The 144179-nt window shown below is 27.4% G+C and overlaps 3 protein-coding genes across 5 annotated transcripts; 2 read left to right on the forward strand and 1 right to left on the reverse strand.

Annotated features, from left to right (window-relative positions):
• The first annotated feature begins 6618 nt into the window (after nt 1-6618).
• LOC123264385 (lysosomal alpha-glucosidase-like) lies at nt 6619-15128 on the forward strand. The gene is made up of 15 exons (XM_044727664.1): nt 6619-6966; nt 8719-9363; nt 9980-10140; nt 10206-10471; nt 10540-10708; nt 10874-11048; nt 12270-12527; nt 12595-12800; nt 12864-12971; nt 13257-13434; nt 13498-13646; nt 13725-13809; nt 14229-14496; nt 14586-14782; nt 14854-15128. Exons 1-15 carry the CDS (start codon nt 6958-6960, stop codon nt 14920-14922), a joined length of 2943 nt encoding a protein of 980 aa, XP_044583599.1. The 5' UTR covers nt 6619-6957; the 3' UTR covers nt 14923-15128.
• LOC123264390 (zinc finger protein 883-like) lies at nt 14818-21163 on the reverse strand. Its single transcript, XM_044727678.1, has 2 exons — nt 21023-21163; nt 14818-19419 (listed from the first exon to the last, which is right to left on the reverse strand). Exon 2 carries the CDS (start codon nt 17902-17904, stop codon nt 16219-16221), a length of 1686 nt encoding a protein of 561 aa, XP_044583613.1. The 5' UTR covers nt 17905-19419; nt 21023-21163; the 3' UTR covers nt 14818-16218.
• Nucleotides 21164-21995: 832 nt separating this feature from the next.
• Nucleotides 21996-64786, forward strand: LOC123264392 (protein N-terminal asparagine amidohydrolase). Of its 3 annotated transcripts, XM_044727680.1 has the most exons (8): nt 21996-22431; nt 39652-39749; nt 54938-55125; nt 57874-57939; nt 59885-60067; nt 60148-60356; nt 61879-62040; nt 63809-64786. In XM_044727680.1, the coding sequence occupies exons 3-8, from the start codon at nt 54939-54941 to the stop codon at nt 63944-63946; spliced, it is 945 nt and encodes a 314-aa protein (XP_044583615.1). In that variant the 5' UTR covers nt 21996-22431; nt 39652-39749; nt 54938; the 3' UTR covers nt 63947-64786. The 3 variants fall into 3 exon arrangements, with proteins under 3 accessions (XP_044583615.1, XP_044583617.1, XP_044583616.1); XM_044727682.1 differs by lacking the exons at nt 21996-22431; nt 39652-39749 and adding an exon at nt 51663-51752; XM_044727681.1 differs by lacking the exons at nt 21996-22431; nt 39652-39749 and adding an exon at nt 51675-51880.
• The last annotated feature ends 79393 nt before the right edge of the window (nt 64787-144179 follow it).

Consider the following 144179-nt stretch of genomic DNA (forward strand, 5'->3'; position numbering starts at 1 on the left):
TTAGACCTAGGATGATCATAAATGCTCGTATATAATTTTTCGAAAAAAGTAGTGTTAAAAATTTCCGACAGATGGCGCATAGTCACCAAATCTTCTCGCTGTAAGAGAGTTAAGTTCTGAAATATAAGTAATTTCTTATTTTAGTAAAAAAATATTGTGATATGACTATATCCGAAAATTTAAATTTTCTACAGTGGCAAGTGTTTATATTAGACCTAGGATGATAGTAAATGCTCGTATATCATTAAACAAAAAAAAGTAGTATTGGGAATTTTCAACAGATGGCGCATGGTCGCCAAATCTTCTCGCTACAGAAGAATTAATTTCTAAAATATAAGTAATTTCTTATTTTAATAAAAAATTTTGTTCAACAGAATTCTTACTGGGTTTTTTCTCCCGCTTTTTCCCAAAACTAAAAATATGTAGTACCTCATATTCAAACCACTTAAATATAAATGGCTCAAAATTGTGTAAGCCTAAGGGCAGGGAACAAAATGTATAATAATGTATAGATATACTGTGATGCTTGTTATGTAAATATCAAATTTTATCAATAAAAAATATTTAAATTTAAGTTTACAAATTAAAAAAAATTTATGGTATGACTATATCCAAAAATTTGAGTGTTTTGCAGTGGCAAATGTTTATATTAGGCCTAGAATGATCATAAATGCTCGTATATAATTTTTTTAAAAAAGTAGTGTTAAAAATTTCCGACAGGTGGCACATGGTCGCCAAATCTTCTCGCTATAAGAGAGTTAAGTTTTAAAATATAAGTAATTTGTTTGAAATTTTTTTAGAAAGCTTATCACGTTAATCTTTAGATTTATTAATTTCTAAACCAATTTTTATTCAATAAAACATGCTAATTGATTTTTTTCAACCTTATTTATTTTGATATGGCTATATTGAACAATTTTTTACGGCAGGTCATTATCATTAAAAAATAACTTTTAATCTTGAATAAAAAGTAACGCTCGTTGATTTTAATGGTATAAATCGTTAATTTAACAAAAGAATAGGATGTAATATTTGCCTTTGATTTATCACGTAAAAATAAACATACCTCTGAGTGTAGTGGAGTTTATGTATATTCCTTTGGCCCAAGGGAGGCCGCGACCACTCAGTGCTCTTTGGAATTTTATCATCCCGTCGGTTATTGTATGGAAACAATTGTAATTGTAGTGGTCGAGTGGAGCAAGAGACGATCAATGCACGAGCACACACCGAGTCCGCTGGGTTGCTATCTGCATCCACGGGATTGAGCAGAAATATATAAAACTCGACAGATCTCTGTACCGAAGCTGAGCCCAATCTCGATCTCCAGATGAGAGGAGTATATAGAGAGCTAGCTATAGCTTTTTTCCGAGAGACAAACAAGGAAGAAGAAAGAGATTGTTATACCTAAACAAATCGTGATTGTTTGCAGTGGGATCGTTTTACGCATGAGCCCGTGGCGGGTTGGGTTCTCTATATTCTTTCCCGATTCCACTTTTAGTTGATGCCACTTGAGCCGGAGGTTGAGTGTAAGCAAATGCGAGAGGGTGGATCTGAATCTGGGAAGAAGTCGTCACCACCGTCGCCACCGGGTCACCCCTGGGGCTTTGATCTCCGCCGATCCTCATGCTGATCCATCCCGCCCGGAACAACTATATACCAATTCTCTTCAACACTATTATTGTATGCCATCACAAGTTTGTTTTTTATAATACTTTTTTTAATCCCACTTCGCGAGACCACTTCTCCGATGCTCCGCAATTCAACTCTCTTTACCTTTTTATTTTACTACACTAGTACTAGCTGGTACTAGTAATAACTTGGATCTTTTGTAAAAAATTACGCTGTACTCTAATTATTTTGTGGTTATTGTAGATCTTATAAAGAAAAAATTAATTCATTCAAAAAACATTTTTTTGAACTGATAAAACTTGAAGAAGAAGGCAGTCTTTTTGCTTCAAAAATTTTATTTCTTGGTTTTAAAATTGTTGTTTCAAAATTATACAGAAAAAAATAAAAATTGCACACCTCATAATGCTTATTTGATCTTAAAAAAAAAATAATTCGTATTATTGACTTTTTTGTATTATATAGACAGCTTAATAAATTATTTTTTAATTTTTTAACTTATAATTTATAATTAAGGGGCACGGCTGCCCAATTTCAAAACACAGTAACTGACAATTTTAAGATTTTTTTAAATTTTTCTTATTAAAAAAAAGTTTGCACGCCAAATTGATAAAAAATTTGATTTATGAATAGAAAATACTTGAGTATATATATTTTTAAGAAAAAGTACTTGAAATTAAGATCTAAAAGTTATAAAAAATGCAGCAATACTAAAAAAAATAAGGTATAAAAATTTTGGGTTATTGTGTTTTAAAATTGAGCAGCCAAGCATTTTAAGACCACAAAATTTTTTAACTTTGACGTGTTGATAATAAAGCACTATCTCAGCCTACGTTAAGAGGCGTGCAATAATTTTATTTTATTTTGAATAGTAAAATATTTTTTACAAAAAAAAATGTTATTTAAAGTCTGTTTTTAAGACATTAAAATTAGCAAACAAATTTTTTTTTAATTAAATAAATTTATTACTGTAAATATTTTTTAAAATTACAATTCAAAGTTTTAAACAAAAATTTTAAATTTAAGTTTTTAAAATTTTTTAGTAAAAATGTGGATATTTTGGTTACAAATTATGACTTTAAAGTCTAATTTTCACTCGTAAAAATTTTATAAATATAATCATTGAAAATTTTTATAAAGTATTGAATTTTCTATACAGAAGAAACTAAATAATAAAATTTTATTCAGATTCTGGTTATTTTTTAGTGTTTCAAATGGTACATTGACTCCGAAGTCGATTAAATATTACAAAACATAATGTAAAAAATTATAAAAGCCAATATTTATAATTTCAGATTAAACAAAGTTATTTGTAGCGGTAATTAAAATAAATAACGACCCTCACTCTATAAATTATCGTTTCAAACATTAAAAAGCGCCAAGTCAATAATAATAGTTTAGTTTTTATCGTTGCATTAAAAATGAACTATTTTACCTTGTAAATGTTGACATTGGCTACATTAAAATCTAAAATTTTTACTATAGAAATTTAGTAACCTTTCTTGATATTTTTTACACATACGAGAATCTTTAACGTGCAAAATGATAAACATTGAAGTTGGAATTATTAATTATTATACTTAAACTTTTTCGACATTTACATAGCTTTTATTACTCTTTTAAATCCTATTTTTTTCTGTATAATTATGCAATTGTACTATTTGAATAATAAATATCACAAATTAACTGTTTAAATCACGAATTAACTCTTTGAAATATTATTTATTATAAATTGATTACTATTTATCAAACTTATTACAGTTGATTATTTTCCGTGTACAATTACAATACTTTTCATCAAAATAAAGTGTAAAGTCTGTTTGTAGATGATTAGTAAAAAGGATAAGACATAATACCAAACAAGGATGTGTTAATAATCAGTAGTACTTAGCACGTAATGTGATTCATGTCCAGGCATGGAAAAAAACCGAGTAGTGACTGAATTGAACCCTCTAAGGAGTAGAGTATCATGTCAGGGCATACAAGAAATATTATTGATTACTATTTATTATAAATTACAGTATTCTGTTCTGCGTATTGACAAGGAGCTTCATTTATTAATTAATATTCATGATTCCGCGTTTAAGTAATAAAAACAAATCTAAAAGGAAAAGGGACATAGCTGATGTGATCAAAGGGCAGAGGATGAAGCCGAGTCCTCAGGACCCTTTATCACTACACTCCCTTCTATCTCCTTCAGTCACTGACAGTAAATCCAGTTCCAACTCGCACTCCGACACTCGAACTCGAACAAACTCCAGTGAACTGTACTTTTTAAATAATGATCCACCGTATTGTATATCTTTGCATTTGGATTTTTCAGTCATCCAGACTCGGCGTAGCTCCGTTGGTATTTGCAAAGCTTTTTCTAAAAATAAACATTTAAATTTTTTAAAATAAAAATGATGAATCTTGGGTTTGTCAGTAATTTTTAGTCAGTGGAAATAAAAGTTGGTCGGTAATCTATCGTAATGTCGGCGTCTGGCTGCTGGCTGTGATAAAATTTGCTCATCTCTTCTAATGTCAAGAGATTGCTTTAGTGTCTGTGCTTCACTGTCTATATATATATATATATACATATATATACTGTGGAAGTTCCAGCTCCATCAGTCAGATTGAAACCCACCAGCTAGCAAATTCTCCACCTTCCCTATTACAACCGAGGACGGAGATTCCTTATCTTCATCAATATGTAACCAAACTGACTTTACTTTCTGTTCATTCAAAGCTCTTTTTATTTATGCAATCCATTAAAATTTTTTTTGGTTTTAAATTTTTGGAGCTTTTTTTAAATTAAGCACTTAGAATTTTTTGAAAATAAATTTTAAAATTTAATATCCATAAGTTTAAAATAAAAATAACAATCTATAATTCAAAATTATAATATAAAATTTTCAATCAATTTTAACAATAATTTATTAATAATTAAAAAATGCAGCTATAAATTACTTAAGAGATTATATGAATAATAATTGCATTAAAAAATCAATTTTCAAGGAAAAAAAATTATTCAAGCTGAAAAAATTTTTAATAAAACAAAATTTTACTGCAAAAAACTTGGCCCCAATTTTTTATCCAATCAAAAATATCAAAAATTTAAATATTAAACACGTAATGTTTTATTTCCTTAATTATTTATTAAAAATTTAAAAGTAATAATTTTTTAGTTAGGCAAATTAGATAATTCGCTATCAATTGGTAAATTTTCTTTATATTATACATTACTAAAAAATTTAATCCAAATGTTGAATTTATTTCAAGATTCAGAGAATCAATATGATCCAACATCATCCCTTTAGGAATAGGTTGTACTCTATGATATATAAAACATGAACATTCACATAAATGTGGACATCAGGCTTAAGACGATTACGTTTTGCTTTGATGCGCACTACCTGTATTGGAAATAAAAAATTCGTGCCTACCTCTTTATTGTCCGCTAAATCTCTCTATATACTTATATTAGTGCTTTATTCCTTACATTTTGTATTTACTTCCCCAAAAGTCTGCATCTTTATCTTATAAAAACTTCTTTATCCGTCAGAAGGGAACTATTTCCTCTCTACCCTAAAAAATTAATCTGTTAATCGCTTTTTTGCTCATAACTTGTGCCTTTATCGCTCACAAAGGAAAGTGAGTAATGAACAGTAGGAATTTCAAATCGTCTAAGCTGACTAGTTCTGCCATCTAGACTCTAAAAAATCGGAAATGAAATAACCCTGATAGCCACAGTTTCAGACCAACCAAGTTGGTGTCAGATAGTTGCCACCAATTTAGCGACAACTTGCGGTCAACTTCCGAATTTGTAACTGTTGGCGTCAAGTTGGCTAAAAGTTTCTGAGAAAAACAAGACCAATCTACTGCCGCAGTATGTCGCCAAATTTCTTGAGAAACTTGTCGTCAACTTGGTGCGAAAGAGTTTCGAAAGCAATTTTTGCCGACAACTTGGTGTCAACTTGGTGAACAACCGAGTTCATTTCCAAGACTTGCCGTCAACTTGGTGACAAGTTGCGGCAGTAAATCGACGGAAAGTTGCGACCAACTTGGCTATCAGGGAATCTTTCGGTGAGTTTGTAGTCTTCAGTCGGTAAGACTCTTCATTTGATCTCTTACCGACTATTTATTACCTTCTACAAGCTTTTTTTACCAACATCTTCAAATTCATCACCCTGATAGCCACCTAGTTAGCATGAGTTGACAATCAACTAGTTGATGTTTAATGGTTTACGTCAACTTTACGTTAACTTCGCGTAAACTTTTGCATTTGCAACAGTTTCCCAGAACTTGAATTTAACTTACGCAACAAGTTAGCGTAAATTTACTGCCAGAATTGACCGAAAGGTTCGCTCAAAGTTAACACAAAGTTTGCGGAAAGTTGACGTTAACTTCACATAAACAGTTTTATAAGTACAATTGTTGCCTTACTGTTAGCATAAACTTTACGTCAAATTCTGACAGCAGGTTCACGTGAACTTCATTTCATTTGTGCTAACTGGGTAGTTAATTTACAGCAGTTACGATTAATTTAACATCAAATTGGCGGTAATTCTTCACTAAATAACAATTTTAAGCAAATTAACGAAAATCTACAGCCGCCACTTGAATACAAGTTAACAATTAAGCTTGTAGTTAAATTTCCTTTCAACTTTACTACAATTTGACTGAAGCAAGCCTTGACGTCTATTTGCAGAGTAACTTGTATGTAATCGCTTGCCTTGCCAACTCTTTCCGTCAAGTTTGCTTCAAATTGCGGTCGTAGATTGACAACAAGTTTCAGGTAAGGTGACTATCAGGGTATTTATTCAAAATTTTAATCACAAAAAAATTACCAAATTTATAATTTACTAAAGAATTTGAAATTGCGATAATAAAAATATTATAAAAATACCTACATTTATATTGTTAAGGGCGTCGATAACGTATCAAAGCGAGATAGCGTGCATATCTCAATCATATGTTACAAACCCAACATATATCTACGCAGTATATTATTGTTTTCCGAATAATTAGGTAAAGCCGGCAAATATTAGCGCTTTTGTAGAACTTTGAATCCTTATTTTTATTTAAACAAATCACGTATTCATTGGTGCGTTTTTTACTTTCTTCGTAAATTGTAGCAGTACAATGCATTCGTTTATCCTTGCGAAGTGTTGATTATTTTTATCACCACGATAATAATATGAGTAGACATTCATATATCTATAGATATACATAAAGATGCTTGCTCAGTTATAAATAGTGATTCATATGAAAAATTGTAAACTGAATATCGTTTTTCTCATGAGAATATTCAGTGTTCCTCTGGCATTTACTGAATAACAATCAATTGAAATGAAAAGAGTAAGTTAATTTTGATTTTAAAAATTTTTAATGATTGAAAAAAATTGAAGATTATGCGCAATTAGAAGACAAAAAAAAAAGAATTTATTATGAAGAGACTTTTTTATTGATTAATATGAAAGTTTATACACTGTAAAAAAAAAACCGGTGTGAGTCCATGCGGTGTACGGTGTTAAAAATTCCGGTGTTGAATTCAACACCGAAATCGGTGTAGCAGTAACACCGGTCGCGGTGTAAATATTTTTTTTCGGTTAAATCGGTGTTATAAATTTTCCGATGTTGATAATATTTTAAGTAACACAATTTTTATAATTAATTTTTTCATGTTTAATAATTAAAGATAAATTATCAAAAAAAGTTAATATTGAATTGAGAAATTTTAAAATAATAAAATATAAAGTAGATAAAAGTTTTTGATTAAAATAAATACACTGTAAAAAATTTCGATGTAAAAATGGACCCAGAGCACTTTACATGGCCGTGTAGTGTGAAATAATGGTGTGAAATTCTCTCGGTGTAAATTTTCGATCCGTGTTACTTTAACACCATTATTAAAGGACAATTTTAGGACATCATATTGATAATCGGAAACTCTAAAATAGTGGATTTTAATAATTATTTCATAACTTTTAAGTATTTTTTTTAAGATTTTCGGAATACTTCTAAGATAATTTTTCGAATCAATGCAATTTAGTTGAAATTTTGTCCTTAAATCTTATTTGGAACCTTTCTTGAATAATCTTAAAACATTTTTTTAACTATTTGAGAACAAATTTTGAATACTTTTGAGACATTTTTCGGATATTTTTGAGACAATTTTGGAACATTTTTTGGACAGTTTTAGAGTGTTTTTGCAACAAATTTAAAACATTTTTAGAACAATTTTACGACAATTTTGAACGTTTTTTAAATGATTTTTATATAGATAATTTATTTTTGCACAGCTGTAGATTTTTCATGTTTAAAACATCCATTATATTATGAGAATAATAGATATTACAAAGAATTTTTAATACCGCAAAAAAGCACCGCTACACCGTTGTTAATACACAGGTGTTACATAGCGGTGTTAAAATGAGTCCATTTTAACACCGCTTTTTTTACAGTGTAGAAATATAGTAGTCACTTTTAAGTTTATTAATAAGTTCTTTTTTTACAAATAATTATTTTTGTAGCTTCTATAAAAGATCTCCGGGAGATCCTTTAAAAAAGGTTACTTGCGGTGAGCACGATATCAGTTCTAATCATCGAAACTCAAAAATCCAAAAAAATTCCGCTAATATAAGATATTATCTAGTGATTAATCGAAGAAAGAATGAAAATATCTATTTTTAACAAAGTGAAAGCTTGACGAAAAAATTATCGATTTTAGATGAAAATTTTTAGCCTTTAATTGTTTATAAAAAAAAAAATATTTAACGGAATTATTAATCCTTGGATCAATTGCTGGAAAATATAGTTAAGAAAATTGGGTAAAAATTAGAGACTGATCGGTTCGGGGGTTTTTGATAGATCTTGCTGACCGACTTTGAAAATACAGTTTTGAGAAAACGAAGTTTAAAGTTTATAAATATAAGTATAACTTCAAAAATATTTGTCCGATTGACTTTAAATTTTCTGGGTATATACTTAAAAATTTGTACATTACAAAAATAAAGAAAAAATTTTCAAAAATTCAAAGTGCGTATAACTCCTTAAATTTTTAAAATTAATTTATTCATCCAAATTTTTCTTATTTAAATTTAATTACAGAAAATGACTCCACTATTGCCAGACAGTGTCAAAGAAAAAACCAACAAAGAAGCCAACGATTCAAATTACTTGCGTCAATTAATAAAAGTGAATTACAGCCTTGCAATTTACAATATTTTAGCACTATTGTTCGGCTTTTCTTTGCTCCTAGTACTAAGTTGGCTATTCATCGTCAATTATCCGAAAATTATAATAATCAGTGAAGCTCCTCGCGAAGAAATTATAAGTATAAGCAGCAGTGTGTCAATTTTTGAAACATTTAAGCTACCGGCAATTGACTCAAATGAAGGATTCGATTTTGAAAAACCTATCGCGACTAGCGAAGAGTGCAGCAACATACGAAAGGAAATGAGATTTGACTGTCATCCGGAGAACGGGGCTTCTGAATTGTCTTGCTACAACAGGGGATGTTGCTGGAACGCAATCTCAGAAGATATTGATGTCATTTCTGAAAAAATTCCGCTTAATATTCCGTACTGCTTTTACCCCTCGAACTGGCATTTGTATGAATATGGATCCACTGAGCAAGATAATGATAGTTTTGTTGGGGATTTGATAAAAGTTGCTGACTCGTTCTATAAAAATGATCTGCAGACGATTAGAATGGAGGCTCGCGGGATAGATCAAAATATTTTACAAGTTAAAGTAAGTAGTCAATCAATATTATGCGGTTTGAAATTGGAAATTTACTGCAATTTTATAAAAAAAATTGGAAAGAAAAATTCTGTAAAAATTTATTGAATTTACGATTTTATTTTTGTTAAGATATTTTTGAAAATGTAATTTTTATATTGTAAAAATTGTAAAATTTATATTGGACATGGAAAAAATGTAAATTTAGCTTCTTGAAAAAAATTTTTTATTTAAATGGCGAAAATTTTAATTAAATATGTGTAAAAAATGATAATTTTACAGAAAAAAAATGTAAGTTTACATGGAAAAAATGTAAACTTAGTATGTGAAAAAAAATGTAAATTTACTATATGAAAAATTTTCTATTTACATGAAAAAGTGTAAATTTAGTGTGTGGGAAAATGTAAATTTAGCATGTGGAAGAAATTTAAATTGATCCACTCCTGTAAATTTAACAATTATTCCTTTTAAATATGATGTTATTTAACGGTGTAAATTTTATATATTCATAACTGTAAAGTTCACAGTTATTTTTTGTAAATGCAACATAAAATGGCCATGTAATTTTTACATAAATTTTTTTCCAAATTTTGGACTTTAGTCTTAAGTTTCAAGTATCTGTTCACAGATTTTTGATAAAAATAAATCCCGACATGAACCTCACTGGCCAATAAGGGATATCAAGTACCAAAAGACAAACAACAAACTCTATAAATTTGAAATTGACGATTCCAAAGCAAAACCTGGTTTTAAAATCACAGCCATCCGAAATACCAACGATATTGTTGTGTAAGAACTTAATCTAATTTTTGCCTTTATCAAAAGTAACTAACGTCGAATCAATATCACTCTAGATTTGATTCTTTGAATGCTGGAGGGTTTATTTTCGCCGACCAAATGCTTCAAATAAGCACATTACTACCTTTCCACAATATCTACGGTCTCGGTGAACATAGAACGCGTTTGAAACTGAACACAACTTGGCAAAGATTCACAATTTTCAATCGAGACCAACCTCCAACAGAAAACGCTAATTTGTATGGCTCGCATCCTTTTTACATGGGGATGGAAGAAACTGGTGATTGCCATGGTGTTTTGTTCCTCAACAGCAATGCTATGGGTAAAATTGTCATTAAATTATAAATTATTTCACCAAAATTTTGGAAACAATATTAATATACATTGCAGATGTTATACTACAGCCAACACCAGCGCTAACATTCAGGACAATTGGTGGAATTTTTGAAATGTACTTTTTCATGGGACCAACTCCAAAAGATGTTCTTATGCAGTATTCGCAAATTGTTGGGAAGCCTTTCATGCCTCCTTATTGGTCATTGGGATTCCATTTATGCCGGTATTGTTTTTTTTATAGAAAAATCAAACTAAGCAAAAAGATTATATTAAGTTCCAAAATCTCCGAATTTGCATTTTGTAATTTTTAAACTAAAAACAACTGTTATTTCTAACAAAATATTATTTTTTGTAACATTATTATCATACCAAAAATTTCCGTTTGAAGATTTGGTTACGGATCATCAGAGAAAACCAGAGAAGTTTGGAACAGAACTAGAGCAGCGAGGATTCCCTTTGACACCCAATGGAATGATTTAGATTACATGGATAACAATAATGACTTCACTTATAACAAAGATCGTTTCAAAAGTCTTCCTGAATTCGTCAACGAAATTCATGAGGTAAAATATCAAACTTGATACGGCCATATCGACGTACTAATTAGCAAATTGTCTGACTCCATTTTAGAGAATCTTCCATTTGTACGAAAAAAACAATTAGTTCAAAATTTATTATCACTTTTAAAAACCATTTAATATCATTAATATCTAATAGAGATATAATATTTAGGTTTGAATCATTCAAATAATTTATAATTGGATTATTGCTACATCAAAATGTTAAAAAATCACCCTCTAAAAAATAAGGAGTTAGACAAATTGCTAATTAGACCACACGGAGAAAAATTAATTATACTACCTACTATACAAAAATAGTAACTCCTACTATCTAAAATGGTAATAAAATAAATTAGTAACAAAGTAATAGGTGCTATCATTGACAATTGTAATAGTTACTATTAATAATGGTAACGATTTCTATTGAAAATAATAATTGTAATTATTATAAATTATAACTGTTACAATCAAAGATAGTAACTGTAACCATCTCAGATTGTAAAAATTCTGAAAGAAAAAATAATATAAATTTACTTAATTAAATCCTTTATTTACATCCATATTTTAGCTAATGTACATTTTTTTCTTTGAAATATTAAAATATTTTAAATTCCCTTCAAAATTTTTTTTTGAAAATTTGATTTTTTTGATTTAAAATTTTTTTTTTGAAATTTTAATTTTTTTTTTTAATTTGAATTTTATTAAAAATTTTGATTCTTTTGGAAATTTCAAATTCTTTTTGAAAAACCTGGCGTTGAAACTTATTTTAGACAAATAAAAATTTATAAATATAATTTCAATCCGAATTTAATCCCGATTTTTTGTGTACTACACTGCACTACAGCTGCTTTTAGTTAATTCAGAAATGCATCCACAGTAACGCAGATTCTTAATTTTTTAAATATTTTCTACTAGCTTAAATAGTAGTTATTATTATTACTGATGGTAACTGCAACCATCAGGTTATATTAGGAATTACGATTTTGATAATAGTAGTAACTAATTAAAATAATAACAGTTATTATTACTGATTACCATCATAATAGTAGTAGTTACCATCAGGATAGTGAATACTACAATTCAGATGGTTTATTTAACTATTTAAATAATATTTACTACTATCGAATTCAGTTAATAAATTTTAACATAACTAGATAATAAACTCAACTATAAAATTTTCTCCGTGCACCGATGTATAATTTTGTAATTAACAAATTCTTCCAGGCTGGAATGCATTACATTCCACTGATAGATCCAGGAATATCAGCATCTGAAACAAACGGCTCATACCCGCCTTATGACGAGGGAATACACCATGACATTTTTATAAAAGATCCTGAAACAAACGAGCCATTCAAGGGAAAAGTGTGGAACCGCGTGTCAACAGTATGGCCGGATTTCACTCATCCCAATGCTGGAGACTATTGGTACTCTATGATGAACAGTATGCATCAGAAATTTGAGTACGATGGCGCCTGGATTGTAAGTTTTTCATTATTATTACTTTATGATCATTTATCGTTGTATGATACATAAAAAAATTTTGCAGGATATGAACGAACCATCAAACTTCTACAATGGTCGCATCAATGGCTGCCCAATAAACAATTCATTAAATTACCCTCCGTATTTACCAAATGTAGTAGGAAATTCCTTGGCTTCAAAAACAGTTTGCATGGACGCAAAACATCACTTAGGGCCGCATTATGATGTTCATAATTATTATGGAACGGCTGAAGCTGCTGTTACTTATGAGTAAGACACTAATAGTTAAGAATGAAAATTTGATTTTTATAAATTTGGTGAAATTTTTTACAGTTCTTTGGTGAAAATTCGCAATAAGAGGCCTTTTATCGTATCACGGGCATCTTGGGAAGGACATGGTGTCTATGCTGCTCATTGGACTGGAGATATTTATTCTAGTTGGTAATAATAAATAAATTATTTTTGTAGCAGAGATAATTTTTGTTGCTATAATACAGAACAATTTTGATAAGTTAAAGTTAAGAAGAAATGATAGAAAAAGAAAATTGTTGTGTTTTTTAATTTCTGACGTTTTGAAAAATCAAATTTTAACTTAATAAAGTTAATTTATTTGAGAAGTATATTTGTGTTGAAAAAGTATAGGGTTTTTTTTTTTTGAATTTTTTTGAAAGAACACAAAACTGGATAAATTATAAAAAAAAGAAACAGTTATGATTGAAATTATAGGTATGATCTGAAAATGAGCATCCCAGAAATTCTGCAGTACAGTTTATTCCAAATTCCTATGGTTGGAGCGGATATTTGTGGATTTGATGGTAATACTACGGAAGCGTTGTGTAACAGATGGATGCAATTAGGTGCATTCTACCCATTTTCACGAAATCATAACTCAGATGACACTATTGTAAGATAATAAATAATAAATTATTGTCAGATTCAAGTTTTACGGAAATTTGAATTGTTCAAGGAACAAGATCCAGTAGCGATGGGAGATTTAGTTACATCATCATCGCAAAAAGCTTTGAACATACGCTACCGATTTTTGCCATACCTCTACACGCTTTTTGCTCGTGCTCATATGTACGGCGAGACTGTTGCTCGTCCATTGTTTGTCGAGTAAGTAGATTATAATTGAAATTTTGATCATCTTCATTAAAACATGAAAGAAATCATTGTTGAAAAAAATATTTTTAGGTTCCCTAAAGATAATATGACTTGGAATATTGATGAACAATTTCTTTGGGGATCTTCTTTAATGATTGTACCTGTTCTCGAAGAGGTATAAATAGATTTTAATCAGTTGTTTGAAGTAATGTTAAATTTTTTCAATTTCAGTACACAGTAATTGATATTTTTTGATTATTTGCAATTTTGATTTTTAGGAAAGAATTTTACATTCTAAATTGACAAATTTAATTTTAATATAAGTTATTTTGATGAAAAACTAAGATTATTCACTTGAAGTACTAAAAAATGCAACAATGCCAAAAAAATTTTTCTGTTACTGTGTTTTAATAAGGCCTTGATTCAAAAAACGAATTAAAAAGTATCGGAAATAGTGAAATTTGAATTCTTTTTAATACTTATGAATATTTTCAATACGTTTAAATCTTTTCCGTTATGAAGAATTAACATTACGGGCGTTTCTGATGAAAAACAACTATTGACAATAAATTAATAAAATAAACATATTTCCAGGGAAAAACAGATGTAAACGCATATCTTCCTACAGGAGTTTGGTATAACTACTACGATAAAATAAGTGTTACAAACGGAGATATTTTAACATATGTTGCTCCGCTTGGATTGATACCTATTTTCATCCGTGGTGGGTCTATTTTACCAGCCCAAAAGCCGGGAAAAACGACCACCGAAAGCCGCAACAATCATTTTGAGCTATTAGTCGCTCTTGATAAAGATGGACGTGCTAAGGGCGAATTGTTTTGGGATGATGGCGACTCTATTGGTTTAAAAGAAATTTGACTTACCTTTGCTAAAATTATCCGTAGAAAAAAGCTAAATAATGAATTTAAATTTTTAAAATTTATGTTTTAGGCACTATTGAAAAAAAGGAATACGTTTTCTTGACTTTTGAGGCGAATAACATGACGATAGTCTCTTCTCCGGCTGAAAATAAAATAAAGGAAAATATGAGGTTAGGAAAAGTTGAAATTATGGGTGTAGTGGGCGTTGTCGACAAAGTTCTAGTTAATAACAGGATCGAGGAGTTTGATTACAACTTTGACTTACGAGTAAGTAAATATTGAATAATTAATTCAACAATAAATTTATGAGATTATAATAATATTTATTTATCTTTCAGTACTTGAAAATTAAGCCAACGACAATTGACTTACAAGAAGGTTGGTCAATCTCGTGGTCAATAGCGTGAATTAATTTTGTAAGGTTATATTTTTATATAAATATAGTAAATATTTTATACGTGTTTTTATCTAATACAGGTAATTATTATTATAATGATTGTGATGAATTTACATGATATAAGCATATATTTTAGAATTTTTATTCAAGCTAATGTTAACAATTTATAACGTTTTTTATTGAATAAAAAATAAAGATAATTATAAAATTAAAATAGTTTTTTAATTAAACAAAATATGGCACTAAATTAGTCGGTAGGGAACAATATCTAAAAATCATTATTTTTTGGTTTGATCCGCCGGTCAAAAATGGTAATTTTTTTACGGTACCGGATCCGATGAATGATATTAAAAGATACAAGGTTTCCCTTATCGTCAAGTCAAATTATGCCCTCAATGACCTCAATCTTTATTCAGTGACTCTGATCCATAACAATACAAACCGTTTTATTTATATTTTTTGCTTAATAATCATAACAAAAAAGTTTTTTTGCATTCATTAAACTTGACAATAGGTTTTACTTATCCGTAAAATTAAAAAAAATCATTTCATAAAAGATCTAAGTAAAAAAACTCTAAATTTTTTCAATATTCTACATCTTTTTTTCACTATGTGCATTCACAATTTTATCGTGATAAAACATTTTTAAAATAGAAACTAAAATTAATGATTAAAAATTACGATTTTTCAAAAATCCGTAACTCTCTATATCTTAAACAAACTAAAAAATTGGACAAACTTTGGTAAAAAAAGAACATCTTTGTAAAACTCTTTGGAAGTGAAAGAAATTAGTACCATTATCAGTCAGTGATTAATCGCCAAAGCTTCCTTATCCTCAAAACTCCTATACTCAATAAGATCCTACGATATCACTAAGAATATCATAAATAATCAATCATGTGTCTAATACATTAGTTAATATCATTATTGTCTGTTCACATGGACTTACACCTATCTATCGCAGTTCTATAACTCACCTATCCAATAATAGTAATAATAATAATCAACTAAACTTAAGTTTCCAAAAACTTAATAACACAAGTAAATATAAAGCCAAAGTGATCTAACTACTTAACAATATAAACTCCTCCATCAATAACACAACGTAAAGGCTATAAATTTGGCATTAAATAATTAATCATTAATGTAATAATAGTGCACTTAAACCTTATAAATTTTTCCAACAAATGGCAAGCATCCAAAGTACAAAGCAAACACTTATAACATAATCACAATAATATGGCAAGGATATCCAGCAGACGGTAGATGGCACTAAAAGTTTATTTCTCAGCAATGCATCAATCCGTTAGGTAGCCGTCAGAGTCTCAAGGATTTCTTCCGGGGTCTTGTTGAGTTTCTTGAAGTTTTCCCAATGCTCTCTAGGGACCGTCCACTCCAAAAACGTCTCAATATTTTTCCTCAGAGCTTCCAACTCCGTAAGGTCCCCTCCAACCGGATCTCTTCCAGCAGTAACCAAAGAATCCTGAAGAACTTCATCAATAAGTCTCTTCCCGAAGCCAAGCTCGTCAAGCTTCTCAGGTTTGGATATCCTCTTCAACAAAACAGCCAACAACAGCCTCATCTTCTCGATGCTCATCAACCGAAACCGTTGATTGTCATCAGCAGTAGGCTCCAAATCTTCTTCAGCCAAGCACATCTTCTCATGGCTCTCCAAGTCATTTTTAATCCGAAAGAAACTGTTGCAATTTTTGCAACTGTAGGGTTCAAGGCGCTTGTGAATGCACTTCATGTGCTTCTTCCAGTGCGGTAACTGGGTGAATCCAACATTGCACTCGGTGCACTTGAAAGGCCTCTCGCCGGTGTGCCTCCTAGTGTGTAACTTAAGAGCAGTCGAATGGGCAAAAGCTTGCCAACATACAAGACACCTAAAAGGTCTTTGTCCAGAATGGGTTCTTTGATGAACAGTAAGCTGGGACTTTTGTGCAAATCTCTGACCACAGGTCGCACACCCGTGAGGTCTCTCCTGGCAGTGGGTCCTCATGTGCTGAGGCAGGTGTCCTTTGAAGGTCTTGTTGCAGATCACGCATAAAAAGGACTTAACATCTTTGTGCAAACACTCAAGATGCTTCTTCAGCGCATCTCTTCTGATGAATCCTCGGCCACAGATATCGCACTTGTGGTCCTTTTGCCCGTTGTGTCGCTTCATATGTAAAGCCAGATTCGCAGCACAGGTGAAAGTTCCTGAACAAAGCGAGCAGTGGTAAGGTTTTGCGTGGCTGTGAGTCCTTCTGTGCTGCGCCAATTGCCCTCCTCTTGCAAAGCTTTTGTCACACTCGCTGCACTTGTAGGGCTTGAACCCCGTATGGGTGCGAACGTGCAGCTTCAATCGCTCTTTTAGCGGAAATTCTTTCCCACAATCGTCACACTTGTAAAACGGGCCGTCTGCATGCACAACCTTCCAATGGTTTCTCAATCCCCCGCTTCCTTTGAACTTTGCATCGCACATCAAACAGCAGTACTTCTTCTCAGATTTGTCTTCGGACTTGCTAGCTTCACTCTCATTATTGTTCTCCAAAACCTTTTCCTTCTTCTTAGGAACTTCTGCCTTCACCTTCTTTCTCTTCTCACCCTTTCCACTGAAGTTGTTCGCCATGTCCTTGATGACATTATTAGACACATTTTGGTTGCTACTGTCATCACTCTCCCCTTCAGAATCCTGCTGGTAATAATAAACTTCATCCTTGAGATAATCAAGCTTCCTCTTCTTCCTTAAATTGTAATTCTTCTTCCCTTCTTGATCTCCAATTTCTAATCCCTCGCTTTTATCACTACCCTTGCCCTTCCTAAAAACTTTGAACCCCTCAAATTCACTTCCCGCAAAACTTCTTAATGCCTTAAGCCCGTCCGTACCTTCCAAGTCCTTAAAATCTTTGGCAATTCTTGACTGCTCAACCGGCAAAAGCTCTGTAAGTTGAACTTCTTCCTGAACTTCACCAGACACTTGCATACCATTTTCCTGGGTGTTCGTCATCTTCAATATTCTCTCAGACTAATAAATTTCACAAGTATATTTTATTATTATATCTAATCGATCTATACTTGCGCAGCTCCAGAGACTTTAACGCTGGCGTTATCAAACAAAGAACAAACATAACGACCTCTTATCAATACATGTACATACACAGCAAGACATTTTATCAATCCAAGGCTACATTTGCAGAAATTGCTTTGTAATTTTAACTAATTATCTCACTGTGTTCTTTTAATTACAATTCACTTCACTGCAAGTAATATAATGTAACAATATCAATTGTAACGAAAAAAAAAAAAAAAAGGAAAAATAAAGAGACCTACTTAAAGTAAACTGATCGCACGAGCTTCGCTACTTCGACTGACCGCGGACACAAGTCACACCCGGAAAACCGTCCATATGTCTGTCCCTTATCATTCAGTGCGTATACACATCCACATATGACACACACATCTACTAGGCACACGCATTTACCGAAGAATGTAGCGTGTAGTGGACGTGCGAGGTTTTATCGAAGCTTATCGCCACAAATTATTTCAATAATAAGGTCTTGTCTTCTTTCCTTTGTATTACTTATACTCATATATTATATTTAACGTTACACAATAGTGGTTGCGTTATCGAACCGGGGAATCGATAACATTATTTATAGATTAGCTTCAAAGAATTATTACCGATTTCTTCACCAATTGACATTTTTACTCTTTTTATTGGGTCTAAGCGTCGAAATTACTTTAAGTCTAGCTTTTTGACGATTCCCGGTCGATCAAGGCGTTGGAATCTCCTGCCTCGGAAAATTCAATCCATGAATGAATAACTGAATGGAGCAAGACAAGCTCTTTCTATAAATCTTCCCGGGGTCACTTGTAGGAGCTTTTTGTAGATAGCTTTAAGACTAATTCTATTTATGAGAGGTACTTTATTATTGCGCGCTTTTTACCACGCAGGCGCAATTACAAGGTCGATATTGTCGGCGTACCTGAGCATGAGAGCTTTCACCCTCTTTTCAATTTAATTCAATGGTTCTTCTGTCGCAGCTAATTCTTCGTAATTTTAAATTTAACAAATTTGAAGAATTAATTTTTTTTTTTTTTTTTTTTTTAAGTGATTTTGATGATTTCAAACTGTAGCTTAGGTAGAATTTTTCACGGAGGCGATTTACAGTTTATGGGTTTATTTGTAGCCGTAAATAATGACTAGAGTGGATATTATAAATAGAGGACGTGTGTGTGATAGCCGTTGGTGTATGTTAAATGTTATGTATTAAGACTGTAAGAGCTGTGGGAGCGATTGTGCTAGTACGTGCCCCTGCACGCCGCTCCTAATTAAATTACTTCCGGTCCCCGGTATTACTCAGTGGGCTTAAAGACCAAGTTAGACGCGCTCTTTTGATGAATGACATAATAGACGATAGCTTTTTTTTTATTAGTAGTGGTAGTAGTAGTATAGTGATATGTAGTATGATTCTTCTACTCCCAGTGGCTCAAGATCTGATTACCCCCCTACCATCACCATCTGTAAAGAAAGGTCAAAATTCCAAAGCCGTTTTTTTTATCAGGCATGCAATTTTTGTTAAGCGAGAAATTTATTTAAGATTTGGAACGGTTTTTTTAGATAGCCTGGATGGAAATTTTGTTTGGTTTGCGATAAGGCTGGCCTTGATGCAGCTTATCGAACTCAATGATCGATGGACTTTTTATTTTGCTAATGTTGGATTTATACGTCTGCGTGTCACATTTTTTTGTCAATGCAGAAATGAGGTTTTATCGATTTGATGGTTTTATAGTAGCTTTGTATATAAATTTTAAGAGATATTTGCATTGAAAAAAAATTTATTTGTTGGAGAAATAATTTTATTGACTAAAAAAATATTTAGGAAAGCCAAAAATATTGAAAAAAATGTCTTTCTTGATCTAAAACAGCTTAAGTCTTCCGGAAAATTTTTTTGATTCTATATCTTCTTTTTGAGTATAATAAAATGAAAATTTCCCAATTTTGTCAACAAGTCATTGGTTTAATTATTATTTAAGTAAATTTTCTTTGTAATATAAAAAAATGGCTATTTTTACCGAAGAAAAAAATAAATCTTGAACCAAGAAATTTGTAAAAAAGATCGATGTTGTTTTGAAGCAAGAATTTTAAGCTTTAAATTTTTTTTAAGTAAAATTTTGTGAGCACTCAATTTTTGACTATTACTTCAACAAATTTTTATGTTGCAAAAAATGGATGATTTTTTTCAGATAAAAATTATTAATTTTTACAATCAATAGTGTTAGTTTTAATTTAATTATTAAAAAATACCATTTTTCCCGTAAATTTTCTTCATAATTTTCAACATTTTTATTTGTATTAAAAATTTTTTTTCTAATTTAGTAAAATACAAACACCCATAATTACACTTTAAAATTACTCTCCTAATTATCAATATCAAATTTTCTTTTAAAATCTTAATTTTGTAATAAAAAAATTTTAAAATTTCCAATTTTTGCTTTTCTAAAAAAACTAAAAAAAAAAAATTCACCTCATTTCTGTAAATAAATCCTCGATTCGATCGCGATAAGAAATAAAAAATCGAGCAAATATATAAACGGTTTGTAACTAAAGTAAAATATAACATCGCATGTACGTAATATAGATTATCTGACCAAAAATGTGAGCAACACACATGTAAAAACAGAGCGGAAAGGGAGGGAGTGTTATAAAGAGAGTATAGAGAAAAATAACATATAAGCGGTATATGTAAAAGTATAATAAAGTATTAACGAGAAATGAGAGCACACGCACGTGGATATAAACAAGAGAAAAACGCGCGCGCGCATATATACTCTCTCTCTTTCTTTCTCACAGAGTTCTTCAAAAGAGTGAAGAGTGACACACGTATGTGCGCATTGAACTTCCCGAGCACACTCTCAACCATAGTTACAGTATCAAGTCTCTCAATTCTATGCTCTGTCCTCTATCCTCTCAATATACACCACATTCGACACAACAAAGAAACGACAAGCTTATGTTACGATCATGCATTAAAAAAAATTTTATTCACTTGGTCCTTTGGATTTCTATTCAACTAAACTCCATGCGAGGTAAAAAAGAGGTTATAGTAATTTTGAGTACTCACCAGTCAGCTCTAAGTACCTCGCAGTTCCTCCAGGAACACTGATGTTCGAACGCTGTGACGAGCCCTACCCTCAGTTCGCCATCTTTGATTCCACTTGTGTATTCTACCTCTAACCTCTACCTACTACACACTCCGCTAGGGTAAAAAGAGCGAGAACTCTTTGTTTGATGAACAAAGAGAGGAAATTTTTGTTTGTGTGTATATATGTGGCTCCGACGTTCCAGCTTATGGGTGAGTGATTTCCTACTTTACTCACAGAGGGACACTAGTGCTCGATGTTAGACTCTGTACCATCTAAAGTTTATTATACGCTTCGCTTAATTTTAATATTTTGATACGCTTCATTGCAACGCTTTTATGCATCAATAATTTTAAATTAGATTTTTGTAAGCCGATTATTTTTTTTTCTTATTGCACTTTTTCAGTGGGCATAATCTCGTGTTATCTGTTAATTAATCTTCAATTAACTACAAAATAATTGAGAGCTAATTTTTTTTTATTAAATGTAGGAAGTAAAGAATTTTATATATTTTTTTACAGAAAATTTATTTATAGAGTTTTTTAAGAAAATTTCGAAATAAAATTTTAGCAATAATTTTATTTTTTTAAACTTGATTTTTATTTGATTACAAAATTATTTTGAGGTGTAATTAAAATAGTAAAATTTGTAAAAAAAAAATATTAAATTAAGTCTTAAAATTTCTTGAAAAAAAATTTTTAATAATTATTAAAAATTAAATTATTAATTATTAAATTTACAATTTTTTATTCAAAAATTTTCCAATATTATTTATTGAAAATTTTAAAAAATGAATAATTAAAAATTTTTAAAATAATGTTTTAAAGAAATAAAATATTTATAAAAAAATTTTTTGACTTAAAAAAAAAATTAAACTTCAAATATCGAATTTTTATATGAGCAGCACGTGCGCACGCATCCTACCGTCAAGCATTTGGTCGTAAGTAGAAAATGGTCTTGCCAGTATAGACAGTGTGGTGGCCGAGTGTGGCCACATCTGGCCATTTTATCCAACTTTTCGCCTTAGTACTCCCAAAAACGCGCTTATTTAAACTTCAAACCACGTGTTTTTATCTAAACATAGTAATTTCATATCTCTGTAATAAAGATGTCAAGTATTAGTGACAGGTGACACTATTTATTTAGTGGATCTTCCCGAACTCCATCTCGAGTCTCACGCGTGTGCCACCAGTTGCTCATTGCATAACAGTGAATCTTTTGAGAGCTCGTCATAAATAATAAGCTAGAGCGAGTACTTGTTGAATTTTTTATTTATTTTTTTCTACTAGTTACGGTAATTAGTTTTTCTATTTATCGACCGTGTCGTGCGAAAAAGGGGTTTTTTTACACAGATTTATTGGGCGGCGTGATACTCTGCTGTCCTCTGTCGGTGAGTTGTTATCATTTCATCTGTCATTAACATTTTATTTTATTTTATTTTTAAGGTAATTTGCATTTTTTCAAGTAATTTTATGTGAATCACTGATCCTTGTGCTTTAATGATAGAAAATTAATTTTCTTTTTCAATATAGTTATTAATTAATGAGAAATTAGTCATGAATAATAAAAAAAAACAATAGAGATCTATGCTTTGATAATCTGTTGAATATAATATTTAAAATAAAAATAAAAAATAAAAGTAATTGAAATTTAAACATCAAATTTTTTACATAAAAACTTCAAAATATTTAAGAGTAATAAAAATAATTTAAATAAAAAATTATAATTATTATTGAGGTTTATTTTTAAAAAATATGAGAAAGAACTTATATCAAATAAAAATAAGATTTTTATTTCCTAAATTAATTAATTGAATATTTTTATTGCAAAAATTTTTTTTAAATCTTCGGAATTTTAATTATGTTTTTATAAAAATGTACTGAGTATATTTATCAACTTAAACAATAATATGACTTCTTACGATACAAAATAGTATCTTATTTAACACAATTATTAGTTACATATATGCATAATTTACATTTTACATCTAAAATTATTTAAATTAATTCATTAAAACGTAATACTGAAATTATCAAAATTTTTATAATTTTCAAAATTTATTTTTCAATTACATTAGTACACAAAAAAAAATTAATTTAAATTAAGTAAATAATTTTGAAGAATTTCATTTTCTTAATTTGAGTAGAAAAATTTTTCTTAGTTCAAGTAAATTTTATTTAATTTTTTTTTTAGTCTACCAAAATAATATTTAAAAAAATTTTCATACCTAGTTTTTCAAAATGTAGAATAAAATTTTCTTGTAATTTATTAAAAAAAAATCTAAAAAATTATCGGATGTTTGTTAATTTAAGTATCATGTTTAACAAGATAATTAATAGAAAGGAAAAAAAATATAGACGTTAGTCTCAGCAAGGAATTAATTGAATTGAAATTGACAAAGTCTAGTCTAGTCTCAAGTTAGTAATAAAATTTCTAACCGGCAATTATTTATTACGGAGGATATTTTTCAGCGACAACTTAAATCTGTTGCGTGCATAGAAAACAGCTTACATGCTGGCGGTATTATATGTACGTACGTAATGAGATAGAATCATCTGGCATAGTAGTGGGTAAATACAGCTTTGGATGTTTAAATTGCCACCCGAGTTAAGTACAATAATTTATAGATCTATGAATATAAAACAGCTATTACGATTTTTGGAGAATAATTATTATCTGGTTTAAATTGCTGTATATTAAACATGATCATTTTTTTCAAAATTTTTTATAAAAATCTGATTTGTTTTTTCATTTTTTAACATTAAAAATTTTTAACATAAAAAAATAATTTCGGTATAAAACCGAAAGAACTAAACCGCGTGTCTGAGCCCGAGGATCTCAATCTCCACCCACGTGGCAGGTTCTGGGGATAGAGCACAGCTGTGACTGGGTTTTTATTTTATTTAGTCACTTTTTTCCTCATTCCACGGAGTTTCGCGAACACCAAAGCCGAATAAAAAAAACGAGTCAAGGTATGGTAGCTCACCAGTTGAAGTCACTCGTGTCGCGACATGTTTTTAATATTACTCTCGCCTGACAGACGTTTTTTATTTTTATTATACTTTACACTCTTACTTTCGTCCCTTCGGTAATAAAACCGCCGTAAAAAGTTACCGTTTTAAGAAATATAAATATAAATATTGTAGGCAAAAAATCTTTTTTATTTTTTAACATACTTTGATTCAGTTTTCTAAGCGCATTTTTTTATAAAAATTAAACTAACCAACCAAAAAAATTGGAAGTTAAATATTTTTTAAGGAAATTTAATTCTCTACAAAAAAGATCTGATTATAAGTTTTCGTTAAATTAAATTCTTAAAGTATTCATTTTTATTGATTCATTTTTTTCGATTTAGTTTTTTAACTTCGAATCTTTGAAAAGTACTTAAAAAATAAAAATTTTCTAAAAAATGATAAATATTTTCAAAGGAAATTTTATGCTCAACAAAAAAGGTTTGATTGTGAATTTTTTTGAGACGAAATTTTTTTTAGGTAATCATGTTTTGAATACTTCAATATAAATTTTCATAAATCGATTATAAAAATATTTAATTTAATTTTTTTTCTTCAAAATTATGTAATTTATAAACAAATTAAAATTAAAAAAAAAATAAAAAATATTTTCAAAGAAAATTTCATGCTCTAAAAAAAGGTATCTTAAGATTTTTCGTTAAAATTACATTTTTAAAAGTTATTCAAAATTAAAAAAGTCAAACAAGAATTCTATATTTATTTCTTTCATTAAAAAATTAAAAAGTTTGAAAAACCCAAAATTGCACGCCCCATAATCTCATTTTCCATAATAAAATTGATTAAAATAAAACACAAATAATACTTTAGAATCTTTTGCGCCATTGTCCACCCAGTTGGAACTTCGAAGCTTTCCAATTAAAAACTAGCGTGCTCTATATTCTAACCTGACGTGTTATTTTTATAAAAAATCCAAAATACTTTATCAAAAAATTTTTTTATTGAGATACAAAGTAACATTCAAGATATTATTAGATTGTTTTGTAAATTTTAACGATACTCTGATTTTTATCATTGAAAATAAATATTAAAAAGTTTGTAAAATTTAAAAGTGCACGCCTCATAATCTCATTTTCCATAATAATATTGATTAAAATAAAATACAAAAAATATTTTTAAATCTTTCGCGCCATTGTCCACCCAGAAAAGAAAAGGTACTGCGCATGTATTGTAAACGAACCTTATTTACATAGATATAGATATACAAACGATAAGCGGATTTTTAGTTTATTGCTAATTATAAATAAACTACATTGAATTAGACCGTGATCTTCGAAAGGACTTAGTTTTAAATCATACTGAAGCGTATAAAAAAATATGGACTTGATCAGTTAAGTTTTTCGGCAGTTATCGTGATCACGCCAGTTTCCATACATACATTTGACAGCCGGACGTCCACGGAATAATTTTTTTAAACATTTTTTTTATTTATTTAAAAAGCAAAGTGTCTTTTAAAAATGTCATAAGTATTGAAACTAGTATTTTTCCATTACATTTATGTATAAATATTGTTCTACAAGTGCGATAGAAAATAAATAGAGACAATTTTAGTTCAAGAAATCGCTTGATTTTTGCAAGGCGAGTGTAGAGCACAACCTCATCCGCTTCGCTTATGAGGCGTGCAATAAATTGTTTTTTATGGGTGTCCTTTTGGGTCTGAAATTTTTTAGTTTCACTGATAGAAGGATTTCTTAGTATTTAAGAAGATTTCTTTGTATTTAAGAAATCATTTCTTAAACATCATTTTTTAGTATTTAAAAAATATTTCTTAATATTTAAGAAATATTTCTTAAATATTAAGAAATATTTTTTAAATACTAAGAAATGATTTCTTAAATACAAAGAAATATTCTTAAATGTTAAGAAATCCTTCTATCAGTGTTCTAGCTCATTTTTTAGAAAAATTATTAAAAATATATTTATTTTAGGGACTAAAAAAAAATTTTAAAAAGCTTAATTTTTGGAAAATTATCATAATTATGGACGATTTATTCATCGGTTTTAATAATAATAATTTTTCGGTTACCGAAAAATTCCTATTGAGTAAGGTCCGCCTTTTCTCTTCATTCTTTATTTCCCCAGTTTCCAAATTTGTCTTTAATGACAAATTTAGCTATGAATTATGGCTAATTTTCCATAAAAGGCGAGTGTGGAGCACAACCTCATCCGCTTCGCTTATGAGGCGTGCAAAAAATATTTTAAAATGATTATTCAATCAATTTGATTTATTTTCCATAAGTTTTAAATAAGTATGGAAAATATTGCCCGTTTATTTATAATAAAAAAAAATTATTAAAAAAAAAATGTCCATTAATTTCATGAGCATCGGTCTAAAAAAAATAAAAAAAATTTTTATTCAGTGGTCCATTTTGCCTCAATGTAATAGTGTATAAATATGACTATAAATATCTTGTAAAAAAAGAGGATGAAATAATGAAAAGAAGAGATAATCCTGTATGGATTTGCGCTCACGTATAGGCACTTGGAGCGAAGAGCCCGAGGCTCGCGGGTAAGAGCTCGATTACGAGCATATGCGCTGGGTCTACTCTCCTGGGCATTATATACACCCGGTCAGATTAATTCCACCTTCGTTTGGTATTTTTTCATGCCCTTATCTCCAGACTGTACGTATCCACCTATATATATTGCATATTGTATATTGTATATTTATAAATGTGCGGCTATATCCTCCCGCGAGCCGCCAGTTTCGCCGGACACGCGAGGATCAAATCAATAGACGGTTATACGTTATAAATATTAAATATATCTACATCCATACACTTATTCTTGTTCTTGTTCTTATTCTTGTTGCTTGTTGCATACAATCTTTGTCTATGATAAATAAATCCACGGAGTTTTATTTATTTGCCACTCCCAATACCCAGCACCAGCCATCGGCTCCAGGCTACAATCGTTTATTTATTTAATACCCTGATTAATTTTGTAATTAATTATTTTTATTAATAACTCGCTGGTGATTAATTGGACAGCAGAAATTACTCAAAGTTATTCAATCTTTATTATTACTTTTTTTTTTTTTATTTGATCTTCATGAAATTAATCGAAAAAATGAGATTAATTTATAATTTTTTTTTACACTTAAAATACTTTGATATATTTTAAAATAAAAATTATCATTTATTTATATGACAATTAATATTTTATACATTGCCAAAAACTTGTGAAAATAATTTTTAATTAAATTTCTATGGAGTGAAATTCACTCCAAAGATTTTATTTACATTTTTAATAAAAAAAAATTCATTCTTTATTTTTTAGTGATTTAAAATAAGAAAAAAATAATTAAGGGTTGCTTAAAAATTCTAAAATGTGAATTTAGAAATTTAAAAAATTAATCTAAGCTGTTTATTTTAATTTGGTACATAAATTGACTTTTAAATTTAAAAACAAAAATTGCATTATGTTTTTTTTTACAAGTAGAATTTTTTTTATAAATTTTTTCGATTTTATATTTTTAAAATGCTCAAAAGTAATTTTAAAAATTCTTTCTAAAGTTTAGAAAAAATAAAAAAAACTTTGCTGAAAAAAATGTAAATCAAAAAAAATTTTTTCTCATTAAAAAATTTTAATTTTTATCAAAATTATAATTAAAGATTAAATATATTAAAAGTTACTTAATAATTATTTTATTTGAAATAAATATAAATTTTATTTTTATATAAAACCTACTGTAAATTATTTATAGACTAATTTTAAAGTAAAATTTTAAAACTTTACTTTATCCGTGCTTTTTATTTCCATAAAAAAAAAAAAAAAAAAAAAAAAAATTGTTATGTCAAAGTTGAGCAGCACTGTTCGCATGAGTTTCATTAATCTGGCCGCGCCTGGAGCTTCATCTCAACTCCTCTTATCCCATATGTACGTATGGATAGATATATGTATATATGAGTAGTTTGGTTAACTCGGCATGCACTTGCTCTCTCGGATGGCAAAGTAGTGAGAGCTTAGCTGGAGGATGTAGACAGTATGGAGATGAGCAAAAAGAGGTACCATGTTTATTACACATCTCGCACGATATTCCATGAAATTATACGAGTATAGATGAGTGGCGCCATTATTATACTATATCTACATACTTAACACGTTCATACCTTCGTCCTCCGTCCCAATCTGTATCTATGTATAACACGTCGGCATCAACTTCAATGTTATGTATGTAAATTATTCAGAGTTAGTTTATATTGCATTAAATATGAGATGTTCGGAGCTTCGAAGCTTTCCAATTAAAAACTAACGTGCTCTATATTCTAACCTAACGTGTTATTTTTATAAAAAATTCCAAAATATTTCATCAAAAAATTTTTTTATTGAGATACAAAGTAACATTTAAAATATTATTAAATTGTTTTGAGAATTTTAACAATCCTACGATTTTTATCATTAAAAATAAATCTTAAAAAGATTGAAAAATCCAAAAATGCACGCCTCATAATCTTATTTTCCATAATAAAATTGATTCAAATAAAATACAAAAAATACTTTTAAATCTTTCGCGCCATTGTCCACCCAGTTGGAACTTCGAAGCTTTCCAATTTAAAACTAGCGTGCTCTATATTCTAACCTAACGTGTTATTTTTATAAAATATTTCATCAAAAAATTTTTTTATTGAGATTTATTTATTTATTTATTTATTTTCTAGCATACAGGTCTATAGAGATGCATAGGCATCTGTACATAGAGCTAGACATTAGATAAATTATCCTAATTTTACAAAATATTTAAAAAATATATATAATAATTCAAAGTACATAAATTTTTAGAGAAATGTTAATATTACACAAAATCCTTTATACATTTACAATGACAGATTCTTAATCCAATCTTTTATCCTACAGTTTAGTGTTTTTTTACTACACTTTAATATCTTGAGACTATTAGGTAAAAGGTTAAAATATTTTATTGCAACATAGTAAGCGTTCTTTACGCTAATCCTTTTATTAATTTTAGGGAGAGATATCGACTTAAATCTAGTTCTAGTATCTTTAGCATTGTATTGCTCTTTACACTCTAGATAGTACCGCATTAGGGCTTTTACAATAAAAGTTTTCTTAATATCAAGCGGTATATTTAAAACACCCTGTCCTTCGAAATATTTTAACATATTGTTTTGAATGCTTATAATAGGCTTAATGGCGTTATTATAAGCACCACCCCAAGCAATTATCCCATAATTTATGACACTTTCAAAGAGTCCATAATACACACTTTTAAGTACATTAATGTTAACAAATTTGGAAAGTTTGTAAAAGAGAAAAACAAAGTATCTTACTTTTTTGGACAATTCATTCACATGTATATTCCATTTCATTTGAGCATCAAAAAACAATCCCAGATATTTACAGTATTCTACTCTAAGAAGCTCTCTATTGTTTATTTTTAGTGTATAATTGACGGGAACACTATCTTTATAACTACCAAATGTAATATAGGTCGACTTATCTATGTTTAGTGAGAGTTGATTATCTCGTAGCCAAACATCAAGTATTTCTAGCCAATTATTCAAGATTGAACTAATTTCAATCCAGCTATTTCCTGTACATAGAATTGCCGTGTCGTCTGCATAAGCAACGAGAGAATTCTCCGGCAATGTATAGAAAATGTCATCTATATACAAAATAAACAATAGAGGGCCTAGAATTGTTCCTTGCGGTACACCAACTTTTACATGCGTTGTTTCACTAATGCAGTTATTGACTTTGACACACTGCTCTCTTTTTCTTAAATAATTTTTAATTAATAGGTGCGGAATACCACAAAGTAACATTTAAAATATTATTAAATTGTTTTGAGAATTTTAACAATCCTACAATTTTTATCATTAAAAATAAATCTTAAAAAGATTGAAAAATCCAAAAATGCACGCCTCATAATCTTATTTTCCATAATAAAATTGATTCAAATAAAATACAAAAAATACTTTTAAATCTTTCGCGCCATTGTCCACCCAGAAAAGAAAAGGTACTGCGCATGTATTGTAAACGAACCTTATTTACATAGATATACAAACGATTAGTGGATTTTTAGTTTATTGCTAATTATAAATAAACTACATTGAATTAGACCGTGATCTTCGAAAGGACTCAGTTTTAAATCATACTGAAGCGTATAAAAAAATATGGACTTGATCAGTTAAGTTTTTCGGCAGTTATCGTGATCACGCCAGTTTCCACACATACATTTGACAGCCGGACGTCCACGGAATAATTTTTTTAAACATTTTTTTTAATTATTTAAAAAGCAAAGTGTCTTTTAAAAATGTCATAAGTGTTGAAACTAGTGTTTTTCCATGACATTTATGTGTAAATATTGTTCTACAAGTGCGATAGAAAATAAACAGAGACAATTCTAGTTCAAGAAATCGCTTGATTTTTTTAAGACGAGTGTAGAGCACAACTTCATCTGCTTCGCTTATGAAGCATGCAATTCTTGTACCAAGAAAATAATTTTGATGAGTTTTATTGCTTTGAATCAAGATGAAAACTTCTTAAATTAGGTAAAATTTATTTGAGCCAAGAAAAATTTCTTAGTTTAAGCATTTTTTTATTCAAATCAAGATTAAGTTCTTCAAAATTATTTAATTAATTATTAATACGTGAAATTTGATTGCATGTTACTTTCATAAGATCCTTTTAACTTTCAAATAAAAATTGTTCTTCGTAAATAAAACAAGTTTGAAGATAAGAAATTCTTAAATTAAATTTTTCTTTAAACAAGTAGTTCCTTTCAATGTATTTTTTTAAATAAAGTCTATTTCATATTTTTAATCTCTTGCAAAACCTAAAAGATAAAAAATCAAGCCTTAGATAATTAAATTCACTTTTGCTTCAAGAAATTTCTTGAAGCGAAAATTCAAAGTTCCTTAAAAAAAAAAATCATTGATTTTCATAGCGGGCAGTTAAAAAAAATAAAAAATATATCAAAGAACTGCAGGTTTAATGATTTTTTTTTTATCGACTAAAGATAAATACTCTTCAATCAAGTTCTAATGATTATCGACCGAAGATAAGCACCTTCCGAGTCAAGACCTCAAAATCCAAGGCAAAAAATTCTTGAACCGATTCATCTTGTTACAAAACAATTTTTTACACTTACAAATGATCTATTGTAGCAACAGATCACTAATTTTTCATCTTTGTACTATAAAAAATTTTTCTTGCCCATAAAAATTGATTGCAACTAATATTTCCAGGTAAAATACAAACAAGAAACTCAGAAAAAGTTAATTATTTACAGCCAATGATCAATTTCAGCTCATTAGAAAGATAATTATATGTCTCGAGTGGCAAGAAAAAAGAAAAGGGGAATTTAAGCGGATATTTAGACGTAATAGCATTAAAATTAATTCCCGGAAGATTATTTGAAAAATAAGTTTTTCAAGAACAAGAAGAGGAGCATTAAAATTTATGGATATTTTTTAATGCATGATATAAAATTATAAGCAATAGAATAGATTTCCGTGAATATAAGTACAGTACTAACAACCTACGACGTATGGATGTATGTATAAGTGTATATATATATGTATAATATATCTCCGGATAGGAGTTTCCCACGGCAACGGTGTTTCAGTTCCTCCGTTCCTTATATTACTCGTATCCTATCGTATGAGTAGAACAGGCGATGAAACTAACGAAGCAAATTTCGTACGGTCCGCATGCACGTTTACTCCATAGATCCATACGTGCACTTATATTTATCTGCATATATTTGTACGTATATTTATGTGTACAACAGTCGTTTCTTTCCCTATGGATTCCAATTAGACGTTACAACGCTACACGCGGGCACATTTATGTGCATACAGAAGCAAATTAGACGCTTCGCTCTTTGATTTGTTATACTCGAAAATTTATATGCGTATCTTATTCATGCACCCTCCGTACATTACATATATTTAACTCGAGTAACGTATTGAGCCATTCATATCTTCCATGCTCTCAAATTTAGTCCTTTTTTTATTGTTTTTAATGACAAAGAAATTATACTTTATTTATACGCAAGTTTTAGTCTCACTTTCTATTTATATTCTCGCTATTATTTGCCATGACGCATCTTTTTTTGAGTAGCTATTTATTTACATAATTTCTGTGTTTATAGTTTCACTTTTTTAGTTTTCATATTTAGGTCATAGAATTTTTTTAAATCAATTTTTTTTCAAATCCATCAAATAATAAGTAATTTAAGATATGAAAAAGAAATCTAGTTTAAAGGAAAATTTTTTCCGTCATACCTCCCCCCACTTTTGTACAATTCACTTCTAATTTACGAAGTACGTTCTTAGTTTGATAAGACAACTATTAGAGAAAAAAAAAATTTGTGAACAAAGCTTTTTACTCGAGAGAAAAAATATATATATAAAAGTTTTGGCGATATATGATTTTATACAGTTTTATATAATGTATTTTTTCAATGTAAACTTTACTAATTTTCTGATGCTAAATTTACATTTTTTCCATTTAAATATTAATAATTTTTCTACAAACTGAGTTTTCATTTTATTTTGTAGTTTGGATTTTTTCCATGTAAACTTAATCATTTTTTCCACCAACTAAATTTACATTTTACATGTAAGCTTAATCATAATTCTACACAATAAATTTACATTTTACATGTAAACTTATTTTTTTCACGCATTGAATTTACATTTTACATGAAAACTTATATTTTTCCACGCACTGAATTTACATTTTACATGTAAACTTAGTATTTTTTCCATGCACTGAATTTACATTTTACATGTAAGCTTAATCGTTTTTTCCACCCAATAAATTTACACTTTACATGTAAATATTGTTTCCACGCACTGAATTTACATTATACATGTAAACTTAATCTTTTTTTCTACACGATAAATTTACATGCAAACTTAAACTTTTCCACACATTGAAATTTACATTTTACATGTAAACATCATTTTTTCGCATACTAAATATACATTTTTTCCACACACTAAATTTACATTTTCTTCCATATAAACTTAATTTTTTTTTCCACATTCTAAATTTAAATTTTCTTCAATCTAAAATTTACATTGTTCCTTTCATGAAATTTACATTTCCAAATTTTTTAAATTTCTTAGAAAATGTAACTTAAGTCATTTATATTTTGACAAAAGTGAATAAATTGTAAATAAATAAAATTAATTTGCAATTTTTACAGAATTTTTTTTAGTGCATATATAATTATAATTATTGACATGTTATATGTCCACTTATGGCTTGAAATAAAAATTGGCTATATTAAAAAATTTTCACACGAATAAATTAATTACTTTTGAAATTTACCATCATATCAACACACACAATCATAACTCAAGATAACTTTACAAGTATTTATAAACCAACCTACACTTCCACCGTCAAGTTATTCAATTATCCAGTCTATCTATCTTATCATAATCATAATCGGACTTTTTCTCTCTAATGACTCAATTAATCATTTATTCTTTCATCTGAAATAATATTTACCAATTGATTAATTAATTAAGCCCATACCGAATGAACAGAGACTGAGACTTGAGCGAAGTATAACTTATAGGCTATAGGCTATAAACAACATTATTTTTCTATCGCCTCGCTCGTAACTCGCACGGCTCGAAGCCCATAAATCACCATGACTAAGTCTTTATCTAGAGTGACAGCCAGCGCAAAAAGCGAGTTTGCTAAGCAACTTGCAACTCACAACTCGCAACTCACAGCCGAAGCAAAAAATCGAATTTTGCTCAACTTTATACTCTTGACTCTTGATTCGTCGAGTGACAACCGAATCACCGAGCACGATCTCTACTTTTGAAATAACAAAGATTTAATGCGCTATTAAAGTTATATTTATTAGCAGAAAATCTTTTGGAGTAACAAATTGAGTTTTAAGTTCTTAAAAACAAGTACAATTAATCATTGTTTGTTATTTATTTATTTTTTAACAAGTAATTTATAAATTTAAAGTTTTAAGCCAAATTTTTAACAAGTAATTTATCTCAAGTTTAAGTTTGTAAATATTAATTTTATTTTTTTAAAAAGTTTCACTTTTTTAAATCAAATTTTTACTAATAAGATTATTTTTTTTGTTTCGTCGATAAATTTTTAAGTAAAAAAACAAAAATAATAAATTATTATAATTTATATTTTTAATTAAATAAAATTAATTGTTTTAATGTTACTGAAATTAATTTTTTTAGGACAATTTTTAGAATTTCTTGACAAATAAATTTTTATAGAGAGAATTTATCAAAGAATGCGACTTGTAGAGTTAAAAAAATTATATTGATTTTTTAGAAATATTTTTTAAATCCTCAATTACGAATTTTTCAATTTTTGAATAAAAAAAAAATTTCTTTTTATTTCATTTAAAATGTATTAAGGGGACTCGGTGGTCTAGCGGCCTAAAATTTAAACAATTTTAAAAAAATTTATTTCCATACGAAGGTAATTAATTTAATGAATAATGCTTTCAAATTTTTTTTTACACTTATTCTATTACTTATCAACTACACAAAAATGAAAATTAAAAAAAAAAAATTTTTTTTTAAATTAGAAAAATGGCGCTAAAGTCCCCCTCTCCAAAAAAAATGGACCTGACTGGTGGGTGGTGATTTATCTCTCCCTTTGATCTGAAATAAAAAAAAATGACGGATTTTTAATTAGTATAATTATTAATACTATTAATAAAATCATTCTCAGAGTGAGTTTCACATCAGAAGGATTAAATTAATTAAAAATCATCCGCTTTGCATTTCTTCCGTAAATTTTTACCGTATAGAATTTTTATTAAAAAATATTTTTAATATTTTTGAAAATTTTGTGGTTCAAAAACATTTTTTCAATAAATTAGTAATTAAAAAAAAAATTATTCTTAATTTTTCTAAAAAATGAGCAATCCACAGATTCGGTAGAACCTGGCGCCAAGTTCCGTTCAAATCTGCTGTAAACGGAGCGCCAGACTACCGACTGTGTTTACTGTAAGCAGAACGGTATTTTGAGGTTGCAAAATTTTATTTAATTCTACGGTACTTTTTTTTCCTAAATTGTATATTATAACAGTAATTCATACTTTATTTGACTGTTATTAATTAATTATATTCACTTATAACAATTAATCTACTTGAAATTATTAAATTTAATCAGCACAAACTATAGCAACGCAAAAATTTCGATCCTGACTTTTTTTCGATGGGCAAAGTGATCTGCCACAGACTAAATAATTCGAGAATGCATAGTAATCCTTCATTAGATGGGAAACTACAGTTAAAAAAAGATATTTCACAGCTTGCATCTACACCCGCCAGGGTGCGCTGAAATTATTTTTATATAAACTGTAGTTTCAAAAGGATAGTTTGCTATAACAAATGCAACCAACGCGAGATTTAAGTTGGTACCAATTGTAAATTTTTATTATAATTACAAAAAATACTAAAATCCGAACAAAAACAGTTTCACTGTAAAAAAATCGCGCCAAGTCCACGTTCATAAGACTATTAAGAAAAAAAAATTTGTTTTTTTCTTTACAAAAATATATAAAATAAAAAAAATAAGATATGATTGTTTATGATTTTCGGAAATTAAAAAAAATTTTGTTATAAATTTAAAAATTAAGAAAAAAATCTTGGAACGTACTTGGTGTGCGTCATTGTGTATTTTAATTTTTTTAAAGTCCTAGTAAATAGATTTTACGAATTTCATTAAAAGTAAAATATTTTGCAACCGCGCACACTAAATACGTTCCAAATTTTTTTTTTGATTTTTAAATTTGTAACAAAATTTTTTTTAATTTCCAAAAATCATAAACAATCATATCGGTTACTTGGATTTTTTAATTTTTTTATTTTATATATTTTTGTAAAGAAAAAAAAAAAATTTTTTTTCTTAATAGTTTTATGAACGTGGACTTGGCGCGATTTTTTTACAGTGAAACTGTTTTTGTTCCGAATTATGTTTCCCGTGCAAAAAAAATTTTGCTTCATTCTGAACGTAAATCTTAATTTCATTTTGAAGTTCATATTATGACACAAATATAAATTTATTTCTAAAATCAATCTAAATTTAAGAAAAGTTCATATGTAGAAACGAGAACGCCAAAAAATTTTGAAAAATGTATTTCAGAATGATTTCAAAATCAACTTCACTTGTGACAACGTACTATCATTATTAAAATGATAATGCAGAAATCACTCTAATAAATTCATTTTCAATTCATAATCATATTAATTTTTTATAAACTAATTAATATCCATTACATATTTCCCGTGCAAAAAAAAATTCTGATTCAAAATGAATTTAAGATTGAAATTCATATTTTGACACAAATATGAATTAGTTTTGAGATCAACCCAATTTGACATTGATTTGTAAATAGAAATTAGCGCACCTGTAGAACTTTCGATCCTGTTTCAGAATGTTAATAAAGACTTAAAAATATTTTGGATTATTTTATGTATAAAATATTCTTAAGTTTTGATTAAAATTCTAAAGCATGATTGAAAATTCTATAGACGTGCTAATTTCTATCTACAAATCAATTTAAAATTTAGATTGATCTCAAAACTAATTCATAATTGTGTCAAAATATGAATTTCAATCTTAAATTCATTTTGAATCAGAATTTTTTTTGCACGGGTTATATCATACACAAAAATATCATTTCCAAAATTCCACTTAATTTTAACTCAATCAATAGTCACAAACAATTTAACAATTACAAATTCCGATCCTAAAATTTCATCTGCGGTTCTTTTGGTATCGAAAATTGATGATCATGAATTCCGATCTACCCCAACTCTCTAGTATCCACCAATCATAAACACTAACAACAATATTCCTGCAAATCAAGTGAACAAATATTCCTGAAAATTTTTACGATCATCCTACAATATTCAATCAAAATTCCTATCACTGAATTTTGTATGATACCTCTTTAATTCTAATCCAGTAATGAAACCGAAATGATCCGGTGATTAAATGGGTGCCCAATAATCGACGTTATCGTTCGGGAGTAATAATTGTGCAGAACCGCGGGCAGACAACTGAACCCTACATACATGCCGGTTATTTAGTGTACGTAGACACACACGACGGTCCGCATTCCATGAGTGGAACAACCGGTACACGTTCCAGTGGTTCTCAAAAGACAATTGCGGACACAGACATTAACTATTTTAATAAACTCCGAAGATGTGAGTGTAAATGTGAAGTCATACTACCACTTTGTATTTCTGTAGCCCGCTCTTCTTGAGTCACGAGAGTCCTCAATGCCCTCAACAAAGAACGTTGAGTCTCCGGTAAGTCAAAGGCTCCACTTTTCAAGATTAAAGAAGACTCTGAAGGAAGACAAGAGATCGGTTTTCAATTATGGAGTCTGGTTATGCAATTTCTTGAGATTTCTAAATCTTTTGCATTTGAATTTGAGGATGAAATTTGAGTTTAACATTTCCGTTTTTTTGTTGGAAAAATTCTTAAGTTCATTATCAAAAAATTAAAAATTATTATTAACTTATCAAGAACTTGGACCAAATAATAACATTGTTTATTCTCGATTTCATCAAGCGATCTATTGCATCAAAGATATTCAATATTATGATTACAATAGCCAAAACAATAACAATACATCAAATAGATATTTATTTTTAAAGTTAACATCTTACATTGAGAAAAAAAAATGAATATTTTTGAAAAAAAAATAAATTTGTTGAAAATTTTAAACAATTTTACACAGTAAAAAATTTTGCGTCATTTCTTCAAAAAATTTAGTGTTAAATATTTAACACTTCTTTATGTAAATTTAACATTTATTGTGATGAATTAACACAAAAAAGTGTTAAATATTTAACATACAAATTTTTAACACAAAATTTTTTGACGCATTGACGTAAAATTTTTTACTGCGTAGTTTTTGATGAAAAAAAATTAAAATTGTTCTGATAATAATTTTCTTGCTGAAAAAATTTTTTTTGATAGAAATTCGTAAGTTGTTTTTTTGCTAATCAAAAAAATTTTTTTTTTAACTAGAAAATTATTGTGAGAATAATTTTAATTTCTTTACCTAAAAAATGAAATTGTTAAAAATTTTCAACAAATTACTTTCTTATTAAAACATAGCTTATTTTTTTTTTTTTTTTTAAAGAGATTGCACACCTCATAAGCGAAGCGAATGAGGTTGTGCTCTACACCGCCTTAAAAAAATCAAGCGATTTCTTGAACTAAAATTGTCTCTATTTATTTTCTATCGCACTTGTAGAACAATATTTACACATAAATGTAATGGAAAAACACTAGTTTCAACACTTATGACATTTTTAAAAGACATTTTGCTTTTTAAATAAATAAAAAAAATGTTTAAAAAAATTATTCCGTGGACGTCCGGCTGTCAAATGTATGTATAGAAATTGGTGTGATCACGATAACTGCCGAAAAACTTAACTGATCAAGTCCATATTTTTTTATACGCTTCAGTATGATTTAAAACTAAGTCCTTTCGAAGATCACGGTCTAATTCAATGTAGTTTATTTATAATTAGCAATAAACTAAAAATCCACTTCGTTTGTATATCTATATCTATGTAAATAAGGTTCGTTTACAATACATGCGCAGTACCTTTTCTTTTCTGGGTGGACAATGGCGCGAAAGATTTAAAAGTATTTTTTGTATTTTATTTTAATCAATTTTATTATAGAAAATGAGATTATGAGGTGTGCACTTTTGGATTTTCCAAACTTTTATTTATATTATGTTTAAAAAAACTGCATTAATTTGTTTTATTAATTTCTATAAGTTGGATTTTTTAATAAATTTTCTCTCCAATAATTTATTTAAGAAGAAATTTTAAAAATTGCCGTATAAAAGTTAATTTATTATTTTTTAATCTAAAAATTTGGTTGAAAAAAATTGTTTAGAAAAATTTTAAATCTTACATATTTAATTGATCTACTATTGGACCAAATAAGTAATTCCTAATCAAATATATGAAATAAAATAAATATTAATGATAATGATTAATGCCTATGTAAGATTTATTGCTGCACATGAACAAACGTTTGAAAAAACGACTACAATACATTAGACATTACAGAGCAAAAGACAATCGAAGGAAGTCGAAGCCTATAAATATGCAAATAGTCAGTGGTCACCTGGGCCACTGTATGCTAATAAAATTTATTACGCTTGCCATACGGTCTAGATACTATCCTCGATAAATATTATTATATTATAGATCTCTATACTCTATATTTGTTTATATTTTATGTCCTATAACAGATAAAGATAAAGATGTGAATTGATGCGTCCTGCCAACAAATTATGCAGGTGTTTCGCTTTTTAAAAACAATGAATATTTATCATATGGAAATTTTTATTATTATTTTTCTCGAAAAATTTATGGTAATTTAATTTAACAATCGATATTTTCGTCGGTGAGAATCTTAAAGTATAATATTTTTCAGGGGAATTTCCATCTGAAAAGCGTTCAGATTTTTTCGTCCAGATATTTATAAATTTATGCATTGTCACAATAATTGGATAAATATTTTTAAATATTAAAAATGATGTTTTATTTATGTTTGTGTTTCAGAATAAAACAGAGGGTAGAAGTGAGGACCGAAAAAAAAAAGAAGACTGAATATGGCGGCCGGAACGTGTCCTCCTTGAAGATTAAACGAAACTTAGCAGGTATGTAATAAATAAAAATTAATATTAATATTAATAGAGAGATCGAGATTAATTGCGGCTGTGTATTTTCCGCTTGAGGGAGCGCCAACGATCCGTTTTATTGCGAAGACAAAGCTCGGTATCGTTCATGAGAACCCTTTAGAACGTGAAAACGTTTTTGTTTAGGTTATACTTATATATACTTCAGTTGGGTAACTTTGTTATTGGAGTTTTGCTGTTTTTCTGCTATTCGCGTGTGCAACGTATTCCACGATTAAGATGTGCAGGCGGACCTGAATTCCGGACGCTTGATACATATCTCGATTAACATCGTCCTTTTCTTGTCTACTGCAATCTGAAGGTATCTTTTTATGTTGCTGCACGGTTCAAATTAATATGTTTTGTATTTATATTCTTGGAATATTATGAATATATGTGATATATGATGTCATATATGTTCAATTTATATGTGATGTCATCAACAATTATATATGTTCTATATGACATCAATATAATAACATATGATGATCATATATTGTCATGCATGATATTTATTGCCACATATGTTCATGCATGAAGTTGCTAACCATCATATGTATCTCATATAACATCATATATTTTCAATGTTCATATGTGATGTGTGACGTCACACATAATCATATATGACGTAATGAACAATCATTTATGCCGTATATGTTCATATGTAATATTTAATGTTCCATATGATCATATACGGAGTTATACGATATCATATGAGTCCATATGACATCATATATAAACATGAGCATAAATTGTGTTATAAATCATCATATATGTCACATGTTACATCATTGACGTTCATATGTGATGTGTGACGTCACACATAATCATATATGATATAATTAATAATCATTTATGCCATGTTTGTTTATATGTACTATATGATATTCCACATGTTCATTTATGGATTTATAAGACATCGTATTTGTCACATATTACATCATAGATATTCATACATAAAGTTGTAGGATATTATACATGTCTTATAAGACATCATGAATATTCATATATGATGTGTGACATCACACATAACCATATATGATGTAATTAAGAATCATTTATTCTATATATGTTCATATGTAATATGTGATGTTCCATATGTTCCTATATGGAGTTATAAGACATCATCACATCATATATGTCCCATATGACGTCAGATATAAACTTGAGCATAAACAATGTTATAAACAATCATATGTATCACATATTACATATGATTATATAAATAGTCATATATTATTTATATAATCGCCTTGTGGATTATATAAATGTTAAAAATATCTGTATAATTATTGTAAGGTCCCTTAGGGAGCTTTGGCTTCAAGGTCTAAATTTTTGAATAAATAAATAAATAAATAAATAAATTACATCATACATGTTCATAAATAAAGTTGCAGAATTTTTTAGGTGTCTTATATGACATCATATATGTTCATATGTGCTTTTTGACGTCACACATAATCATATATAATGTAATTAACAATTATTTATGCCATATATGTTCATATGTAAAATGTGATGTTCCACATGTTCATATATGGAGCTATAAGACATCATATGCTTCCCATACGACATCATATATAAACATGAGCATATACTATGTTATAAAACATCATATATGTTACATAGTACATCATACATGTTCATGTATGAAGTTGTAGAATATTATACATGTCCTATATGACATCATATATGTTCATATGTGACATATGACATCACATTTGTCCATATTTAACGTAATGAACAATCATATGTGATATCACATGTGTCCATGTATAATGTAAACCATCATATATGTCTTATACGCCATTATATATGTCCATACATGATTTTATTATTCATCATGTGTTCTATATGATGCAATATATGTTTATATGCAAAATATCATATTATTTAAGTTCATATTTAACGCTATGAAGAATGATATATGAAAGTCATATGGCAATAAAAATATATGTTTATACATTAACAATTTTTTCCTCACAAAAAATTTATTAAACCATAATAATTAAGAATATTAATAAAGACATTTCATAAATAACATCCAAGCACGGAATTTAATGAAGTACTGCACTCTAGAACTCTATATAAAACACTATAAAATAATAATAAGGATTAAATGAGTACAAAGCTTGGATCGTGATGGTATAAAATATCATAATTAGAAGCCTTTATCCAATTAATCGTAAAAGATTCCTTGTAAGCATAAATAAAACCTTGTTTTACAAGAGCTTAAAATATCAACACGTTAAATATAATCCAACAAAGATAACGGTAATCTCGCTGAAATATTAATCCATGACGAGATTCCGTGACGATTAATTATCCGTATCGTTGTATTGGTCCCTAGAGTTAATTCTCCCTCTCTATCTTCTACTCCTATACTATCTATCCACACATACGTATAATAGGATAGATGGAGATTCGAGATCATCGTCTTCCCTGTCGTCATCTGCATCTCCTACCATCCATTCTCATCTACATCAATACGTTATATATGTAAATGGCTCACACTTATCCCACTGTGATTACTTGGTCAGCTGAGATCCGTATCCTCGGGTTATTAGGATCGTAATTAAACTGACTAATTAATCATTGGGTGCATTATTCTCATACACTTGCTAATACATATGCTAACGAGACAGCCTAATTTTTTTTTGAACTTCTACTCTAAAATTGTTACTTTTAATTTTTTCAAGTCAATAAATTTTTTGAAAGAAGTTCCAGTAGAATTTTTGGACATCAATAATTGAATTTTGGAAGGATTTTTGTACCTAAAAGTTCAAAAAAATAAGTAGTAAGTTGATTTTTTGCAAGAAATTCCAAAATGTTCAATTTTTTACTAGTTTTATATTTTTTGGAAAAAATTTATTTATTATATTAATAATTTTAAAAATTTCATCCAATTTTTTTTTTTAACTTTAAAATTTTTACTTTTAATTTTTTTAAGTCAATAAATTTTTTAAAAAAAGTTCCAGTAGAATTTTTGGACATCAATAATTGAATTTTGGAAGGATTTTTGTATCTAAAAGTTCAAAAAAATAAGTATTGTTGATTTTTTGCAAGAAACTCCAAAATGTTCAATTTTTTACTAGTTTTATATTTTTTGGGAAAAATTTATTTAGTACATTAATAATTTTCAAAATTTCATCCAATTTTTTTCCAACTTCAACTTTAAAATTTTTACTTTTAATTTTTTTAAGTCAACAAATTTAAAAAAAAAAATTCAAGTAAATATTTTTTTTTCTTTTCGGTTTATGTTTTGCGAGTTACGAGACGGAAATTGAGTTTGACAGTCTCGGATCTTCGTAATACGACAGACGCCTTGGAAATATCATTTTCCGTGACATATTGCGAATCTATTTCTCTATACAATATTTTATTTATTTTCCTCATTAATATATTTGTTCATCTATTGTTATTATTCTGCTGTACCCATAAAATATCGCTGGTTAAAGGTAAACATCTTTGCTCAGAGCAAATATTTTCTTTAATGATACCCGGGAAAATATATACTTTAATAAATCAATAATTTATTTTTTTTATTAGTTTTTCTATTAAATTTTGTTATTTAGCTTCGGGACTTTTTGATAAAAATATAATTTTTTATCGATGTATTATCTCGCTCCATGCTTTCTATAATTTATAAAATAATAATATTATATATAATATAATATAATATAATAAGACGGGAGATAGCGTATGACGTAAAGGTTCATAAAAAACGTGGTAATAATAAATGTGAGATAAAATTTTATTTAAAACGAGTCAATTTTATGAGTAAATAAATTTATGATAGATAATTATTGAGAAATATAATTATGTCAACAGATTAATAAAAACTTTTTTTTTTAATAGTGTGATCATAATTTTTAATAAAATTCTAACTTTTGTCAAAAAAAAAAAAAAAATAACACAATATGAGTTTCTTTAATTTATTTTTATAGAAAAAAAAATTTTTTTGTAACAAAATTTATCCAAAAATTCCTAATTTAACTGAAATTTTTTAAATAATTTATTTTAAAATAATATAGAAAAGTTCTATTAATTTTTACACTATTGCATCGGTAAAAAATAATAAATGTAAAAAATTAATAAGATAAATAATTATTGTTTAATATAAAAAATTACACTAATATAAAATATTTTTACTAAAATTACTAAAAAATTTACCGAAGCCTTCAGTAAAAATTAATCTAAGTTACGAAATTGTCTACTGACTAAAGCGGCGCTGTAATCGCTGAAGACTTCTCAGTTGTATAAAAAAATTACACATTTTTGTGATCAGTTGTTGCCGAATTACAGTTAATTCTAATTCAATTTTATGCAATTAGTAAAATATTATTTGTAAAAAGGTACTTTAATGATATTTGTAATTTTTTTTTTATTATAAGCTATTATTATATACACAGAAAGAAAAATGTTCTTGAATCAAGTAAATAATTTTGAAGAACTTTATCTTCTTGATTTGAGTAAAAAAATTTTTAAACAGAAATTTTTACTTGGTCTAAGTAAATTTTACTTGATTCAAGAATTTTTCATCTTGATTCAAGACAATTATCCTCTTCAAAATTATTTTCTTGGTTCAAAAATTTTCCTCTTGAATCAAGTTAATTTTTTTTTAGTGTATACATTTTCAAGTGAACTAACCTTAAAAAATAAATATATTTAATAATATTAATTAAAAATTCAACCTCATCAAACTGAAATCAAGTTTTTCCAAAATATGAAACCTATAAAAGTAATAATAATTTTCTATTAACTAAAATATTTCCAATAATTCTATTCTATGTATGTAGTAAGCTGCATTAATTTTTTTTAACAAAAAAAAATTTTCTTTTCTTGTAGAAAAATTTAAAACTCAGAAATTTTTCTTGAATTAAAAAACTTCTTCAAAACAAATTTTTTGACCGAAAATTTTTTCCTTAAACCAATTAAAAAATTATTTTCCCAATAAGCAATTAAATAAAAATGTACCATAAATAAATGAAAGCCCCTTAGGTTACAATAGCAATGAATAATCCTTAAGGTATTACCGTTTTACCAACCGTTAGGATTCTCCGGATTTTTATTAACCATTTTATTTATCTCATCTCATCTCGTCTCCTTATTCCCGTCGATTCTTCCTTTCTTACATCCTAACTTTCTTATTTTCTTCCTACAATGTTGAATCCCCGTCGGATCGATTCGCGGAATGAGGTAATCGATGATAGTACCGAGTTTGTACGATTGAATAAATAACTACCGCGTATTCACAGAGAACCACAGCATCCAATCCAATATCCGTCTATCTAGCAGTGCATAACACAGCACCGCATCCTAGTGTATCGGTTGTTGCTTTCTCTCCTCTCGTGGGATTACTTTGCCCGCTTTCTGCCGCGCAAAAAATTATTTATATTACGTGAATCATCCTCAATCGCTGGAAAAACTGAATACCGTCTGCCATTATTTAAAAAGTTTATACAGATATTATATTTATTATTCTGCTAACTCACAACTGGGATTAAATATTTCCGCGTATTGATCAATACCAAGCCGATCTATCCTCTGGTTCTTATTTATATTTGAATAACTTTCCTGTGATTAATCACGAACGAAGAAAGACGTGATTTATGGAAGCACTGGTTCTAACTTTAACATAAATAAATAAATGAATAAATAAACCTTAATCTTATCTGCTAGCTTGGATGATAAAATAGAAGCTAGTTAATGATCGCTGATCGGCAAAAATAGTTGGAATTGTGCAAAAACTGACAATGCAATGTGTGATACATGACATGTAAATTGTAAATATGTTAAGTGTGTGTAACTTGACAACCGACATTGAAAATACCATACGAATGGATGTTTCATGCAGACGAGACTCGTCGGGATTCGAGACACCAATAATTAAGGTAATGGCTACTTTTCAAGTGGATTTCCGTGTGGTTGAATCTCTGATGCACTTACTACTCACTGTCTTATACATGATATGTTATAGGCATGTACATACGTTCTAAGCTTCGATGTTTGAGTATGAATGTGTGGATGTGTGCTGCTAATACTGTACGAGTTCTCAGCGATTACGGTCACGAATAACAACCAAGAAAGCACCCACAAGTTATTTCTTTAATTTGCCATTGCTTTATTTTCGACTTCCTGTTTGTTTAAATCGTTACTTTGGATTGAGCTAATGATGGAAATTGATTTTTTAAGGCTATTAAGCCTTAAAATTTTTAATAAAAATTTTATCGTTGAAAGTTTGAAAGTTTGAGAGGTTTTTAGTTAAGATTTTTTGTCAATACTGTTTTTTTGGGAACAAGAGAAGAGGCTTCAACGGGGATGGTGAAAAATTAATGGGTTAGTGGCACAGTTGATGTGGTTAAAATTTGGAAAGGATCGATCGAGTGGTTTTGGAGAAATTGGGGGTGTCAAATTTTGAAAAATGATAATTTTTTGAAATTAATGTTATTTAATTAGTAAATTAGTTCCGAAATTGGAAAATATTTTGATTTTTATGTAGTTTTCGAAAAGTAGAGGATTTTTGGAAATTGATTTTGTGTTCATGCTGTTTTTTTGGAAACAAGAGAAGAGATTTAGGCAGTATAGGTGGAAAATTAATGTATTAGGCGTGTATTTGGTGTAATTGGAATTTGGAACGAATCGATCGAGTGGATTTGGAGATATTGGGGGTGTCAAATTTTGGAAAATGCTAATTTTTTAAAATCAATGTTATTTAATTAGTAAATTAGTTCTAAAATTGGAAAATATTTATGGTTTTAGAAAAATAAAGGATTTTTGGAAATTGATTTTGTGTTCATGCTGTTGTTTTTGGAAACAAGAGATGAGATTTAAGTAGGATAGCTAGAAAATTAATGTATTAGGGGTGCATTTAGTGTGATTAGAATTTGGAACAAATCGGTCAAGTGGTTTTGGAGAAATTGGGAGTGTCAAATTTTGAAAAATGCTAATTTTTGAAATTAATGTTATTTAATTAGTAAATTAGTTCCGAAATTGGAAAGTAATTTAATTGTTATAAAGTTTCAGAATAATAAAGAATTTTTGGAAATAGATTTTTTGTTTATGCTGTTGTTTTTAGAAACGAGAGAAGCGACTTGAGTAGGATAGGTGGAAAATTAATGTATTAGAGGTGCATTTGGTGTAATTAAAATTTGAAACAAATAGATCGAGTGGATTTGGAGACATTAGGGTTGTCAAATTTTGGAAGATGAAAATTTTTGAAAATAATGCAAGTTAGTCATTAAATCTTATTAGATTCAATCTTTTACAACATTTTTTTGGTTGAAGAATTTTTGGACATCAATAATTGAGTTTTGGAAGCATTTGTGTACCTAAAAGTTCAAAAAAATAAATATTAAGTTGATTTTTTTCAAAAAATTTCAAAATTTTCAATTTTTTACTAGTTTTATATTTTTTGGAAAAAATTTATTCAATACATTAATAATTTTCAAAATTTCATCCAATTTTTCGATAATAAATACTCAAAAAATCACAATAAAAAAAAAGAAGTTTTCCCATCTAAATTTAACATTTTCGATATAAATCATCCAGAAAAACAAAAGTAACAGTTGTTCCACGACATCTGATATCTCAGGCATTAATCCTCCGTAGCTTATTTATATTTATACCTCCCTAATATAAAAAAAGTACTTTCTCATCGTATTTAAAACTTTTATCACTTTTAAACACACAAACTCGAAGAATCTAATTTAAATTCGAAAACAAAATATCCAGCTGAACGTTTTATTGGTTAATTTATCAACGGATAAGCCAATCAGTGATTTTTTTTCTAAAAGCTCATGTCTGGTTTATCAGCTGAGAATGCCCCAGATAAACCGATCACCCATCACCCATCTACATTTATAACACGTTTCCTCACGCGTTTTTAAACACATATCGATATCGACACTTGTTTCTATTCTATACCGATTAATCTCGATACTCATGTCGGCGCGATATGACGCCTATAATTATCACCATCACCGCGTAAATAACTACTAATACATATTATATTATCAGAAGATTATACTGAAGCGAGTCGAGAATTGATGGAGCGTTGAGTTCGCGTAATTTTCAAAAATCATAACAAGATAAATCCTTCAAACTCCCTGATAAGCTTTGATAATATTCTAGTTTGAAAGCATGAATTTTGAACGTTTTCTAAAGCTCGGTAAAAAAAATGCTTTTTTTTACAAGTACACAAATAATTTTTAAAAAAATTTTATTCTATTAAAAAAATTGTATAAGTTTTGAACTTATACAAATTTATACAATTTTTTAATGAAAAATTTACATTTTTAATTTAACAATTTTTATAATAAAAAAATTGCATTTTTCAAAGTACACTGATAGAAGGATTTAACTATTAATAATTTAATTTATTTAAGGACAATTATTAAATTTATTAAATTTTAATAAATATTTTTTAATATTTAATAAATATTTATTTGGGAGAAAAGTACATTTATTAATAATTAATTAGTATTTATTAATAGTTAATAAATATTTTGTTGAGTGAATTTGTTTCGCTTGAAATGTCATATGATATGAAGATTGCTTATAAACAAAAATCATCTTCACAAATTATTTGCATTAATTATATTACATTATAATAACGTTTATTGTAAAATACCAAATTCTATCACAGCTCATAATTATCTTTTATATTTCTAAATATTAAAAACGTTAATTTATTTAGTGAATTGAATTATTATCATGTATTCCAGCTATAGGATTATAAAAAGTGTCAAAAGAAAATTGCTAATTTTGCTTTTTATTTTAAATAAATATTTGTTAACAGTTAATAAATTGTACTTAATAAATTACTTATTAACTGTTAATAAATATTTGTTGACTGTTAACAAATATTTATTAACATTTAATAAATCGTATTTGATAAATAATTTATTAACTGTTAATCAATATTTATTAAGAACATGTAGGACAGAGAATATTCAAATTTTGGACAAAATACTGAGACGCTTTTTGACCAAGTAATTTTTGAACAAAAAATCATTAAACTGAGCAGGAGTATGTTAATAATAGTCCTTCGTAAATTGATTCTTTTATTTTTAAATTTAATCATTGAAAAAAAATAACAAAATGATAAATAAATAGGTAAAGTTCACGCGTAAAACTGCCTTATCTCCGGGTCCATCATATATTCATGTAAATAAACTTTACTATAAAGAAATTACTCATAAACTTACAACCAATATAATCTTTGAGATTGATTTAATTTTTTGGTTAATCTTTACTTTAGTTTAGATTACTTATAAGACAGAATTATTAAAATGCAACTAGGTTTGAATAGAAAACTAATTATCAACAAAAAATTTCATTTACTATAGTAAATAAACTATAGTTTAATTTTTTTGAACGGTGTTGGGAGTAATGACAGTCAGCCTGATAATCTTCAGTGCATTTTATGTGTTTCAAATAAACAATCCGATATATTCAATTGGCATTTGTTATCACTAGTCCAAACTGAATTACCGACAACAGACTGTAATACATGCTCTTAAATCCTGATGTTAAAAAATCATTTATTAACAGTTAATAAAGGTTATTATAAACAAATTTCTCTATCAGTGTAAAATTCAAAATTTGGACTTCATCTTACACTGATTGAAAGATTTCTTACTATTTAAAAAGATTTCTTTGTATTTAAGAAATCATTTCTTAAACATCATTTTTTAATATTTAAAAAATATTTCTTAAATACAAAGAAATATTTCTTAAATATTAAGAAATATAAATACTAAAAAATATTTCTTAAATACAAAGAAATATTTCTTAAATATTAAGAAATATAAATACTAAAAAATATTTCTTAAATACAAAGAAATATTTCTTAAGTACTAAGAAATATTTTTTAAATGCTAAGAAATGATGTTTAAGAAATGATTTCTTAAATACAAAGAAATCTTCTTAAATGCTAAAAAATCCTTCTATCAGTGTAACAAAAATAATTTATGTTCTGAGATGTACCAAATTTAAGCATATAATATAATAAAAAACGAAGAATTTGAAACAGATTTAAATTGAAGCGTTTCCATAAAACACAAAAGATAAATTAAGATAATTAACTTGGTAAAAAAGTTGAGTATATATATATATATATATATATATATGGATATATAATAAAAATAAAAATGAGCATCACAAGCAATTACAAAGGTAGATCCCTGAAATTACTATGACGCAGGGAAAATTAGCGTCTACCACCCCATTCGCCGGTATAAGATTACACGCCGGCGATGGCTATCGCCATTGTATCGCCAGGAAATTACACTCCTCGAAAATTCATTGTATCAGAATACACACATACCCTTACAATCAGAAGAAGATAGAACACATGAAGAGTCAACTTAACTTAACTATATTGCTTATATCAAACCGTCCTGCACGGAAAAAAAAATTATTTCCACCTAGAATATTAAGTTTTTTACTAGAGTTTTCTTGACTTAAAAAAAACTGGTTTTCTTAATCTTAAAATACAACGTTTTATTATAAGGCTAGTTTTTTAACAGTCAGAAAACTTTATTCTTATAGTTAAAAAAACTTTCGTATTCTAATCACAAAAATATCAATTTTTTATCCATAAGGAAAAATTTCCTAGGTATAAAAAAATTTTTTTTTCAGTGTGATGTCTTCAAGTAAAATCTGCTCATCTTCTTCCTTTTTTTTCCAAATTCAAAAATTGACACCAATTTTTGTCTAAAAAAACTTGAATGATATTTCGGTTCCAGATATGAAGGATTAAAATTCAAAAGCAAGCGAGTTAACACACATATAAAGCATATAAGATGAGCATAGTTCATACAAAACTAAACTACAACTACAAGAGAGCAGTCTCAATACGATGTTTCGGATTTTTCCACATCATCCTGTCTCTATCCGGTCCATTCGTTCTTACAGATTTAATCTAGCACATATGAACACAACAGACAACAGACAACAGACAACAGTTACTGGCAGTGTGTTCGTATGTGCTTAATCCTTTTCTGGTGTGCTTTATTCCCATCTCCATCTCCTCCAAGTGAACCCAGATCCTATCACTCCTTTATTCCCTCATCTATATTCTCTGCCTCTCCTTTTTTTCTTCTTCTTTCCTCCGGTACATCAGCCCGGGCTTGTTAATATAAATCTTTACACACATCAGAAGGTTATTTTATTCATATATCACAAATACTTAATTGATTTTTTCTTTATAAAAATTTAATAAATTTTTTTTTCAACAGCAAACTACTTATAGGCATTTTTTTTTCTCAAAAGGTTATTTAATTAATTAATATTTACTTTAACTTGATTAAAGATAGATTTTTCTTACGAAATAACCTTAAAATGTCCTCAGAAATTTTGATTGGTTAATCAAATGACGTCATTAATAATTTACTTGCAGCGCCATCAAAGCGGGAAATTTAAATTAAAAAAATTGTTTTTTTTTAATTTAAAAAAAAAATTAATTATTGACATTTTAAGGGTCAGAAAAATATTTTTAATTGTAAATTTAAGATTAATGCACTGAAAAAAAAATTATTTGACTTAAAAAAAAATATTTTAATTAAGAAAAAAATTATTTTTAAAAAATCTTTAATATTGTGTGATTTGAGCCTATTTGCAATGCAAATTATTTTATTATCATTTTTATTGTTATTGTTATTGTTGACTATGGCAGTGTTTAGCTTAATCGACAGTCACATTAATATGTATAAGCTTATACATCTGTACAGCACGCGTGTGTTGTACGTATCTACTCAGAATTCTGAATATTTGTGGTTGGCTGTTTTGATTTGGACTCCTCCCATTGCTGACGTAGGACGCATGTCAGCCAATCTGTTCGGACAATGATAAGGAAGGCTATAATTAGCAGAGATTTGTTAATAAGCCGGACACATTTCATTATGGTAGGTTTGGGGATACCAAGTGACTGGTGGTTCGTCGAGTTAATAGTCGATACATTTTATCCGAGATCAGTTCAGTGTAAATAATAATTTATATTTGTGTTTGCGATTGCAATATTGAGGATGATTGTTGTTTGATCTCTGAGTTTTGAAAAGTTTTTTTTTTTTGTCGGAACGGTAGTTATTTTTGTGAAAATTTGTTCTTAAGTAAGTTGCATTTTTTGGCTAGTGATTAAATTGTTTTTTTAATCGACGCGTATGAATAATTTTGATTGCAATGATTTTTGAACTCAGAAAAATTTAAAGTATACACAGAAGAATTTTTTTAGTGGAAAAATTTTGGAATTGAGTGGAATTCAAATTTTATAATTTTGGATTTTTTTGAGGCTTTTTGGAGTGCTGGAATTTTTATTTTGATTGATAAACTTTTGAGTAAAAATTCCAAATTTTTATTTAAAATTTTTTTTAAGGCTTTTTGATGAATAAAATGTTGAAATTTTGAATTTTTTATTTTAATTAATGAAATTTTTAAACAATTCTTAAGTAAAAGTTCAAAATTTATAATTTTTAAAGCCTTAATCTTTAATTCAAAACAATATTAAAATTTTGAACATTATTATTTTAATTTGGATAATGTGGAATTCAAATTTTATAAATTTGGATTTTTTTGAGGCTTTTTGGAGTGCTGGAATTTTTATTTTGATTGATAAACTTTTGAGTAAAAATTCCAAATTTTTATTTAAAAATTTTTTTAAGGCTTTTTGATGCATAAAATGTTGAAATTTGAAATTTTTTATTTTAATTAATGAAATTTTTAAACAATTCTTAAGTAAAAGTTCAAAATTTTCATTTTTTAAGCTTTAATCTTAAATTCAAAAGTTAAATTTAACTTTTGACCCTCAATAATTTTGAATATTTAAAAAATTATCCAACATTTAAAAAAAAAATTCAAAATCAAAATTATTTTCAAAGAAAAGTCCGAAAATTTCTGTTAGTTTATAATTTTTAATTCCACAGTCTAAATTTATAAAATAATTAAAAAATTATCCAACATTTAAAAAAAAAATCAAAATCAAAATCATTTTTTAAATAATAAGTCCTAAAATTTCTGTCAGTTTTAAATTTTTAATTCCACAGTCCAAATTTGTAAAATAATTGATATTTTATAAATAACTTGATTTGCAAAAGAAACTCTAAAATGAGTTTAAAATTTCTCTCTGTAAATTTAGAACCTTTCAAATGAATTAAAACACATTTAATTACTTCCACCAATTAAATAAAAAATAAATCGCTAGTCTCAAATACAAACTGAAAACATTTCGCAATTACAAAAGCAAGTAACAAACGATCCATTGACTCTAAACAACAATTCTCGCCGATTCTTATCAATTTTAGCAATAGGTCTCTTTTGATCTTCTATTCACACTCATCTACTTTTTACAATTTTTTTTTCATCTCATTTTAGTGCCAGCTAGACTAAACGTACAGCTTGTTACTTGTTATACAAGCACATTGTCGCGGGTTAGACGTATACTCGGCTGACTTGACACGAAAGCACGTCACGAATTTTCTATAACAATAGTAGTGATCTTCGATCCTTATAGATCTCTCTTTTTGATCTTTAGTCTCGTTAGTAACCTCCTTTGTATTATAAATAAACCACCATCATTATCATAACCCCCATTTATGAATTATGAATAACTAAATAAACAAACGAAAGTTATTATTAGTTTAAATGAATAAATTATTGTTACTGTTAATTATTACACTTTCTTCGTTATCGCAATCCGTTTAACCGCTTAGTTGAACTTTGGATTCAATATCGCTACTCTACTCTTTATTTTTATTTATTTACATATTGATCTTTTTAAATAATCGTTAACCTGCGTATTTATTTACAAGTTTTATTTAATAGTCGCATTTGTTTAATAACAAGTAGCGCTTTTTATATTATTGCTATTATCACTTATTTAATTTATGTTGTGAAATTTGTTATGTAAACTAAGTGTTCAATTAAGAGAATTAAAAATCATTTTATTTTTTTTGCAATATTAAAAAAAAAAAATATATTATTAATTTAAGGAAAAATTATTTTAAAGAGATCTTTATCTTTTAATTCAAAAAATTTTTTGTCTTGAATAAAATTTTTATCTATTTTGTTGCTTAATAACCTTAAAATGTTCTCAAAAAATTCTTATTGGTTAATCAAATGACGTCATTGTTACATGCAGCGCCATTAAAGCGGCAAATTCAAATTTTATAGCAATTTTTTTTGTCATTGCTATAATTTTATTTTTTAATAAAAAAATTTTATATTTTTATTTTAACAACAAATTTGTTTATTAAAAATTATAAAAAAATTTTTTTTATTTAAACGCAATCTGGAAAAAATATTTAAGACTTATTTTTAAAGTTATAAAAATTTTCAAAGGATTTTAAATGAGTTTTTATTTATTATCTTGTTTTTTAAAACAGAAATTAAAATTAAAAATAAAATTTTGGTGATAATATTAAAAAATACATTTTTTTTAATTAATAAGTTGATATAATTATATCTTTTAATATTAACTATTATAAACATATTGACTAATAAAATTGATTCGTTTGAATAATATTACTTTTATTATATTTTTTTTGAATTGCTAATGAAATAATTTACGGAAAAACAGAAAACATAAAAAATAAACAGATTTAATGCGTGATTTTATCATATAAGAATCTTTTTTTTTTGCATATAAATAAGTATGAAAATATACGGAACGAAGATAAGGATAGAGAATAGTGCAAAAGAGTCAAGCACGTGTGGTACGTGCTGCGGAAATGAGGGTAAGATAAAATTCTGAAAAAAATAAAAAAATAAAGCGAGACGAATCAGGATAAAAAGTAAAATAAGAAAAAAAAAATCTTTTTCGTCGGCGATGAAATTAATACCCACGAAATGCGACTTAATACGCGAGCATAAAATATTATGGCCCTTGTGTAATGTTCTGCGCGCTTTGAATGATGGGATGTGTTAAATAAAAATAAATAAAAATACACGATAATAATAATAAACCGAGCGAAAAAAAATAAGTGACAAATAAATTTTAAATGTGTCAAGCGTATTGTAGAGGAAGGGAATTAAAGCGCGAAAGCATTCATAAGGGTTACTGAGCTGGATTTGTAATGTGTACATTTCGAATTGTACACAAGTACACTTAAATTTGTTATTTATTTTTTTTTTTAAATATATGCAATAAATTTTTTTTTTTTTTTTTCTAATAGGATGGTGTTGGTGGTAAACGGAGTCCTGCAAGAGGAGCCTCCGATCGACAGCCGGTCGCTCTATGCAGCTCATCCAATTTATCGTGAGACGGCAGCTCAATTGCATTCAATGCCCGCGAAATTAGTTGGTCCAGTTGGCCTTCTCTATGTCCAGCAACGAGAAATGGCGGCAACGCTTCCTCATGACAGTGAGTACACTGTAAAAAAAGCGGTGTTAAAATGGACTCATTTTAACACCGCTATGTAACACCTGTGTATTAACACCAGTGTAGCGGTGCTCTTTTGCGGTGTTAAAAATCCGGTGTTAAACCGGTGTAATATCGGTGTTAATTCGGTGTAACAGTAGAATAATTTTACACCGTATCGGAGTATGAATATTACATGATCCATGAAATACAATTAATATTTAATATTTATCAAAATGAGACAAACAACATTTATTTAAGAATTTTCAATTTATAAAATTACGCAAAAATTGATTTAATGAATGTTATACAACAAGTTAAATAGTATTTACAATATTAAATGTTTAGGAACAATATAATAATTATTTTTATCGTAACCATGATGTTTCTCATAATATAATGGATGTTTCAAACATGAAAAATCTACAGCTGTGTAAAAATAAATTATCTATATGAAAATCATTTAAAAAACGTTCAAAATTGTCGTAAAATTGTTCTAAAAATGTTTCAAATTTGTTGTAAAAACACTCTAAAACTGTCCAAAAAATGTTCCAAAAGCCGACAAAAAAAAAGCAGCAAAAGCAGCAAAGCAGCTTTTTTTTTTTGTTCTTATTTACATACCCGAGTCGAAATTTAAATCGTAGATTCAACGTATTGAACGTTCAAATCGTAGGTTGAGCGTATTAGACGTTGAAAACGTAGGATCAACGTATTGAACGTTGAAATCGTCATTTGAACGTAATAGACGTTAAAAACGTATGTTGAACGTATCCAACGTATTATAAATGTGAAGAGAACCAATAATGAGTGAAAATAAGTAATAATAAATAAGTAAGTTAATAATAAATAAATAAATAAAAAAATAAGTAAATAAAACTACTCAAATAACTACACATGTTTGAAACGTAAATAAACAAAAAAAAATTTTTTTTAGTTTTGTTAGGGAGATTTTACATTTCTTAGCTTAAATTTACCATTTTTTTTTTTGACGGAAATGCTTTATCGAAATTTTTTACCCTCGGAATGGTTTCCAAAATTATGTAAAATTTTATAAAATATCATTCATACGATTTTATACCAAAAATGGCCTCATAAATCTGTATATAAAATGATAACTTTTTATCCAATTTTATAAAATTTTGTACCACTGGATTTTTACAAAAAAAAAAAAAATAAAATTTTCAACTTCCCGCTAAGAAAATTAAAAATGTGTAGTTATTTGAGTAGTATTAATATTACTATTTTCACCCATTATTGGTTCTCTTCACATTTATAATACGTTGGGTACGTTCAATATACGTTTTTAACGTCCGTTACGTTCAAATGACGATTTCAACGTTCAATACGTTGATCTTACGTTTTCAACGTCTAATACGCTCAACCTACGATTTAAACATTCAATACGTTGAATCTACGATTTAAATTTCGACTTGGGTAGATATAGATATACTAACGATTAGTGGATTTTTAGTTTATTGCTAATTATAAATAAACTACATTGAATTAGACCGAGATCTTCGAAAGGACTTAAATTTAAATCATACTGAAGCGTATAAAAAAATATGGACTTGATCGGTTAAGTTTTTCGGCAGTTATCGTGATCACGCCAGTTTCCATGCTTACATTTGACAGCCGGACGTCCACGGAATAATTTTTTTTATTTATTTAAAAAGCAAAATATATTTTAAAAATGTCATAAGTGTTGAAGCTAGTGTTTTTCCATGGCATTTATGTGTAAATATTGTTCTACAAGTGCGATAGAAAATAAATAGAGACAATTTTAGTTCAAGAAATCGTTTGATTTTTGCAAGGCGAGTGTAGAGCAAAACCTCATCCACTTCGCTTATGAGGCGTGCAATAAATTTTTTTTTATGCATAGCTCTTGGGTCTGGAATTTTTTAATTTCTTGCTCATTTTTTGAAAAAATTATTAAAAATATATTTTTTTTAGGGACTAAAAAAAATATTTAAAAATCGATTTTTACGCCCGCTTTATATTTATTTAAATATCCAAAGAAAATAAACAACATTGAGTATAAAAAATGACTGTATTAAACTTGGTCGACTTATAAGATTTATCTGCATATGAACTTAGTACCTCTTAAACCAGAATAATAAAATAAGAAAGCAGGGAGCGGAGTGACACGCGTGAAATTACAATCAATTAATATCAATTATTTACATAAATGTCCAGATCGTCTTGAGTAATTCAATAACAGCTTTTTTAACGTATCCATCAGCGGTTATTAAATACCATCAATCGCTCAATATAAGTCGATTCGCGTTTTATTAGATTACTATTGAATAAAATTAAACTAAAAAAAAAGAAAAAAATTAAAAAAGAGGAAAAATAAAAATTGCAGGTTGCGGTAATGGTTCGTTAAAAATTAAAAATTACACAACAATATTGACTTAAAAGTAAAAGCGACGCAATATTAACTGTCGTAGAGATTATTATCGATAATTCACGACTGTACTCGAGCTCAGGGGTGCCAATTACCGGCTACAACTATAGGAACAGCATTCAACTCTCTTTAAATGAAAGAGGATACGATAGAACTAATAAAAAAGTTTTACGACCAAAGGGTTTAATTTTTTTAGCTTCATGTATATCTATATATCTATATATTATGTAGTAGTGAAAAAGGAAATAAAGACAAGTTGATTGGTAAAGTAATCTGACCGTAACCCTTTTCCTTACGCTATCTATATTTAACTTTTATTCAACATCTTTTTGCTTAATCTGTTTCAGAGAACGTGAGTATTCTTGGATCAGACGACATGACCACGTGTATAATTGTTGTTGTTAGACATTCTGGTGAGTTATTATTATTTATAAAAATAATATTGTAGCTAGTCATGTATCTTACATACGGTAACACATACGCCATATATCGTCACATATGTATCATATCCGTAGCCAATAAGACCTATGTTCTATATATGATCAAGTATGCATCATACATGATTATGTATGCTTTTTATACAGTCAAATAATTAATATATGGTCACATATGAGAATCATATATGATCATATATGTTCTATATATGATCATATATGTATTCCATATGGTCACATATCGACGTTTTAATTAACTAACTGTTTTAATTAATTAATTGTCTAACTTAATTTTAGAGAATCTTCCATTTGAACGAAAAAACAATTGGTTCAAAATTTATTATCACTTTAAAAAACAATTTAATATCTAATACAGGTAATTATATTTTGATTTAGATGATTCAAATAATTTATAATTGGATTATTGCTACATAAAAATATTAAAAAATCACCCTCTTAATAATAAGGAGTTAGACCAATTGCTAATTAGACCGTCGATATGTGTCATATATGACCAATGATCACATATGCTTAATATATGATCATGATCATCTATATTATCAAGAGAATACGAAAAATTTTATGTCTTGGATAGTCAGATGATAAAATCAGTTTTTTCAGTAAAATTTAGTGTCATTGTAAAGGTCTTGACTTGAATTTGTGCCTTTTCAAAATTTCATATCATTTTCACCGATAGTTAATTTATGGTGATAAGTATTTAGGCTGCATTCGAAAATGCTCCTTCTCTAGATAAATAATTAAGAAATGACCTTGTATCTTGTGAAATATTGACATTTTTAAAGATATAAGCTCACCCCGACATTACACTCATCGAGATCTTTCATTTGAGTACCCACATCAATTTTTCATATATTTATACATATTATATATATGAATATATGAAAAATATATCAAAATGCTTGTGGGTACTCAAATGAAAGCTCTTGATGGGTGTAAGATCGAAATGAGCTTATATCTTTAAAAACGTCAATAATTAAGAAATGACATTGTATCTTGTGAACTATTGACATTTTTAAAGATATAAGCTCGTCCCGACATTACACTCATCGAGACCTTTTATTTGAGTACCCACATCAATTTTTCATATATTTATATATATTATATATATGTATATATGAAAAATATATCAAAATGCATGTGAGTACTCAAATGAAAGCTCTTGATAAATGTAACATCGAAATGAGTTTATATCTTAAAAAATGTCAATAATTAAGAAACTACCTTGTGTCTTGTTAACTATTGACATTTTTAAAGATATAAGCTCGTCCCGACATTACACTCATCAAGACCTTTCATTTGAGTACCCACATCAATTTTTCATATATATACATACATATTATATATATGAATATATAAAAAATATATCAAAATGCATGTGGGTACTCAAATGAAAGCTCTTAATAAGGGTAACATCGGGATGAGCTTATATCTTCAAAAACGTCAATAGTTAAGAAAGTACAATTTAATTTCACAAAACTCATTATTTAATGAACCAAAATTTTATTTATTAATAGTTCACAAGTTACGGCTGTCACATAGTGACTGCAAGGTTGCTAGTATATGCCATAAATATTAGCATATATGTAATACATATAATAAAATATGCTTTGTATAGGTCACATATTTCATATATGGTCATATATGACCAACCATCACATATGTACTACATTTTTTTTTTTAAATTAATCTTCTGTGGGTGTAATTGCTAAAGTATAAAAAATAAAATGCAGTAAATATGTTAGTCTTGGTATATACTCGGAATGGAAGATTAAATTTCCTGTATCTCACCTAACCCGATAGCCATTTATTATCTCCGCACATTGAACATTATACATTAGACATTACAAGTAACAAGTAACAAGTTACACGTTACACTTTACACATCGGATACTTTAATTTATAGGATCAGGCGCTGTTGCGCTGGCACATCTTGATGGTGCTGGTACCGAAGATGCTGCGGCTGCAATGGTCCAGAGGGTGACGGAACTCGCGCTCGGGTTTCCTGAAGGCCGGGTTGAGCTCCAGCTTGTCGGCGGATACTCGGATCCTAGAAATTACTCCGAGGAATTGTTTTATAATATTTTATGTAAGTAATAGATTAAATAAATAGGACACTTATTAGAAAATGAAAAAAATAAATGATAAATGATAATTAACCTTTAATAGCTGCCTTTCACAAGCAACCCATTGAAATCGACCTGACACTCTGTTGCGTGGGCGAGCTTAACACCACTGTCAGAGGAGGAATCCATTGGCCCGTCATTTATGGAATTGGGCTCAATGTTAAGACTGGAGAAATATTCCCGGCAACCTTCCCGGATAAGGGCCCTGATCAAGCTTTGAGGTCTGCGAGGCACTTGACAGGAGGACAGCAAGTAAGCTTATTTTATGATATATTAATTTATTATTTATTGCAACAAAAATAATTATCAATATTAAGGTAAAGTACCCAGTAGTTTAACAGATTTCAAAGTAAAACATATTTGACTCTACTTTTAATATATAAAGATGTAATTATTAGTTCAAATTAGTGATTTTCATGAAAATGTAAACAATTTTAAATTGATTGAAGCGCAAAATAACAAAAATAATTGGTTATTTATATTTTGACAACGTTTTTAAAAAAGACTATGAAAGGAGTAGTAGTTGAACAATCAATTCTGACAAGCCGCAGTAGTTGAACACTCCGGGAGCAGTAGTTGAACTAATGAAATATGTGGCAATAGGCGCACCAAAAATTTTCAACGTTTTATTGAAATATCAAAAGAAATATAAAATATTATTGAATAATATTAAATATAATACTGTGAATATTTAATATGTTCATTTAAAAATGATAAATATTTGTATTTAATTTTTTATTTACATTTTTTATGAATGACAAAGCAAATTTTCAATCATAAATCAAAAAAACTCCATTCAAAACGTTCAATAAATTTTAATTAAACGAATCATTAGTCATAAAACTTATTTAAATTGCAGTAATTAATACAAATCACAATTCTGATCACTAGTCTATAAACCTATTAGAGGTTATAGTGCTGCTAAATTTATACGGCCTCAGCCTGTTCAAGTTCTGGGTACCACTTTAAAAATTTGGAGGTATAGTTGAACGCTAAAATTTAATATAAAAATTATAGTTTATGTCTTTGCAAAAAATATATGTTATTCAGAAAAGACTGTTTCATTAGATGGTACAATTTTTTTTACTTAAAATGATGATATACCGTTTTTTTGACTGATTGTTCGGTTTACGATTTAGTACCTTTTTCATGAAAAAAATAGCATCTATCGACGATTCTCGACATGTCAACTTTCAAGTTAATAAAAATATAATTGTTTTGATTTATAATTGAAAAAACTTACAGAAATAAATTACTGTATCATTTAATAATTATAATATGCGCATATTACTCATAATAAATTTACGAATTTTGTATTATAACAATTCGAAAAGTCTGTTCAACTACTGGTCCCATTTTTACAAGTGTTCAAGTACTGGGTACTTTACCTTACTTAAAAAGAAAAAAAAAAAAATTTACTCAATCGTCAAAAAAAATTTGATCCAAAAAAAAAATTTCGAACAATTTTTTTTCGGTTTTATTTAATTTTATTTGATTAAAAAAATTTAATATTGGATTCAAAAAAATTGTTTTTTTAGTTCAAAAATTTTTCTCTTACAGTAATTTAGTTTTTTTTTTATTATATCACCAATTTTTCATTATAAGTGATAATTTTATAATTATAAATAATTCTGTTCCTGTTGAAATTCAAATTTTTTTAATAAAAAAACAGAAAAAAATTGAAATTTTTAAGATTTAGAAATAGATCTCCCGACTTTATTGACTTTGCTTACTATTATCGCTAGAATAATAATAATGATTATTATTTGTATAGGTTCTAGATGTTTACGATTGTGGACTAGGACTCTTGAGAATCGGACCTTTCAACTACGACCCACTTCGTGGAGTTGATTTGTGGCTGGCGCAGTCTGATCAGTTTATTTTACAACATTTATCCACATCACCAGATGTTGAACCACCACATTTTGTTTCTCAGGTATTTTTTCATTTATAAAAATAAATAAATTAAATTTTGGAATATTTTCATTTCAAATTGGAATTTTTTAATTCATTTTTATTTTTTTTTATGTCAAGTTTTTGAAATAGTTTCAAATAAATTTTTTTAGTTTCAAAAATTTGTAACATTGAGCCAAATTTTATTTATTTATAATTCATAATTCTCAAAAGCCATATAATGATGGAAAATTGCTATTATTAACACAGAAAAAAAATTTATTTGAATCAAGTAAATAATTTTGAAAAACCATCTTGATTTGAATAGAAAAATTCTTAAAGTAGGTAATGCGCGTTTTCATCCCCCGAAAAAACATCTTACAGACAAAATATCCCCCGACGAAATATTCTCCAGTATATTGAGAAGCTTATAATAATCATGATACTATTTAAAATACCTACCACAGACAAAATCCGAAAAAAAAAGTGCACAGAACGATAAAAAGCTTATGTGTTGGTCTACTTTTGAATAAACACACACAAAATCCATGATAAAAGGGCGCAACACGGTAACAAGCTTATGTGTTTGGAAATTTGTGTGGTGGGATATTTTATCAGGGGAAATTTTTGTAAAGGGGGCATAAGGTACCGGCGGATAATAAGGCCTAGCTAAAGGAGATTTTGAAAAAAATCGAAAATATTGCATTTAATTATTGAAATGTATCATTAATTTTTATATTAATACATTAGCCTGACTATCCCCTGACTATCCCTGACTATCCCCGCGAGATTGTCACGGTGTCTGTATGTATGTGTGTGTGTAAGTATGTAAGCCTCTTATAACTTTTGAACGGTTAAACCGATTTCATCGCGGTTGGTGCCATTCGAAAGGGTTTGACCAAACTTAGATTTTGAAAACTATTTGGAATGATTCAGATCAATAGATTTTGAGAAATCTTAAAAAAACTGAAAAAAAAATTTTTTTCAAATGTGGTTTTTTTGGAATAACTTTTAAACGGCTTAAAGGTTCAATTCCAAAAACTAATCAGCTCTTAACTTCAAAAAACCACGTCGATCGCCACCAGTCCGGTCAAAATCGGTTGATTCGTTCGAGAGATATCGTGAACGAAAGAAAACCGGAAAAAGTGTTTTTTCGGAATAACTCTAAAATTCCTAGCGCGATCAATTCAAAATTTGAGATTCTTTGTGAGGCTTAAAAAACTGCGTCGAATGCTTCTAACCGCGTAAAAATCGGTTTATTCATTTAAAAGTTATTGCGGTTTAAAAATTCAAAAAATAGTGTCTTATCAAATTTCTATCAGACTTTTGAGCTCGAAGAGCTTTAAAGCATAGGAAAGCAATCTCTTTGAGTTCGGAGAGCTCAAAATAACCCATAAATTGTATTTTTGAGCTCGAAGAGCTCAAAAACGTCATTGGTGCAATTTTAAGCGCCTAAGTCTGGAATTAGCGGGAAGTTGCAGGGATGGCCTTCAGGGTCAACCGTTTTCCTAATTTTTTTTTATACTTTCAATATGTAAATAAAAACACTCTAAATATTCAAGATAATTCATTTTTATTTTCCTATAAAAAACTACCCTCCAAAGAAGTCATGAAAATAGGCATAAGTTACCAGACTACTACCTTAAAGTAACAAATTTTTTTTAGTTTGAGTAAATTTTACTTGATTCAAGAATTTTTCTCTTTAATGAAGTTAATTTTTTTTTTTTTATGTATACATTAAAATTATTATTATTAAAAATAGACAAATTCTAAAGGAATAATAATAATAATTACAAAAAAATTTTTTTTAGGTAAGAGCAACATTAAAATACATCCAAGACAATCAATTTCCGGCTGTGACAGTTTTCCGAGACAACAGGCCCCACTACTACCGCCGTGATGAAACAACTGGAGTTTGGCAGCCGATGCGCTACGACACTAATTTCTAACAAAATTTACTAAACATTACCCTATAAATAATTGCTAATCCCGTGCAATATTTAAATTAAAAATAATTTGAGGCCCATTGTTGTTTCTTCTTAATTTTTAACAAGCGATTTTCTGTGTGCCCTTTTTTGTGGTCGAGTAATCGATCTGCCTTCGCCATAAAATAATTTCACTAGATTATTATTATTATTAAAATTATAATTATAATAAAAATTTATACTATTAACTATTATAATAATTAATAGGTAGAAAAATACGATGTATATACTTTTTTTGACTAAGCTCGCATTTTTATTAATTACGTCTCCTTGGTTAAAAATATTCCACTAAAAATTGTGTTATAAATTGTTATTACATTATTAAAAAATTGTTAACAATTATTGAAAAAAAATTTATCAATACCGTCCGTTTAAAATCAGACGTAATTAATTTAATTATTTTAAATGCGCGACTTAGTTTAGAATAATTAATTGAAAGGCGAAAAAAAAAATATATTTTTACTAATTAAAAAAAGATTTGTAAAGATAAAAAAAAATAAATTGACGGTGAAAAGTTTACAAGAAAGTTAAGTCGAGAGAAATTAATTAAAGTTAATGTAATTGTTATTTTAATGATGTTTAGTTCGAGTAATCTGTTATTGTTTACTCGGATTATTTTATTTTAATTCTTCGGCAGAGTTTTGCTCTTTCTTTTTTTTTTTTTATTTTAATTTAGCGGAGAGAGCATTAAGTTTTTTGTTTGAGAAGAGTAAAGTTTCTTGTCTCGAGTCAATTACACCGGTGGATTAAAAAGAAAGAACCTTGTCGAGTAAATATAAGATTTTTAAAGCGCACTTTTTTAAATAAAAAAATTATAAACTTTTCCCAAGATGTAATTGATCGTTTTAGTTTAAGTTTTTATTTTACGCTCTCTTATCGTAATAATTAATGTTATTATTGTTTTTGAAATTATTAAAAATATTATTATTATTATATCATTACATAAATACGATTGTAATTTTTATTTGGTGATATATTTATATATAATTAATTATTAATGATAAATATTATTGTAATTTAAAATAAATTTAATAAAATTATTATATAATTAATAATGTGTTTATTTTTATTTAAATTATTTATTCTTATTTTTTTTTAATTTTATTTAATATGAAATTTATTAATTTTAGTAAGTCAAATTAAAAAAAAAAAATTTTTCTTTAATTTTCTGAAAATTTTAATTATGATTTATAAGACATTTTTTTATGACTATTGTTAAAGTAAAATTAAATAAAATAAATAATGAAGTTAAAAAAAATTTTTACGTAATAATTGATTATTTGATGTTAAAAAAAGCTTTTTTTTAATTAATAAATTTTTTGTTGAAATTAATTAAATATGTTAAATTTTTTCACATTAAAATTGACGAGTTTTTTTTTTTATTTATAAACAAAGAAAATTATTAGACTGGATTATTAATTATTATTTCTTGTCACAATTTTAAAAATCTGTGTGTAATAAAAAATAATTATAATTTGCTTGAATAATTGATGAAAAAATTCACATAAAAAATTACTCAATAATTTTCTTATAGAAGTATTGAAATTCAGAGAAAATTTTTTTAAAAACAATTTCAATTTTTAATGGTTACTATCATGAGAAAGTTAAATATTTAATATGCCCAGGAAGCTTCGTCATTTCCTAGTCAGTCAGGATTAGATGTTATATAAACTTTCTGATAGTTGAAGCTTATAAGATAACGTTTGAGTTTATAAACAGAAATGTCAATTTGACCTTGCATTATTAATGAATAGTTAAATAATTTATACCGAAATATTAAGTTCGATATCGATCAATTGATCGTAATTATTTTATAATTATTGAGAAAGTTAATTGATAATAAGCTTATTATTATTATTGAAAACAGACAAATTTTAAAAGAATAATAACTAACAACTTTGCAGTCACCATGTGACTGCCGTGACTTTGTGTAGTCTAAATAAATAAAATTTTGCTTTATTAAATAATGACTTTTGTTAAATTGCTCTGTACTTTCTTAAATATTGACGTTTTTGAAGATATAAGCTCATTCCGATTTTACCCTCATCAAAAGCTTTCATTTGAGTACCCACAAGCATTTTTCATATATTTTATATATTTCATATATATGTAATATATATTTTAAAGATATAAGCTCATCCCGATGTTACACAGATGAGGAGCTTTCATTTGAGTACCCACATGCATTTTTGACATATTTTTCATATATACATATATATATATATATATATATATATATATATATATATATATATATATATTAGGGTGGGCCAAAATGTAACTCCTGTGGAGAACCTCTTAAAATTGGAATTTTGAGTTCCGCTTTTAACAGGGGCTGCGTTTGGGCATTTCCTGAGATATTTCGGGTTGAGAGAATTCATTTGATTATTTATAGGATTTTTAACAGGAGATTTAATTGAGCACTTCCGGCTAAATTTGGAATTTTCACCGGAAATGCCCAAACTAAGCTTCTGTTAAAAGCGGAACTAAAAATTCCAATTTTAAAAGGTTCTCCACGGGAGTTACATTTTGGCACACCCTAATATATATATATATATATATATATATATATATATATATATATATATATATATATATATATATATATATATATATATATATATATATATATATAATATACAAATATATGAAAAATTGATGTAGGTACTCAAATGAAAGATCTCGATGAGTGTAATGTCAGGGTGAGTTTTAAAAATATCATTAGTTGACAAGATACAAGGTCATTTCTTAATTATTGATATTTTTGAAGATATAAGCTCATCCCGGTGTTACACTCATCAAGAGCTTTCATTTGAGTACCCACATGCATTTTGATATATTTTTCATATATACATATATATAATATACATAAATATATGAAAAAATGATATGGGTACTCAAATGAAAGGTCTCGATAAGTGTAATGTCGGAGTGAGCTTATCTCTTTAAAAATGTCAGTAGTAGACAAGATACAAGGTCATTTCTTAATTATTGATATTTTTAAAGATATAAGCTCATCCCGGTGTTACACTCATCAAGAGCTTTCATTTGAGTACCCACATGCATTTTGATATATTTTTCATATATACATATATATAAATATATGAAATATATGAGAAATTGATGTGGGTACTTAAATGAAAGATCTCGATGAGTGTAACATCGGGATGAGCTTATATCTTAAAAAATGTCAATAGTTCACAAGACACAAGGTCATTTCTTAATTATGTATCTAGAGATAATTTTTGAATGCAGCCTAAATACTTATAATAATAAATTGACTATCGGTGAGAATGATATGAAACCTTGAAAAGCCACAAATTTCAGTCAGGACCTTTTCAATGACACTAAATTTCACTAAAAAAAACGATTTTATCATGTGACTATCCTGGAAACAAAATTTTCCTTATTCTCTTAATAATATAGATAATAATAATAATATCATTATAATTTATGTAATGATAAATGATAATTGTTAATCAAAAAAAGCCAATAATATAGAATAATTTCAAAGACTATAAACTTAGGGAGCTGAGAGATCATAGATTAGAGAATAAAAAACAGAGAATAGCGCGCAACATATGTGTTAAGTGAAGAGAAATGCTCTCAGTAGATTAAGATCTTTATCTTATGGATTAAATTTATCAGTTGATTTATTTTAGTGCCTCAAAATAAAACCATTTAATGAACTGACTAACCTTAATTTATTTTTTTATTTTGACCAAGTAATTAAACTTGTTTATCAATAAATTCAACAATTAAATTTATCAATACATATTAACTTGTTCAATTTTTAAATTAATCGATTAATTTTTCTAACACAAAGACAATCAATGGAATAATTTATTCAAAAAGTGACTAACCGTGTCATGCCTGTATCGATTATCGCGTTGCGTGTGTGAAATCTGTACATCAATCTCGACTATAACTGACTAGTTTACTGTACCTACTAGTATAGTAGTTTAGTATGTAGATGCACAGATCAGATCAGGCTGATATATGCCCTGACAATTAAGGATGCGCTGGATGTTAATCGCAGACAAAGGACAAAGACCACATACTCCCAATCACTGTAATTTACACTTGATATAGCTGACACGGTTAAAATTAATTTATTTATTAACAGATTCTACTGAGTGTGTGTTCACGCGCTTCATTATTTCATACAGTACTTGTCGGATTAATTTAGATAGATAATATTAGCTTTGGCACGTTATTCTGTTCGATGATATTATGTCGTTAATCCTCAAAAATTATAATAAAAAAAAATAAAAAAAATTTTTTTTTTTAATTTTAATCGAGTTTTTTAAAAAATTCGGAAATTATTCGAACAAAAATTTATTTAGGTCATTTTTATTAAAATAATAATTATTAAAAAATATTTTTGTTACCAAAAAAAAAAAAAATAAAAAAAAATTTTTTTTAAAAATAGAACAAAAATTTTAATCGTGTTTTTTTAAAAAATTTGGAAATTATTCGAACAAAAATTTATTTAGGTCATTTTTATTCAAATAATAATTATTAAAAAATATTTTTGTAACCAAAAAAAAAATAAAAAAAAAATATAAAAAAAATAAAAAAAAAAATTTTTAATCGAGATTTTTAAAAAATTGGGAAATTCTTCGAACAAAAATTTATTTAGGTCATTTTTATTCAAATAATAATTATCAAAAAATATTTTTGTAACCAAAAAAAAAGTAAATGTAAATAATATTATTGACAATGCTAGGAAGAAAGAATATAATCCAAAACAAATAATGCTTACTAGTTAGTTGCTAGACAAGTTGGACATGTGGTAAAGTCAAATGTTTGGAAAGCATTAATAAAAAAGTGACCTGTGATTATTATAATAAAGTTACTTATTTAATGCAATCTGTTGTGACCTAAAAACCCGTAATGGACTGATATTCGAGCAGTTTAGCGATAAGCAAAAAGTATTCTGTTTTATCATAAATCGATTAATAAAAGAAAAAAAATTAATTGTATAGGTTTACGGTCTGCAATATTTTTATGCATGAAAGTATTTTTGAAATTCTTTGTATAATTATTTATTGTAAGGTACAAAATGAATATTTTTTTTTAATATTCAAATTTTTTGGGTGAAATTAGAATTGAAAATTTAAATTATAATGAAATTTAAGTCAAGGTCATTTTTATGATTACAAAATAATTATTTTAATGATTGGAATTGTTTTCTAATTAAATTAGCTGCTTGTCAATTAAGGCCTGAAACTTTTTAATTTACAGTTGATTTTATTTTTATAATGGTAAATTCGCGAAATTACCTAACTTAAGTTTTAAAAAATATTAACATTATTTTTTAGTTATCATAAAAAATAATTGGTTTGTTTCTTTGAATAATTGTTTAGTAACAATATGCAAAGAGCATGGTGAACGATTAAGTAACTCGTTTCTAACAATAACCATAATTGCAATTATTTGAGATATATATGGTTATCGCTGCAAAAACTGGCCTTTAAAGTATTAGTTTAGCATCGACAAAAATTATTAGCCAAATTAAAAGAAACGAAAACAATACGTACTAATAATGCGAACTTTAGCGTCGTATTAATTACTGCTTATGAAACATAGTTGCTATACTTGTCTATGTAACCCGAGGATATTTTGATAAGAGGCGAGGTATATATTCAGGGGTTAAGACTATCGAATTCAGTCGCTATTTGTCTTCAGTAAAATTTTGAACTTTTCAAGAAGTCTTGATTATAATTCTGATCAAAAGACGAAGTGAGTATTAATTTTTAAAATAAATCATTATTGTGCACCCGTTAAAAAATATCAGAACATTCTTTCGAGTGTACTTTGTCAAATAATTTTATAATATTTGTAAATTTTTCGATGCAAAATTCTGCGGAAAATTAATTAGAAATAGTATGCAATGGTAAAAATTTTAGAAAATATTCAATGTAATTAGTTTTAAAATTCAGTCGTTGAATTGACAATGTCGAAAATAATTGTGTTGTTTCTTCTAGTCGCTGTCATGACTAATGTTATCATGAACGTAACTGTAGAGGGATATAAACCCGAAGGCGAATCTGTATGACTGTATATTATTTTTATTACAAATATTCGTTATTGATTAATTTATTTTTTTAAAATTATTTTTAATTATTTGTGTCTTCAGTGTGTTAGTTGGGAAGAGTGCTGCGCTCAAGATTGCGGTAAAGCTTGGTTATCAAAAACAATAAAGTGTCAGAGTCTTATATAAATAGAAAGTATCAGTTTTTGAAAAATAAAAATGTAGGCCAATAACATGTCAGTAAATTCGGTTTGAATTATTATTATTATTATTATTATTATAAATAGCAATTAAAAATTTTTAATAACAAATCTAAAGTTTTTCTTGAAAAATCTCAAAGTTTTTCCAACTAAACCGTGTGTAATAATTACCGCATGATAATTAAAATCTTGTTTCAGTCGCATTACACTGATAGAAGGATTCATTAACTATTGATAATTAAATTTATTTGAAGACAATTATTTAATTTATTAAATTTTAATAAAAATTTTTTAACATTTAATAAATATTTATTTGGGAAAAAAGTATATTTCTTAATAATTAATAAGTATTTATTAATAATTAAGAAATATTTATTTACAGTTAATAAATATTTTGTCGAGTGAATTTGTTTCGCTTGCAATGTCATATGATATGAAGATTGCTTATAAACAAAAATCATCTTTATAAATTATTTGCATTAATTATATTACATTATAATAACGTTTATTGTAAAATACCAAATTCTATCACAACTCATAATTATCTATTATATTTTTAAATATTAAAAACGTTAATTAATTTAGTGAATTGAATTATTATCATGTATTTTAGCTATAGAGTTATAAAAAGTATCAAAAGAAAATTGCTACTTTTGCTTTTTATTTTAAATAACTATTTGTTAACAGTTAACAAATATTTATTAACAGTTAATAAATTGTACATAATAAATTACTTATTAACTGTTAATAAATATTTGTTAACTGTTAACAAATATTTACTACCATTTAATAAATCGTATTTAATGAATAATTTATTAACTGTTAATAAATATTTATTAAATCCTATGATGAGTTAAAAAATCATTTATTAACAGATAATAAAGCTTATTAAATATAAACAAATCCTTTTATCAGTGTGGAAAGTATCATAGTTTTTGAAAAATAACAATGTAGGCCAATAACATCTTAGTAAAATCGGTTTGATTAATAATTATTATTTTTTTAATTGCAATACTTCTTGCAAAGGATAATAAATAAATAGTAATAAAATAAATAATTATCAATGTACATAATAAATATTAGTATTGGTTTATTTATTCAACAATTTCAGTGCATATCCATTTAATTGTGTTTACTTTGGGATTTTAATACAAAGCGTCATATATAAAACCATCATCGGCACCAGTATGCTCTGAAATATAATAATAAGTACATAAACACATAACACATACTATTATTGTACCCGCGGGGTTTTTAGTTCGCGCATGTCGTTTTTGTACTGTATACGCCGGGGTTGTCGGGTGAGGGGGTGCCATCAACTTTTCGACGCTCAAGTAATATCATATCAGTGCCGCTCCGTCACCGCGCCCGAACACACCCTTTTCGGTCTGCTCGTTAAGTAATGCGTGCTTTTACTGTCGAACTGTGCTTTTTCGTTTAGTTTACATTTTTAATTTGCAAAGTACAGAAAAAAAATAAAATTAAAATTAAAATTAAAATTTTCGCTGTGTGACTTGTTGAATTACGGTAAGTGTTTTTTATTTTCAATTTTTGAGTTTTTAAACTTATAAAAGTTTACGTGAGTCGGAAATATTTTCCCCTTAAATCGGTAAGAGGCAAATTGATTCATAAATTTTCAATCGAAGCATTGATTTGCCATCAGAACCCTCGGTCTTGGGTCTTCAGGATTTTTTTTATAATATTTTATTATTATTATTATACATTAAAAAATCATCTCGGTTTTATTAGAAAGGGAAAAGGGTGTTTTGAATACATTGTGGAAAGTTATATTCTTATTATTAGGGTTCGAAGTTTCAAGGAGGAAAATACGATAAGAGAATGTTTAAAAATAGCGAGTAAGATATGAAATTTGTAATAAAAAGTCAGAATTTAACACTCGTAATTTCAATTTATGGATTTTTTAAATTGTTTTTTGGAAAATTTATTATTTTTTTAATTTATCAGATTAACACTAGCTCAAAAGTTCAAATTTTTTTCTAAAGAAAAAAATTTTCAATTATTTTCCGAGAATAAATTTGATAATTTTTTTGAGAATTTTCAAAATTCTTAAATCAACATTAAACAGATTTAATGAAGACAAAAACCGTGAAATAAAATTTTTGATAAAAAATTAAAGTGAAAAATGTTTAAAAACTGTCTTAAATAATTGAAGAAATCTTCAGATTATTTTTCCTTAATTTGTTCAATGATAAAAACATTGAATATTTTTTGGAAAAAATTCTGTAATGTTTATTAGCATAAAAATTTTTTTTTTTCACTGAATAGAACCTAAATTAACTAAAAATACGAGATTTGTAATAAAAAGTCAGAATTTAACACTCGTAATTCCAATTTATGGATTTTTAAAATTGTTTTTTATTTTTTTAATCTATCAGATGAAAAAACTTAATAATTTTTTTGAGAATTTCCAAATTTTAAAATTAACTCTGAATAAATTCAGTAAAGATAAAAAACCGTGAAATAAAATTTCTGACAAGAAATCAAAGTGAAAAATGTTTGAAAACTGTCTTAAATAATTGAAGAAATCTTCAGATTATTTTTCCTTAATTTGTTCAATGATAAAAATCATTGAATATTTTTTGGAAAAAATTCTGTAATGTTTATTAGCATAAAAAATTTTTTTTTTACTGAATAGAACCTAAATTAATTAAAGATACGAGATTTATAATAAAATGTCAGATTTTAATACTTATAATTCCAATTTATGGATTTTTAAAATTGTTTTTTAGAAAATTCTTTATTTTTTTAATTTATCAGATTAACACTAGCTCAAAAGTTCAAATTTTTCTTCTAAAAATGTAAATTTTTAATTTTTTTTCCACGAATAAGCTTAATAATTTTTTTTTAATTTCCAAAATTCTAAAATTAACACTAAAGAGATTTAATGAAGACAAAAAAAATTTCTGACAAAAAATCAAAGTGAAAAATGTCTTAAATAATTGAAGAAATCTTCAGATAATCTTTCCTTAATTTTTTTAATAATAAAAATCATTGAATATTTTTTAGAAAAAATTCTGTAACGCTTATTAGCATAAAAAAATATTTTTTTACTGAATAGAACCTAAATTAACTAAAGATACGAGTAATTTCAAGGCTCTAATTTAAATGTAAGTAAATATTTTGTTCAATTGGCAATTTTCCAAAATTTTACTCCGGATATCAACAGTTTATTCTTATTATCGGTGAATACACATGAGTTTTCTTTTTTATTAGTTTCTAGCCGCGAGCAAATGTTCTTTTCCGTATTTCCTTGGAGTACGTAGAAACATATATATATATGACTGTCGTTTTCATGAATATCAACATGCTCCAGTGGAGCTAGTGCAAACACAATATGGAAAACCCGACTGTTGTTTTGTTTCACAATTTATAAACTTTCTTATTATGTTTCCTCAAATAATAATAAACACACTCGAATTCATGCTGGTAAACAAACATGTATGTTTATAAATTTTTCTTAGAGCTTTTTTTCAAATTTTTTTTGAAAGAAAAAATTTCTCCAGTAAATTCCTTCGACAACCCTTTAAAAGATAACAAACTCCTCTTCAAAGTATTATCGATGATAAACTAAGTAGAATTTTGTTTAACTTCAAAAATTTTCAAAATCACACAAAAAAAAATTTTTTTCATACCTCGATAAGTCCCACAATTTTGAAGGGACCTTTATAAAACTGAAGGGGGTTCTTTTTAATGTTGTTAACATGATTGTAATTGAATTTGAACAAAATCGGCCGAGTAGTTTCAAAATGGCGGCTATCAACCATTTTTGAAAGATCAAAAAATTCATAATATTTGTTTGTGTTCATAAAATTGGATTTATTTTTAATATTTTATATAAAAAAATACTTTTTTGGGTAAATTATAGACAAAATTAATTAATAATATCGTTATTAAATAAATAAGAATTATTTTTATTCAATAAAAAAATTTACTTTGCAGAGTTTTTATTAATTAATATTCTATATTAAATTTTTTCTGAGAGTAAATTTTATTTTGAAGAGATTGAATTAATTAAAATTAATTAACTCCGCAAATTTTCAGTGAACGAGTGACCTTTGAAATTCACAAAATTTTGTTTAATTTAAAATTCAATTATACTGAGTACAATAACCCGGAATAGCTTACTCAAATTACTAGACAGTCGTTCTCGACAATAATGACCACGAACATGAACATGAACTGTAAATATAGATTACAGAATATTTAAATTATTTTTAATGCTTTTTTAATGACTTTTACAGATCAATTTATATTCATCAAATCCCGACATTGAATGAAAATACTTTGACGTTTATAAATTGTGAATTCAATAAATAAAAATAATATTTTAGGATAATGAAGCTTGTATTATTACACAATTATTGCATATTATTAATATTTATAAAGATATCTATCGGCGATAATTAATTATAGAGTTTCAATCATTGTCAGACGCTCTTATTTTTGGAAGACTTTGATATTAATAAATTTTGTGTGTCAATTAGTTTCTTTAGACGAATAATACTAGAGACAAAGACAATAATTATGAAATGAATTGTTAAATATGACGGAGATGTTGTAAGAGCCATTGTTAGATAAAATGAGAAAATTGATGATTAGTTAATTAATTATAAATTATAATATAACAGTAATTGTAATGAGTGTCAATGGCAGGCAAAGGAATATTTATATTTATATATAAGTTTCTTTGGATGTAAAATTGAATTTTACTTCGGGTTTGATGCAACAGTTCTATTTAAGTTTCTATGAAAATGTAATTGTTAGGTGAATTTATAAATTTAATGAATTTTATATTGCAGTTACATAAAGCGGAAAAATATTCTGTGTTTGATGAAAAATAAATTTTCTAATTGTTACAAAAATGAACTGTTTTTAATTGAAATTTGTTTATTTTTTTTTTTTTTTTTTTTTTTTTGACAGACGGAACATTAAACTCAGACGAAAGAAGAAAAAATAAATTTTATTAAATATTTTTTATTATGAGTAACAAAATAGGTGAATAAAAAATTTTTTTATAAATTTTAGGAATGTAGAAGTTTATTAAAATAATAAATAGTAAATTTTTTTTTATAGAAAAATTTATGAAAAAACTGTTTTCTCAAAATTTTTGTAAAATTTTGAGTACTTATACTCATAAGTATGAATTTTTTTAAATAATCCTTGAGGCACTAAATTTAAAAATATTAGTATTTAAAATTTGTATATTTTACATACAAACCCGATGCTGACCGACGTTCAAGCGAACGTTTTATTAAATATCAATCGTACTTTTCTTAGGATTGTTTTAAAAAACTGAGAATCATTAATTGAAGATATAACAAGTATTTTTTATCAAAAATAACATAAACGAGCGGTATTGATTTTTTTATAAAAAATGTTTGAATTTAGTGACTATCGATATTTTACGTGAGTGGAAGTAAGTGAGCGATAGTCTGTAAAGAGAGGCAACACTAGTGCGTGAGAAAGAAACCAATACCCATAACCTATTGGTGTCTTTTTCTTGTCTAGAAACGTCTTTAAGCGCTCAAAAAATTTTACTTTACTAAATTTTAAATTTAAAAATTATTATAAAGTTAACCCCCATGAAAAAAAAAATATGTCGAAATACATAAAAAATATATTTTAAATATACACGGAAAAAAGAAAACTTGAAAAATTACAGTATAAAATGTAAAATCGGTCCTGTCGAAATCAAAACTAGAAAAATTATAGTTTGAAATAACATTTTTTAATTCAATTTAATATTTAGAGCTTTCAATTTGAATATTACATTCTACAATGTAATTCTTATAAAATATGTAATAATTACATTTGAAACTGTAATTTTTCCAGTTTTCATCACGAACAGCCATATTAAAGCAAATTTTAAGGGGAGTTGGGAAAAGAACGGATAGGGAAAGGGGGGACCTACTCAGTGGGAATTTTTCCGTAATTGAAAAAATAATCAGACAGCCCAGACTGGGAATCGAACCCAGATCTCTCAGTTACGCGCCAAGGGCTCTACCAGTTAAGCTATCCGAGACAAGTACTGACTACTTTATTCAGTCACGTATATAAGACCCACCGAGCAAACAACGCCACCGTCCATCTTACGGTAAAGAGCCATATTAAAGCAAATTTTAAGGGAGTTGGGAAATTGTTGCATTATATACTGTAATTTTTCGAGTTTTCTTTTTTCCGTGTATTCAAAATCTATAAAAATATATAAAATATGTAGAGTAAATATATTCTTATTAACTAACTTTTGGCTAATTTTCATAGATATTTTATATATTTCAATTATATAAAATATAGATGAAAATCGGCCAAAAGTTCGTTATTAAAAATATATTTACTATACATATTTTTTATATATTTATATATTTTTTTTTATATTTCGACATATATTTTTTTTATATTTTTCTTTTATGGGGAAATTCTTGAAAAAATTCAAAACATTATTAATGTAATTTTTTATAAATTTTCTCTATAAAAAGCTTAATTTAATAAAAAGTAAGTAGTAATATAATTTAAGTATGTGACGTGACCATCTTTGAATTTATATTCCATCATTTAAACGTCCTTAAGTATGAAAAAGAAATTTTTTTAAAAAAATAAGAGCTTATATAAAGAAAAAAGTTTTATTTATATTTTTTAAATTTTTAGTTTAAAAATTGAAAATTTTTAAAAATTCTTTTAAAAATTTTTTATTTGAACCGCATAAGTTCAAAATTGTAAATTTTTTCATCAAAAAATTTATAAAATAAAAACAAAATAATTTTCTAAGTGAATAATTTTTTTTTGAGAAGATTTTTGCGATTGAAAATTACTAAAAATAAAATAAAGAAAAATTTTATTATAAATAATTATAAAAAACTTGATCAAAAAATATTGAATCATTTTTTCCGATAAAAAAAAATTTCGACAAATTCTTCAGCCAGAAATTTGGTAAATAATTAAGTTAATCAAAGTATGTATGAATAAATCGAATAAACAAGCATACTCCCTACAAAGAGAGTATTGGAACATCAAAGTAATTAAAAAATAATAATAATGGATAACGTGTAAGCTCTCCATTAACTCAGCACACACGTTTAGGGCCAACAAACTTACTATTTAACGATAATACTAAAACAAACCGAGTATTTAACTTTTGATGATGTTAAACAGCGACCTCTTCATGCATAGCAGACAAGCGACGATATTATACTGGTAGAAGTCACGTAAACTTTAGCCAAAGAGCTTTTCGGGACTAAATCCAGTACAGTCTTCTCCGCAATGTATTTACTGCATTCAAGTACCTCGTGCGGTGTATGCAGTATCGGTACTTGGTTCCTGTTTCCTCGTAATAGTTCCCTTGAAATTCGGTATTACCTCTCCATTATGCCACGAGTCGTATGTGCCCTAAGAGCTTGCAATTACAGGGTGTCTTTTTAATTAAGTTAACTTCATTTACAAGGTAAATGCCGAAGCTAAACCTCAAACGATATTTTACAACTAAGCTGCCAAATAGTTATCTAAATTAATTAATATTCACCAAACACTAATTTCAATTAAAATCAATTAAATGTATATCGGTGAGCCAACTCCGGTGTCGGAGCTCGTTAATAAACATTATTGTTTCAATTATTTCTACGGTTTAATTAAATGTTGTCCAATTGGTTTTATTTTAATTACATTGATTACTTTTATCAAGGTAATTTGTATTTAATTGTAATGTAAAATATAAAATTGTAGATTTTTTTTTTTTTTTTTTTTTATGAAAAGAGTGTTTTATAAATGTGAAGGTTAAACGGGTTTTAAAAGTTTAGTTTTAAGTAGTAGCTAACGAGTTTAATGCGACTGAAACAAGATTTTAATTATCATGCTGTAATTATTACACGCGGTTTAGTTAGAAAAGTTTAAGAAAAACTTTATATTTGTTATTAAAAATTTTTAATTGCTATTTATAATCTATATAAAAGAGAACAAGAAAAATTTTACGTCCGGGATAGTAATATGATAAAATCGGTTTTTTTAGTGAAATTTAGGGTCATTGCAAAGGTCTTGACTTGAATTTGTGCCTTTTCAAGGTTTCATATCATTCTCACTGATAGTTAATTTATGATGATAAGTATTTAGACTGTATTCGAAAATTCTCTATCTCGAAATACATAATTAAGAAATGACATTGTAGCTTGAGAACTATTGACATTTTTAAAGATCTAAGCTAACTTCGACATAACACTCATCGATACCTTTCATTTGAGTACCTACATCAATTTTTCATATATTTATATATATATGTATATATGAAAAATATATCAAAATAATATGTTGATACATGTATCTTGATAAATGTAACATCGGGACGCGCATATATCATAAAAAATGTCAATAATTAAGAAATGACATTGCATCTTGTCAACTAATGACATTTTTAAAGATATAAGCTCATGCCGACATTACACTCATCGAGACCTTTCATTTGAGTACCCACATCAATTTTTCATATATTTATATAAATATGTATTTATGAAAAATATATCAAAAATGCATATGGGTACTCAAATGAAAGCTCTTGATGAGTGTAACATCAAAATGAGTTTATATCTTAAAAATTGTCAATAATTAAGAAATGACCTTGTATCTTGAGAACTATTGACATTTTTCAAGATATAAGCTCACCCCGATGTTACACTCATCAAGACCTTTCATTTGAGTACCCACATCAATTTTTTATATATTTCATATATTTATATAAATATGTATATATGAAAAATATATCAAAAATGCATATGGGTACTTAAATGAAAGCTCTTGATAAGTGTAACATCGGAATGAGCTTATATTTTTAAAATATATATTATGTATATGCATATATGAAAAATATATCAAAATGCATGTGGGTACTCAAATGAAAGCTCTTGATGTAATATCAGGATGAGCTTATATCTTTAAAAACATCAATATCTAAGAAAGTACAGTGCAATTTAACAAAAGTCATTATTTAATGAAGCTAAATAGTGCACTAGTCACGGCAGTCACATAGTGACTGCAAGGTTGCTAGTAATAATAATAATTCAAACCGAATTTACTAACATGTTATTGGCCTACATTGTTATTTTTCGAAAACTATGATACTTTCTATTTATATGAGACTCTGACACTTTACTGTTTTTGATAACCAAGCTTTCCGGCAATCTTGAGTGCAGAACTCTTCTCAACTAACACACTGAAGACACAAATAATTAAAAATAATTAAAAAAAAATAAATTAATCAATAACGAATATTTGTAATAAAAATAATATACAGTCATAAAGATTCGCCTTCGGGTTTATATCCCTCTATAGTTACGTTCATGATAACATTAGTCATGACAGCGACTAGAAGAAACAACACAATTATTTTCGACATTGTCAATTCAACGACTGAATTTTAAAACTAATTACATTGAATATTTTCTAAAATTTTTACTATTGCATACTATTTCTAATTAATTTTCCGCGGAATTTTGTATCGAAAAATTTACAAATATTATAAAATTATTTGACAAAGTACACTCGAAAGAATGTTCTGATATTTTTTAACGGGTGTACAATGATGATTTATTTTAAAAATTAATACTCACTTGTCTTTTGATCAGAATTATAATCAAGACTTCTTGAAAAGTTCAAAATTTTACTGAAGACAAATAGCGACTGAATTCGATAGTCTTAACCCCTGAATATATACCTCGCCTCTTATCAAAATATCCTCGGGTTACATAGACAAGTATAGCAACTATGTTTCGTAAGCAGTAATTAATACGACGCTAAAGTTCGCATTATTAGTACGTAATGTTTTCGTTTTTTTTAATTTGGCTAATAATTTTTGTCGATGCTAAACTAATACTTTAAAGGCCAGTTTTTGCAGCGATAACCATATATATCTCAAATAATTGCAATTATGGTTATTGTTAGAAACGAGTTACCTAATCGTTCACCGTGCTCTTTGCATATTGTTACTAAACAATTATTCAAAAAAACAAACCAATTATTTTTTATGATAACTAAAAAATAATGTTAATATTTTTTAAAACTTAAGTTAGGTAATTTCGCGAATTTACCATTATAAAAATAAAATCAACTGTAAATTAAAAAGTTTCAGGCCTTAATTGTCAAGCAGCTAATTTAATTAGAAAACAATTCCAATCATTAAAATAATTATTTTGTAATTATAAAAATGACCTTGACTTAAATTTCATCATAATTTAAATTTTCAATTCTAATTTCACCCAAAAAATTTGAATATTAATTAAAAAAAATATTCATTCCGTACCTTTGAAGGTTAATAAAAAAAAAAAATTTGCGTAATCAAGATCGAATAAGATCACAGTCTTACAGTCCCGACTTTCTCGCTAGCCTATAAATAGATAGAAGCTATTGACTCGTCGGCGAGAAAGATATAAAACGTGATTATTAACATCAATGACTATGCCTATAACTGTAACAAATAAAAGATTGTAATTACGATAAGGCAGAATGTTTATTTGATTCCTGAGCAAAGTTTAATAAAAGATAAAGAGGGAAAAAATGCGAAGAATGTAAAATCGTGCCATTGAAATGTGTGTCTATATTATAGTAAAATCCCGAGTAAGACTCTTGGACTTTAAAAAAGACGGCACGTTACGGCGTTTCATCTTCAAGTCAGCACAAGCTCAGCTTTTCTTCTTCCTTTCGCGCGTTCTCTTGTTGCTAACCATCCGGGCTTGTCACATCAACCAATCGTGTCCGGCCCTTCCTACTACGCATATCGATTCTGAGAAAACTAGACCGATTTCATCGAATACCCTCACTCACACTCACATAAACACACACACACACACACACACATTTTTATCTAAAGGATTGAAAAATATTCTCAAGATAATACGCCTAGATTTTTCTTCCTGTCGTTTATCTTATTCCTCATTTTTTTCCAATCTTACGCAAAAAAATATTTTTTAATATGAATATAAAATGTTTTTTATATCAAATTTTTTATAAAAAGAATGAAACATTTTTTTTTTAATATTAAATTGATCAAAAAAAGAGTAAAATTCTTATTTTTCAATAAAAATTCATACATAATTTTTTGCTCTCATTTGAAGGCTAGATTTTTTTTTTGCGCGCGCAGCCTGCCATTTTATGTAACGCGACTCCATCTTGCTTAATGACGCCAAAAATTCTTTTTTAGTTATAAATGAATTTAAAATATTTGTTATTATTAAAAAAATTTTTAAAATGTTAAAAAATATTTTTTAATATAAATACAAATTTTTTTTTATATCAAATTTATTGAAAAAAATAACATTTTTTTTAATTTAAAAAAAATTGATCAAAATAATAATAATTATTATGATAAATAATGAAATTTTTTTTATTTTTCAATAAAAATTTATACAAAAATTTTTTTCTCCCATTTTAAGGTTAGATTTGTTTTTATGCGCGCGCACCCCACCATTTTATGTAACGTGACTCCATCTTGCTTTATATGATGCCAAAAAATTCTTTTTTATTTATAAATGAATTTACAATATTTTTTATCATTAAAAAAATTTTTCAAATGTTAAAAAATATTTTTTAATATGAATATAAATTTTTTTTTATACCAAATTTATTGAAAAAAAGAATGAAATTTTTTTTATATTAAATTGATCAAAAAAATAATGAAATCTTTTTTATTTTTCAATAAAAATTTATACAAAAATTTTTTGCTCTCATTTAAAGGCTAGATATTTTTTTATGCGCGCGCAGCCTACCATTTTATGTAACGCGACTCCATCTTGCTTTATATGATGCTAAAAAATTCTTTTTTTAGTTGTAAATTAATTTAAAATATTTATTTTGATTAAAAAAATTTTTTAAATGTTAAAAAATATTTTTTAATATGAATACAAAATTTTTTATGCGCGCGCAGCCCACCATTTTATGTAACGCGACTACATCTTGCTTTATTGATGCTACAAAATTCTTTTTTAGTTATAAATTAATTAAAAATATTTTTTATCATTAAAAAAATTGTTTTAAATGTTAAAAAATATTTTTTTTTATCTTCTGCAGTATCAAAAAAATTTTTTTTATAAAAAAAATGTATTTTCTTACCAAAAAAATTTTTATTTTCAATAAAATTGTCTGAAAAAAAAAAAAAAAAAAAAACAATGGGTTAAAAAAATGAATAAAAAGGTCATTTTTATTTCGAAGAGTTAATGTAAAAGTAACGTCACAACCTTGGTACACGTCACTAGAGTACTTTTGTCCCGAGTACTCGATACACACAATACAGAACAAAGAGCATCGACGATGCGGAAATGACGGAAGAGTATATGAGCCACGCTGTCGTCATTTGACACCCCCGTTTTCACGATTACTCATTTGATATTATTTAAATAAACTTTTATCTGACCCAATACGGCAACAGCATCAGTTTTGCAGTCGCTGCATAAATATAAATATCCATCCACATATGTATTTACATTTACACACCGACTATTGGATAAACATTGAACTTTTGAGTTTCAGATCAATATACAACCTACACCCTAACTATATTTTCGAACGAGATGTTCAATCGGATTAGCATTATACATCATATTTTTGTTTGACATTCATTTTTGTTATTTATTATACACCGGATGCTTTTATTTAATTGGGGATTAACTAATTTTACTTTTTTAGTAAAATTGCTTGAATTTCAACTTTTTCTATCTAAAAAAAAAAAAAAGTATTGTAATCACTTACGTATTTTCGTTAAGGGTCACTTACATTAATTTAATGCGCAAATTTAAAATGATCTTGTAACCTTTACTGTACGATGAACATCTCTCATCCGCTTACAAAACAAACAAGTGCTTTTCGAAAAAAAAAAAAATGTATATATATATATGTAATGTATCCTCTTGAGGTTTCTATCATTCTTTACTTTGAGAATAAAGAATATTTACCAAAAGCACATTTGTACATATCATCACATCCCTCGGTAACTTTCATTATTTTTTTCCTTTGAAGGATTCAAAGTTTAGTCCGTCAAAGCCAAAGAATTTTTTTAAAATTAGATAATTCAAATTTTTTACCCGAAAAAAAAAACATCTTATATGGTTACATTTTGCCATATCAAGCTATATATCAAAATAAAATAATTTATTTACTTTTTAAATAAAATAAGAGCTTCAATTAATTTTTTTTCAATTCAAATTAGGAGTCAGATAATCTAAAAAAAGAAAAAAAAATGGTAAAAAAGTTCTCAATCAATTAATATTGATACAAAATATGACTTCTATGATATATATTTATTGAAAGAAAAAAAATTTAATAATTAAATTAAGTTAGGCTTTTATTCAAGTAAAAAAAATGCTTTTTAATTATATTTTAAAACTTAACTCTCTAGTTAGGAGACGATTTAGCGACCACGCGCCATCTGTCGGACAAAGCCGGAACTATTTCTTATTGAAAAATTATATATGCCCTTTATATGAACATATCAAGTCTTATATGGGGATATTAAGTCATATTGGGGTGGATCAAGCCAGATATGATCAATTTTTCTTATCGAGCCATATTACGCTGTTCAAAAAATTGTATATGAACATATCAGACCATTCATAAGCTTTATATATAGTTTTATGGCTGTAAATGGCTTGATTTGGCCAATTTTTTTTATCTGGCCGTAATAAAAAGTATCAAAAATTGTATGTCGACATATCTTACTATGTAGCATTCAAATATTTTAACAAATTACCATCTGAGATGAAAACTTTGAATGATAAGAAGAAACTAATAAATAAAAAACTGAGAGAATTGATAAAAATAGATAATTAGTTGAAAATCATGATATTAAAATAATTTATACAATAATATTATTTACAAAATTTATAAAATCCATTTTAAATAAGGTAAAATTTTGCTCAGTCAAACTTGCTAGGCTGATATTATTTTAGCTTGCACTGTATAAGGTATTATTATTATAACTATTTACTATATATAAGTCATTATATTGCTATACGCACCTCTATAGAATTTTGTTGTAACGAAAATGATAAATATAATTTTAATAAAAATATCTGATAATATAAGATCAGATATAGGCACATTGAATTTTTTGGACATTTATGACACGATCATAAAATTTTTTAATAGATTTTAATGATTTAAAAAAAAAAATATGTGTGTGTATCAAAGTACACAGGTAAGGAGTGAAACTTCTTTATGACTTATCATTTTTCTACTGTTTACAATTTCACAGAAATTGGGTAGATAAGACTTAAGAAAAAAAATCTTTTCAGTATTAAATTAAAGCTATTTTAGTATTATAGCTATGCATACAAATAATATGAATAAATCATTTTATCATTTCTCTTATTATAATTATTGTATTTCATCAATTATGATCGCATCGTACACTGATAGAAGGATTTAGTATAGAGTACTAAATTGATTTAGTAACAAAATTTTTATTCATTTAATTGGGAGAAACAAATATTTTGTACACATCAATATTATTTGTTACAGTTTAATAAATGATTTCTTTATATGAACAAAGCCTTATTACATGGAAATAAATATTTAGTTCCACCAAATAATATTTAGTAACAGGTACTAAATATTTCTTTGGCAAGTATTGTCGGTAGATGGCTATGCTTTAATTCCAACGTTTATGTGATACATAACCTATTCACTAACTTAGATTACTTTATTCAGCTCGATTTTGGGAGATTTATTAAACCTTTAAAAGCACACATACTCCCAATAAATATCTTCTATTTATGTCTTTTCTCAGTGGAGTTCCCGAGAAAAAATGTTTCTATATAATTATATATAATTGTATATAATCATATATGATTATATATGGAATCACATATATAATTATATACAATTATATATGATCATACATAATTATATATAATCATACATGATTATATATGGAATTGTATATGAGGTTATATATAATCATATATAATTATATATGACTATATATGGAGCAATATACAACCATGCAGGATTATATATAGTTCCATATACAATTATATATAAGTATATAGAATTATATATAATCATACATGATTATATATGGAATTGTATATGAAGTTATATATAATCATATATAATTATATATGACTATATATGGAGCAATATACAACAATGCAGGATTATATATAGTTCCATATATAATTATATATAAGTATATAAAATTATATATAATCCTACATGATTATATATGGAATTGTATATGAGGTTATATATAATTATATATGACTATATATGGAGCAATATACAACCATGCAGGATTATATATAGTTCCATATACAATTATATATAAGTATATAGAATTATATATAATCATACATGATTATATATGGAATTGTATATGAGGTTATATATAATCATATATAATTATATATGACTATATATGGAGCAATATACAGCCATGCAAGATTGTATATAGTCCCATATATAATTATATATAAGTATATATAATTATATATGCTTATATATAATTAACAGACATAAAAATTTTTTCTTTGAAAAAAAATTTTTTTTTGGTAATCACAAAAAGTGTAAAATGATGTTTATAATTACGTTTAAATAATTCTGAAATCCAAAATTTGTCACATTTCCTATGAGATGTTTTGGTCTGCTCTGCTATTACCTAGTAGTAAAATCATTATTTATTTTATTATATAAATAAGTGTTATATTATAATGAAATTCGGTAAAATAAATAAATTATGAATAATGACTATCCAAATATATATTAAAATCAATTTTTATATTCCATTTATGATAAACTCATATGATACATTATGTAGATCATAGAATCATTATTATCTAAGACAGCAGCACAGCAGACAGACACTTCAAGACGCACGGAGATCACCAAAGTTAAGCAGCATTGAGCAGGGTTAATAGTTGGATGGGTGACCGCTGGTGTTATAGCTATAAAATTATATCTAGATATTTTTTTTTTGCATTTTAATTGGTTACACAGAATTGCGTAGGACCATATTAAATATTCTATCCATAAAATTAACCCAATAATTAATTAGATGTAATAAATATATAATTAAATATTGTTATATATAATTAGATATGATTATATTTGTCCATTTTTCATATATAATCATATATAACCAATTTATATATAAATATATATAAATATTTTTTCTCGGGTTTAGTTTACATTTTTTAATTTGTCTATTATTGATGTGTTAAAAACTTGTTTTATTTTTAATTTTATAAATGTCTCAAATGAAAAAATATAATTTAATGAGATTCTTTTCTTTATAATACATTATATTTTTACTTAAAATTATCCACTTTTATAATTTAGATGAAAAATATGAAAATATATTATGTAAGCAAACTATTCGTAACGTGATTGGTCGAATATATCATAAGCATGAAAATATATGCAAAACTCTATAGTCAGGCGCGCGCTTAATTAAAACTCTAGTTTTTATTTATTTTAAGTTAAAAAGTTAGGTTACACGCTAAAATTAGTTAAAAAATTAATTTCTTTGATACCAATAAACGATTTATTGAGTACCAATAAATCATTTGTTAAATACTACTAAAAATTTATTTGGTGGAACTAAATGAGCTTTAATAAATGATTTAGTATCTATTACTAAATATTTGGTAATTGCGTAATGAAAGTTTTGTTACTGAATCATTTAGTATCTGTTACTAAATCTTATTAAATAGAACTAACTCCTTCTATCAGTGTAATTACCATTGTTGTCATTATTTAGACTATGCTATTATTTAATCTAAAAATTAGTTAGTCAGTTTACAAAAATTATATAACGAACTTTAATATTCATATTTCATGTCATAACTTATTAAAAATAATTCAAAGCAGATATTTAATAACTCACTTAATTACACAAGTTATGAGTAAATAATTGGAATTATCTATTTAAAGTAATACAATTATATGATGACAGTGAATCTTGTAGACACGCAATGATTTTATAGAATTCAAAATGAATAAATAAATCATTAGAAACGAATAATTAAAAAAGATGTACGTATACATATTAGGGTGGCGCAAAAAAACCGACTATTTTTTTTTTTTTTGAGTCTCGAGGGAAGAAATGTTAGTTTTTGATGTTTTAAGAGCTCTCTCCAAAGAATAGCTTAAAAAAAAATTTTTAAGATGTCGCTCGAAATTTTTTTAAATTTCAAAAATCGTCAAAAATCGAATTTTTTTTTTTTTTAATTTTTTTTCTCGTTACGGTATAATTTTATAGACTGAAAAAAAATAAGTTTCTGAAAATTTCAGTTCAAAATTTGAATTTTGAAAGGTCGCTCATAATTTTTTTCAATTTATTAGTGCATTAGTTTAGATTTTTTCGAGCGACCATTTACTATTCAAATTAAAATTCTATGCATTTTTTTTTTTTATTTAGTACAATAATCGATAAAAATACATCACGAGATGAACTAAAAATCAAGCACAACATAGAAAATATAATTTTTTTTTAATTTAATAATTTTATTTAATCAACTGTCAGGCGTGGGTTCGAATCCCAAGCTGGTCTTAGAAACCAGTTTGGTTGAGATTTGACCTTGCCACGTAGGTTAAGATTTTTTCAAACCAAAAAGACCCCAACGTACCACTCCTAACACTTAAAGTCGGCGATATGACTAATTAAAGAAAAAAAAAAATTATGAGCGACCTTTCAAAATTTAAATTTTGAACTGAAACTTTCAGAAACTTATTTTTTTTTTGTCTTTAAAATTATACCGTAATGAGAAAAAAAATTTAAAAAAAAAATTCGATTTTTGAAATTTTAAAAAATTTGGAGTGACTTCTTAAAAATTTTTTTTTGAGCTGTCCTTTGGTGAGGGTTCTTAAAACATCAAAAACTAACATTTTTTCACTCGAGACTCAAAAAAAAAAGTAGTCGGTTTTTTTGCGCCACCCTAATACATATTTTTATTTTCTAATTGTGTTTTTTTTTTATTTTTAAATTATTATTTAATTTGTTTTGCACGACTCATGATGCGAAGCATCAGAGAGTGCTTTACGATCGAAAAATTTTTTTCGCCTCATTTTAGCAACTATTTTTAGTATTATAGCCTTGTTAGTTCACGGAATTAAGATATTTTGCATACTATTGTCGAGATAATTTAATGGAGATTAATTCCATACTTTCTAAAAATTGATTTACTGCAATAGAAACGGAAAAAAACATCAAAATAGGTCAAAAAATTTTCCTGTCCGTCATGTATGAAACCCCGAAAACACTGTAACTTGTGAAAAAATCAATTATTTGAGTTAAATTTTTTTTTTTTTTAATTCTAATCGACGATTGTAGGTCACTGAATGCCAATGGTTAATTAATTCAGTGTCGTTTAATTACAATTAATAAAAAACGAAAACTACAAGACTGTATATCTATATATATCCATGTAAAATTAACATGGATGGTGATATATCTATATCTATAGATATTATGTACATTTTATTCCACCAGGGGCGCTTGTGCAGTACCTTCCTACTACAGCTGTTTTTTCGGCAATTAATTTTGAACGACTTAAGTTTTTTTTATTTTTTTATATTTCATAATTAAATGAGCATTATGAGTCGTGCACTTTTGGATTTTCCAAACTTTTTTTAATTATTTTTAGAATTAACAATGTTTACTAGATTTATTCTTTACGTCGCTATACTAAACTTTGATAGAAAAAAAACATGGCGCGTAACCGAAAATCGTGACGATTTTTTTTTACATTGCTATAAAATTTCTCTCATACGTCGATAAAGAAGTTTCACTTTAAAAATAAAAAAATAATTAGAAACAAATTTTAGTGTCGTAATCATTAATTAAAAAAATACTCAAATATTAATTTCACAGCAATTGAATAATTAAACCGGAATCTGGAATCAGTGAATCTTTCCAAGCGATTAGTTGGGCTAATTATGACCCACAAGGTCCCGAGGTGACTTTGAAAGTTTTAATCGAACGGTACTACTTAATTAGGGTTTGCAAGAGCTCTTTACCCCTGCTTTCATGCAAATTTATCAATGGGACTAAGGAGAGCAAACTTTTGACAACCAGCGTAATCACTGACAAATCACGGTTAATTGTCTGACTAATAAATTTTGGGCTTTTTTGGGGAGTTATTTAATAATTAGAGAATTAAGGAATTGATAGTGACCGAGGATAAAAAATTTAGAGGGAAAATTTTTAATAAATTTTATTGAAACATTAATAGGATTTAAATGAAGACAAAGGAGTTGTGTTTATCATTTGTGTTACGAACTATACATAACTATGTTTAGTGAATGAATGAACTTATGTAATAAGTTTACCGACATTTACATATAAACATGTATATCGAAAATGATATTGGTTTTTGTTTCGCCATTCTGTGGAGATAAACTTACATGCTCATGTTAAGTGTGATTATAAACTGTTACTCAGTTAATGCAACAGAGTTAATATTGTATGCAATATATACTACACTGATTAGATGTTGCTAATGCAATATTCTCTGTTGACAACTTTACCCTTATTATTAAAAAATGTAATTTAACTCTAGCTTATTAGATAAATCAGGGTGAATTCATACGAGTGAGTAAAAAAAATTTCAAACATGAAATTTCATAATTTAAGATTGCTTCATTTTTTTTTTTAGATAAAAATGAAATATTCATGAATTTAGTTTGAAAAAAAAAATTAACTTTATTCAAGAAAAAATTATTTGAAAATTTTTTTTTTTCAATTTAAGACTATGAAACTCTCCAAAATAATTTTTTTAGTTTAAAATTTAATCAAGTTAATTTTTTAAATAACCTACTAGCAACTTTGCAGTCACACTATGTGACTGCCGTAACTGGTGAACTATAAATAAATAAAATTTTGCTTTATTAAATAATGACATTTGTTAAATTGCACTGTAATTTCTTAAATATTGACGTTTTTAAAGATATAAGCTCATTCCGATGTTACACTCATCAAGAACTTTCATTTGAGTACCCACATGTATTTTTGATATATTTTGCATATATACATATATATAATATATATAAATATATGAAAAAATGATGTGGGTACTTAAATGAAAGGTCTTGATGAGTGTAAAATAAGGATGAGCTCATATCTTCAAAAATGTCAATAGTTCACAATATACAAGGTCATTTCTTAATTATGTTAAATTGCACTGTACTTTTTTAACTATTGAAGTTTTTAAAGATATAAGCTCATCCCGAAGTTACACTCATCGAGACCTTACATTTGAGTACCCACATCAATTTTTGATATATTTTTCATATAGATAGATAGATAGATAGATAAAAAATTTATTTGGCTCTGGAACCTAAGCTCCCTCAAAGCCATCAATATTTAAATTACATTGGTTTACATAGGTTACAAGATTACTTAACTAATTAAAGGTTTACAATATACACACATATATATATAATACTAGCAGTTCGCCTCGGCTTAGCACGGGTATTTAACAAAAATTTTCGAATTATTTATAATATAAGATAGCCTATGTCACCCGGGGATAGTGTAGCTTTCCAACAGTGAACGAATTTTTCAAATCGGTTCAGTAGTTTCGGAGCTTATTCAATGCAAACAAAAAAACAAACAAACAAACAAACAATCAAATCTTTCCTCTTTATACTATTAGTATAGAAGTATAGATAAGAAAGAAATTCATTGAAAGTTTTGAAGCCTATTTTGAGATATTTTATGTTATTTTATGACGTTTTATCAACGCGGCCATGTAACAATGAAAATTCGAAATTTCTAAAATTAAAATAAACTTTTCAATTTTTTGGCCTGAAAACCTTGTAGCGAGTGCTAAAACGATTTGATTGGTATATAATGATCATGAGAAATAAATTTATTGAAAGTTTTGAAACCTATTTTATGTTATTTTATCTCGTTTTATGTCGTTTTATGAACGCGGCCATGTAACAATGAAAATTCGAAATTTCTGAAATTATAATAAACTTTTCAACTTTTTAGCCTGAAAACCTTTTAGCAGATGCAAAAACGATTCGATTGGTATATAATAATCATTAGCAGTTCGCCCCGGCTTAGCACGGGTATTTAACAAAAATTTTCGAATTATTTATAATATAAGATAGCCTATGTCACCCGGGGATAGTGTAGCTTTTCAACAGTGAAAGAATTTTTCAAATCGTTTCAGTAGTTTCGGAGCCTATTTAAGGCAAACAAACAAACAAATATACAAACAATCAAATCTTTCCTCTTTATAATATTAATATAGATATATAAATATATGAAATTTCATTTGAGTACCCACATATATTTTTCATATATACATATATATAGATATATGAGAAATCGATGTGGGTACTCAAATGAAAGGTCTTGATGAGTGTAACATCGGGATGAGCTTATATCTTTAAAATGTCAATAGTTCACAAAATACAAGGTCATTCCTTAATTATTTAGAGATAGAGCATTTTCGAATGCAGCCTAAATACTTATCATCATAAATTGACTATTAATGAGAATGATATGAAACCATAAAAAGGCACAACTCTAGGTCAAGACTTCCAACGATACAATATTTAACCATAAAAACCCAATTTATTATATAAATTCACTGGCCACAAAATTTTGCTTATTCTCTTAATAATATAGATAAAATTTTTTAATGTAGCAAGCAATATTAAAAAAAAAAACAACATTTTTGTAATAGATAACAATAAACGATGCCATCAAAAGTCCGGATATTGATTGATATGAACAAATGGATTCAACGAGCCATAACTAGTACTCGGTTTTTATTACTGTACTGGTTGCATACATGATAAAGATTACTTGCGTGTTGGGGATGAATTATACTTTTTTTGATTGCCCTTTAGAGCCAGGACGGGATGAATAATAGATATTAGGAAATTGCGATTGCAAATAATAAAACGATCCACTTTTTTATGTTTGTTTTTTCTAAAGTTATTTCCCTGCCGGTGTTTTTTCCTGTAGCTACTCTCATTTTTTACTTCCCCTCGATGCTCTGAGCACTTTTATCCCTTATTGTTACGAGTTTCCGTCACACTTCCGCTATTTATTGGTACTTATAGATTACGGGAATTTTTAGGGTGATCGGGGGTCTGATTTTCACAAACTGGAGGAGTAATAAGCAATTTTTAAATAAATTTTTTTATAAAATTACTGATATAATTACAATTTTAATTATTGACTGGTACACTGATTGATGGAATCATTAACTATTAACAATTTAATTTATTTTTTATATAACCTACATTGAAAATGCGAGTTTCAATGCCTGTTGAACCAACCGAAACAGAGTTACGGTAATTATTCACGTAATAATTACCGTAACTCCTATTCTTTCCCGCTTCACAGCATTATTTATATTTGTAAAAATGCTTGCCGTAATATGGACGGTGTGGCTTAATGTATATAGAATAAGCGAAAGGAAATTTAGTATAGACCGGATAGCTCAAATGGTAGAGTAGCCGACATGTCTTCGGAAGGTTCTGGGTTCGAATCCCAGTTCGAGCTATCTAATAATTTTTTCTCGCATATTCTATAAACTCACATTAAGATGATCCTCTCCACATTCCTTTCTCAATCCTTTCCTACCAATATCCTGTTACGTGAATGTGGAACGCTTCACGTAATAATTACCGTAAATTCTATTCTTTCCCGCTTCACAGCATTATTTATATTTGTATAATAATAATCTAGACAATTTCAGACCAATGCGACTGTGCCGGGCAGGAATCAATTATTTCTTCCCGGCGGACAGAAAATGACGATTTTCTGGCCGCGAGGTGAAGTTGCAGCTTTATTTTCAATCCTATCAATTGTTTGTTTATTTTATACCTTTATAATTGTCATTCTAACCGTTAACTGTACTGACATATTATAATTCTGTTATTAAGCATAAATAAGAATGACAAAAGAAAACTATTCAATTTACGAATAATGTTTGATAAAAAATAAACTATTACTTTCTATTTTATTATAAGTTTTATAATAAAATGGTATTTTCGCTATTCGTCTGAAACTATCTAGTTCTGGTTGGCTCCAGACATTGAAACTATCATTTTTAATGCAACTTATATGAAAAATATAATGTGTGACGCGGGATGAAACACGATTTCAGACCGAGTGATGCCAGCCCTCGCTTCGCTCGGGCAGGCAACTTCACTCTGGTCTGAAATTGTTTTGTTTCATCCCTAGTCACACAATCTATACTAATAAATGGAGAGCCGGTTTTTTTGTCCAGTTATACTGCGAAAACTACTGAACCGATCGGAATAATACTTATACCATAAGATGCAGCGTATTTCGGAGAAGGTTTTAGTATATGATATGCTGGTGATTTCTTATCCGGAACCTATATTTTTTTGACTTAGAAATAATAAATTTTTATTGTAACGAAATTTATTCTATTCAATTGTCATTTGTTTTAAATTAAATTTTTAGTTCTGTTGGTTATCTTTATATACTAGGCAGATTTCTCCACTTATGAGACCTACAATTTCTTTAAATGAAACTTTCAATGCTCATTACAAATTTTTTTTTTTTCATATCAATTATTGTTCATTTTTGTAAGAAAGACACGGGAATGTTATAATGATTGCACATTGGAAGTTACTATGAATATTAGCTAGAATAATTACATGGATAAAAGGTGCATGCCAATTCGATAGAATTGAGAATATGTGCAAGTCAAAACAATACTCTACACGGAAAAAAGTAAACTGTAATAAATAACAGTCGACTTCTAATAAGTAATGATCAACCGCTAAAAATTACCATTTCAAACAGTAAAATCGTAATTTTACTATTCACATTGTAATATTTACAATTTAAACGTTACAATTCACTCTTTACATGGAAGAAAATACTATTTCAAACAGTAATATTTGCTAGGTAAATGTCTAAAATGTTAAAGTATAATAATTAAGAATTCAGACTTTAATATTTATCATTTCGTACCTAAAAAATGATGTTATGATATGTAAAAAGTATAAAATAAAGTTAGTAAATTTTTAATACAAGCAACGTCAATATTTACAAAGTAAAATGGTAAATTTTAAACGCAACGCTAAAAGTCAAACTGTAATTATTGACTTGCTTAGACTGGTAAAATGTATATTTTGAAAGTATAATTTTTACTGTTTGAAATGTTAAATTCTCCCAGAGTGAGACCCCTTTCTCTTTCATCTAAGTTCCCCTTCTCTCCATATTATGGACTATTTATTGAAATGGCACTTTTTACTGTTTGAAACTGTAATTTTTAACGATGAAAGAGTCGTTATTTACTACAGTGAAAACTACTAATCACTTATTTTGGATATTAAATTATAAACTGTGGCTTTTATACTTTCTACATTAAGTTCTGTAATATTTATATTTTTGCCACCCCGATGTCCGCTTTACTGTTTGAAATTATAAAAACTAACCGGAATCCGAGTGAATATTACAGTTTACTTTTTTCCGTGTAATTAAATTTCAAGTCTCGATCAAAAAATGCAATTCTATAAAGCGCCCAGCAAAGCGGACGAGTAACAGCTAGTATACTATAAAGACAACTATTTAATTTTTTAAATTTTAAAAAATATTTTTTAACATTCAATAAATATTTATTTGGGCGGAAAGTATATTTATTAATAGTTAATAAGTATTTATTGATAGTTAACGAATATTTATTAACGGTTAATAAATATTTTGTTGAGTGAATTTGTTTCGCTTGCAATGACATATGATATGAAGATTGCTTATAAACAAAAATCATCTTTATAAATTATTTGCATTAATTATATTACATTAAAATAACGTTTATTGTAAAATACCAAATTCTATCACAGCTCATAATTATCTTTTATATTTTTAAATATTAAAAACGTTAATTTATTTAGTGAATTGAATTATTATCATGTATTCCAGCTATAAAATTATAAAAAGTGTCAAAAGGAAATTGCTATTTTTGCTTTTTATTTTAAATAAATATTTGTTAACAGTTAACAAATATTCATTAACCATTAATAAATATTTATTAACAGTTAATGAATTGTACTTAATAAATTACTTATTAACTGTTAAAAAATATTTGTTAATTGTTAACAAATATTTATTAACATTTAATAAATCGTATTTAATAAATAATTTATTAACTGTTGATAAATATTTATTAAATCCTATGATGTTAAAAAATCATTTATTAACAGTTAATAAGGCTTATTAAATATAAATAAATCCTTGTATCAGTGTACACTGTAAAATAATATAAAAAATTACATTCAATTTTTACTACAATGTACTGGTAAAAAATAATAATAATTCAAAATTAGAATAGAATTTTTATGATAAAAATCATTGAAACAAACACAGCTTATACTTTTCATTCCATTTAGTAACATTTTTATCTTTGTGAAAAATATTTTTTTCTAGCGCTTGTGTCATGAAGTTGGGATGAGAACATGAAAAGCTTTAAACTCCGCAATTTAAACTGGGCAGCCAGTCGAATGCGTGGATTTTTTTGTCTAAAACTTCATGTACCGGCGCATCGATAACGTGCATTTGTGTTCATTGACACGATCCAAGGCACAAAAAGACTCAGTGGCTTTTTTTTGCACTAATTTTTTTTTTATTTTAACTTGCAACTGTTTTTTCAATCAGCAGAGTACACTTTTATCAAACTTTTCAGGTTTTACACAAAAAATATCAATTATTAAGCTATTAAAAAATTTTATTAACTTCAGAAAATCATTTAAATGTTATATCAAGTTATTTATGCCAAAAAAGCGTAAAAAATTTTTTTTCTGCTATATTCACCCTCAAAATATTCAGAAAAAATATTTTTCTGTATCATGCGCTTTAAATTAAAAAAAAATTTTTTTTAGAGCCAAAAGAAAGTATATAAAAAAAACTTATAATTTTATGTTCTTTCTGCTTTAAAAATTGAACATTTTGAATTTTTGGCTGTAAAAATTGAAAATTTATTTATTTATTTATTTTATAATAAACACTGAACCCAACAGCAGAGCCATTAACAGGGTTCCTTAAATTATAATTACAATTATTGACATTAGAGTAGAGTTCAATACAAAATACAATAATTAAGAACACATCTATAAGCTTATCTTAAACAATGTTACATATAAGTCACAGCAAGAATAGTACATAATAATGCTAAAATAAAAAAAAAATTTTTATTTTGAAAAATTCAACAGTAATATTTTGAATTTTTTAAAATTTTGAATTTTTATAACCAAAAGTTCAATTTTTAAAGTGAAGAGCCAAAAATTTGAATAGAATTTTTTTTATGTGCCCTTTTAGACTAAAAAAAATTTTTGTTTTCATTTTTTTTTTACAGATTTATTCACTACACGGAAAAAAAAATTTTGCTATAGGAACTCTATAGTAGTTAGTTAGTTGTAAAAAGTTCCAGTAGGTTAACGTATTCTTATAGTAACAATACCGTTTGGCTCCTGCAACTCTACATCGTTGAGCTCTGAGAGCTAAACGTTATTTACCTCTCACAACTCTACAGGATCGTTCTGAGACTATAACAAATTTTTGGAAGTCTGCTTAATAATTTTTTTTACGATTTAGCATTGATAATTTAATAAATACATGCAGCAGAATTAATTTATATTGCCAATAATAATTGTATATGACAAATAAGAATAGTATTATAATAGAAATAAAATAATAATAGAATTTATATTACAAATAAAAATTATTTGTAAAATAAAAATATGGTCATCACAAAATTATCTTATTTTCTTAATTATATCAATAAATATTGGACATAAAATCACTACCGTATATGCACAAGAAAAGATAAATAAACGAAAACAAATTTTATTTTGTGTTAAATGGAGTCTTTTTAACGTATTCCGATAACTTATCACTTATCATTATCACAATATATTCAACTAATAAATTAAATTAATATTCACTGCAAATGAACCTTGAAAAACCATATATACAAAACTGTTCTAACGAAATTTAATTTGACAAAAAAAAACCTATTTCTTTAAATAAATAAATTGGGAACTTAATTGACCTCATATATTTTGAATAATATGGATTAGTAACAAAATAATTCTGTTTATCATTTTAGAAGGATATGAAATATGTCAGCGCACTCCACTACTGCGCAACGTAGAGCGCTCCCAACTATACCGTTTGGCTCTGAGAACAATCCCGTAGAGCTCTGAGAGCTCAACAACATTGAGTTATCAGAACTAAATAACATTTTGTAACTGTAACTCTACAACGAACAGTAAACTGTGTATAGTTGTGGTAACTCTACAGTTACGTTACCAGAACGAAATTTTTTTTTCGTTTACAGGGTAGAAGTACCGATTTTGGCCACCTCAGCACCGTTTTTGGCCAGTTAACATTTGATTAATTTAAAAAAAATTATAATATTATAACCATATTTTTGTTGAGTTTTAAAAAATTTATATTAATAGTATATTACAACCTTAGGCCAGAAAGTTGGATTTCTTGGCGTATGGGATATGATGGCCGAGGCGTAGCCTCGGCCATCATATCACATACGTCAGGGCATCCAACATTCTGGTCGTGGGTTGTATATTATTTTTCTTGCTCTCCAACCGAAAGTACGTAACTCCGTGGGAGGGGTTTTGCAAAACCGAGGCGAAGCCGAGGTTTTGCCGGGCGCGAGGGGGGCGCCGCCCGACTTTTACAAAGCCGAGGCTTTGCTGGTCGGGGCGGACATAAAAAAAAGTAAAAATTAATAAATTAAAAAAAAAAAAAAAAGTTATTTTGAAGTTTATTAACAACTGTTCTAATTAAGAGTGATAAAATGCACAGAACTTGGCACAAATATTTAAACTCGTTCTAATAACAGAATTTATTTTTTTGAGTTGATTAAAAATTAATTTTTAATTAGCAATCGACGGCTAAGAAAGATTGAAATTAAATTATTAGAAACCTGTAGAGTACATGTACCTATTGTTTTATAAACATTGCTTGACTAGCTGTCAAAATATAAAAGAAAGCAAATAAAGTCCACAAAACTTTTATATTTTATTTTGTATAAACTTTTTATATAAATCATTTGTGTAGTGTTATTATTAAATAGTTCATTAATAATAATCTAGTTATAAATTATTTTTTCTGCCCTTCGGCCGGAAAGTGGCATCTTTCTGGCCAGTGCGCTAAACAAAGTTGCCACATTCCGGCTAAGTCGAGCAGAAAAATAGTATACACACCTTGGCCAGTAAAAAGTAAAGCCTCAGACCACATGTTTGTCAACCTCGGCTTTGCCTCGGCCAACAGTTACATGTGGTCTGAGACTTTTCTTATTTTACTGGCCTAGGTATGTAATATACTATTTATTTCTTTGACATTTTCTGGTTAGTTTATGCGATGACATGTTACATACAGACGATGTTGTGATTGTTAGACAGTTGAAACTCGCGCCACGAAAATATGAAAAAAAGCGAGGTTCTGTGCTGCCCGGCCAGAAAATATGCATAGCGCGCATGCGCCAAAACAAGCCACAAATGTTGCTCTTTCTGGAGTAAAATACGTCCAGAAAGAGCGTACTTTCGGGTAGGAGAGCAAGAAAAATAAATTGTTTGTAATGGTTTATTAATATAAATTCATTTCTATTGTTTATTTGAACAATAAATGGCCACAAACGGTACTTCTACCCTACACACTTTCAAGTTGATTGAACAAAAAAAAATTTTTATACACTGTAAAAAATCTGGAGTGAATCGGGAGTGAATTTCACTCCCATCACTCGGAGTTCCGGAGTGAAGTAATTAATCACTCCGTGTAGGGAGTAAATCCGGAGTTTTTATTTGCGGAGTGATTTCAGAGTCATTTCGGAGTGATTTCGAATTTCACTCCGAAAAACATCCGCGTTCGGAGTTTTTAAAATAAATAAAATAAGGATGAATTTTCGTTCTACAAAAAAAATCTCAAAATTATTAATCTTTATATATATATATATTTCTTCTGTGCGTGTGTTTGTCACTGAACTCCCCCTAAACGGCTGGACCGATTTTAATGAAATTTTTTGTGTGTCTTCCTGTGGATTCCAGAATGGTTTAGATTCACAATCCAGTCCACGAGAAAATGTTTATTTAATAGATTTTTTATTTTAAAAGGTTGGCAATAGCCTAATCGGCTCGGTACCTGCATTTCGAAAGAGTGGGACCAGGATTCGATTCCGGCGCGCACCAATATTTTTCAATGATTATAAACTAAGAATATGTGCGTTTCATTGCCAGCCTCTGTACCGGTCGGGTTTTCTGTGGTTTTCCCATATAGTTATGGAGGTAAAATGTCATTATAGAAGTACCTCCATACTATTTAAGACCGTAATGCAAATGCAGGTACTGATTATAACGCGTAAGTCGGCCACAGTCGCAGCACATGTGTGTCAGGCATGAAAGAAAAAATCCCGACATGCAGGGGGGTGGGGACGAAAAAGTGGTTGAGAGTTATAATGACGGGGTTGAGAGATTATATTGCGGAGAAAAAAGTAGAGAGACAATAATTCCCCACCCTCCCTTGTAAAACACTCTACAGTGATACAAGTAAAACCATCCTCCTCCTCATAGATTTTTTATTTATAAATTGTTGTTGACCTTGACTACTCACATGCACTTTTCACATATTTTATAAATATCATATATATAAGATAAATGAAAAAATTCATGTGGGTACTCAAATGAAAGCTCTTGATGAGTATAAAATCAGAATGGGCTTATATTTACGAAAATGTTAATTATTGAAGAATGCCCATTGCATATTGTTAACTAATGATGTTTTTAACTATACAAGCTCATTCCTAAAATTTTTAAATTTAAGACGTGTGTACATGACAACGTCTGTCGGGTCCGTTAGTATATATATATATATATCTACATATTTTTTTTTGACAATTTTTAATTATAATTAATTTATAAAAAAAATAAATAAAAACATTATAATAATAATTAAAATGAAATGTTATTAAAAATAATAAATTAAATTTTTAATAATTAAATATAAAAATGGTTTATAAAAATATTTTCTTTACAAAAATTTATTTATTTCTAAATTTATTTATTTTGGGAGTCAATGCGGAGTGAATTTTATTATTAATAAAAATTAATTCCTTCTCGGAGTAAATATCACTCCAGCTGGGAGTGAATCAATTAAAAATTATTCACTCCGCGTTCACTCCGCAAATTTTTTACAGTGTACGCTCTTTTGGCTCTGCAATATCAAAAGAGTGCAAAATTTAAGTTCCAAATTTTTGGCATTAATATAAAAATAATAATTCAATTCAATTTTGACATTTTATTTCTTTTGAAACAATATTATAATGACAAACATGAAGTGAAATGCTTAATCAGCACAATCAACCCGGATCATTATTAACATGCTTGTCTACATCATGAGACGTCAGTTATACGCGATGAACATTGAATTATTAATTGTATTCAATCACGAGTCTATATTATACTAATTAATTTATCGCCTACCAGCATACTAACTCAATATTGTCGTATTTACATTAATAGTCTCCCACTGCTCTTTACACATTAATTAATTAATTATCTATTAATATAATTAATATCAATGATAACAAAAAATTCTACTTAATTTTCTTTCTCATTTATTTTTTTTTTTTGGTGAATTTTTTGAATTGACGACTTCGGAAAATAGAACTCCGTTAAATAAACACAAAGATTCATAATCGAGCTGGTTAACTAAACCCGGCCGATAAAAGAAAGAGAGCGAAAAAAAAATAGAGAAAGTAGCTGGCTAACAGAACTTTATTTTGTGAAATAACAAAAGTATATAAAGAGGAAATGAGTACCAGTCTCTGTTCAATGTACACAGTAATAGTAACAGTAATAATAATAATAAAAAAATGTGGAATTTTATTCATGCCCTGCATATACTGTACGTGTTTCAGTGCACATTGTTTCAATCATATCTTTTAGCCGCTGGCAATTTTGTCCATAATTAAATTCATCACTGGATTGTCACGTTACTTTATTTTTTTAATTATTTATTACAAAAAGTGCATGTGCTTTTATCATAATTAAAAGCTGGTTAAAGTCAAATTAGTTAATTTTTTTACGAAAATAAGCTAGAAATTTGGATTTTTGTTGTTTGAAGTTTTTAGTGCAAAAAATAAAAAGAACATTCAATACTAATTCGTTGAAATTTTTTTTTTTAAGTACTTAAAACAATTTTTTATTAGCTTCTATCGTTAATTATGTTTTAGGAATTTTTTATTATTAATGGATAAATTATATAAATATTTAAGTTATTAGTTTTGAATATTGAAATTTCTATTACTGACTGATTCAATTCTCTAAAAGTGAAATTAACTACGAGCAAGAATTTTGTTTATACAAAATTGTATTTAAAAAAAAAACCCGGCAGAGTAAATTATTTTTTTTTTTAATATAAAATAAAAAAAAAGCTATTTACTTAAGAATATACTGAGAGAAAGATTTGTTTATATTTAATAAGCTTTATTAACTGTAATAAATGATTTTTTAACATCATAGGATTTAATAAATATTTATTAACAGTTAATAAATTATTTACTAAATACGATTTATTAACTGTTAATAAATATTTGTTAACTATTAATAAATACATATTAACTATTAATAAATGTACTTTTCTCCCAAATAAATATTTATTGAATGTTAAAAAATATTTATTAAAATTTAATAAATCAAATAATTGTCTGCAAATAAATTAAATTATTAATAGTTAATAAATCCTTCTATCAGTGTAAATATTACCTTTTTCCTGATAGTTTGATATAAAAAATAAATTTTAATATTAAAAAAAAATTGCATCAATATTTTATTTTAATTTGTAAAAATTGCATTTTTTGATCAATTTTCTCTATAATAATTTATTTACTTATTTATTAATTCATTTATCAAGAAACTTTAAAAATTGCCATATAAAAATTAATTTTAGTAACATTTAATTAATTTTATTTAATTAAAAGTAATAATTTAATATTTCTTACTTTTTACATTTAAATTTATCAACAAGCCAAAAACAAAGTAATCTTTATCAAAATTTGGTTGAAAAAAATTGAATTTTTGGATTAACAGAGTGACATTTAATGATATATTAAAAAATTGAAGTGATATTAAGAAAAGTCACTTAGTTAAAATTATTTCTTAAAATTAATCTTTATGTAAATTAGTTTAGTAATTTTTGGATTTAAAAATAAAAAAAAAAAAACGTCTTCTCATTTTTTAGTACAGAAAAAAAGGGATAAATCGTTAAATAAAAATAAAAATGAGGGTGTATTACAATATATCCATCGATAATATCAAAATGAAAGCATTGAGATTGTAAGTTCATTATTTCGATCGATAGAGGAGAATATGTGAGCGAAAAGGTAGCAAGGACGCAAAAAACTGACTAAAAAAAAACAGTCACGTATACAAGCCACGAAAAAATGTAAGCCAGGAGGGAAAAATTCAGCATTATCACAATATTCTATCAATCTTTGCAAAGCCCTCATCTTATTACGCGTCTCAATAAAGAGCGTAGAAAGTAAAAATATATATAAAATTGGGAAAGTTAAGAGGCCCGTAAAATAGTAACCGAAATAATTTCAAGCGTATAGGCCTACGGGGAAATCGCCCGGCTGGGTTAGTGCTAATCATTTGTCTCTTTTATTTGAGCGCCAGCCGAACAAGAAGTTAAATTAAGTTAAACAATAAATCTTTTTTATTTTTTTCGTTATCTTATTCTTAGCGCCTCCTTCCTATTTGTTTCAGTTTTTGTGACATTGGTGTACTGAGTTTTAACTGTACCAGGCTCGGGGTGCCGAGGAATTTATACAGATCGTTCATACAGAGTTATTGCTTCCTATCTGGTAAGTTTGCTCATGTGATTTTTATTAATCGACAAGATTTATTTCTTTATTTTTTAGCTACCTTACAAAGTATAGAAAACATTTTTTTAATTTTATTTACACAGAAGAAAATAAATTATAAAAAAATTTCAGATTTTTGTGAATTTTTAATGTTTCAAACAGTAATTCAAATTTTAATTCTGTCAACATTAAACATAACAGAGCTGTTATTACTATTTCAAATTATATTTATTATCCATTAATTATTATTTATTATACAGTTGATTTTTTTCCGGCACGTGATTTTTTGTTTCATTTTTTTTGAAAGTGAATTTATCAAAAATATCTTCTGATGTTTAGATATTTTTGTTGATTTTTTGCCAACGAAAGAATGTAAAAAAATGACAGATAAAGCGTCACTTCATTTTTCTTATCAGGCTTAGATAACCTTGATGAGTATCATAAATTTTTTGAATAGTTTTACTTCTCCAATTTTTTTGCTTGTACCTAACCTGACGGTATTTGTAACACGCTCTTGAGAAAAAAGTGTTTTTCAATAACGTGAAAATGATTGATACTCATAAACGATAAGGAAATTTGTTTAATATTACACGTTAAAATTGTACCAGTTAGGTTAAGGTATTACCCTCGCGACTTCCGTCGTTAAAAGTTTATGCTAGAGTGTATGGTACACATACTGGATAGTCATTATTGACAAGCTTAAAACTTTTTGCTGTTTATGTACTTATTTCAGCCAATCACGAACGAGAAACTGATCGTTTGAAAAGTCTGGCAACACTGCGTGAGCGTTGAGACATTTTATAGTGGTTATACTGTAGTGTTGTGGACTAACTGTAGACTAACCTCTGTTTTGACACATGCGTTTATTTATTTATTTACATACATTTATTCAGAAATATAATTACAATGTCTGAAAAATTGACTTATAAAGGACGATTCATAAAAAAAGTCCTTGAAAAACGACAGAAATCTCTAGCAAATATGAAAATAACTATGCAAATAACAAATAGAAAAAAAATAATTGATAATAATGTTTTGTTTTTTCAGAAAAATCAGTAACTAATTTTTTTATGTTGTCGTATTAACTGATTTTAAATTTTAGTATTTTTTTTATTTTTTCATCTGACTATTATTTTTATAACTTATGAAAGATTAATAAATATTATTATATTAAAATTGATAACTTTTTGAATTTTTATAAATATAGAAAAATACTTATTTTCATAAAATAATCATTGTTATTTTTTTTAAATAAATAAAATTAATAACTATAATATTAAACCTAACGTAAATTAAACTTTTCAAATTTGTCAGCGCATGCGCGTCTCATACTTCTTTCGCGGCTCACAAAACTTGCCCTGTTGCCACAGCTTTATTAACGTATCCCCTCCTCGGTTAAAGTCTGGTAAATTTTTCATTACTTATTAATAAATATCTCTCAAACTGTGTGGTAATTATCAATAAATTTTTTTTTTTTTAAATTGTTTAGTTGTTAGTTAACATTACTCTAGTTTTTTAAAAAGATCCTAAGAAAAGTTTCTAAGATATAAAAATGTTTGTAGGTAAACTTTTCGATATCCCGTATACCGTAATGTATAAGAGCGTTCAAAACTCAAACTTTGAAATTAAATATCTCGGAAACTAGATGGTCAAAAATTCTCAAATTGCGCCAATCGATGCAGAATTATATAGATATTAACCTGCCAAAGTTTAAAAAACATCCTAAGAAAACGACGCTGGCGAGGGTAATACCTTAAATTAACTGGAATTAAAAGAATTAGTGTTTCTTATTTTTCCATCACGTGCAAAATTTTTTATTGATGATTAAAAAATCGGGTATTTTTGAATATTGTCGGGATAACTATTGAAATTTTCAACATGAATTTTTTCAGGCATGTCGAATAAAAACGACGTAAGTGAGTGACTTTTATGAATTGTTAAGATTAATTATCAGAATAAATAATTATTAAATCGAAATAATTTTATTTTAGTTTCTTAAAATCTTATTCACCTCTCAGGAGATTTATTTTTAAAAAATTACCAACAAAATTTATAAAAATTTTATGTACAGACAGAGCCTAAATATTTTAATAGTAATACAGATTTTTAATTTATTTTTTCGATAAATCAATTGACTAATTATATTGACAACAAATAACTATTTTGATAGTCACTTAGATTGTACTTGATGGAAAATTTTTTCGATTAAATATTCGAAGAAAAAAACAATTTTTAGTCGAGATTATTGCTTTGTTTTCTTTTTAATTTTCTATAGTTTATTTATTAGTATTTTGTCTTTAGATATTATGATTGAAAATTTTTAAAAGTTCGCCTGAATTTAAGTCTGAGTATTCTTTAAATATTAAGAAAAATTTCATCATTTTAATAATTCATTTTGAACAATTAACATAAAAAAACTTGAACAATTAATTTAGGACAACAAGCTTGACAACAAAATTTAATAAATACAATTTATGAATTAAAACTTTGAATGAGTTGAGTATAAAATTATTAAGGATCCTTGAAGCAGAACAAAAGGAAACTTTTATTAATTTTCAATTTAAAAAATTAATAACTTTTTTTTAAGCATCGCACATCGATAGTAGCTTGAAATTAATAAATGGAATTTTCTATTCAGTGCTTTGATTTAATTAAATGCAAACTCTAAACTTAAAAGAAGAAGAAGAAGAAAAATGGACTATCATTAGAGTATTAAAAGTTGAAGATCCAAGTAGTTTTTTGATCTAAAGTAAGTTTTTCCAATTACATTGACGAGGGGCCAGTCACGAAAATGAGAAGAATTCAATCAACCGAGATTTACGAGTGCTTGCTCGGTGTTTTATTTGGAAATTTCTCTCCTTTTTTACTTAAAATAAAATAAAAAAAAAAAAAAAAGGAGCTTGGGGTAGAATAGTGAGTCTGAATGAAAAACAGTCGAGAAGACATTGAGGTAAAAAACCGGCTCATGATTGTCAGATAACGTTGATAATTTATCTTTAGTCAAAAGACAAGATCCCAGGAAAACAAACCAGACATCTCAGGTCCTTTTCGCACCAAAGATAATAGGGAATATTTATTTACACAATCCTTCAGGCGCTTTCGCTGGTTTTATTCGGGAATTTAATGATTTTAAACGGAGCTTTTTCAATTTTTATACGCATTTATATATCTTTTTTCTTTTTTATTTCAGTTTGAATCATTCAGGGTACTTTTTCCAGTCTTCATTGAATTAATTTTGATGGTTACGGATTGTAGATACCAAATTTTATATTTAAAATGTTATTAAATCGATCTAATTTTTGTAATTGAATATTCAATGATGAAATATCAAGTTTTGAAAACAATTTGATGCAAAGAAGAATTTTAAGTTTAATAATTATATTTTCAAATAATATGCACTAGCAACCTGTGACTGTTGAGACTTGTAAACTATAAATAAATAAAATTTTTTTTTATTAAATCATGACTTTTGTTAAATTGCACTGTACTTTCTTAAATGTTGAAGTTTTTTAAGATATAAGCTCATCCCGATCTTACACTCATCAAGAGCTTTCATTTGAGTACCCACATCCATTTTTGATATATTTTTCATATATACATATATATAATATATATAAATATATAAAAAATTGATGTGGATATTCAAATAAAAGGTTTCGATGAGTGTAATGTCGGGATGAGCTTATATATTTAAAAATATCATTAGTTGACAAGATGCAATGTTATTTCTTAATTATTGACATTTTTCAAGATATTAACTTATTTCGATGTTACACTCATCAAGAGTTTTCATTTGAGTACCTACATGCATTTTTAATATATTTTATATATTTCATTTATATGATATTTATAAAATATATAAAAAGTTCATGTGGGTGCTCAAATAAAAGGTCTTGATGAATATAACATCAGAATGGACTTATATTTACGAAAATGTTAAGAATTAAGGAATGACTATTCCATTTTGTTAACTAATGATGTTTTTAGTGATATAAGCTAATTCTGATGTTACACTCATCAAGAGCTTTTATTTGAGTACCCACATGTATTTTGATATATTTTTCATATATTCATACATATAATATATATAAATATATGAAAAATTGATGTAAGTACTCAAATTAAAGGTCTCAATGAGTGTAATATCGGGATGAGTTTATATCTTTAAAAATGTCAATAGTTAAAAAAATATGCCATTTCTTAATTATTGACATTTTTTAAGAGATAAACTCATTTTGATGTTACACTCATTAAGACCTTTCATTTGAGTACCCACATGCATTTTGATATATTTTTCATATATCCATATATATAAATATATAAAATAAAAAGTTTGGAAAATCCAAAAGTGCACGACTCATAATGCTCATTCAATTATGAAATATAAAAAAAAAAAAAAAAAACTTAAGTCGTTCAAAATTAATTGCCGAAAAAACAGCTGTAGTAGGAAGGTACTGCACAAGCGCCCCTGGTGGAATAAAATGTACATAATATCTATAGATATAGATGTATCACCATCCATGTTAATTTTACGTGGATATATATAGATATACAGTCTTGTAGTTTTCGTTTTTTATTAATTGTAATTAAACGACACTGAATTAATTAATCATTCGCATTCAGTGACCTACAATCGTCGATTAGAATTTAAAAAAAAAAAATTTAACTCAAATAATGGATTTTTTCACAAGTTACAGTGTTTCCGGGTTTCACACATGACGGACAGGAAAATTTTTTGACCTATTTTGGTGTTTTTTTCCAATTCTATTGCAGTAAATCAATTTTTAAAAAGTATGAAATTAATCTCCATTAAATTATCTCGACAATAGTATGCAAAATATCTTGATTCCGTGAACTAACAAGGCTATAATAATAAAAATAGCCGCCAAAATGAGGCAAAAAAAATTTTTCGATCGTAAAGCACTCTCTGATGCTTCGCATCATGAGTCGTGCAATATGAAAAATTGATGTGGGTACTCAAATGAAAAGTCTCGATGAGTGTAATGTCGGGATGAGCATATATCTTTAAAAATATCAATGGTTGACAAGATACAAGGTCATTTCTTAATTATGTATCTAAAGATAGAGCATTTTGGAATGCAGCCTAAATACTTATCATAATAAATTAACTATTGATCAGAATGATATAAAACTTTTAAAAGGCACAAATCCAAGTTAAGACCTTTGCAATTACACTAAATTTCACTAAAAAAAACCGATTTTACCATATGACTATCCTGAAGACAAAATTTTTCTTATTCTCTTTATAATATAGATGATATAAATATTGAAAAATTATTATTATTATTTATTTCAATTTTTTAAAAATATACCGCATTAATAATAATAATAAATTTATATATATGCCGACATATATTTTTGCATACATTTTTCATTCATAAAAGCTGGCAATAAATGCAATAAATATTTTCTCAAATAGTTGAAGACAAAATAATAAGAGACTTAGCATGGTAAGCCAGGTTAAATCCTAATTGCAAAGATTATAATGTAAGACCCGATGGAAATGTTAGCCATCAAGGTTTGTGGTATCCTCGGATTATAGTATCAGCTTCGGACGACAGCCTGAGCGTGATAGTACGGGATACCGATCTTGAAGCTAAACTGATAGAACAAGATTGCGATACTAGATTACGTACTTTCCAACATAGAGCTAAAATCTTGTCATGAAGTCGTGTAAGACGTGCTTTAGCTCCAACTCAGCTTTAGAGCCAAGCATAAAAATAAAAATAAAATCTTAAAAAAATAATTGGCCGAAGATATAAAGAGCACGTACCGCATGATGACCCGATGGCTTAATAAAAAACTAGAATAAAAGTTTTACAACTTGCGACCCTCTAAACTCCTCTCGATCTTCTGTCTTGTTACCGAATAAGCCCTCGAATTGTGCGTTGACCTCTGTCACTCCGCGTCAATTAAACTTCAACAGCGGGATTAGTAAGAATACGATACGACCACTCGTGATTCACGACCGTGATAAATGTGAAGAGGAAAAAAAAAGCGACGTAAAAATTGAAGACTTAAATGTAAAGATTGGCATTATTTATTTGCTCTACTTCTTTTTATTATTGTTATTATATTTAGCTGAGTCAGTGAAGGGTTTGATGGGCGGACTGATGAGTCTGGGTCGGCGGATTCAAGAGGCTACATGTCTTTGCTAACTTTTTTTTGCTAATATATTGAATAAATACAAACAGGACGAGTAAACAGCCGTGGAATTGAATCTAGAAGCTTTTTGCTGACTGTTGGCATGGGATTAAGGTAAACTATTTTCGGATTGATAGTCATTTTGATGGAAAACGTAGATTGAAAGTTTTAACTTTGTTGCTTTTTTTTTTTTTTTATTTACTTATCGTTTTTTATTAGTCGCTGATCTGAGTAAGGAGCTTAAAAATTCAATAGAAATAAGTTATTGAACGACTGTTGAATAAATAGGGTAGTATATTTTCATGCTTGCAAATTTTTAGATTTTTTAAATGACCAAAAATTTAATATTTAAAAAAAAATCAAAATATTCACTTTGAAAAAAAAAAGTTTTATCGTTTAAAATGTATTTTTTTTTCGAAAAAATCCTGATTGAACCATTGTTGAGAAAATTATTAAAAAAATCGAAATAATTACAATTTTTTTCAATACATAAATTTTCTAGATTAATTTAAGTTCACAAGGTCAGAAAATTTTCAATATTGTAAAATTTCAATTATAAAAACATTATTTAAAAAAAGCAAAAAATTTTAATTTTTTTTAAGGACGTTCATAGACACGAAAAAGACACCAATAGGTTATGGGTATTGGTTTCTCTCTCACGCATTAGTTTGTGACGTTACGGAAGGTTTTAAAGCCTCGTCGTGATGAACATGACTTCTCCGTGCTCTAGCTCGCCGTGTCCAGGGTCGGGATGGGGATCACGCAACACAGATAAACTCACAACTAACTAATATTAACCAAATAATAACACAAACTCCAAATATAAGGTTAATTTATTCATCAAATCTCATAAAAACATAAAAGATAATATTCAACTCAAATTCGTTATTTCAAACCAAGATACAACTATTCAATACACAATAATTAACATATTACAAACAATAAATATACGTATTATCTTAACTTTTACCCCAAAAACTAATATACAGATATACACATACTTCTGACAAGCCGTAACCTACTTGCAGCCTACTGGGAACTTCGCGTCGCGACCGCGGATCTATCTAACTCTCCCCAGTTCCCTCTATCAACCAAGAGAGGCTCGGTTGTCCAAATATACACTGATAGAAGGATTTCTTAGCATTTAAGAAGATTTCTTTGTATTTAAGAAATCATTTCTTAGCATTTAAAAAATATTTCTTAGTATTTATATTTCTTAATATTTAAGAAATATTTCTTTTTATTTAAGAAATATTTCTTTGTATTTAAGAAATATTTCTTAGTATTTATATTTCTTAATATTTAAGAAATATTTCTTTGTATTTAAGAAATATTTCTTAGTATTTATATTTCTTAATATTTAAGAAATATTTCTTTGTATTTAAGAAATATTTCTTAGTATTTATATTTCTTAATATTTAAGAAATATTTCTTTGTATTTAAGAAATATTTTTTAAATATTAAGAAATATTTTTTAAATATTAAGAAATGATTTCTTAAATACAAAGAAATCTTTTTAAATACTAAGAAATCCTTCTATCAGTGTAGAGATACCGGGATTTGTCAAGTACCTCGACGCCCAGCCGTATCTCCCCCTAGGTATTCCGACGAGGAGTACCTCCAAGTCCAAGAGTCCACAACCACCTAAATATCCACAGATTCGGTAGAATCTGGCGCCAAGTTCCGTTCAAATCCGTTATAAACGGAGCGCCAGACTACCGACTGTGTTTACTGTAAGCAGAACGGTATTTTGAGGTTGCAAAATTTTATTTAATTCTACGGTACTTCTTGTTCCTAAATTTTATATTATAACAGTAATTCTTCCTTTATTTTACTGATATTAATTAATTATATTCAATTATAATAATTAATCTACTTGAAATTATTAAATTTTATCAGCACAAACTATAGCAAGCTCAAAAATTTCGATCCTGATTTTTTTTCTATGTAAAAAGTGACATGCCACAGACTAAATAATTCGAGAATGCATGGTAATCTTCCAATAGATGGGAAACTACAGTTAAAAAAATACATTTCACAGCTTGCATCTACATCCACCAGGGTGCACTGGAATTGTTTTTACATAAACTGTAGCTTCAAGAGGATAGTTTGCTATAAAAAATGCAGCCAACGCGAGATTTAAGTTGGTACCAATTGTAAATTTTTATTATAATTACAAAAAATACTAAAATCCGAACAAAAACAGTTTCACTGTAAAAAAAATCGCGCCAAGTCCACATTCATAAGACTATTAAGAAAAAAAAATTTCTTATTTCTTTACAAAAAGATATAAAATAAAAAAATCCAAGTAACCGATATGATTGTATTTGATTTTCGGAAATTAAAAAAAATTTTATTGTAAATTTGAAAATTAAAAAAAAAATTTTGGAACGTACTTGGTGTGCGTCATTGTGTATTTCAATATTTTTAAAGTCCTAGTAAATAGATTTTACGAATTTCATTAAAAGTAAAATATTTTGCAACTACGCACACTAAATACGTTCCAAAATTTTTTTTTTAATTTTCAAATTTACAATAAAATTTTTCTTAATTTCCGAAAATCAAATACAATCATATCGGTTACTTGGATTTTTTAATTTTTTTAATTCATATCTTTTTGTAAAGAAATAAGAAATTTTTAACTTCCCGCTTGAAAGAAAATTGAAAATTGAAAATTTTCAAAAATCGGGAAGTTATTGGTTTCACCCCGTTTTTCGAAAATCGAGTTTTTAACGGATGTTGACGTTTTGAGGTCCTAGGAAGCCTCCCCGAATGTTTCCGCGATGATGTCCGTACGTCTGTATGTGTGTGTGTGTGTGTGTGTGTGTGTGTGTGTGTGTGTGTGTGTGTATGTGAACTTTTGAACGGCTTGACCGATTTTATCGCGGTTGGCGCCATTCGAAAGGGCTTGACTAAACTTAGATTTTGAGCATAATTTAGATCAATTCGAACCAGTAGATTTTGAAAAATCTCAAAAAAACTGCAAAAAAAAATTTTTTGAAATGTGGTTTTTTTGGAATAACTTTTATACGGCTTGACCGATCAATTCTAAAAACTAATCAGCTCTTAACATTAAAAAAAAACACGTCGATTGCCGCTAGCCCGGTCGAAATCGGTTAATTCGTTCGTGAGTTATCGTTAACGAAAAAAATCGGAAAAATCGTTTTTTGGGAATTACTTAGAAATTCCTTGTTCGATCAATTTAAACTTAAAATTTCTTTATGAGGCTTTAAAAACTGCGCTAAATGCCACCAACCACGAAAAAATCAGTTTATTCATTCAAAAGTTATTGCGGTTTAAAAATTCGAAAAATAGTGTTTTATTCAACTTCTAGCAAATTTTTGAGCTTGGAGAGCTCAAAATGATACGAAAATTATATTTTTGAGCTCGAAGAGCTCAAAAACGTAATAAGTGTAGGTTTGTGCGCTTAAGTATGAAATGAGCGGGAAGTTGCAGGGATGGCCTTTAGGGTCAACCGTTTTCCTAATTTTTTTTTCTTAATAGTCTTATGAACGTGGACTTGGCGCGATTTTTTTTACAGTGAAACTGTTTTTGTTCGGATTTCCCAATATTCGTTACGAGAACGACAGACTATGTACCAAAGCCTCACCTCTTGCCGTGCAATAGAGGTTGTTTGTGACCTAAGTACCTCAGCTCGACCTGGCGACAAAGCGATCTACTCGTTTATGTTATTTTTGATAAAAAATACTTGTTATATCTTCAATTAATGATTCTCAGTTTTTTAAAACAATCTTAAGAAAAGTACGATTGATATTTAATAAAACGTTCGCTTGAACGTCGGTCAGCATGTAAAATATAAAAAATTTCTCGGAACGTCCTTCAAAGAAAAATCACTTGATTGAAACAAAAAAAATTTTTGAAGGATTTAAATTTCCCGCGCTAATGGCGCTACAAGTAAATTATAAATGACGTCATTTGATTAACCAATCAGCATTTTTAGGTTATTTCAAGGTTATTGAACTACTATAAAATTTGAAAATAAGAAATTCTTGAATCAAAGCAACAAATCCTCTTTAAAATTATTTTGTTCTCAAATTAAAAATATTTATCTCCAATCAAGTATTTTTTTCTCAGTAAAATTATCTTTAATTTGCCATTAAATGTTGTTTGTTATTTTTTTCTAACCTCTGACACGTCAATAGTTAATTTTTTTAAGAAAATAATAACCCGATTGGCAAAGAGAATTTTTTAAGAATTTAAAAATTTTACTTATAAAAAACTTTTTTTACTAAAAATTAAAAAATAAATTATTGCACTAAATAATTTATAAAAAATTGCGCTCCTAATTTTTTACCATTTTTCTACGTGAAACATTTTTATCAGAATTAATTAAAAAAAAAAAAAAAAAAAACACAAAAGTGTCTTTTTATTCCAACATTACAAATATTCCCTGATAGTTTTAAAAATTTTCCATTGTCTTCAATCAATTAAAAAAAAAAAAATTAACAAGTGAATTTTTTATAAAAAATAAAATACTCGACAAACTTTTATTGCATTCCTGACTGATTACTTCCAATTAATCGATTCTACAAAATACCGACGTTAACTTTTGTCTGCAATGAATTCATTTCAACTGTTCACTGTTTATTCGAAACTTTCTTCCTTAAAAAAAAAAAAAAAAAAAAAAATCTCTGCCAACTTTACGCTAATTTTAAAATTTAAATTTATTTTTAATGAACGTCTAAAACTTTTTGATTTTAAATTAAGAAAAATAAAATTATTTTTATGCATATGTTTCTGATATTTGAAATAGTTTTTTAATTTAATGAGTATGTAAAAGTTGAAGTCGACTGACTCGTTCATTTTAATTCCATACCTATCCCTTTGAGAATTTCACGCGCGAACCGGCATGTGTGCCGCAGCAGCGAGATCTCGACGTCTATTAGGTTATATAATAATAGAAACAGGGCCGACACGAGTGCTGGTATTCAGCGCCTAGTCGAGAAGCACGAGAATCGGTCTCATGGTTTAATACACCGTCGAGGATCAATCTAGATGAACTACTGATAAACGAGGGTGTGATGTAGAAGGATTGACTGACGTTTAGTTACTAATAGACACACTACGGTACTATAATATAGTAGACGTTGTACACTGTGTGTATAATTTATGGGCTATTACATGTGAGAGTTTATTGAAGATCTTTCATACGGTCATTGTTTCAATTAAGGGCATTATTTATTTGAAAGTACTGAAATTTTAAGGGAGAAATACTATAAGATAATTTTTTAGTCTAATAAATTTTTTTTTTTAATAAATTGATATATTTATAGATAGTAAAATTGCCGGAAAAAAATATCAATGATAAAAATTTTTTATTTAAAAAATTAAGCCAGTAATTATTTATAAAAATTTTTATTATTGTTTTTGAATAAATTTTTTTTAGCTTCTATGTTGATAAAAAATTAAAATAATTTAAGAGAGTAACTTTTGAGGTGAAAAAATTGTATTTAAAAATATATATATATATATATATATATATATATATATATATATATATATTCATATATATAATATATATTTTAAAGATATAAGCTCATCCCGATGTTACACTCATCAAGAGCTTTCGTTTGAGTACCCACATGCATTTTGATGTATTTTTCATATATAGATGTATATGATATACATTAATATATGAAAAATTGATGTGGGTACTCAAATGAAAGGTCTCGATGAGTATAATTTCAGGACGAGCTTATATCTTTAAAAATATCAATAATTTTCAAGATACAAGGTCGTTTCTTAATTATTGTCATTTTTAAAGATAAAAGCTCATCCCGATGTTAGACTTATCAAGAGCTTTTATTTGAGTACCCACATGCCTTTTTATATATTTTTCATATATACATTAGGGTGGCGCAAAAAAACCGACTATTTTTTTTTTTTGAGTCTCGAGTGAAAAAATGTTAGTTTTTGATGTTTTAAGAGCTCTCTCCAAAGGACAGCTTAAAAAAAAATTCTGAAGAGGTCGCTCCAAATTTTTTTAAATTTCAAAAATCGTCAAAAATCGAATTTTTTTTTTTTTAATTTTTTTTATCGTTACGGTATATCTTTATAGACTAAAAAAAAATAAGTTTCTGAAAATTTCAGTTCGAAATTTGAATTTTAAAAGGTCATAATTTTTTTCAATTTATTAGTGCATTAGTTTAGATTTATTCGAGCGACCTTTTACTATTCAAATTGAAATTCTATGCATTTTTTTTTTTTATTTACTACAATAATCGATAAAAATACATCACGAGATGAACTAAAAATCTAGCACAACATAGAAAATATAATTTTTTTTTAATTTAATAATTTTATTTAATCAACTGCCAGGCGTGGGTTCGAATCCCAAGCTGGTCTTAGAAACCAGCTTGGTTGAGATTTGACCTTGCCGCGTAGGTTAAGATTTTTTCAAACCAAAAAGACCCCAACGTACTACTCCCAACACTTAAAGTCGGCGATATGACTAATTAAAGAAAAAAAAAAAAATTATGAACGAACTTTCAAAATTTTAATTTTGAACTGATTCTTTCAGAATTTTATTTTTTCCGGTCTATAAAATTATACCGTAACGAGAAAAAAAATTAAAAAAAAAAAAATTCGATTTTTGAAATTTTAAAAAATTTGGAGTGACCTCTTGAAAATTTTTTTTCGAGCTGTCCTTTGGTGAGGGCTCTCTTAAAACATCAAAAATTAACATTTTTTCACTCGAGACTCAAAAAAAAAAAAATAGTCGGTTTTTTTGCGCCACCCTAATATACATAGATATAATACATATAAATATATGAAAAATTGATGTGGGTACCCAAATGATAGGTCTCGATGAGTGTTACGTCGGGATGAGCTTATATCTTTAAAAATTTCAATAGTTCACAAGATACAAGGTCGTTTCTTAATTATGTTAAATTGCACTGTACTTTCTTAAATAATGACGCTTTTAAAAATATAAACTCATCCCGATGTTACAGTCTTCAAGAGCTTTCACTTGAGTACCCACATGCATTTTTCATATATTTATATATTTTATATATATGATATTTATGAATTATATGAAAAGTGCATGTGGGTACTCAAATGAAAGGTCTCGATGAGTGTAACCTCAGAATGGACTCATATTTACGAAAATGTTAAGAATTAAGTAATGACTGTTGCATTTTGTTAACTAATGATGTTTTTAACAATATAAGCTCATCCCAATGTTACACTCGTCAAGAGCTTTCATTTGAGTACCCACATGCATTTTCATATATTTTTTATATATTCACATATATAAATATATAAAATATATGAAAAATTGATGTGGGTACTCAAATGAAAGCTCTTGATGAGTGTAACATCGGTATGAGCTTATATCTTTAAAAATGTCAATAGTTAAAAAAGTACAGTACAATTTAACAGAAATTATTATTTAATAAAGCAAAATTTTATTTATTTATAGTTCATAAATCCCGGCAATCACATAGTAACTGCAAGATTGCTAGTTAAAATAATTTAATAACAATATTTAATCAAAGATTAAGAATATTTTTCATATAATCAATAACATATTATTTTAGTGAACTATTAATTTAAAAAAATGGATTATGAAGTAAAATAAAAAGTGTGAAATTTCTAAATTAATAAAAGACCATAAAAAATTATTTTTTCACCTTGTAATATTATAAAATAACAAAAAAAGTTTGCTTCAAAATTATAATTTCAAATTTTTAACACCCAGTTGTTTGTTATAATTAAAAAAAAAAAAAAAAAAAAAAAAAAAAAATGAACAGTACGTAAGATCAAAAACCAAATGAAATCCTTTAGAACAAGTAGTAACAAAACAGTAATGAGCTAGTAGAGAGCAAACGGTTCTTTTGTACCCACAGGGATTCAGCCAACGATAAAGTCAGCCCACCGGTAACCAGTAGATTGACGCGACAATATAGCCCGCTATTTGGCTCGACTCGTTTCATTTGAGGCGATGCCATAACCCCGGGTTCCGACTCCATTCACAGTGACACTAATAAAGGTAAAGGTGTATAGGTAGGATGGGGTGAAGCTGATGTTAACCTAAAGGAATAGGAGTAGTCAGTAAAGCGACCGACTAGAGAGAAAACCATTTTACGTAATGTTGTTTGCATTCGTACCCGATTGTACCCGCGACCTTATGTCCTTATATTATATTATTATTTATCACTAACCTTATTCAGTAGTCACACGTACTTGCTCTAAAGCTTTTTGTTCCGTCTGGTCTAATGAACTATTTATGCGGAAAATTAATACGTCAACGCTGTTTTGTTAGTTTTGCGACTTGTCGAATGCAGAACACGTGTTATTGACTAAGCTTCACGATATTGTTGTTAATAATTGTCAATTATTTATTTTAATCAACATTGAACAATATTTAGTAATTACACGGAGAAAAATTAATTATATTACCTACTATACAAAAATATTAAGGTAGTTTGGTCGTCGCAATTCGAGGTCAAATTAATAGATATTTTTTTTTTCTTTTTTGCAAGTGATTACTCGAAAAATAGCATAAAATATAAAATTATTTCTAATCAGAATTTAATTCAATAAATTCAATTTATAATTATGGTTAAATAATTATAATAATATAGGGGAAGGGGGGCAAAATGGGCCCCCTAAAATTTTCAATATCCAAAAATATTTGGGGGCAAAATGGGCCCCCAACACTTTCAACTCTCGAAGTGTTTGGGAGGTATAATGGACTGATTAGACTTTAAAAACCAAAGAATATTTTTCAGTTAAATGTGTTCTAGAATTTTTGAATTATAGAAAAAATTATATAGTTAAAGTACGAACTAGGTAACGATTTAAATAACAGCATTATTTACTATATTTTTTGTTAAAAAACTATTTATTTTACAGAAGCTTCCGTGACTATTTTTGCGATGGTGTGTGTGTGTGTGTGTGTGTGTGTGTGTGTGTGTGTGTGTGTGTGTGTGTGTGTGTGTGTGTGTGTGTGTGTGTGTGTGTGTGTGTGTGTGTGTGTGTGTGTGTGTGTGTGTGTGTGTGTGTGTGTGAACGTAAACCTCTCATAACTTTTAAACGGCTCGACCGATTCAAACGGGATTGACAGCAATCGAAAGATTTTCTTTGCCCCTAAATATTTTATAATATTTAATAATAATAATAATAATAATAATAATAATTTTTTATTGCCTTATTAAGATACATATAAAATCTTTGATGCAATTTGCAGAGGAGCAGCCTCGATATATGCTAGGGTTGTTGTGTATGGATACAAAATAATAAAAAAATATAAATATAAAAGTATAAATATATAAATATAAGCATGAACATTAACAAAAAATTACATAAATTATAAAGAAAAGAATAGGAATATGTACAATTAGGGTGTGAAAAAATTATTTGGGAAACTTGTAGGTCATTGCGGTACAGAAAAGCAAGTTAGTTGACGTCGAAGCGCTTAGCATGACATTTTTTCAGGAACAGCTGCATTTTTTTGAGTTTAGATGGGATTTTTATAATATTTAAGGTAATTCGGGCCAATAGATTTTGAGTAATCTCGAAAATAAAATTTTCAGAAAATGTTTTTTTTTTTTAATAAATTTTAATCTGCTGAATCAATCGTTTTCAAAAACTAATCAGCTCTTAAGCTTAAAAAACTGCGTCGATTGCCGTTTGGGAGGTATCGTGAACAAAATATCAGGGAAAAAGTGTTTTTTTTTTTCTTACATAACTCCGACACTTATTCCTGGATCGTTTCTGACTCGACGAGATGATTTTTAGAGCTTAAAAAATCACTTTAATCGCCGCCAATAACGTCAAAATCGGTTGAATGGTTCGAGAGATATTTAATTTTAAAAAATTAAAAAAAGTATTTTTTTAACATATCTTTGAAATTTCACGTCCGATTGTTTGGTTAGTGATGAATAATCTTTTTGTTCTAGAAAGACTGCATAGAATACCTTTAATATTTTTTAAATCGGTTAATTCATTTGTGAGATATCGTCAAAAAAATTCTAAAAAATTGTTTTTTTTTTGTGATACATTTTTATTGGTTTCACCAATCGATTTGAAAAACTTATCGGTTTTTAAGCTTAGAAACCCGCGTTGATCGCCGTTAACGCGACTGAAATTGGTTGATTAGTTTGAGAGATACCGTTGTCGAAATAATTCAAAAAACGCGTTTTTTTTTAAATTACTCCGATCTTTTTTACCTGATTTATTATTGCTTTTGGCGTGAAATGTGGAGCGCTTAAGTATGGAGTTAGCGGGAAGTTGCAGGGATGGCTTTTAGGGTCTATTGTTATCCTAATTTTTTATACTGAATACATAATAAAAAAATTCAAAATATAAAACAAATAAGAAACATATTGAGTTTTTTGGGGGGCCCGTTTTACCCCACTTTTCTCAATTTTTTAATTTCGATATGCACAAAAGAAAATTAATACCATAAACTCAGTAAAAGGCCAAAAAAAGTAAAACGAGCTGAAAAACTCATATTATAAAAATTTTCTGAAGGTGGCCCATTTTGCCCCACATTTTCAATTTTTCATTTTTAATGAACAGAGCAAATTGAGGTCAAATACTTGGCAAGGGACTAAAAAAAAGTAAAACCAGAGAAAAACACTAAGGATATCAACATTTTTTTCTTAAGGGGCCCATTTTGCCCCCACCCCTTCCCCTAACGATTAAAATATCAGCTGATAAGTACTGGGCTGTCACAAAATAATAACAACTGTTATAGGTTATGTAAGGTCAGTACTTAAAACAGTTGCTCACAGTGTTCATTTATTGTTTAAATTTGCAAATATCAACTTCAATATGTTAAATCTGCTATAACTTACGTGAAATTTTAATATATGTTTAATAAAAATTTATTTTAATGCAAAAAAACTTTATGATTATATTTCAATTTCAAATTTGCCGCGCACCGAGAAGTCGCCATTTTTCCCCTGATAAAAATGGGGGAGTAATGTCTCCGACAAACGACAAAGATAAATAGTATATTGTGCCACAAGGGACGAAAGTTCTACATTCTTTCCCGCGTGTGTGATTGCCACCCGAACCGAAGGCGAGGGTGGCAAACACGCGGGTGAGGATGTAGTACTTTTCGTCCCGTGTCACACATACTATTTTTCTCCTGCCAAGCCGAAAGTTCGCGAATCTTTTAATGCAATAGCATCGTAGGTAATCATGGAAGGGGTCCAGGGGCGGAGCCCCAGTCAAGAAAAATACAATTTAAAATTATTATTTAAGTAAAGATATTAAAAAATAATTAGTGTTATGAAAATAACAGAATAATTTTTATTATAACTTTAAATAATCATTTTGATAAATATTAATAGTAATTATAAGCATTCATTTAATAATAATTATGGATAATCTTAATGATAATATTAGATGATAATTTTAATATAAGAATAATTTTAGTGACTTAATTTAAAATTATCATAACTAATAATTTAAAATTATTATTTAAGTAAAGATATTAAAAATTAATTTTGTGTTATAACTTCAAATATTCATATTGATAAATATTAATAGTAATTATAAGTATTCATTTCATAATAATTATGGATAATCTTAATAATAATATTAGATGATAATTTTAATAAAAGAATAATTCTAGTGACTTGGTGATTTAACATATTTTTTGCCCTCCGGGCGAGAAAGTGGCAACTTTCGTCCCGCTACGCTAAACTAAGTTGCCGCTTTCCGCCTTCGTCGGACAAAAAATAGTATACACTCCTCGGGAAGTAAATAAAGAAAGCCTCAGATCACATGTTTGTTGACCTCGGCTTCGCCTCGGCCAACAATTACATGTGATCTGAGACATTTCTACTTTACTTCCCTAGGTGTGTAATATACTATTATGTAAATCAACCTTTTTGGTACAATATGATAATTTTGAAATTTTCAAACTACAACATTATCACTAAACATTATCATAAATCACATTATCACTAAATTACATTATTTTTATTATAATTATAGTATATTGCACTAATGACGCAACATGAAGTGCTGACGGAAAAAGTATGTGTTAAAGAGAAGAACGTACAATGCGTGAGAGCCGATGTAGGCACTATTGCGCGTGCGCGTTCATTTATTCCGAGGATAGAAACTGCTGCTTTATTCCGGCTGCAAGCGGAAGGTATTTGAACTTTCGGCTTAGGCAGGAGAAAAACGAATTTTTGATATTAAAAAATTAATTAAATTAAAACTATGTGGTTAATCGTTATCAAATTTTGATAAAATATATATGAAACATTGTTCTATCTATTGGAAAGTTTTTTTTGTGGGATCAAGCTGGCCGATTTTTTATAAATCCTCCATTTCCGGAGTTATTGAACAAGGACACTCATAAGAAATCGTGTATTTTTGCAAAACTTTAATTAATTATATCTCTTAAACGGCGTGGTAAAAAAATCTGATTTTTTTTCGATAAATGTATTAAATCATAATCTTTCGAATGAATATAAAAAAATATGAGGTCAAGTTGAAGTCATTTGGCGCCCAAACTACCTTAACTCTTCCTATATAAAATGGTAATAAAATTAATTAGTAATAAAATAATAGATTTTATCATTGACAATTGTAAGAGTTACTATTAATAATGGTAACGATTACTATCGAAAATGATAATTATAATTATTAAAAATTATAACTGTTATAATTGAAGATGGTAACTGTAACCATCTGAGATTGTAAAAATTCTGAAAGCAAAAATAATACAAATTTACTTAATTAAATCCTTTATTTATATCAATATTTTTTTTTAATTTTAATTTTATTGAAAATTTTAATTTTTTTGGAAATTTCAAATTTTTTTGAAAAATTTGGCATTGAAACTTATTTTAGACAAATAAAAATTTAAATATAAATTCAATCCCAATTTAATCCTGTTTTTTTTTGTGCACTACACTGCACTACAGCTGCTTGTAGTTTATTCATAAATGCATCCACGGTAACGCAGATTCTTAATTTTTTAAATAATTTTAATTAGCTTAGATAGTAGCTATGATTATTACTGATGGTAACTGCAACCATCAGGTTATATTAGGAATTAGAATTTTGATAATAGTAGTAACTAATTAAAATAATAGAAGTTATTATTACTGATTACCATCATAATAATTATAATTATGTATGATTATAATTATTTGAGAAAAATAGTCTAGGAAGTTGTAATTATTATTATTGTGAACGTTAATCACGGTTTAATGCTTTGGATTATTTCGAAGTATGTTGTTATTTTTTTCACGTACTAACGTTACCAATTTATCGAGTAATTTTGTCGGAAAAAGAAGCTAAGATTGTTGGAGATAAATATCTCATGATATTAAAGAGACGCGGAAGTTTTATAACTTGTAGTTTTTCAATTATTTTTCCCAGTTTGTAATCAATCGTCTGAGAAGGAGGGAATCTGAGACTTTGAGGATTAGACCTTTCTTTATAATTAAAGTTCATTATATTACCGTGGGTCTTTTTCAACGCAAATTGGAGTTATGATTGCCAATTTATGATTTTTTTTTTTTGCACAGAAAGTATAAAAAATTAGTTTTATATGACTCACATTGATTTATCGTCGAAAATTTTTTTCGTCTATTTTGTTATTAATTTTTAACTTCCCGCTAAGAGAATTGAAAATTTTCAAAAATCGGGAAGTTATTGGTTTAACCCCGTTTCTCGAAAATCGAGTTTTCATCAGATCTCGACGTTTTGAGGTCCTAGGAAGCCTCCCCGAATGTTTCCGCGATGATGTCCGTACGTCTGTATAAGTGTGTGTGTGTGTGTGTGTGTGTGTGTGTGTGTGTAAGTATGTAAACCTCTTATAACTTTTGAACGGTTGAACCGATTTCATCGCGGTTGGTGCCATTCAAAAGGGCTTTGCCAAGCTTAGATTTCCTAAAAATTTGAACCGATTCGGACCGATAGATTTTGAAAATTTGGAGAAATCTAAAAAAAACTACAAAAAAAAAATTTTTTCAAAAGTGGTTTTTTTGGAATAACTTTTAAACGGCTTTACCGATCAATTTCAAAAACTAATCAGCTCTCAAGCTTGAAAAACCACGTCGATCGCCGCCAATCCGGTCAAAATCGGTTGATTCGTTCAAGAGATATCGTGAACGAATGAAAACCGAAAAGTGTTTTTCGGAGTTACACCGAAATTTCTAGTTTGACCCATTGAAACTTAGAAATTCTTTATGAGGCTTAAAACCGGCGTAGAATGCCACCAACCGCGTGAAAATCGGTTCATTCATTCAAAAGTTATTGCGGTTTGAAAATTCAAAAAATAGTGTTCTATGAAACTTCTATTAGACTTTTGAGCTCAAAGAGCGCAAAAGCACAGAAAACGTATCTTTTTGAGCTCGGAGAGCTCAAAACAACACACAGATTGTATTTTTGAGCTCGAAGAGCTCAAAAAAAGCGGTCAGGTATTAACGGAATTATTTAAAAAAATAAAAATTCAAATAATTTTTTCATAAATTAAAAATTTCAATATATTAATTTTAATAATTAAAAAAAATTAATAATTAAAAAAAAATAATAATTTAGTGTCTCTTTAAGGCATCCAATATTTTACATTGAATCAATCGTTGTTATATGTTCGGTTATTGTTATTATTTATAAACGCAAACAATGAGAGTAAAAACGCGTATAAAAGTACTACTACTCGAGTAGTGACCTCATTGAGGAGCTCTCAATCGTGAATAGGACACCGACTAAAATAAAACTCGTGACATACGTCAATATTCACGACAAAAAATTCATTCACTCATTAAATAATTGTCTAACGATCAACTATTTTCATCCAGACATTTAACTCATTCAGAGACTCCGAACCTACTTTGTTAATATTAATGATGATCACTCTGAAATATTGATTGACTCTCACACCTACTCGATGTTTCTATTCGCTTAAAAATATATTTTCTCACTTTATGTATCCAAAAAAAGAAATCAATTTCTCGGTAAAATTTAATTATATTTATTCCAAGTTATGGAAACGTAAATAAGTAACTTTCTTTTGTATTATGTCTTAGGAACGCATTCCACGTAAATAAAACAGTAAAAAAACTTCAGTTTTTATTTTTTTTCCACTTTTTTAAGGTTACTTAAAAAGTAACAAGCAGAACACGAAAGGTCAAGTCTATAATGGAGGGTTTTTAGTGAAATGAAACTTTGAGGCCTTTAGTGCTGATAAAACAACATAAAATTGTCCTGAAAATATTTTAAAAACAAGTGCCGCAATGCAATTAATTGTACTTTTTACTTCCCTAACCCATCACTGCTGGACTAGACCACTCATCCGCTATCCAAGTACTCGTCAAGTCTTGCACAGATATAGAAAAAAAAAGAAAAAATAAATAGAAAAAAAAAACTGGTAAATAAAATGTGTTGCCTTGAGGCACTTCTGGAAAATATCCTTCATTTTCATCTTATATTTCATATTTTATGTTTCACGTAATTATTTATATGTATAAAGTAACATCACTCTCTTGTTTTATTATTTTCCAGTCAGTTCATTTCCGTAGTTAGTGGATCTAACTGACGGACTGAAGTTTTAATGAAAAAAAATAATAGTTAAAAAAGAAAATAGAAAAGTAAAAATAAAAAATATGAAAAAAAATTATTTAAACTTTGATACTCGTTTTAGACGAGGAAATTGTAGAGAAATTATTAATATTATTATTATTTATATTTAGTGAAATTTAGTGTTATTGTAAAGGTCTTGACTTGAATTTGTGCCTTTTCAAGATTTCATATCATTCTCACCGATAATCAATTTATTATAAGTATTTAGGCTGCATTCGAAAATTCTTTATCTCTAGATACATAATTAAGAAATGACTTTGAATCTTGTGAACTATTGACATTTTTAAAGATATAAGTTCATCCCTATGTTACACTCATCGAGACCTTTCATTTGAGTACCCACATCAATTTTTCATATATTTTATATCTATTTATATATATATATATATATATATATATATATATATATATATATATATATATATATATATATATATATATATATATATATATATATATATGTATATGTATATATGAAAAATATATAAAAAATGCATGTGGGTACTGAAATGAAAGCTCTTGGTGAGTGTATCGTCGGGATGAGCTTATTTCTTCAAAAACGTCAATATTTAAGAAATGACATTGTACCTTTTAACTAATAATATTTTTAAAGATATAAGCTCACCCTGACATTACACTCATCGAGACCTTTCATTTGAGTATCCACATCAATTTTTCATATACTTATATATGTTATATATATATATATATATATATATATATATATATATATATATATATATATATATGTATATATGAAAATATATCAAAATGCATGTGGGTACTTAAATGAAAGCTCTTGATGAGTGTAACATTGAGGTGAGCTTATATCTTTAAAAATGTCAATAATCAAGAAACGACCTTGTATCTTGAAAATTATTGATATTTTTAAAGATATAAGCTCATCCTGACATTACACTTATCGAGTATTTTACAAATACCATATAAACAAAATATATGAAAAATATTATGTGGGTACTTAAATGAAAGGTCTCGATGAGTGTAACATCGAAATGAGCTTATATCTAAAAAAATGTCAATAATTAAGAATAGACATTCCTATCTTGTCAACCATTGATATTTTTAAAGATATGAGCTCATCCCGACATTACACTCATTGAGACCTTTCATTTAAATACCCACATCAATTTTTCCATATATTTATATATATTATATATATATATATATATATATATATATATATATATATATATATATATATATATATATATATATATATATATATATTAGAGTGGTCCAAAAATAAAAGTGTTTTGCCTATCATCTTAAAAGCTTTTCTAAGGTATAAAAAAAATTCTCTTCAAAGCGCAGCGTGATATCTCAATTCTTCATGAAGCTCAATGAATTTTTATTTTCCCATGTAAATAACACGTAAAAAAATTTTATTTACGTTTTCATCCGGTAAAACTACGAAAAAAAGATTTTAAGACAGCAGCACTTGAAAAAAAAAATAGGAGAAATGTTTTTTTTGGACCACTCTAATATATATGTATATATGAAAAATATATCAAAATGCATGTGGGTACTTAAATGAAAGCTCTTGATGAGTGTAACATCAAAATGAGCTTATATCTTTTAAAACGTCAATATTTAAAAAATTACAGTGCAATTTAACAAAAGTCATTATTTAATGCAGCAAAATTTCATTTATTTATAGCTTACAAGTCACGGCAGTCACATAGTTCGCAAGGTTGCTAGTTGTGATTTATTATTTTAATTTTTTTAAATATACTGCAATAATAATAATTTGTTTCTATAAATTATTATTATTATAAAATTCAAAATTATCAAAGCACAATTTAGACGTTACATAACGTGTAATATCAAATTCCGTTAGCAAATGGATTAACTCATGGATGAAGTTCTCCAGTGAGTAGAGCGAGTAGAGTGGGTGGCAAATAGGTATAATGAAAGGTATAGTAGAGGGTTAGAGGGATGAAGGGATAAAAGGATGAAGGAAGCATTGGCATTGCTGAAGCGTACATTTGCGCTTGGTCAACTCGGTAACTGTGCCAGGGTCATTGCCCGTGATGCAGACATACCATGTAACATGTGAATTCAGACAGTCAGGTGAGATTGATCAGAGGAAGGTATAGTTCAAAATATATATAAAATATATATAAAATAAAACAAAATTAGAGTATACAACTGAGTTTTCCGATATTAACATTAATATATTCACATCCTGTTCTGGATTATTTATTGTTACGTGAGTTCTGCTTATGATAGACCCGTCAGGAGCATCAGACGGATTTTATTATTTGTAAATAATAAATATTGCAGGTGAGGTGTAGGTCGCGAGTGAAAAATTTGTATTCTATTTATCAATTGTATCCTTTTTAAAATTTATGTTTAGTGAAAAATTAGTTTACTTATACGCTCAACATTTATTTTACATTCTGTAGAAATTTTTATTTTTGTTTTGCTCTAACTTAAAAAATTGCACAAGCTATCAATGTGCGATGCTTAAAAAGAGTTATTAATTTTTTAAATTGAAAATTTATAAAAGTTTCCTTTTGTTCTGCTTCAAGAATCCTTAATAATTTTATACTCAACTCATTCAAAGTTTTAATTCATAAATTGTATTTATTAAATTTTGTTGTCAAGCTTGTTGTCCTAAATTAATTGTTCAAGTTTTTTTATATTAATTGTTCAAAATGAATTATTAAAATGATGAAATTTTTCTTAATATTTAAAGAATACTCAGACTTGAATTCAGTCGAACTTTTAAAAATTTTCAATCATAATATCTGAAGACAAAATACTAATAAATAAACTATAGAAAATTAAAAAGAAAACAAAGCAATATCCTCGACTAAAAATTGTTTTTTTCTTCGAACATTTAACCGAAAAAATTTTCCATCAAGTACAATCTAAGTGACTATCTAAAATAGTTATTTGTTGTCAATATAATTAGTCAATTGATTTATCGAAAAAATAAATTAAAAATCTGTATTACTATTAAAATATTTAGGCTTTGTCTGTACATAATTTTTTACAAATTTTGTTGGTAATTTTTTAAAAATAAATCTCCTGAGAGGTGAATAAGATTTTAAGAAACTAAAATAAAATTATTTCGATTTAATAATTATTTATTCTGATAATTAATCTTAACAATTCATAAAAGTCACTCACTTACGTCGTTTTTATTCGACAAGTCTAAAAAAATTCATGTTGAAAATTTCAATAGTTATCCCGACAATATTCGAAAATACCCGATTTTTTAATCATCAATAAAAAATTTTGCAAGTGATGGAAAAATAAGAAACACTAATTCTTTTAATTCCAGTTAAATTAACCTAACTGGTACAATTTTAACGTGTAATATTAAACAAATTTCCTTATCGTTTATGAGTATCAATCATTTTCACGTTATTGAAAAATACTTTTTTCTCAAGAGCGTGTTACAAATACCGTCAGGTTAGATACAAGCAAAAAAATTGGAGAAGTAAAGACTATACAAAAAATTTATGATACTCATCAAGGTTATCTAAGCCTGATAAGAAAAATGAAGTGACGCTTTATCTGTCATTTTTTTACATTCTTTCGTTGTCAAAAAATCAACAAAAATATCTAAACATCAGAAGATATTTTTGATAAATTCACTTTCAAAAAAAATGAGACAAAAAATCACGTGCCGGAAAAAAATCAACTGTATAATAAATAATAATTAATGGATAATAAATATAATTTTAAATAGTAATAACAGCTCTGTTATGTTAAATGTTGACAGAATTAAAATTTAAATTACTGTTTGGAAAATTAAAAATTCACAAGAATCTGAAATTTTTTTATAATTTATTTTCTTCTGTGTAAATAAAAAATTCTAATGAGATTGAGAAAAAAGGCGCTTTGAATTATAATTAGCAGTTGTTTTCAGTAATTAACATCAGAGATAACACGAAAAAGACTAATAAAACGCGTCCATTAAAAAAGTTCATTAATTAACATGTATAAACAAATGAATCGCAAACTTTTTAATACCGGGAAAAAAACAAACAGGAAGCTTGGTAGAAGCTTGATCCTCAATCCCTAGAAGCTAAAGCATTATTATTACCTGATGACAGCCCGGAGCATTTAGTTTTTTAGCTAGCATTATTTTTTTCTCTTTGCTTCCTTTCGCTTTATCTTTCCTTTCAGTTCTATTCTGTTTTACGTTTGTTTGAATACAACGAAGGTCAAAGGGAATAATTAAGATCAACTTTTATCATTATTGCTTTCTAACGTCACGGGATGTTCAACAACCAAATAACCAAAAGAAGAAACATTTTACAGAGAAATAAACGGCTAAAACATAAAAATTTTTTATCTACACGGAAAAAAAGAAAAATTGAATTTATAAATAGGATTTATTACAGTTTTAAATACAAAGTGTTCATATTAATATTTAACTACACAAAACTGTACAATAAATCTTATTTATCTTTAAAGTTCAACTTAAAAGACATTTAAATAATATTGACACCATTTATTCTTAAAAATAAAAAATTACTGATAACACAAGTCCTCAATAATTTAATTAAGGGTCAATTTTTAAGAAAAGCCAAAAGAAATCGTATAGAAGAAGAAAAAAAATTAAAATTATTATTACTGTAATTGTTTTAAAAAATTTTTAAAACTTTTAAAAAAGTTTTAATAAATTTTTAAAAAATAAATCGCAAAAATAATAATAATAATAACTTAGCAACCTTGTAGTCACTATGTGACTGCCGTGACTTGTGAATTATAAATAAATAAAATTTTGCTTTATTAAATAATGACTTTTGTTAAATTGCACTGTACTTTCTTAAATATTGACGTTTTTAAAGATATAAGCTCATTCCGATGTTACACTCACCAAGAGCTTTCATTTGAGTACCCACATGCATTTTTCATATATTTTATATATCTTATATATATATGATATTTATAAAATATATGAAAAGTGCATGTGGGTACTCAAATGAAAAGTCTCGATGAGTGTAACATTAGAATGGACTTATATTTACGAAAATGTAAAGAATTAAGGAATGACTGTTGCATTTTGTTAACTAATGATGTTTTTAAAGATATAAGCTCATCCCGATGTTACACTCATCATGAGCTTTCATTTGAGTATCCACATGCATTTTTATATATTTTTCATATATACATATTTACATACATATATACATATATACATATTTATAATATATATAAATATATGAAAAATCGATGTGGGTACTCAAACAAAAGATCTCGATAAGTGTAATGTCGGGATGAGCTTATATCTTTAAAAATGTCAATAATTCACAAGATACAAGGTAATTTCTTAATTATGTATCTAGAGATAGAGTATTTCTGAGTGCAGCCAAAATATTTATCATAATAAATTAACTATTGATGAGAATGATATAAAACTTAATAAAGGAAAAAATTCAAGTTAAGATCTTTGTAATGACATTAAATTTCACTAAAAAACCCGATTTTATCACATGACTATCCTGGACACAAAATTTTTCTTATTCTCTTAACAATATACATGATAATAATAATTACTGCTAACAAAAGGCTTCAAGAATATAATCAAAAGTAAATTTTACTAAAATTAAAAAAAAAATTTTTAACTTCCCGCTAAGAAAATTGAAAATTTTCAAAAATCGGGAAGTCATTGGTTTCACCCCGTTTTTCGAAAATTGAGTTTTCAACGGATGTTGACGTTTTGAGGTCCTAGGAAGCCTTCCCGAATGTTTCCGCGATGTTGTCCGTACGCTTGTGTGTGTGTGTGTGTGTGTATGGCCGTATGTAAACCTCTTATAACTTTTGAAAGGCTTGACCGATTTTATCGCGGTTGGCACCATTCGAAAGGGCTTGACTAAACAGATTTTGAGCATAATTTGGATCGATTCGAACCAGTAGATTTTGAGAATTTTCAAAAAAACTGCAAAAAAAAATTTTTTGAAATGTGGTTTTTTTGGAATAACTTTTATACGGCTTGACCGATCAATTCTAAAAACTAATCAGCTCTTAACATCAAAAAAACACGTCGATTGCCGCTAGCCCGGTCGAAATCGGTTAATTCGTTCGTGAGTTATCGTTAACGAAAAAAATCGAAAAAATCGTTTTTTAGGAATTACTTTGAAATTCCTTGTTCGATCAATTTAGACTTAAAAGTTCTTTATGAAGCTTTAAAAACTGCGTTTAATGCCACCAACCACGAAGAAATCGGTTCATTCATTCAAAAGTTATTGCGGTTTAAAAGTTCGAAAAATAGTGTTTTATTCAACTTCTAGCAGATTTATGAGCTCGGAGAGCTCAAAAAGATACGAAAATTATATTTTTGAGCTCGAAGAGCTCATAAACGTAATAAGTGTAGGTTTGTGCGCTTAAGTATGAAATGAGCGGGAAGTTGCAGGGATGGCCTTTAGGGTCAACCGTTTTCCTAATTTTTTTTTTAAATTTAAGCCTAGTAAAGTGAGCGGTCGACAATTATATAAATCAAAAGTACAAGCATTGATTTAAAAAATTCTAAAAAAAAGTCTCAAGCATTGTCGATGCTAAAATCCACGCGACAGATGATCCTTCATTATTTATTTCCAGAGAAAAGGGTGAAGCCTCTTCACTTTCATTGTAGGAAGGTGTGAGCTAAGATTAACGAGCCTCGAGAAAAGGATCCAGGAAATAATGATAAATCAGAAGACTACCGCCAGTGATATCCGATATCGAATCACGTTTGTCGTTCTCGTTATAAGACCACCCAAAGTATTTTCACTGATTGTCTTCTCTAATTGCATTCCAGCCCCTTCATATTCTTCATTTTCCCCGTTTCTTTAAACCACTCGAAAACACTCCCAATAATAATAATATTAATAATAATAATAAAATAATAATTGTTATTTTTGTTGAGTAATTATAATTGTAATTCATTTCAGCGTATAAACTACGCTTTTAACACTTTGCTTTTTATTAATTTGAAATAACAGGCGCGTAATAAAAGTGTCTATTCAACGGTATAAAATTTAATAGCCGGTTTTTATTTTATATAATATGTATTTAATAGATTTATGTGAATGTTTAGTCAATCGTATTTATACTATCGGGTAAATATTTATTCACGTGATTTTTAATGTTTGCGTGGATGGTAATTTTAATTATTTATGGGTTTACTCTACCGAAAACTTTTTCAACTTTTTGTGTTCGATTCTCGAGAGAAATCAGTACAAATCTGTTTTTCTGGAATTTTACGTATGGTTAATGCACGTCAGACTTGAAGAAAAAAAGATAAGAAGAATTTTTTCGTCAGAAAAAAATTCTTGGAGATTTTAACTTTTGGTTAAAAAAAATTTGTTTATTTGTTGGAGCTTTACTTGAAAGAAAAAAAGAAAACTTAGAAAGAAAATTTTTTGAAGGTTATCCAAAATTTTTCTTAATGAAAAAAATATGATTTTTATATTTTATCTGAAATTTTGACAACACACGGCAAAAAGTAAACTGTTAAATTTACACGGATTCCGGTTAATTTTTATAGTTTCAAACAGTACAGCAAACATCGGGGTGGCACAAATGTAAATATTACAAATCTTAATGTAGAAAGTGTAAAAGCTACAATTTATAATTTAATATCGAAAATGTGATTAGTAGCTGTCACTATAGTAAATAACCACTCTCTGACCTTAAAAAGTTACAGTTTCAAACAGTAAAAATTGCCGTTTCAATATATAGTATATACTATGAGGAGAAGGTCTTACACTTGGAGAATTTAAAATTTGAAACAGTAAAAATTCTACTCTTAAAATATTATATTTTACCAGTCCAAGCAAATCAATAATTATAGTTTGATTTTTAGCGTTGCGTTTAAAATTTACCATTTTACTATGTAAATATCGACATTGCTTGTATAGAAGTTTAGTAACTGTAGTTTATATTTTTTACATATCATGCGATCATTTTTTAGATACGAAATGATAAATATCAATGTCAAAATTCTTATTTATTATACTTTAACATTTTCGAGTTTCACATAGCGAATATTACTGTTTAAAATAGTATTTTCTTCCATGTAAATAATAAATTGTTGCATTTAAATGATAAATATTATAAAGTGATTGATAAAATCACGATTTTACTGTTTGAAATGGTAATTTTTTCCAGTTGATCATTACTTATTATAAATCGACTATTATTTATTACAGTTTACTTTTTTCCGTGTGTCACTATAGTAAATAACGACTTTCTCGTCTTAAAAATTACAGGTTCAAACAGTAGAAATTGCCGTTGCAATAAAAGTCTATACTATGAGGAGAAGGGGAAGGTTTCACACTCGGAGAATTTAACATTTGAAACAGTAAAAATTCTACTCTTAAAATATATATTTTACCAGTTCAAGCAAATCAATAATTATAGTTTGATTTCTAGCGTTGCGTTTAAAATTTACCATTTTACTTTGTAAATAATGACGTTGCTTGTACAGAAATTTAGTAACTGTAGTTTATATTTTTTACATATCATAATATCATTTTTCAGGTACGAAATGATAAATATCAAAGTAAAAATTCTTAATTATTATACTTTAACATTTTCGATTTTCACACAACGAATATTACTGTTTGAAATAGTATTTTCTATCATATTAATAATAAATTGTTGCATTTAAATGATAAATATTATAAAGTGATTGATAAAATCACGATTTTACTGTTTGAAATGGTAATTTTTTCCAGTTGATCATTACTTATTATAAATCGACTATTATTTATTACAGTTTACTTTTTTCCGTGCAGAATTTTTTAAAGTAATAGTTGGTCAAAAATTAAGCGCTGAAAAAATTTTAAATTGAAAAATTTTAAGATTTTTTTTAATAAATAAATTATGAACTTAATTTTTGAAGAAATTCAAAAAATTATTAATGTAATTTTCTAGAAAATGTTTCTATAAAAAACTTAATTTAATAAACAGTGAGTCGTAATATGATCTAAGTATGTGACGTGACCATCTCTGAATTTATATCCCAGATCATTTGAAATTCCGGTCTACATAACTGTTTTTAAAAGAATTTCAACAATTCATTTCTTTCCTCTTCTATTCCCTTATATTAACTTGACTCCCTTTTTCATTTCATTTACCATTTACTCCGATATTTATTTTATCTTTTATTATTTTTATAAGCTCTGTAGAGCATGCAGACAAACAGAATTTGCATGAGTTTGAAAGGAACCGACAAAGAAAGAAGAGAGTAAATAAAAAAATATAAAACCGAGTCAGGTTTTTATTTTACTGCGTATTCTAATAGACAGAAGATAGCAAGCTTTTTGCATTTTTACCTCAGGTTTTATTGAACGAACGTGACTCTTGGTGCCTACTCATGCGAATTTGCCTTCAGCCTAATGTCAATTTCTTTTACGTTTACATTTCTTTACGCATATTTGAGCTCTTGCTGAAAATTTCCCTTTACATCATTCTCAATCATTATCTCGACGTTTTACTTTTATTTAATATTTCACATTTTTCATTTTCATTCTTATTCCTTGCGACAAAATTTTCATATTAAAGCCCTTATAAACAGTTCCATAAATCACCCGACAGTTTATTTTAATCAAGTTGACTTGAGTAATTCAATAAAAATTCGTGATTTTATAAAAATTCTTGAAAACGTCAAAAGAAATCGTTTAAAAGAAAAAGATACATTAAATATATTATTATTATTATTATTATTATTATTATTATTATTATTATTATAGTTATTGAGAATTTTGATTTTTTTAAATAAACCGCAAAAATAATAATAATACTTTATATCTTCAAATTATCTATATAGATACATTAAGAAATGACCTTGTATCTTATGAACTATTGAATTTTTTAAAGATATAAGCTCACCTCGACATTACACTCATTGAGACCTTTCATTTGAGTACCCACATCAATTTTTCATATATTTTATATATTTACATATATTATAAATATGTATATATGAAAAATATATCAAAACTGCATGTGGGTACTTAAATGAAAGCTCTTGATGAGTATAACATTGGAATAAGCTTATATCTTTAGAAAAATCATTAGTTAAATAAATGCAACCCTCATTACTTAATTCTTAACATTTTCGTAAATATAAGCTCATCCCGATGTTACGCTCATCGAGACCTTTCATTTGAGTACCCACATCAATTTTTCATATATTTATATATATTATATATATGTATATATGAAAAATATATTAAAATGCATGTGGGTACTCAAATGAAAGCTCTTAATGAGTGTAACATCGGAATGAGCTTATATCTTTAAAAAAATCATTAGTTAACAAAATGCAACCCTCATTCCTTAATTCTTAACATTTTCGTAAATATAAGTCCATTCTGATGTCACACTCATCGAGACTTTTGATTTGAGTACCCACATGCACTTTTCATATATTTTATAAATATCATATATATAAAATATATGAAAAATGCATGTGGGTACTCAAATGAAAGATTTTGATGAGTGTAACGTCGGGATGAGCTTATATCTTTAGAAACGTCAATATTTAAGAAAGTACAGTGTAATTTAACAAAAATCACTATTTAATAAAGCAAATTTTTATTTATTTATTGTTCACAAGTTATGGCAGTCACATAGTGACTGCAAGGTTGCTAGGTATTATTATTAATAATTTTTTTTTTTCAAAGAATCTATACAACGCGGCTATTCATTATCATGATTCTCATATTGATGCTGTGCATGTATACCACACTCGGGCGGGCTAATGGACAAACCACTTGTTGAAAGTACGGATTTTGATTGTCAAAAAACCACAAAAGCAACTCTATGCATTATCGATCTGACACAATGAAAAAAAAAATCTAAAAGATACTTCGGATTTACCATTAAGCAATTTCCATTCTTTATTCTATTTTGTGTTCTTCACCCGAATCACTACTGCCGCTAATGGAATATGCTAATCGGTTTCGGTTTGTGCTTTCACTTCTCTCCATTACAGGTTTTGTTCGACCTTCTCTTTAGATTCTCTTTGTAAAAGTTTTTTGATTATTTTCTGTTGACAGAGTAACTTATATAAAAAGTGGATTACGATAATAAAATAACGATGTTGACATGGTCAAATTTAAAGGATTACCAATTCTTACAATGTTCGGAAAATAGTTCAATAAAATTGATTCAACATGAAAATATTTTTTTAAAGGTACTCATACTCAATAAATTGATAAATCATCTATATTATTAAGAGAATAAGAAAAATTTTGTCGCCAGTGTATTTATATGACAAAATGGGTTTTTATGGTTAAATTTAGTATCATTAGACAGGTTTTGATCTGGAGTTGTGCCTTTTCAAGGTTTCATATCATTCTCACCAATAGTCAATTTATGATGATAAGTATTTAGGCTGCATTCGGAAATACTCTATCTCTAGATACATAATTAAGAAATGACCCTGTATTTTGTGAACTATTGACATTTTTAAAGATATAAGCTCATCCCGATGTTACACTCATCAAGAGCTTTTATTTGAGTACCCACATCAATTTTTTATATATTTATACATATTATATATATGTATATATGAAAAATATATCAAAATGCATGTGGGTACTCAAATGGAAGCTCTTGATGAATGTAACATCGGGATGAGCTTATATTTTAAAAAATGTCGACAATTAAGAAATGACCTTGTATCTTGTGAACTATTGACATTTTTAAAGATATAAGCTCATCCCGATGTTACACTCATCAAGAGCTTTTATTTGAGTACCCACATCAATTTTTTATATATTTATACATATTATATATATGTATATATGAAAAATATATCAAAATGCATGTGGGTACTCAAATGGAAGCTCTTGATGAATGTAACATCGGGATGAGCTTATATTTTAAAAAATGTCGACAATTAAGAAATGACCTTGTATCTTGTGAACTATTGACATTTTTAAAGATATAAGCTCACCCCTACATTACACTCATCGAGACCTTTCATTTGAGTACCTACATCAATTTTTCATATATTTATATGTATTATATATATATGTAAATATGAAAAATATATGAAAATGCATGTGGGTACTCAAATGTATGACCCAGATTTTACTTTTTGTATTTGAGTATTTTAGTTTATTTTTTATTAATTACTTAAAAATGAATAGAAACAATTATTGTTATTAGTGCGGCGATTATTATTTAATTATTATATTTATTTAGTTAATAATTTTATATTATTGTTACCAAAGGTATGATTAAATTAAGAAATTAAGCGTGTGAGAAATTATTACGAAGCCGAGCGAATTAATTGAAAAGGAAATTAAAAAACTGGGAAAATTATTCTAAGTTCCGAACAAGATTTAGTATGGAAAAATCAACGAATGGATATATAATGAAAGAAATTGCGATTAAAATAATAAAGAATTGTGAATTTGACGAAACGAATGGATAGAAAATGAAGGAAATTACGATTAAAATAATAAAGAATTGAGTTTCGAAAATAAAAACTTAGAATTTGGCGAGACGAATGGATAGAAAATGAAGGAAATTAAGATTAAAATAATAAATAATTATTTTTGAATGCTAGTTCGAGGACACCGGACAGGTGTCTAAAACGACCCTTCCGCTTCGTTACAAGAGAGTTAGGGGAAAAATGATAAACGCCAAAATTTGGCTCGATAAGGCAAGCAATTCTTTCTCGGGAGAATTACTCGGTTGAATACTCTTCACCAGGTAATTCGAGAGGATGATACTCTACCTGGAGTCTGACCAAGGCCCAGGTAAGTATCGTGAACCGACCGGATGAAAGTGCTGACTTTACCATGTGGGGTAAATTTGGCCAGCGCGTAGCTGGAAAGGGTTGCTTTCCAAGCCCCCAAACGGGATTAGGGGAAAGTAGGGCCGGACAGGGTTGCTTTCCAAGCATCCGAACGGGATTAGGGGTAAGTAGGGCCGGAATTTAGGGTGTAACCGTCGGTAGGAATACTACTTTGTAAAGGTAGTAGACAGAGTTTAGCCACCAGGTGGCACCGAAAACGGAAAAACAAACGGTGTGTGCAGGTAATGTTTGAATATTGACATAAAGTTTGTACATATTATCACTTAAGCTTTTGATATTTGTTGAAAAGAGTGTTCTAATGTATTGTTTATATTGTTTAATTTGCTTATATTGATTATATCGTTTATTAATATGATCAAGCCAATAAAGAGGTTTCCTTTTTTTTTATTTATTTAAAATGAAGTGTTTTGTTTATATTTTGTTATTGATAATGTGATCCCCGTTTATGACTCTGGACTCCGGCGAGCAAATTTCGAGCCGGGGACAAATTAGTTATTTATATTTTGAAAACGTGGACGTTACAAATGAAAGCTCTTGATGAGTGTAACATCAAGATGAGCTTATATCTTTAAAAACGTCAGTATTTAAGAAAGTACAGTGCAATTTAACAAAAGTCATTAGTTAATAAAGCAAAATTTTATTTATTTATAATTAACAAATCACGGCAGTCACATAGTGACTGCAAGGTTGCTTGTTTTTTTTTAAACTACTCGTACTTAAAAAATTTTTAAGTAATTTTTGAATTAATTAATCTATTAACAATTGGTCCATTTTCCTATCAGTAAAAGATTTTTTACAGAGTGAGGAGAGTCTTCAATGGTTAAAGACCTATTGGACTTTATTCTTTTTCTAATAAACTAACTATAATTTTTTTTTTTTATAGATATTAATTTATTACAAGAACATTGACCGCATTACAGTCGAATAATCTATAAAAATTGATAATGTCTGTCGAACCGTAGACTTTTCCACTGGCTCTTGATATTGGAGCGTCACAAAGGCCTTCCATCCGATGAATAGACCAGACAAGTCGAGTGTTATCGCACAATTGAAAAAAAATATCAAGTACACTTAAGAGGTGACTAAGCCCAAGAACTTATTTCACCGGAATAAATGTAGAAATAAAAAATCAAGGGAATTTTTGAAAGATTACATAGTTAATGTTATTTAATTTTACAGTCAAATAATTGGATCTACTTTTCTTAAAAAAAATAAAAAACGCCCTTTGTACTAAAACTTAATACATAAAGTTATAAAAACTGAGAGCGCTTTAATACTTTTCTTGCTACTAATTTTTTAAGTACGAGATTATTTTCCTCTGCTGGTATTATTGTTGTTATTATCAACCTCTTTCATAAAAGGAGAGATATATCTTCAAACAGAACGTGATATTAAATATTTAATGCACTTGTGAAATAATAAAAATACAAAGAGACGTAATGGAGTTATGTCTTTTCTTTAGTTTTTATTTTTATTTTGGACTCGTTTGAGGAAAGACGGAACTTAAAGACTGCAGATAGAAAGAAAAATAAGAAAAAATAAGTTATGGAAAGCTTTTGCGGAAACAAAAGGAACTTCGTAATCTTCTCAGATGAAAAAATGTCCGAGTTTAGGAGATGCGGTTGTGGGTTCAGTTAAATTAATCGTGACGCCGAAACGAAAAAATGCTTTGGAATTTAATTTATCAATCGATTTTTTAACATTATATGTTTAAAAATAAATTTGATTAGTGCTTTTTAATTGAAAAAATTTTTATTTTTAATAAATCCACCCGTAATATTTAGCCACATCAAAATTGGTCGTATCGAACCTTATATGGACATATTTGGCTTCATATGTCCTTATATGACTATATATGCCCATGTTAGACCAGATATGATTCATATGCAATCATAAATGGTCAATATTTATGTAATTTTAAATTATTCACATATGATGATATTTTCTTAAATTGGATAGATATTTTTTTCTTGTGAAGCCTTTTATGATAATATACGACCAGTTCACGTCATATATGGTCAGATATGTAAATTATTCATATATTGCCATATTGGAATTTTTTACAAAATTTATATCCAATAATATGTAATCATATATGATTTATACGCAATCATATATGTTATATATATGATTTTATATGCTCCACATTTAATCATATAAGCTTCACATATGATTGTATCTTGTCATACATGATGATGATTATTTAAATTTTTTTCTTGAGATGCTGGATATGGTCATATATGACCAGTACAGGTCATACATGGTCAGATATGTAAATTGGTTATATATTACCATATTGGAAATTTTTTTACAGGATTCATATGCAATAATATGTAATCATATATGATTTATATACGATCATATATGGCCTATATGTAGTTTTATATGCTTTACATCTAATCATATAAGCTTCACATATGATTATATGGTCATATATGACCAGTTCACGCCATATATGATCAGCTATGTAAATTAGTCATATATTGCGATATTAAAAAATTTTTACAGGATTTATATGCAACAATATGTGATCATATTTGATTTATATGCAGTTATATATGATTCATATATAATTTTATATGATCCACGCATGATCATATTTTGTTGCGCTTAGACATATATTTTTTCCCGGAAGACCTGATATCGTCATATATGCTTATATATGATTTATATGTAGTCATATATGGTCTATATATGATTTTATATGCTCCACATCTAATAATATAAGCTTAACATATGATTATATCATCGATATGTTCATATTTGACTAGTTTACGTCATATATGGTCAGATATACAAATTGGCCATATATTGCCATATTAAAAAACATTTTTTACGCGTTACAAAAATAAATAAAATTTCTAAACATGATGCTCATAAAAAATTTTTCATATACATTTTCAACGAAAATACGTATATAATAAACATACGGATAAATATGATTTTTTTTTTTTTCATATTTTTGGACATATGTTACGGATATATATGTTCCGTAGGGGAAAGTACACGCTCAAATTGAAAATAAAATAAATAAAAAGTTATGTTTATTATATATATATAAAATATATATTATATATTATTATATATAAATAAAATTCTTCACAGTTATATATATATATATATATATATATATATATATATATATATATATATATAACTGTGAAGAATTTTATTAGATAGAATAGTCTACAGATTGCAATTTTTTAAAATTAATGCATACTTTATATAAATTTTTAATTTTTAATAGAAGCTTTCTGACTACTCAAATAAATTTAATGGATCATGGAGATGCTAGTGCAATGAGAAAAGTCATATACGAAAGAGAACTCTAGAAAATTATGAATAAAAAAATTTTTCCATGAATTTTCTTTATTTTTTTAAATTATAAAAAAAATTTTTACTTTCATCGTAACATAGAAATTTTTTAAACGTAAAGTCCAGAAAAAATAGAGAATTTAATAATGCAAATTACTGAAATAAAAATTCACCAAAAAGCAGAAATTTTAAACATTCACGAATATTGAATAATAAAAAAAAAAAATTTATAAAATTACCGCCTTAAAAAATAACTCTAAAAGCGAGCAATATAAAAAAATTTAAAAGAAAAAACTATTGTCAACAAACTAAAACGCTTATTCGCGATGATTGCTCGCCTCAATAATTTTTGTTGAGATTTATTCATGGAGCACAATGTATCTCATTTTGTTAAAAATGAATCAAGCGGGATCACGTTGTATTAAATTTAAATATTGTACTGGATTTTGCTGGGGTTGAAAGTGAAAAATTCAATGCACGTTCTCCTGGCGATCTTCTATTATGACTTCGGACTAGCCCCAAGAACCCGAGGCGTGACTGCGTCGCTTACTTTAATAATAATACACGAATAAAGTATACTCTTGACTGTACACGGAAAGAACAATAAGTCACTGTACATCCTCGTATAGTATACTCCGTGATATCTATAGTGAAAAAAAATTTCAGACTATAGTCAATATCCTTCAAAGTATACTAAATTATTTTTGGACTGTACTCCGTGAAGTCTCCGATTTAATCGATCAATTTTTCTGGTCATATCGCGTAAGATTTCACGGGATATAATCTGAAAAATTATTTCGTGTAAATTGAATTATACTCGGTTGAAATTTGGATTATGCCCACGGTGACTCCGCCATTTTGCACGACTCATGATGCGAAGCATCAGAGAGTGCTTTACGATCGAAAAATTTTTTTCGCCTCATTTTGGCGGCTATTTTTATTATTATAGCCTTGTTAGTTCACGGAATCAAGATATTTTGCATACTATTGTCGAGATAATTTAATGGAAATTAATTTCATACTTTTTAAAAATTGATTTACTGCAATAGAATTGGAAAAAAACACCAAAATAGGTCAAAAAATTTTCCTGTCCGTCATGTGTGAAACCCGGAAACACTGTAACTTGTGAAAAAATCCATTATTTGAGTTAAATTTTTTTTTTTTAATTCTAATCGACGATTGTAGGTCACTGAATGCCAATGGTTAATTAATTCAGTGTCATTTAATTACAATTAATAAAAAACGAAAACTACAAGACTGTATATCTATATATATCCACGTAAAATTAACATGGATGGTGATACATCTATATCTATAGATATTATGTACATTTTATTCCACCAGGGGCGCTTGTGCAGTACCTTCCTACTACAGCTGTTTTTTCGGCAATTAATTTTGAACGACTTAATTTTTTTTTTTTTTTTTTTTATATTTCATAATTAAATGAGCATTATGAGTCGTGCACTTTTGGATTTTCCAAACTTTTTTTTTCTAGCGCCTGCGCGTAAAGTACTATTTATAATTTGTGAGTTATAGTCAATCAGCATATTGGACATTAATTAAAATATAATCAGTGAATTATATGAGTAGGTGACTTATTTATATATTTTGATATGTAAAAATATTTTTTTCTTAGCTTAACATTTTTAAGTTCGAAGAGTCTAAGAAAAGAAAAAAAAAATTTTTAACCCCAAACTATCGGAATAATTATGCTTTAATGCTCCTTAAATGTTGTTAATGTATGTAATAATTATTTAAAACAATATTTGACTAACCTAATATTTAAAATACATAATAGATATGATAATGCTAAGTGCGCAGGCACTAGAAAAAAAAAATGGCGAAGTCACCGTGGGCATAATCCAAATTTCAACCGAGTATAATTTAATTTACACGAAATAATTTTTCAGATTATTTCCCGTGAAATCTTACGCGATACAACCACACGGAGAAAAAAATTTTGCTATAGGAACTCTATAGTAGTTAGTTAGTTGTAAAAAGTTCCAGTAGGTTAACATATTCTTATAGTAACAATACCGTTTGGCTCCTGCAACTCTACATCGTTGAGCTCTGAAAGTTAAACGTTATTTACCTCTTACAACTCTACAGGATCGTTCTGAGACTATAACAAATTTTTGGAAGTCTGCTTAATAATTTTTTTTTACGATTTAGCATTGATAATTTAATAAATACATGCGGCAGAATGAATTTATATTGCCAACAATAATTGTATATGACAAATAAGAATAGTATTATAATAGAAATAAAATAATAATAGAACTTATATTACAAATAAAAATTATTTGTAAAATAAAAATATGGTCGTCACAAAATTATCTTATTTTCTTAATTATATCAATAGATATTGGACATAAAATAATTACCGTATATGCACGAGAAAAGATAAATAAACGAAAACAAATTTTATTTTGTGTTAAATTGGGTCTTTTTAATGTATTCCGATAACTTATCACTTATCACAATATATTCAACTAATAAATTAAATTAACAGTCACTGCAAATGAACCTTGAAAAACCATAAATACAAAACTGTTCTAACGAAATTCAATTTGACAAAAAAAAACCTATTTCCTTAAATAAATAAATTGGGAACTTAATTGTCCTCATATATTTTGAATAATATAGATTAGTAACAAAATAATTCTGTTTGTCATTTTAGAAGGTTATGAAATATGTCAGCGCACTCCACTACTGCGCAACGTAGAGCGCTCCCAACTATACCGTTTGGCTCTGAGAACAATCCCGTAGAGCTCTGAGAGCTCAACAACATTGAGTTATCAGAACTAAATAACATTTTGTTACTGTAACTCTACAACGAACAGTAACCTGTGTATAGTTGTGGTAACTCTACAGTTACGTTACCAGAACAAAATTTTTTTTTCCGTGCAGAAAAATTGATCGATTAAATCGGAGACCACGGAGTACAGTCCAAAAATAATTTAGTATACTTTGAAGGATATTGACTATGGTCTAAAATTTTTTTTTCACTATAGATATCACGGAGTATACTATACGAGGATGTACAGTGAGTGACTTATTGTTCTTTCCGTGTACTGAGGAATATCGAGATTTAGGAGCCGATTTTGCGAGCAAAGGGCGAAAAGGGCTTTCTTCCACTCGGGTTGTAATTAATGTTTATTTTGGTCGTCTAAAAATATTTACGTTAATGACCGGCGAATAGCAAAACGGCGAGTTTAAGCCTCGTACTTTC

This window comes from Cotesia glomerata, linkage group LG4 (assembly GCF_020080835.1).
Source record: "Cotesia glomerata isolate CgM1 linkage group LG4, MPM_Cglom_v2.3, whole genome shotgun sequence".
Taxonomy (NCBI): Eukaryota; Metazoa; Arthropoda; class Insecta; order Hymenoptera; family Braconidae; genus Cotesia; species Cotesia glomerata.

Coding starts and splice junctions, on each gene's coding strand:
- LOC123264385 (XM_044727664.1), top strand. Junction 10,472..10,539: donor CCTCAACAGCAATGCTATGG/GTAAAATTGTCA, acceptor TATACATTGCAG/ATGTTATACTACAGCCAACA. Junction 12,528..12,594: donor AGTACGATGGCGCCTGGATT/GTAAGTTTTTCA, acceptor AAAATTTTGCAG/GATATGAACGAACCATCAAA.
- LOC123264390 (XM_044727678.1), bottom strand. CDS start 17,904: ATGACGAACACCCAGGAAAATGGTATGCAAGTGTCTGGTGAAGTTCAG.
- LOC123264392 (XM_044727680.1), top strand. CDS start 54,939: ATGGTGTTGGTGGTAAACGGAGTCCTGCAAGAGGAGCCTCCGATCGAC. Junction 57,940..59,884: donor TGTTGTTGTTAGACATTCTG/GTGAGTTATTAT, acceptor TTTAATTTATAG/GATCAGGCGCTGTTGCGCTG. Junction 60,068..60,147: donor ATTGTTTTATAATATTTTAT/GTAAGTAATAGA, acceptor AACCTTTAATAG/CTGCCTTTCACAAGCAACCC.